Source organism: Podarcis muralis, chromosome 13 (genome assembly GCF_964188315.1).
Source record: "Podarcis muralis chromosome 13, rPodMur119.hap1.1, whole genome shotgun sequence".
Taxonomy (NCBI): Eukaryota; Metazoa; Chordata; class Lepidosauria; order Squamata; family Lacertidae; genus Podarcis; species Podarcis muralis.
In genome coordinates this window covers 57,577,402-57,719,048 of record NC_135667.1, presented here as the reverse complement: position 1 = coordinate 57,719,048, position 141,647 = coordinate 57,577,402, and the positions used below count along the sequence as shown (strand labels likewise).

The 141,647-nt window shown below is 49.9% G+C and overlaps 2 protein-coding genes across 4 annotated transcripts; one reads left to right on the top strand and one right to left on the bottom strand.

The window, feature by feature from the left end:
- Positions 1 to 39,707: 39,707 nt before the first annotated feature.
- Positions 39,708 to 40,882, bottom strand: LOC144325179 (uncharacterized). Its single transcript, XM_077917701.1, has one exon. The coding sequence runs from the start codon at positions 40,880 to 40,882 to the stop codon at positions 40,082 to 40,084; it is 801 nt and encodes a 266-aa protein (XP_077773827.1). The 3' UTR covers positions 39,708 to 40,081.
- A 90-nt stretch (positions 40,883 to 40,972) lies between these two features.
- On the top strand, positions 40,973 to 125,917 carry FAM222A (family with sequence similarity 222 member A). 3 transcript variants are annotated; one of them, XM_028703499.2, is made up of 3 exons: positions 40,973 to 41,108; positions 90,121 to 90,248; positions 122,681 to 125,917. In XM_028703499.2, the coding sequence occupies exons 2-3, from the start codon at positions 90,167 to 90,169 to the stop codon at positions 123,949 to 123,951; spliced, it is 1,353 nt and encodes a 450-aa protein (XP_028559332.2). In that variant the 5' UTR covers positions 40,973 to 41,108; positions 90,121 to 90,166; the 3' UTR covers positions 123,952 to 125,917. The 3 variants fall into 3 exon arrangements, with proteins under 3 accessions (XP_028559332.2, XP_077773826.1, XP_077773825.1); XM_077917699.1 differs by lacking the exon at positions 40,973 to 41,108 and adding an exon at positions 106,262 to 106,421 and having other exon boundaries at positions 90,126 to 90,248; XM_077917700.1 differs by lacking the exon at positions 90,121 to 90,248 and having other exon boundaries at positions 40,987 to 41,108.
- Positions 125,918 to 141,647: the final 15,730 nt, after the last annotated feature.

Here is a 141,647-nt window from a genome sequence, read left to right as displayed (position 1 = left end):
CTTGCCCAATAATAAGTGTTGGAAATGTAAAGAAACTGAAGGTACATTCTTTCACCTTTGGTGGACGTGCCCAAGGATTAAGGCTTTCTGGGAGATGACATATAATGAAATGAAAAAGGTATTTAAATATACCTTCTTGAAGAATCCAGAGGCCTTTCTCCTGGGCATCGTAGGCCAATTGGTGCCAAAAAAGGATAGAACTTTCTTTATGCATGCCACGACAGCAGCAAGAATACTTATTGCAAAGTATTGGAAGACACAAGATCTACCCACCCTGGAAGAATGGCAGATGAAGGTGATGGACTATATGGAACTGGCAGAAATGACCGGCAGAATCCGAGACCAGGGAGAAGAGTTGGTGGAAGAACATTGGAAGAAATTTAAAGACTATCTACAGAAATATTGTAAAATTAATGAATGTTAGAATGATGTTGGATAAAAAGTTAAGTGGTTTTTAGCTATAATGCTATAAGGAATATGAAAAAATGGATTATTAACAGGTAAAAATTTAAAGGTATAATATTTTAAGATTAAAGACTAGGATAAATAAAGAGGGAAAGGATTTGCTGAACTAATTAGTTGAATTGGAATACAAAAAAGGGAGGCGTGAGGAGGTCTGGGAAACAAGCAAATGAAAAATAAGTGTTGGAAAGATGGAATTGTTTTTTAACTATTTTTATTTTGTAGTTTTCTTTTTTCTTTCTGTAAAATTTCAATAAATATCTTTTTTTTTAAAAAAAAGAATTTCAGATATACGTTCCACAACCTCCCCCATGCAGCCATTTGAATGTTATAACCTCTATCTCTTGCCAATGTATCATAACTGATTTCACCTGTTCATCTTTTGGTTCCCATTCTAATAACACTTTATACATTTTAGAAATTGCTTGGACATTATTTTCTCATAAGTATCTTTCATATCATGAGGCTTAATTTGAAAAGCCATTCTTTGAGTAGGGAGAGCCACAGTGGTGTCTTTCTTTCCAACATTTTTTTATATTTATCCCAAACCATATATAAAATCTTTCTTATGATTTATAAAACCTTTATGTACTCTGACTTTTCTATACCTTAAGTATGTGTGCCAACTGAACTTATTATCATGTTCTTCTAAATCTGACACCTGAGTATTCTTCAATGTTAACCATTCCTTTAACCAGCAAAGACAGGAAGCTTCATAGTATAATATCAGATCTGGCAGGGAGAATCCACCTCTTTCTCTAGCATATTTTATTCTTGGTTTCTTCCCCTGAAACACAGGAGGTTCCATTTAACCCTCACTGGAAGGACGCGTAGGAGCAGCCAAAGGAAACACAGAGTCTCATGTGTGAACGCAAACCGGTGACAAATGGATTCCGTTTCAACACGGAGCTGAAGGCAGGACCCATGGAGGCCTAGTGAAAGTCAACAAGAAAAATGCTTACTGTTTATATAAAAGGGAGAAAACCCCTGAAAACTCTGCATCAGGCATGAGGAACATCTCTCCCCCCTCTGCTCTCTCTCTTTGCTTGTCAATTCTCTAAATTTGTGTCGGCATGGCAACGCCGCAGGTGAGTCTCGTTAAGCTTAATCCTTGAATTACGAACTACCTCTTCAATTGTCTGTAATTACTTTGGGGGTGCTGTTAACCTCTCATTACAAACGTGCAGCTACTTTTTGTGTGTGGGGGGGTCTTTTCTCCCCCACCTTTTTCTGCCCCCCTCTCCTAGAGACGTAGCTAAGAGGGCAAACGGTGGACAGGCCCCCTAATTTAGCCTTTTGCTCTTCGCAAGGCCAGGTCTTTTGTCTTAGCACTCAGGCATCATCTCATCCCCATCATTAAGTGGAGGACGGTTGCCATGGCAATTAATCATTCAATCCCTCATCAGCAACTTTTGCCAAATGTCACCCTGCTCTTGATCAAATGAGGAGAGCAAATTAAAGGGAGCCGCCTGTTACCCTCTGCCTCCCCCCTCCTCCCTCTGGCCGCATTAATAACTTTGAAACGGCAAGATCCACTCTCTGGGGTTTAAAAGGGGACATTTTGGATCTGGTCGGAGAGGAATGAGCGCTTGGCGTTCAGGTCTGATCAGCTGAATCCCACTCTGGGGCACCCCACTGTCAGGAGCCAGACTCAGAAGTAGGTCAATGATAAAACACCTGATTTCAGTGATTTGTTCAAAGAAGCAAAGCAGCGCAGGCCTAGTGGTGACAGCAGCCCTTGCCAGCAGCCCTTGCCCCCATGAGGCATTTGCAAGGGCTGAAGGTCCCTCTTTCCCACCGCTCTCTAAGGCTCCTCACCCAGTTCCTTCCCCAGCAGCTTAAGGCTCTGTCTGCTTCTCTCTCTTTCCTCGGCGTGTTCTAGACCATGGCAAAGGGAAACTGGTCACAGCAAGAGGGGGAGACTCCCCGGCTTCTTCTCAACGCTGTCTCCTGGGCCCCGTCCTCTCCTGCCTCTGAGCCTGGACCGCTCTCCGCCACAGACTCTTCCTGCTCACCAAACCCTGTGGCCTCTTCCAGCACCTCCTCCTGCCAGTCTGCTCCCTCTGACCCCTCATTGTCGTCCCACCCCCACTCCCCCGGCCCCAAACCTTCTTCCCTTGGGGGTCCCCAGCTGGTTCCTCCCACCACAACTCTGCGACCAACCAGTCCATGAAACCTTCCCTGCAGACCCTCTTGGGTGCTGAGTTGGGCAGAGGGGACCTTTTGGTTGCTCCACCTGCCCTCAGATGTTTGGTGGACTGGGCAGACCAAGAGAGGACCTTTTCTGTGGCAGCCCCACACTTGTGGAAGCCCCCCCCCCCCCCGAGGTGGCCTGGCACCTGCCCTGCACAGCTTCCTGCAAATGCTGAAGACACACCTCTTGGGCCTGCCCTGTGGCCCTTGAGATGGATGTAGTTAAGACCCGCCTTCCTTCTGCAATTTTAACCTGTAACTATTCTTGATATTGTGTTGTAACCTGCCCTGGGACCTTAGAATCCTGGAATGGTTGAGTTGGAAGGGTCCCCAAGGGTCATGTAGTCCAACCCCCTGCAATGCAGCACTCACAGCTGAAGAATCCCTGATAGAATAGAATCATAGAATCATAGTTGGAAGAGACCACAAGGGCCATCGAGTCCAACCCCCTGCCAAGCAGGAAACACCATCAGAGCACTCCTGACATATGGTTGTCAAGCCTCTGCTTAAAGACCTCCAAAGAAGGAGACTCCACCACACTCCTTGGCAGCAAATTCCACTGTCGAACAGCTCTTACTGTCAGGAAGTTCTTCCTAATGTTTAGGTGGAATCTTCTTTCTTGTAGTTTGGATCCATTGCTCCGTGTCCGCTTCTCTGGAGCAGCAGAAAACAACCTTTCTCCCTCCTCTATATGACATCCTTTTATATATTTGAACATGGCTATCATATCACCCCTTTACCTCCTCTTCTCCAGGCTAAACATGCCCAGCTCCCTTAGCCGTTCCTCATAAGGCATCGTTTCCAGGCCTTTGACCATTTTGGTTGCCCTCCTCTGGACACGTTCCAGTTTGTCAGTGTCCTTCTTGAACTGTGGTGCCCAGAACTGGACACAGTACTCCAGGTGAGGTCTGACCAGAGCAGAATACAGTGGCACTATTACTTCCCTTGATCTAGATGCTATACTCCTATTGATGCAGCCCAGAATTGCATTGGCTTTTTTAGCTGCCGCGTCACACTGTTGGCTCATGTCAAGTTTGTGGTCAACCAAGACTCCTAGATCCTTTTCACATGTACTGCTCTCAAGCCAGGTGTCACCCATCTTGTATTTGTGCCTCTCATTTTTTTTGCCCAAGTGCAATACTTTACATTTCTCCCTGTTAAAGTTCATCTTGTTTGTTTTGGCCCAGTTCTCTAATCTGTCAAGGTCGTTTTGAAGTGTGATCCTGTCCTCTGGGGTGTTAGCCACCCCTCCCAGTTTGGTGTCATCTGCAAATTTGATCAGGATGCCCTTGAGTCCATCATCCAAGTCGTTGATAAAGATGTTGAATAAGACCGGGCCCAAGACAGAACCCTGTGGCACCCCACTAGACACTCTTCTCCAGGATGAAGAGGAACCATTGATGAGCACCCTTTGGGTTCGGTCAGTCAGCCAGTTACAAATCCACTTAGTGGTAGCATAGTCAAGACCGCATTTTACCAGCTTCTTTACAAGAATATCATGGGGCACCTTGTCGAATGCCTTGCTGAAATCAAGGTAGGCTACATCCACTGCGTTCCCTTCATCTACCAGGCTTATAATTCTGTCAAAAAACGAGATCAGGTTAGTCTGACATGACTTATTTTTCAGAAATCCATGCTGACTATTGGTGATCACAGCATTCCTTTCTAGGTGCTCACAGACTGTTTGCTTAATGATCTGCTCCAGAATCTTCCCTGGTATTGATGTCAGACTGACTGGGCAATAATTATTTGGGTCCTGACCAAATATGACCATCTACCCTCTCTTTAAAAACCTCCCAGGCAGAAGAGCCCATCACCTTCTGCCCATTGCTCTGTCAACCAGCTCTTACCCTCAGAAAATTCAGAGTATCCTTTCTTGTAATTTGAATCCATTGCTTCAGGTCCCACTCTCTGATGCAGCTGAAAAACAATCAGGCTGGTGTTCCAGTCTCTGAGGTGGGTGGGCAGATATCAGGATGTGTCCCCATGGTCAGGCTCCCCTGCATGCTCCCCTCTGTGCCATGGGGCTTCCATGCACCCCACTGGCCTTTGGCTCTCCAGGACGTCCTCTTGCCATTGTGATTCCTGCATTGCATGGTGGTTGGGCCAGACGTCTCTCGGGGTCCCTTCCAAATCAGCAATTCTACAATTCGGAGAGAGAGGCTGCTTAGCTACCAGCGTCAAATGGGTTAATCCCAGCAGGTGCCTGGTGTGCTGAATGCAATGTCCTCCCTTTTGTGGCCTGATTCTTGAAAACAATCCTATCTGAAATCATTTTCCTTTTCAACCTGTAATTAGCTAGCTCCGTTTGCTGCATGCAAATTTCAGCCCCTTAATTGCCAGCTCTAACCTTGAGGAGGGTGGGGGCCCCAGACGCCACCCACTTTGGGCAGGCCTTTCTGCGGAAGGGCCTGTTTCCTTTGCATGACCCACAGAAAAGGACACATAGAGGGGGGTGGTCCCCATTAGTTCTTTCTGACCAATCTAGCTTCAACTACTGGGTGCAGGCAAGCTAGGTTTCAAGGCAGAAGAGGCCAGTACTATATTCTGCAGACAGGGCTTAAATTTGAGTCAGGGTTCAGCACTGGAATCTGTTCTGAAAGGCAAGAAAAAGCCTGGAAGGTGTGGAATTAGTAAAACAGGAGGGTATCTGAGCATGTACAGAGTGATCTTTTTCCTCAACATGGAATTGTTAAATACATTGACATTTTCCCCTTCCTCCACCTGGCTCAGAACAGTGGGCAGGTGTGTAAAGCTCATTTACACTAATCCAGCCAGCTGAATCATAGAATCATAGAATTGTAGGAAGGGTACCCCAACTCCCTGGTAGCTGGGGGGGGGGGGGCTAGCTGGTTTCTTTGCCCCAGGTGAAGCCTTCAGAGGGGCGCCATTGAGGCTCCCAGCTTGTGTGTGTATGTACACAAAGGCATGTGTGGGGTGTACCAAACCAGGTCTCTGACCCGGGTGAAATAACGCCTAGTTTTGCCCCTAAAAACTAGAATGTTGAACTGGTCCCAGAAATGGGATGTCCAGACCCAGCTTGGCTTCAGACAGCTGCAACCTGCTCTAACCGGCACTTCTGGGTCCTCTTCAAAGGCAGCTCCACAGGCAGGTCACTTCTGGGGTCTACCTGGGGGTTAGCAGAGCAGGGACTCGGAGGCTCCCTCTGTCCAGGCAGGAAACTTTGCAGCTGGTGCATAAGGTGCCTTGGGTGCCAAACCTGGATCAAGGAGATCCTCCAAGCAGTTTCTCTCTCAAATGAACTGTGTCACTGTCAAACAGTGTGAAATATTATTGGGGAGACTCTTTATGCTCCACTACCTACCCAGCCCCAGCCAAAAGTAAGATCTCAGTGCAAAAGGCTATAAAGCAAAACCTGGATTTCTCCAGCTCTGAAAGCAGGTGGGGCTGCAGCACCTCAGGTTTCATTTTTCTTAAGTCTTTGCAAAGGTAAATTATCTGTGATTTCACTCTGGTGAGCGAAACACCTGTGCTTGCAAATGGCAGAAATAAATTGTGCCAGCAGCAGATGCCTTGTGCAGAGCAGGACAGAGCATGGCCTGATCTGCAAGGAATTTGCTTCCTGGTTAGGATTCTGCTGCTGCACGGATGCGGTGCAAGGAGGGAGCAGAATCAAGTGATGGGGGGAGGCTGGGAAAGAGGAGGAAAAGGGCGGGTGATCTTCGTCTTGGGGGGGGGGGGATGCTGTCAGTCTACCATTACTTGCCTTGGGGAGGAGGATTTTTAGCATTTGATACAGGACAGAGTTCTTCAACCTTGGCTCCCTTGTTGGACTACAACTCCCATCATCCCCAGGCAGCTTAGCCAATAGTAAGGGATGATGGTAGTAAGGGATGATTTTGATGATGATGATGATAATAGTTGTAGTCCAATAACATCCAAAGACCCAAGGCTGAAGAAGGCTGGGACAGGACAAAGAATCAGCTATCCTGAACATTTCAGCTTACATTTAAGAAGCAAGCAAACACAAGAGCAAGTTACTAAACTGCACTGAGGGAGGGGCGAGCCTGGACATGTGGAGGGTGCCTGTTGCAGCAGAGCAGCCTGTTAGCTGGGGACTTTAATGCTGCATGTAAAACCCTTGTCCTGATTGAACATAAAACTGCTAATGTCATATGGTGTGGTCACATTGAGAATACTGTGTGCAGTTCTGGTCCCCCCATCTCAAAAAGGATACTGTAAAGTTGGAGAAGGTTCAGGAAAGGGCAGCCAGAATGATTGAGAGGGTGGAACAACTGCCCTTTGAGGAAAAGCTGTGGCATTTGGGGATTTCCAGTTTAGAGAAAAGACGAGTAAGAGGCGAACCCCTCCCAGAAGATATTGGGGGGCCAAAACTGCTCAGCCCCCATAAAGTTGGCGCCCCTGATCTGCATAACAGTTGCTGGAAACCACAGGAAGGGGAGAGTTGCTCTTGGGCTCAGGTTTTGCATGTGGGTTTCCCAGAAGAGGCACTGGGAAGGTTTGGGATGGCGGCAGCATTGGTGGGTGGGCTCCTTTATATTCACAAGCTTCTCTCTCTCTCTCTCTCTCTCTCTCCCTCTCTCCCCCCCCCCCCCCACAGTAGCTCCAAGCCAGTGCCGAACAGAGTTGATCTTGTTCCATGTAATTACCAGGGAGAGCGCGGGGGAAGTTACACAGCGACTCAATTATAGGAAATTGTAAAATTGCATTAGGGAAGGTGGTGTTTAAAGGCTGATGCGTTTGGACAGTTTGTCTCTTTCTGACTCCGGGAAATTGATTAGCCATCAACTGCCTTTCCAGGATGGGTTTTCCCCTCCCCTCCCCCTCTTTTCACATATTTGAGAAGCTGGGAAGCAGGCACAACATAGACATTCTGTATACCCTCCAACTGTCCCTATTTTCCAGGGACAGTCCCGGAATGACGAAAGCCAGCTCGGCTTCTGATTTGATCCCGGAATGCTGCCCCCACCAAGCACAGAGAAGAGGAAGAGTTGGCGCTTGTCCCAAGCGACAGCGGCTTCAGCTGCCAGGGAGCAACTCCTTGCCTCTCCACAGCCACCACTGCCAGCCTCCTCCCTTGGGCAGCTGGTAGTGGCTGGTGGTCCGCAGGTGAGGAGGGCGAAGAGGCTGCCAAGCCCAGCCTTGCATGAGGGGCAGGCAGAGGAAAGGAAGGGGGAGGGGAGTAGAGCACAAGGAGTCCTGATTTTTTAAAAACAAATACCTTTGTTTGTCCATGTCTAATCTTGCCCCTTTCTAATATTTATTTATTGTTATGTGTTTTCCTTTTTGTAAATCTACCAAAGAATGAAATGAAATGAAATTGGGATTAAAGGGTATTCTTGGGATGGTGGAGGGTGTCTGTGCTGTTCTGTAGTGGTGATGGAACTCACCCTTCGTCTGATAGGAAATGCTCTGCAGGAGCTGGGGGAACCAAAAAATGGGGGGGGGGGTGTCAGTTGTGGGGAATAAAAAATGTCCCTATTTTCATCAGAGGAATGTTGGCAGGCATGCACTCTCTACATTCAAACGGTGATTGGATGGGTTTCATCTGGCAGGAAAAAGGTTTGCACACTCTGATTGTCCAGGAAGCAGTTGAACTGACTCACGTTGGCTTCTGCACCAGCAATGTTGTAGTTTCTCAAACCACATCTGGACCTTGCATAATACCCCTTTAAACGTTCACGGCTTGCCCCAAAGAATCCTAGGAACTGGAGCTTGTTCAGGACAGGGAAAGTTGTTAGGAGACCCCCTGTTCCCCTCAAAGAACTACAGTTCCCAGAACGGTTTACCAACCAGTTTCTCTTCCCAGGGAACTCTGGGAATTGTAGCTCTAGATGGGCCAGGGGCCTGATCCAGTGGGCTCTTCTTGTGTTCTTAACCAGAAGGCATTTCCACGTATTCAGGGATGCTTCCACTCAACCCCAAGGTGGGTGAGGGATGAACGAACACCTGTGGGATCTTTCCCCCACAACCATGCTCTTTTGGGAGAGCCCATCTCCAGGATGGCCCCTCACCCGGCCACACTTTCCTTCCCTCCCATCAATCTGCTGGATGAAGATGAGTCGTCATACCAGCTAGTGCTAATGGCAGAGCTGCCTGCTGCCACAGGGACTGACTGGAGTCATCCAGAGATGGTGCCAGGATCGCACTGAACACGCCGGCTGTCCTGAAAGAGGTACCAGTGGAGGAATGAGCACTGCTGGGCACTTGGAGTCTGGGAAAGGAAAGGCAGCAGTCCTGCTCCAAAGGGCAAGCAAAGGTCCCAGATGCAGACCCCAACAGTTCCTCCTGAAAGATCCAGGAAGCTGGAGTGGGGGGGGGGACAACCTGTCTCTGCGTGGGACCCTCAAGGTCTGCTGGGAGGAACATAGCCAGTGCCTGCTGGATCAGGCCAAGGGCCCATCTGCTCCAGCATCCTCGTCTCACGGGGGCCAGTCAGATGCCCTTGGGGGAAGCAACTCTCCCTCCTGTGGCTTCCAGCAACTGGCATTCAGAAGCAATGCTGCCTCTGACCGGGGAGGCAAAGCAGAGCCATTGTGGCTAGTGGCCCCTGGTAGCCCTCTCCTCCTCCATGAATTTGCCCAGTGCTCTTTTAAAGCCATGCAAGTTTGGGGCCATCCCTGCCTTCTGTGGAAGGGAGTTCCATAATTTAACTCGTATTTCATTTTGTCAGCCCTGAGTCTTCCAACATTCAGCTTCAAGGCCACAAGTTTTGGTGTTAGGAGAGAGGGAAACAAATTTCTCTCTCTCCAATTCTCCATGCCATGATAAATTTCTATCATGTTCTTTTTACTCACCTTCTCTTTAAATGAAAATGTCCCAGATGCTGCAACCTTTCTGTTGCACAAGTATCCTTCAGTGCTGAATTGTTCAAGTGGAAATAGATCAGCCTTCCCCAATTATTGTTGGGCTACTTTGGCTTGTTAAAACATACCTGTGAAATGCAAGCTTCCTCTGGTTTTCAATGCTATGGATGAATGGAAGGTGCCCTTTGGATTATCAGTTGCATTTTATTTGTAGTCTTGTGATTTTATAGTTTTATTGTTTTAACTTGTACACTGCCTTGAGAACAATTGCAGTAAATAGTGTATATACTTTAATAAAATAGTAACCAACCTCACAGGTGTGGGAATGTTATAGATACTAGGAGCAGCTATATTGATTAAATATTATCCTTCCTAACTCATGCTAGTCATACAGCAGAGTTCATTCCCCAATATATAACAGGAAGCTAGTTTGCATCTTCGTTTGAATCTCTTTACTTATGCAATCCAATCCGGCATGCCCAGATTGGAGTATATTCCTGGCAAGACCCCTTTGATTCCCTCTTAAAAGAAATACAGACACAAGTCTTCCTTATAAGTAATGAAAAGTTTACTCACATTCAATTCACAGATGGATCCATGAAGGCAGACTTTAGCTTGTAGTTACAGATACAGTGTGGCTGACATCCTTCTAAGGATGGGCCCTTGTGCCGCTGGCAGAGAGCCAGCAGTGCAGTCCAGGAGAAGAAAAGGCATCAAAAGAGGAGGATGGCTGCGTGACTGGACCTTTTGTGGGGTCTGCAAGGGTCACGCCCACCTACCTGGTCACATGCAGGGGGAGGATGCTCCAGACCAGGTGGAACAGGAAGTTCAACTGGCTGGATCAACACCCCCTGTCTGTGTCCACTCTAGGCAAACAGGAAGTGATGTACTTAACTGCAGATGTTACATCCCACAACAGGGTTGTTGTGAGGACAAATGGGAGGGGGAACCATAGGGGTGCATAGAATGGAGATCTGGATTTGCCAGAAAATCTCTGGTTGATTTTCAAGGATTTCTGATAACAGAAACATTGTGAGATTCCACTCCCCCTCCCCAACATAAACCTTTGAAATGTGGAGTAACCAAGACCTAGAAGTGAATTTTTCTGTGAGAAATGTGAGCTCTACTAATAGAATCATAGAATTGTGGAGTTGGAAGGGTCCCTGAGGGTCATTTAGTCCAGCTCCCTGCAATGCAGGAATCTCAGCTAAAGCAACCATGACAGGTGGCCATCAAACCTCGGCTTAGGAAACCTTCAAGGAAGGAAAGCCCATGATCTTCCAAGGGAGACCATTCCACTGCCAAACCGCTCTTCCCGTCAGAACGTTTTTCTGAATGTTTAGTCAGAATTTCTTTTCTTGTAACTTGAATCCACTGGTTTGGTTCCTACCCTCTGAAGCAGCAGAAATCAAGGTTGCTCGTCTTCCAAGGAACAGCTCTTCCTTGGCTCAGAATTCAAAGCATTAGTCATTTGCCCCAGACTGGGTTGGCGAGTCTTGGGGTCTAAGCACAAGGTAGTTCCCACAAATCTCATGTCTTCCAGTCTGGATGTGCATTGCCTTAGATGCCTTGTTCTCTCTCTCTCTCCCGTAAATAAATACAAATCCAGGACTAGTCTCTACCTCTTGGCTTGGTTAAAGCCCCTCTCCTCCCCTCTGCCCCCTCTGGGCTGTAGTGAGTATTATTTTAGAAATTTAAACCCTCCTTGCCTGCACATCTCCCAACAGAGACTGTCTTTAATGGGCTTACCTTCCACCTTTCCCTTTCCCTCTCTCTCTCTCATCAATTCTTGATAGTGCTGCAACATTAATAGCTTTCCAGGGCCCTCTTAATATGCCCAGGGACATAAAGTGGAGCCTAATCAACACATTTTAGGCAGAATTGCCCACATCCTGGTCTGGGTGCCATAAAAAACGGGTACCCATAGAAGCCTCTGTAATTAAGGCTTCCCTCCTAGCAAATCCATTTATAACGCTGAGGCTTCCCGTGTGCCTGAGCTTTCAGGCTGTTTTAACTCCTGCAGCCCAGGCGACAGTCTTCAATTACACAGCTGTGGATAATGGATGCTTCAGTGAGGGGGGTGGGGAGAGAGGCTTACAGCTATTCTGCTTCCCAGAAATGATAAATGAAAATAGATGCATTTCCTTTTTGCCCCCATTTTGCAAAACTGAAATAAAATAAAGCCAGACACGCAGCTAGATGCAATCCTCTCTTTGCCCTGAATTTCCACACAGATAACAAAAATGTGGGGGGCACTGAAAATGGGGGGGGGGGAGAGATGGGGGCTGGGCCTCCCACAATCCTCTTTGCCTGCAATAAGAGATAAAAGTGAGGGAAATTAGGGGCTGTGTTGATGAGTATAATCAAGTTAATCATAGGCTTGACGAGGGGAGGGCTCTGAACCCCCTTCCCTTTTCACCTGTGACAAGTCAAGGAGGCTTTTCTGCTAAATATTTTGCCCTCTCCTTAGCGTTGGCTCCCCCCCCCCCAACGCAAGCCTGTGATGGGGGATGCTCTGACATTTGGGGGGGGGGGAGGCAGTGGGATTTCAGTCCAGGTGGGCAGAACTCCTGCAGTTTCTGGGAAGGCCCAGCTGCCCCCAACTCAGCCTTCTTGATCCCTTGTCCCCTGCATTGGAGGCAACAAAGCAGAGCAAGGAGACAAGGCACTGGGCCCTTTCTGCCAGGTCAGGCTTTTGGTACATTGAGCTGAGTATTGCCAGCTCTGACTGGCAGCATTGGGGACTTTTTAGAGAAAAGGCAAGTGAGAGGGAGCATGATGGAAGTTGATAAAAGTTATGACGGCATGGAGAAAGTGGAGAGAGAAGAGTTTTCTCCCTCTTTCGAAACCTCCAAGGAAGGAGTTCCTCACAAAGCACCTGAGGGCCACCAGCTGGGATGGCTTTTTAAAGGGAGAAGGAGAGCGCTCTCAATGGCTATGGTCACACTGCACATTTTAAGCACTGGTGCCTCTTTAAGCAGCCATGGCTTCCCCTGAAGAATTCTGGAGCTGGAGTTTGTTAAGGGTCCTACAATTTGTTAGGAGATTTCCCTTTCCCCCTCAGAGAGCTACAGTTCCCAAAGTGCTTTAGGAATCGGTCCTTCTTCCCAGGGGATTCTGGAAATTGCAGCTCTGTGGGTGGAAGAGGGCACCTCCTAACAACTAAAAGGTAAAAGGTAAAGGACCGCTGGACGGTTAAGTAAGGTCAAAGGCGACTATGGGGTTTGGGCGCTCATTTCGCTTTTAGGCCTAGGGAGCCAGCGTTTGTCCACAGACAGCTTTCCGGGTCATGTGGCCAGCATGACTAAACCGCTTCTGGCGCAACGAAACACCATGACGGAAACCAGAGCAGCACGCGGAAACGCCATTTACCTTCCAGCCACAGCGGTACCTATTTATCTACTTGCACTGGCGTGCTTTCAAACTGCTAGGTTGGCAGGAGCTAGGCCAGAGCTATGGGAACTCACTCCCTCACAAACCGCTGACCTTCTGATTGGCAAGCCCAAGAGGCTCAGTAGTTTAGACTACAGCGCCACCCAACACCCATAACAAATTCCCATAATTCTTTGGGGGAAGCCATGGCTCTTTAAAGGGGCATCTTAGGGCTTTAACTGTGGTGCAAATGCAGCCTTCGCCATAATGGCTGGGTGCTGCTCCATTATTGGAGGTGGGGTGCCTCCTCGGAGTAACACTTGCTGGGGATCACGAGTGGGAATAGTGCTCGGAAGGGGCCCTGGCTCAGTGGCAGAGTCCCTGCCTGGCATGCACAAGGTCCCAGGTTCAATCCCCGCTGGCATCTCTTGCCTGGACTCCTGGAGAGCAGCTGCCAGCCTGTGCAGACAGTACTGTGCTCAATGGCCCAATGGTCAGATTAAGGTCCTGCTTGGGGGCTTCCCTTGGGGGCGCTGGTCAGTCACTCTGAGAGGAGGAGGCTGGTCTCGCTGGGTCCCTTTGGGCTGGCCCAGCAGCCAGGCTTCCCTTGGCGTTCTTGGGCATGGAGAGCAATTGTCAAAACTGTGTTCAAACTCAGACGCCAGCAAGTAAAAACCCGACCATTCTGTGCCAAGGAAATCCTGAAGTGTGTAGCTCATTAGCTGCTGTTTGGCCTTATTACTTCTTCTTCCAATAATCGTTTTTTCCAGAACTGCCAATGTTTTCCCATTCCCATCTGGAATTTAGGCAGTAATATGGCTGTCTGAAAACAGGCGAGATCCCAGCAGGAATCCTGCCAGGCTCTCCCTCTCCCTCCCTCTCTTTCTCTCTCCTGCTGGTTTTCCTTTTGTCACCACCTCCCCCCCCCCTCAACAAAGGTGCCCTCCCCAGGAGGAAGAAAGTTCAGTCAGCCCATGCTAAAATATACATGGCTTCCTGCTCTGTATAAATATTCAATTGAAGGAATGAAATGCCACAAGAGCAACACAAGAATGGCATTAGTGCGATTTGGGTCAAATGCGCCACGCAGGGGAATTCTGACTTTGAGGAGCCTTGGGATTCAGGGGGAGCTCGAGACTCTCCTCTCGAGGAGACCTCTGAATGAAGCAAACTGGTAGTTGGCTGAGATCAGGCTGTAGGTCCATTTGTTCTGGCTCGAAAACCCAGCACTAGGCTGGAAAGAAGTCCTTCTTCACTCATAGTTAAGCCATGGAACTCCTTCCCACAGGAGGCAGTGATGGCCATTGACCTGGAGGGCTGCAAAAGAGGACTGGACAAATTCATGGAGGGGGAGAAGCCTATCCATAGCTACTGGCTTAGCCTCCACGTTTGTGGAAACCACAGGAGTGGAGAGGGCTCTTGTGTACGGATCCTGCTTGTGGGTTCCTCATCATGGGCGTTTGGTTGGCCACCGTGAGAACAGGGGCTGGACTAGATCCAGCAGTCGAGCTCTTCCTTTGTTCTTAGGAGCTGCTGCAACAACAACTGTGTGCTAGTCCTGTGCTATGTCTGCTTTCTGAGCCAGCCCTAGGAAGCTGCTCTGGGTGAGGTCTTCATTTCAGACAGAAAGGGCCTGAGAGTTTCTCAAGAAGTGCTTTTCAAGGGCAAAAGAAATTCAGTAGATCTAGGCTGTGTGTGGACTACGTAGAAAAACCAATTGCTTCTGGAATAAAACGCTGTGTGCATACGCACCCTGAGCCTGGGGCTACAACCATCCATTTCCCTGAGAGTCAGACCCGTTGAGGCTGGTGGAGAGCCCTTCTGAGTAGACAGGTGCAGAGGATTGTGCCTGGCAGCACTCAGTGCCGTGATCAAGAAGATGTGAGGTATTGCCAGTATTTAAAATAAGCTATTGTCTTTCCCATTGTGGATTTCCATTGCTTAGTCGCATTTTGTGTGTGTCTAAAGGTTGGCCTTTTTATTGATCCCTCTGATTTATTTTATCCCTTGTGACTTGTCTCTTATTCTATAGTTTTCCTTGTTCTTGGTGTTGTTGAAATGTGGATGCTGAAATAGGCCAGCTGTTTTGAAATGTTCTAAGCCACCTTGAGTTTCCCCTTTTTTGTTTTTAATGGGGAGAGGTGGGGTATGCATAGTTTAGAAGAAAAATAGGCACATCTTGCCCACTCTTTCTCAATCCAAACTAGGTGAGTGTCCATCAGATCTCAGCCTTTCCTAATAAGCATTCATGGCAGAGGAGGCAAAAGGAGGCAGGTTTTGTTGGTCAGGGTGGCAGGGTGGCTCTTCCAGGAACTCTGCACACACAATAATCAAGAGCCGCCTTCAAAGTCTGGGTGGGACTCCCCCGTTGTTTAATGGCTGAAACTTCAAAGCCATCTCACCCTCATCTCCACCAAGCAGCAGTCAAAGCATCTCTCAGAGCTCCGCTCCCCTTTAAGGATCAAAGTCCTGCAGGAGCAAGTGATTGCTTCAGTGCCCGGAGAACTTGTGAAAGCCGGATGCCCTAAAACAGGGGGCTTTTGCCTCCCACCCTTAAAACAGAAGGGCTACCAAATGGCACACATCTGGACACCCCGGGGTCTGTGGCCTGCTTGGGCTAGCACTGCAGGGAGCAGCCAGGTCAACTTTGATGGCCCTGCAACTTAAGAGAAGGTGCTGGGGATTAAACCTGTTTACAGGCTGGGGGGATCTGCTGCTTTCAACGGATGGAGGATGGAGGATGGAGGAGGGATCCAGATCTTTTCCATAAAATGCAGCAACTGTCCTCTGAGCCATGGGCTTCTTGCAAGAGCTGAAAGATGTGTGGCCCCCTCTGTCAGGCCAAGCAAAGGTTGCAAACCGTCCTGCAAGGAGCCCAGCCTCACTGGCCCTTGATGAAACAGGGAAAAGGGGAAGGAGGCCGCGACGGACAGCCACTTGCACCACCCTCCAACATGGCACATGAAAATAGGGATGGTCCATCACTTTAGAGTAGAAGGTCCCTATTTTCAAGCGCAATGTTGGACATCAGAAGAGCCGCTGGATCGGGCCAATGGAGGCCCATCTAGGCCAGCCTCCTGCTCTCCCCGTGGCCAAGCAGATGCCTGGGGGAAGCCCTCAAGGAGCCTTTGAGCAACAGAGCTCAAGGGGGGCTGGCCTTCGTGACCTCTCCTTATAGATCCTCTGCCGCCTTTGGCTAATTAGCATTCAGTGTCCTTTTGGGTCTGTGTGTGTGGATGGGGCGTTATTCGTTTTATGGGGTGTGGGTGAACTGGCCTGAGATCTTCGGAAGAAGGGCGGTATTGAATTAATAAATAAGGAGGCGAAGCATAGCCATTATGGCTAGTAGCATGGCTAGTAGCCTCATCTGTGAATTTGCCTAATCCTCGTTTAAAGCCATCCCAGTTGGTGGCCCTGCCTGCCTCCTGTGCCAGGGAGTGCCATAGTCTGACTCTGCACTGCTTGAAAAAGGACTTTCATCTGCCCTGAATCTTCCAACATTCAGCTTCACTGGATTTCCACGAGTTCCAGCATTATGAGAGAGGAAGAAAAACATATTTCAGTCAAATTCCTCCATGATATGCAGTTTCATAACTTCTAGAATGTCGCCTCTTACTCAACATATGCCTGTGCTGCCCAGGGCGGGCGCATGGGGCGTGCCCCCGAGGGGGCAGAAGAGGCCCCCCCACACCCCACAGTTCAGGGTAGGAGAGGGGCGGGGAAGCTGCTGCTCACCCTCTTCCTGCTCTCTGCCGCCGGGTCAGACATGCGGAGCTTCTGCAGCCAGGTGCGAGGCGCCACCGCCATGGAGTGGGCACAGCAACGCTACCGCCGACTCTCCTGCTCTCTGCCGCCAGGTCAGACCTGAGCTGGCAATAGGCGCTGCGGCCGGGGGTGCCTTGCCATGGCTGAGAAGGGCTGCTCTCCGCCATCGGGTCAGATGAGCTGCCGCTGCCAGGCGTGCGATGTGCCGCAGCTGAGGAAGGTGGGCAGCAGCGCTGCCACCCACTTGCAGCCGCATTTTGTTGCATTTGTTGACTGAGCTAAAAAGTTTCAATACGTATTATGTGGACTTGTTGAGGTTAATTAATTGTCAGGCGAAGGTATGAAACTCGTTTTAAATATTATTTTTTCAAAAAAAGTGTCGTGAGCCCCAATTTTTTTATTTTATTTTAAAAACACATATTTTTGCCATTTTGTCACCCCCTGAGTGATGACAGCCAGGCGGCCCACACCCACTGCACCCCCCTTCCTACGCCGGTGCTCTTACTCACCTTTCTCTAAACCAAAAAGACCCAAATGCTGCAACCTTTCTTCAATGCATTTTGGTGCCCAGGGCAGGGTGGTGCACCCCCCCCCCGGCTGTTTCATGTACAAAAGCTGATGGGCACTTTTAACCTAACCCTGGCACCAGGACGGCATCTTCCGTGGTATCTGAGGGCAGCAGAACCAGCTCCTTTGGGAGGTGGAAGGCAGCTCTGCCATGGCAAATCCAGCTTGCCTTCCCAGCCTATGACGGCTCCTGGATGAGAGTTCTTGTGTCTGTACTAGCCAGGCAGGGCACCCTTTTGCTAAAACAGCCGTGCACCTGGGGCCAGGATTGAGGTGTCCCTCCGCTAGAGATGCCTCTTGGCAACCTTGCACCACGAGGCCCTGGATGCATCTCTGTCTAATTACTGCAGCCTGACCTGGTGGAAATCAGTCCCTGGGTGATCAATGCAGAGAACGCCATCCAAAAGGGGAAATGCTATAATGGTGTTTAAATTGTTTTCAAGGCAAAGTTTAATTGGGACTGTGCACAAGGGCATTGTGCTAGTTGCAATGAGATAATTGAGCACCTCAAGGAGCCTTCGGTGTACACGGATAGCCTCGGAGATCAATTACTCTCTCCTTGAGTTGCCCCATGCCCCATCCCCCCCAAAAGATGTCAAGATGTATTATTTTTGTAGCATTCTTAGGAAGGGAAGGTATAGCAGTAGCCGGGGGGGGGGGGGAGTTATTATTCTTTCTTTTAAATGAAGTTTCTAGGTGTTGTGATTATGATGAAGAAAAGTAAAAAAATGTGCCAGCTGTTGTTGTATCTTCTTTTCTTAAGTAAATCTTGATCAAGCACAAAAGTAGAGCATCAGAGGCCATTTCAACTTTCCAAAAATTTCAAATGGACTTAGCCTTTCCTCTCAGTGCTCAATATACCTTTTCTGCAAGGAAAAACCATTGCACAGGCCTGTGACACAGGTTTGCATAAAATTCACAGGTGCTAACGTAGACATATAGTTGCAGATCTTGCTAACATATACCTATAGATGCAGATCTTCCAAAGGTGAAGCGGCCCTGTAAGCGCAGGAAAAGGAGAGCGAGAGAGATGAGAGGGGGGAACTTTGAAGGAGGAGGAATTATGGGGAGCCCATTGCATAATACCCAGCCAGGGGCCCCTAAAATACCCCTGGCAACTGTTATAAGAAAAAACCCGCTCCTTTTCCCTTATGGGGTATCCAAGAGCCCGTATAGAGTCTTTAAGTGGGTTCCCTATCGGTAGGAGAAAATAACAGAGCCCAACCAGAGAATATTGAGAAGCCAAGCAGCTAGTAAGCCTGATCTTTATTGATCTGTTGCAACAGGGTCCTCACTCACCACACGCAGGAGGGAGGAGGAACCCAGAACAATGGGCAAACCCTTATATAGACTTTTAAATTGCCCGCCCTGTAGCTCAAGACCTCCCCCCCCCAAAAAAACCCCCCACATCATACATACATCACAGAAGAAGGCGGTCTACAGCAGAATTACATCACAGGAGGCAGTCTACAGCAGAAATACTGTTTGCCAGGATGCCTGATAATGGTCACTGATTGCTTTATGTGGGCAGCCTGGCCATTCTTTAGTGATGGTAAATACTTTAATTCCTGAATCCAGGTCACAGGCTCACCCTATTCATACAAAAATACAGTGGTACTTCGGGTTAAGTACTTAATTCGTTCCGGAGGTCCGTTCTTAACCTGAAACTTCTTAACCTGAAGCACCACTTTAGCTAATGGGGCCTCCTGCTGCCGCTTCGCCGCCAGAGCACGATTTCTGTTCTCACCCTGAAGCAAAGTTCTTAACCTGAAGCACTATTTCTGGGTTAGCAGAGTCTGTAACCTGAGGCGTATGTAACCTGAAGAGGTACCACTGTACGCCCTTAAGACAGGTAATCAAAAGACAATGGAGAGGCTTTCCCATTTCCTTCCTCCTTGCAGAGAAATATTTGAGGTCAATTTGGGAGAGTCAAAATAGTTTCAGGATTGTTCTCCTGTACTATTTCAGACACGGGGTTTATATACTTATGTATGTGTTTGCCTTGTACATTTATCAATGTTTGTTTTATATTTGGGACCTTAGAATTCTTGTAACACAACCATGAGGTTTCCATGAAAGGTTTGTCACCAGCCAGAAAGGACAGAAGAAAGAACGGATTCAGACAGAGCTGGCGAGATGCCTCTTGCGATCGGACGGAGAGAGATGAGTTGACTTGCAGAAGTTCATTCAAGAGCCAAACTACACATGCCCTTAGATTTCTGGCCCGGCTCTTCACTGCAGAGTCTACCTCCCCGCACCCCAGCACAATTTCCAGTATGCCCACCGCCCACTAGCAATGTGTGGCAGGTTTTTGGGGGGTGGGGACCTGTGCCCAAAGGCAGGACCCTTCCATGTCCTGGGACACTGCACTTTGGGAAGTACATGGAATCAGCTCCAACACAAAGTCTCTTTGGAATCCACAAGCAGGTGTGGGAGGAGCCAGGTGAGCGGAACCAAGCCGAGTTCAACCTGCATCTCCAGCCCCCCAGGAACCAGTCTGCTCTGAGTGAAGTGTGAATATTGCACATATTATAATATTAGCTCAGAAGGACCAGTCATGAGCAGGAAGGCCTGGTGCCTGCGATGGACCTTGAGGCCAAGGCCCCTTGGGTCACCAGTCAGCTTTTCAGTGGAGAGGGACTTCTGCAAGATCTCGCCTCCCTGGGATCCACACACCTCCTTCCAACCTTCCTAAGAGGTGGTCTGTGTAGCCCCCCACCCCCAGGAAAGGGATGGAAGGGAGCATGTGATGGAAAGGGGCCATGTGGCTCTGGAACTGCAGGCAGCTCTCAGCAGCAGACAGGGGAAAGTGTTTTATTATCCTGGTCATTAAAAGCACCATTAAAATCAGAACTATGGGGCAGGAGGGGCCCTTTGAACCGCAGCCTCACACCCACCCACACACCGGCACTCTGGGCTGGCCTATTGCTGGCCTATTGCTCTCTGTTGGATGTCGGATTTCCTTCCCCTCAGATCTCCCCAAATGGCCCCCATTTGCCCACCACGCTGTCTGAGTTTTGTCCCTTTGTGGCCTCACCCAAGTGCTCTCTTCTCAGCATGCTGCACCATCAAGTCAGAGCGCCAGAAGGTTCTTCCAAGTGGCCTCCCCTCGTCCTCTCACCTTCAGCGTCAGATGCTTACCTCCAAGCAGCATACGCCTATATTCTGCATTTTGCCTTATCTTCATTTGGATTCACACCATAATTATGTTATGATTTGTTGTGACTTGACTGCTTTAAACAAATAAATTTTATCTACTTGGCTTCAAATGCATTCGCTCTTGCTCAGCTTTCATCGCTGTCTCCTCTATGAGCTTTTCCCTGGACTTTGCCCCACTAGTCCAGACCAAAATCCTTTCTGAGTGAACTCCCAACCTCTTAATGGACGTCAGTGGCGTAGCGTGGGTTGTCAGCACCCTGGGCAAGGCAAGTAATTTGCGCCCCCTAACCCGTGGATTTGCGCCCCCTAACCCATGGATTTGCGCTAACCCCAGATGTTGCGCCCGGTGCGGCCGGGCCCCCCTGCACCCCCCACGCTACGCCACTGATGGACGTTATCAATGAGACATTTCAGATAACTCCGGACCTGGTGATTCGGAGTCTCAAGCTAGACCGTTCTTTCGCCTGCCATCACCTTCTCCTTATGTTCAGGCTGTAAATGTTACCTATTTGTTGGGGGCTCATAATGTGCATGGAGGGGGGAGCACTGCTTGGCTGTGAACCAAACAAAATCCATCTTCATTGCGGCCAGCCCTTCTTTTTCCTGCTGACCCTTCCCGCATTAGGAACATTGCTGGCGCACCCTTTGTCATACGACTGCTCTTCCACCAGAGGATTTATAAGGGAGAGCAGGCATCCATCACAGGGCCACGCAACCATTCATAGACTGGATACATCTTCATTAATCTTCCCCGTGTGTTCCAGGTCGCTGGGGACAATTCCTTGGAAACGAAACCATGCACTCCTGATGAGGAAAGGGACCTCTGCCCATTAGTATCCATTAAACCCAAAGTACACACTGCCAAGCAAGAGAGAGATGCGCTGAGGGGCGATCCTGGACTCCAAATGCCACTTGCTTCCTCCATCGCCTAAAGAAAGGCAGTGTGTGATTTTCTGATATCTTGGGCCTAACTCAGCCTTGCCCAGCAATGGGAGGAGGACACCAGCCTGGGGAAGGCTGTCTTCGCTAAGTGGTTATTTATGGCCTGCATATCTCACCTGACCTCCAAGAAAGTCAAGGCAGCATACACTATTCCACTTCCATCCCTCTATTTTTCCTCACAACAGCCCTGTGAGGTAGGTATGGGCAAGAGAGAGCGATTAACCCAAAGAGTTTCATTGCTGAATTGGGATTTGTCATTGTTGTAGTGAGTATTTCTTTATTTAATTTTATAATGCCAAAAAAGATTGTCTTTGCGTAAACAAATAATATTTGTGTTATTTGAGTGTCAAGTTTAGTTCCATATTTGCCACGCTTGCGACGAGGGCTGTCTTCAAAAAGATGGCTGCACTCTCTACATAATAAAGGGATGCCAAATGATATGAAAAGTGCCTGGAGATTCTAGTCCTTGTTGAAATCTCTAATTATTTGTAGCTTTCTCCATTGTAGCTGTATTTCCGAGTGACTGGTGTCAAGGGTCCAGTGTAAGATTTTGGGCTGTTTTCCTCTAACTTGTAATTCCTTTCTAAGATGTCAAGATAATATATAAGACCAATTCTTTTCACAATATTTCTATATTTGTATCATCAAAAATATTCAGTAGCATTGATTTTGGACAGCAAATGGTCTGAGTGCATGGGATTCATTCCAATCTGTTACCTCCGAGGATGTGGACAGGCTGCTTGGACGAGTGAAACCGACCACCTGTCTCCTTGATCCTTGCCCATCCTGGCTTATAAAAGCTAGCCGGGAAGGACTGGGCGATGGGCTTCGTGGGGTGGTGAATGCTTCCCTCTGTGAGGGAGCCTTCCCAGACCCGCTGAAAGAGGCAGTCATTAAACCTCTTCTTAAAAAAACATCTTTAGACCCAGCCAATTTGGCCAACTATCGCCCAGTCTCAAATCTTCCATTCTGGGCAAGGTGATTGAGTGAGTGGTTGCTGAACAACTCCAGGTACGCCTGGATGAAGCGGACCATTTGGATCCCTTCTATTCTCAAGATTCAGGCCTCATCATGGGACTGAAATTGCCTTGGTCGCGCTGGTCGATGATCTCTGGCGGGTTAGGGACAAAGGTGAGAGCTATAATAATAATAATAATAATTTATTATTTATACCCCGCCCATCTGGCTGGGTTTCCCCAGCCACTCTGGGCGGCTTCCAACTATGCTGCCTTGACTTCCAACCCTAGTTCTGCTGGATCTCTCAGCAGCCTTTGATACCATCGGCCATAACATCCTTCTGGACCATCTAGAGGGGCTGGGAGCTGGGGGCACTGTTATATGGTGGTGTTGGGGGATGAGTGTTCAGACCCCTGGGCTCTCACTTGTGGGCTGCCTCATCCTCTAACCCATGCTTTTTAACATTGCGTAAAGCTGCTAGGAGATATCATCAGGTTTGGGCTGGGTGTTCATCAATATCCAGATGATACCCAGCTCTACCTCTCTTTTAAATCAGAAACAGTGAAGGTGGTGAATGTCCTGTGTCTGGAGGCAGTTGGAGGATGGATGGCGGCTAACGGATTGAGGTTGAATGCTGACAAGACAGATGTACTGTTTTTTGGGGGGGGGACAAGGGGCAGACAGATGTGGAGGACTCCCTGGTCCTGAATGGGGTAACTGTGCCCCTGAAAGACCAGATGCACAGCCTGGGAGTCATTTTGGACTCACAGCTGTCCATGTAGGCGCAGGTCAATTCTGTGTCCAGGGCAGCTGTTTATCAGCTCCATCTCATATGCAGGGTGAGACTCTACCTGCCCAGAGTGGTGCATGCTCTTGTTATCTCCCGCTTGGACTACTGTAATGCGCTCTACGTGGGGCTACCTTTGAAGGGTCCTGGAAAGTACAACTAATCCAGAATACGGTATCTAGACTAGTGGGAAGACAGGCGAACTAATATCAGTGTACTGGAAGAAGCAAAAATCATCAGTGTTGAAGCAATGATTCTTCAACATCAACTTCGTTGGACTGGTCAAGTTGTGCGGATGCCTGATGATTGTCTTCCAAAGCTACTACTCTATTCTGAACTTAAAAATGGAAAGCGTAATGCTGGTGGTCAACAAAAGAGGCTTAAAGAGTGTCTCAAGGCAAATCTAAAAAAATGTAGTATAAACACTGACAACTGGGAAAGACTGGCCTTGCAAGCACTCCAGTTGGAGAACAGCCTTTACCAAAGGTGTCATGGGCTTTGAAGACACTCGAACTCAGGACGCAAGGGAGAAACGTGCTAAGAGGAAGGCAAGCTTGGCAAATCCACACCGTGATCAACTCCCGCTTGGAAACCAATGTCCCCACTGTGGAAGGACGTGTGGGTCCAGAATTGGACTCCACAGTCACTTATGGACTCATTATTAAAACTGTGTTTATGGAAGACAATCTTCCTCGGCTACAAGTGATCACCAAAGAAGAAGATAACACCGGTCCTGAAAGACCTACATTGGCTCCCAGTACGTTTCCGAGCACAATTCAAAGTGTTGGTGTTGACTTTTAAGCCCTAAACGGCCTCGGCTCAATATACCTGAAGGAGCGTCTTCACCCCCATCGTTCTGCCCGGACGCTGAGGTCCAGCTCCTAGGGCCTTCTGGCAGTTCCCTCACTGCAAGAAATGAGGTTAGGGGAACCAGGCAGTGGGCCTTTTCGGTAGTGGCACCTGCCCTTTGGAATGCACTCGCATCAGATGTCAAGGAAATAAACAACAACCTGACTTTTAGAAGACATCTGAAGGCAGCCCTGTTTAGGGAAGTTTTTAATGTTTGAAGTTTTATTCTGTTTTTAGTGTTCTGCTGAAAGATGCCCAGATTAAAATTAATTAATTTTAGAATGAATGATTTTAGAGTGTTGTTTATGCTGTACTTTTGTACTGTTTTATTGTTGTTAGCTGCCCTGAGCCCGGCTAAGGCTGGGGAGGGCGGGATATAAATAAAATTTATTATTATTATTATTATTATTATTATTATTTTGAACCAGAGCTGCTTTGGTCCTGATCCAATACTGAATTCACTGCACTATGGGGCTGAAAGGTAATCAGCTCTCCCGAGTCACATGCAGCAAAACAACGGCTGGCGTCTTCCCATCACATGCAGCCATTCTCCTGCCGCCTTCTACTCCAATGGTTGCTGGGCGCTGACAGAGAAGACGTGGAAACGCAGCATGCACAGAATCATGGAACTGGAGAGCTGGAAGGGACCCTGAGGTTCATCTAGTTCAGGGGTCAGCAAGGTTTTACCTGCCTGGGCTGGTCAGGTCCCGCGGAGATCTCTCCGTGGGCCAGATCGTGCGCATACACAAAATTTCCGGCGTCTGGGCATGCGCAGACGCGATTTTCAGCACTGCCAAAGCGAGTCCCCGGGCAGCACGCGGGGACTCGCTGAGCGGGCGGCTCTGTTTGGGGGTGGCTTAGGGGCCGGTTAAACTACCCCCGTGGGCGGCTTGCGGCCTATGGGCCGCAGGTTGCCAACCCCTGATCTAGTCCTACCCTCTGCAGTGCAGGAATCCCAGCTAAAGAATCTCTCACAAGTGACCACCCAACCTCTGCCGAAAAGCCTCCAAGGAAGGAGAGTCCACCACCTTCCAAGGCGGCCCATCTCACTCTCAAGCAGCTCTTCCTGCCCTGCCTGATGTTTAGTCAGAATTGCCCTTCTTGTGGACTTCCGGGTTGGCGCCATCGCCGAATGGCGGACTCCCTCCGAGCTCCGGAGGGAGCCTGCTCGGCAGGGGCTGGGTCTTACCGCGCCGGCGACGCGGGGACCCTTAAAACCCACGGCCACGGAGGCCGTGGACATGGTGACTCGGCTGGCACCGCAAGCGCCCTCCCGACTCGTGAAGGAGCCTTTTTAAAGGCTACGGATCGGGTGCCGGGGAGAGGCGCGGTGCTTTGAGTTCTCTGCTAGCCCTGCCGAGCGAAGCCGCATGCCATCCGGCGGAGAGCGCTGACTTCTTCCATTGAGAATTCGGACTTTTAACAACAACCCGTGAGTAATTTGGAAAACCGGGTTTAAAAGGAGAAAAAAAGGATTTTTTTTCGGATTTGGTACGAGCGGGGGGGGGATCCAAAAAGGAAGTCAGTCCCCCTCCCTACTGTAAACATTCTAAAACAAGGACCGGGCAACCAAGGTCACGAAAGAACTGTATTTTTGATAAAAACCAAGAATTTCACGATGGGAAACTACAAGAAACTGTGCTGGAGGAGAAGAGTGGAGGGAGAAGGAAAACGTAACCCCCCCCCCCTGGGAACCGGGGCGATTGGAGAGAGAGCCTGGTGAAAAGAGACGGAGACTTTGACAGCTGTCAAAGTAGCTGTCAAAGCCGGAAAAATTTAAAGAGGACTCTGTTTTGAGGACTTTGCTGGTTAAATTTGTTACAATTTGCTAAGATTTGGATACAAAATGGCGAAAATATGGAACAACAACTAGACTTTTGGACTAGAAGAAACAAAGTTATAACAATCCCCCTAGAGGAGTTTCGGGACATTACAAAGATGGTCGTAAGTGGAAAAATACCTTCGGAATTTTACAGGACTGGTTATCTTCTGGGAAAGCTGCAAAACTGAAACAGTATTATGTCTACAGGGGTGTTTACATTAAAGGAGACAATAGAATTCTCTATTGAAGAAAGGAAGGGACTGAACGCAAGTTTTTGTTCCTGAATAACAAAATCCCCTGTAGAGTTACTAAATTTCTGAATTAGAACGTTCTAGCAGCGGAACAAGATGAAACTGGACTACAACATGGAAAGAACAATGGATGGAGCCTTAAAGACCAAAGATTGGAGATTTGAAGTTAAATACTATAAAAATAACTTTAAACTTAAAAAAAAAAAAACTGGCAAGGGACTGGGGGGAAAATCTGATTATGGATTTAAGAATTCCAGGCAGACAACATAGATTGGTGGACAGGGGGAACTCAAACCGGGGAAGGGGGGGGGGGGGAGAACTAGAATCCAAAGGCTTGCAACTATTTTTTGAATTCTTTTTTCTATATACTTTTTATCTTTTTATAGCTTTATATTGTTTTTCTTTATATATTTTGTTGGGTGTTTTTATTTAAAAAAAAAAGGGAATTCGTGGAAGGAAAATGGGGGGGACCTTGGGGAGAGAATTTTTGCTTTTTATCAAGGGTAATGATGAGGACTGTATAAGCTTAAATTTGAATATTGGGCTAAACAAACTAAGTTTAAATTAGGAGGGAGAGCTTGTTGAGCTAACGATATGAATGGGGAATATGGCAGGGATGGGGGAGGGGGGGAGTCCCAGAAAGTGGATAATGAAAATAGGGTTTTAAATGCATTCTGTTTTTGTCTTATCTTTACTTTCTGAAAATTTCAATAAATATGATTTAAAAAAAAAAAGAATTGCCCTTCTTGTAATTTGAAGCCATTGGTTTGGGTTCTACGCTCTGGAGGAGCAGAAACAAGCTGGCTCCGCCCTCCATGTGGCAGCCCTTTGGACATGGGCGCAGCCAGGATTTTTGTTGGGGGGCAAGCCTTTTTGGGGGGCAGGCTTTTTATTGGGAGGGGACCTCAGTTTGCTATGTATTTTTATTTATTTTTATTTAGGGGGGGGTAGCTGCCCATGCCTTCAGGTATGTGAAGATGGCTCTCATATCAGAGGTGGATTTAGGGCAGTGCAACCGTTCCCCCGCACGGGACGCTGAGCAGAAGAGGGTGCCACAGGTGTTGCAAATATGACGTAGTGCACACACAGAAGGCAAGGGGCTGGGGTATGTGTGCTGGGTTTTGGCCTTGCACAGGGCACCCCTAAAATTCAAAAGTCCAAAGCCCCAGCTCATATCACCTCTCAATCTTCTCTTCTCCAGGGCAAACATCCCCAGCTCCTTCAACCATTCTTCATGAGGCTTGGCTTCCAGACCCTTGATCATCTTGGTCACCCTCCTCTGCACATGTTCCAGCTTGTCAATATCCTTCTTAAATTGCGGCACCCAGAATGGGACACAGTAGTCCAGGTGTGGTCTGACCAAGGCAGAATAGAGCAATACTATGACTTCAGCAACAGTCCATTGGGGTCCTAGGAGGACCTTCCCCATATCTGCGTGGTTGCAGATCCCCCCCCCCCCCATTTCTTCTGAGATGCAGGAAAGACAGCAAGTTGGGTGAGCTGGAGATTGCTCTCTGGTTTTTTATTTTATACAGACATTCCTTTTCTAGAATTGCAGCATAGAACAAGAGAGAAAGAGACACGGGAGTTTCATCGGGGGGGGGGGGCTGGTGTGATGCTGCTGGGTGACTGAGGAGATTGCAAATTAGAAAAAGTCAATGTTGAATTTTCCCCATTTTATTTTAACAAGACATGCTTCCTTAATGCAAAAAGCTCCATGCACTTTGGTAAAACACTTGTGGGAAGGTGGCTCCCGTTCCTCACAGCCTGTGCTCAGAAGCAAAGGAAGGTCCAACTTCCTTCCTTCAAGCTGTTTCAGCCCCTGGCAAAAGAATTGCTGGACGTGGCAGCTCTTTTTTTGGGCGGGGCGGGGGGGGGGGAGAGATCGTATCCATGCCATCTTTGTTCCAAAATCAGTATTCTTGACTTTACCAGGGCAAGGGGGTCCCTGTCTTCTGTGGGGCCACCCAGCCTCTCCCCCCCCCCCCGCCTGGCCTCTGGGCCACATCACTTCTGATAGGTCCTTCTGCTAGACTGAACCCCACCCCCCACTCTTAAAGGGCAATTACTCCCTTGCCTAGAGGGACTCTTATGTAGAGCAGAACCATAATTATCATTAATAATGAGAAAATGGGCTGGCAAAGAGCCAGGCTGTGATCTATTTGTGTAACTGCTATGGGGGAAGATGGCTTCATACGGGCTGGGAGGACAAAGCCTCCCCACCCCCAGTGTCATCCTGAGAATGGGGACAATGGTCTCCTCTTCCTTTGCTGAGAAGGATCCCTCCAAGATCTTGGGCAGGGGTCCTGCTGAAACGTAAACGTGGGGCCTGCCTTGAGAGTGGGGGGTTTATTACCAAAAAAGCCCCCACAGAGTGTTATGGCAAAATCCGTGGCCTGGAGTACCACTTTCTCAGATGCCCCCCGAACCTTCTACCACCCAAAATCTGCTTGTCTTTCAGGCTCTTGGTTGGTTTCAGTGCAGCAGGTGGAGTTGACCAGCCCCCTCAGGAGTTTTAGGACAGTTTCTCTTGGAAGGTGCTGCTCTGCCACAGATTTGTCCTTTAACCAGGGCTGTTTTCTCGCTGGAACACAGTTCTGGCCCCTCTCAGGTGGACGGCATTGCCATTCTGACAACAAGGGAGGCGTTCATGATGAGTTCCTGCACCTCTTGCACTGCCTTAAACTGACGTCTTCTTTTAAATGGTGTCTTGTTTGGGGGCCACATCTTGGTGAAAAGCAGATGTACACATTTTATAAATAGATACGTTCCTGCCTTTTCCCTCCTTTTCCTTGTTTAGTCTGCTGGTTAAAGGCCTCCCTCATCCAGGCTCCTGAGGCTAAGGGGGCAGCTGGGAACAGAGACCCTGCCCTTTCCCCTCCCGTTATTTATGTTTTCCAGTTTGGAGGGGAGTTGACCCACAGAATCCACATCAGGATGGACACCCAGCCTCATCTTGAGGGAGTGGTGCCTGCTCCAGGTTTGGCTTGTGCCCTCTGCACCCACAGGGGTGATATGGAAATCTGCCTTCTACTGAGTCACACCACTGGTCCACCTAAACCAGTGCTGCCTGCACTGACTGGCAGCTGCCCTCCAGGGTTATAGGCAGGGGTCTGTTCCTAGACCTACCTGGAGAGGCCAAGGATGGGACTTGGGACCGCCTGCATGCAAAGCAGGTGAACTCACTTGATGGGCTGCGGTGGGCTTACCTGTGTGAGGTGAGAAGCAGCAGCAGTGACCGGGTGCAGGTGACCAGGGGCCCCTATTTACATAGCTGTCAACTTTTCCCTTTTCTTGCAAGGAATCCTATTCGGAATAAGGGAATTTCCCTTTAAAAAGGGGGAACGACAGCTATGCCTATTTACATTTCTCATAATATGTTTTTTTCAGGATTGGGGTAGAGAGCAATTGAAGTCTTAGCTAGATTCACTGAACAGGTGGTGCAGCAGGTGCTGCTCAGAGAACTAGGCTGGGGCAGAGGTGGGTGAGAGGGGGCCCAGAGCAGGGGTTGGCTGTGCTTCCTCACAGGGCCCCAAGAGGCGCTGATGCCAGCCCTGCCTGCCAGTCCTGCGTCCAGCTCGGCACCACCACTTAAGGAGGACGTTGACAAGCCGGAAGGTGTGCAACCAAGGAGTGGGCTAAGTTTAGCCTGGGAAAGAGGAGGCTGAGAGGAGATATGATTGCCATCTTCCAATATCGCTGTCACCTGGAAGAGGGAGCAAGCTTGTTTTCTCCTGCTCCGGAAGGTAGGATCCAAACTAAACGATTCAAGTTACAAGAGAGGAGATTCTGACAGTGGAACGGGAGGTGGTCAACTCTCCTTCCTTGGAGGTTTTAAGCAGAGGTTGGATGGCCATCTGTCAGGGATTCTTTATCTGTAATAATAATAACAACAACAACAGTAATAATAATAATAATAATAATAATAATAATAATAATTTTTTATTTATACCCCGCCCTCCCCAGCCAAGGCCGGGCTCAGAGCGGCTTACAAGCAATAATAAAAACAAGATGAATGATTACAACTTAAAAACAAAAATAAAATACAACATTAAAATAATGGAACATTAAAATATTAAAATGTAGCCTCATTGCAGGAGGAGAAGGAAAAGAAAAAAGAAAGAGTGGGAGGGAGGGAATCAAATTGGCTCCAAGCCAAAGGCCAGGCGGAACAACTCTGTCTTACAGGCCCTGCGGAAAGAAATCAGGGCCCTGGTCTCATGAGGCAGAGCGTTCCACCAGGCTGGAGCCAGAGTTGAAAAGGCCCTGGCTCTGGTTGAAGCCAATCTAACTTCCTTAGGGCCCAGGACCACTAGGGTGTTGCTATTTATGGACCTTGAGGCTCTCCGTGGGGCATACCAGGAGAGGCGGTCCTGTAGGTACGAGGGTCCTAGGCCGTGAAGGGCTTTAAAGGTCAAAAGCAGCACCTTGAACCTGACCCTGTACTCCACCGGGAGCCAGTGCAGCTGGTATAGCACTGGGTGAATATGCTCCCATGGCAGGGACCCCGTGAGGAGCCTCGCTGCAGCATTCTGCACCCGCTGGAGTTTCTGGGACAGCTTCAAGGGCAGCCCCGCGTAGAGCGAATTACAGTAGTCAAGCCTGGAGATGACCGTCGCATGGATCACTGTGGCCAGGTCGGGGCGGGAAAGGTAAGGGACCAACTGCTTGATGTGGCAAAGGTGGAAAAATGTCGCCTTGGCTGTTGCTGTAACTTGCGCCTCCATGGAAATGGAGGTGTCAAGGATTACACCCAAACTCTTAATGGAAGGCAATGGCACTAATTGGGCCCCCGCAAGAGAATGGAGTTGGTCCCTCATCCCCATGCCATCCCGACCTAGCCATAGGACCTCTGTCTTCGAAGGATTTAGTTTCAATCGGCTCCCACGAAACCATCCAGCCACAGCTTCCAAGCATCTGGTCAGTGTGTTCGGGGCCGATTCGGTGTGGCCATCCATCAGCAGGTAGAGCTGAGTGTCATCAGCATATTGGTGACAGCCCAGCCCAAAACTCCGGATAATCTGGGCAAGGGGGCGCATAAAGATGTTAAAAAGCATCGGGGAGAGAATTGCGCCCTGCGGCACTCCACACACCAAGGAGTGGCACGACAACATCTCCCTCCCTAGTGCCACCCTCTGTCCCCGACCAGAGATAAAAAAGCACAGCCATTTACGGGCTATGCCCTGTATCCCCACGTCTGCGAGGCGATGGTCCAGAAGATCATGATTGACCATGTCAAAGGCTGCTGACAAATCTAAAAGGATCAGGAGTCCTGATCCAGTAATTTTATTATTTACACCCCGCCCATCTGACTGGGCTTCCCCAGCCACTCTGAGCAGCTTCTAGCATGTATAAAAACATAATAAAACACCAAACATTAAAAACTCATGATATAGGGCTGCCTTCAGATGTCTTCTGAAAGCTGCGTATAGTTGTACCTCGGCTCCCGAACACCTTGGGAGTCAAACATTCCGGCTCCCGAACGATCAAAAACTGGAAGTGAGTGTTGTGGGTCTTGAATGTTCTTTTGGAAGCTGAACGTCCGATGGGGCTCCGCAACTTCAGATTGGCTTCCTGCAGCCAATCCAAAGACGCGCTTTGGAAGTCGAACGTTTTGGAAGTTGAACGGACTTCCGGAACGGATTCTGTTTGACTTCCGAGGTACAACTGTAGTTCTTTATCTCCTTGACATCTGATGGGAGGCCGTCCCTGCATTCCATGATTCCCACTCCAGAGCTGCCTCTGGGCTGGGCTGCCCACACTCCCTGCAGAGACCTCCCCCTCCCTCTCCCTCTCCCCCCCCCCCTGCACACCCCCATGGGCCACCCACCCAGTCCTCCCTTTGCCGTCTCTGAGCTCCATCTTGCAGGCAGGGCGGCAGCAGGCCTCCTCCCTCCGCCCTGGCGGCCCCTTGCTCTGCCTTCCTTGCCTCCTTCCTCTGGCATTGCATCTTGCTCAGGAGAGACCTGGCAATAACAAAGAGCCCCTTATGACAGGGCCTGCACAGGATATGAAATGCATGCCAGCGAGATAAGCCGCCATCGCCCGCCAGTCATCCTGTATCTCTGGTGGCATCAAAAGGCGCGTGACGAGCCACAGCCAAGAGCCACAGCCAGCTTGGATTGACGCCGGGCTCTTTCGCCTCCTCTCTTTTCTAGGCTTCCACCCCCCTCTTCCCAAAGGCTGTTCCCGGAGGAATAAAACCAGAATAAAGGCACTTCCAGCAGGCTGCTTTTAGCCTCCTAATGTGCGGAAGGGAAATGAAGAGAAGAGAGAGATGCTGCGGTGGGACTACTGGGAGGATTGGGATCAGAACTGGGTGCAGTTTGACAGGGTAACAGACTTTGTTGGGAGGTGGCAGACCCTCCTTCGCTGGAGGCTTTTAAGCAGAGGTTAGGTGGCCACCTGCTGTGATGCCTGCATTGCAGAGGGCTTGTTTTTTAAAATTTTATTTAATTGTTTTTTCAATACAGACATCAACCGCAAAAAACCCATACAACAAAAACCACAATAACACTAATAATACAATTTAACAATTCAGATTTGGATACACTGATATACCTATAACTACACCCTTTTAACAATATTTCCCCACCTCTTCTCCCCCTACTTCCCACCTCTTTCCGCCTTATCGCTTAAGTGTTCCTTCCAAATTTCTTCATATTTATCCATTCTTAATTTGCGTCAATATGCAATTCGTTTGTATGTAACTAGTCTGTCCATATTGTCAATCCATGTGCTCAATGGGATCTTTTTGCGGCTCTTCCAATTCATCAAAACAGGGGTTTTTTTGCTTCTAATATGACACGGCACATTCATTTTTTTGCATTGCAGAGGGTTGGATTAGATGACCAAAGTCCTCATCCAAAGCCTTACTGGTGGACCCGTCTCCTGCAACCTCAGCTGTCCATCCCCCCAAACCCCACATCCCTGAATGACTTCCTGTGGACTAGAGGTGGCTATACAGAAAGCACAGACTGTCTCCTATGCCAGGATTTGACTGTAAGAGATTTGTTGTGGCTGAATAACTCTTGGAGACTATAAATAAATTGCGGGGGGGGGGGGGGGATCAACACAGCAAATAAGCAGCTGACCTCTTGACCTTGACATCCCTGCATGTGGGAACTGATCCTAAATTCAGCACTGATGTAAAAATACTGCAACTGCATGTGGCCTACACATTTATCCTGCGGTGCACTTTATTCTGCAAAAACTGTCAACTGGTCACTCTTCCTTAGGCAAGAACTAGCAGGCTCAGTATACACAGCATTTTAGAGGGCGATGCAAGCAAAGGTTCTCTGCCCTGAACAAATTTTGACAGTGTGCGGAGCTGCACAGACTGTAACCAGAATTTCGGTAGATTTCTCCAGAAAATTTGGCTGCCTTTCCAAATCTGGGGCTAACTATTTTTGTTTTGTATTGCCTTTATTTTGTCAGTACTGATAGTTCTCGTTTCAGTGCAAGGCCTATGGTGTTCTTTAACATTTGTAGGTCATTGCATTGCACCATGGGTTTTGTAGTCTTTAAGGCTTTATAAAGAGCAAGCCACCCACTCCTCTCCCTTTCTTTTTGTGCTTCTTTAGCTTGTAAGCATGGAGATGGCTGGGGTTGTGGATGAAATGGTTAAAATATCATGAGGCTGCTGAATCCTTCCCAGCTGCTGTTCTGGGTGAGGAACTGCTATTAATTAAAACCTGAGTGCTGGAAGGGCAGGTTGCGATGCAGGGATGTGGTTCCTCTTGGCACGTCCTTCAGCCTATTGTCTTCTCTGCCAATATGGGGAGGGTTTTGCAGAGGGTAAGAAGCAATGATCCCCACGTATTGATGGCCGAGCAAATCAATGCTATCTCCCTGTTCCATGCGTAGGCACCCATTGATTTTTGTTGTTGTTGGTACCTCTCTGTTTATGTAATGTCTGAACTTTGCACAACTCAACCGTTTAATGTGCAGAAAAGGAGGCCTGTTGCCATGAAAACAGATCTCTGGATGACAGCGTAATGCCGAGTTCTCCTTCTTTCCTTGGACTGCACTGAATGTATTTTAACCTTGATAAGTCAATAACTTTGTACAAAAGGGAGCAGAAGCTGATAGGGCTTTGAATGCATTGAAACCACCCCCCCCCCCCTGGTTTTAATTCCCAGGAAATCGCTCCGTCCTGCAGACCGCTGAAAGCCATTTGAAATGAAAAAAGGCTGACATTTTGAACGCCAAGAAGTGGCCTGTTTTTGCATCCACAAAGGATGCGGGGGTTTATTTTATTTTATATCTTTCCTGCTTGGTAAGAAAGGCAGTAAAGCTGGAGAGTGATGGAGGCAGATGTGTGGGGTGGCGTGTTTGGGGAAGAGGCCTCCACTCTCCGTTTTCCAACTGCATCAGGAGGGAGACGGGTGGGGTGGGGGGGAAGGATTGACAGAAGCCTAGAGGGGAAGCCTTTGCCAAAAGCAAAGAGGGCCCCGGCCGGAGGGAACAGGTTGTGCTTGCCTGTGACTGTCCCGTGAACAGTCTGAGGGACTGGCAGGGGACCCAGAGGGAGTGGAAAGGGTGACATGAGGGGGAGGTGATCAGGTTGTGGGAGATTTGGGGACCACCTGTGAATTAGTCTGGGCCCCGGGTGGGAGCCAGGAGGCTGATGGGGGCTGCGCGAGAAAGCGCATTAGAAGGGGGGTGGGACTGCCATCAGTACTCAGGGATAGGACCGCTAGCAGTATCTATTTATTAGGATTGTATTGATTTGTCTTTGCCTTGATACTTTTAGTGTTGGGTTTTTTATATTTATGTTGTTTTAATTTGCTGCACACCTCTTAGAGATATTTTCTATATTAAGTGGCCTATAAGTAAGTAACTGTCCTCTATAGCTATGGGGCAGATCACATGCTTGGTGTGCAGAAGGTCACAGAGTCAATTCCAGGCTATCCGGGGATAAGAGAATAAGAAGAGCCTGCTGGATCAGGCCAGTTCCCGCCTCCCCAGTGCAGCATCTTGTTCTCACAGGGGCCACCCCCAAGCAGGCCCTGAGCTTAAAAAGCACTCTCCCCTCCAGCGGTTTTGGGCAATAAATCATAAATCAGCTGCTGCATCCTCCTCAGCCAGCTTGGTTGCCCCTTTCCCGCTCGACAATATTCATGTTGTATTGCAAATGCAGTCGCACCATGGATTTGCATAATGGCATTAGGATACCGGCAGCTTTGTTTTCTGTTCCTTTCCTAGAGATTCCTCACCTGCCATTTGCCCCCTTCCTTTTAATGCTGTATTGTTTTTAACACTTGATTGGGAGCCGCCCAGAGTGGCTGGGGAAACTCAGCCAGATGGGCGGGGTATAATTTTTTTTTATATATTATTATTAGTAGTAGTAGTATTATTATTCGTGGCTGCTGCGCACTGGTTCATCATCTTCACTGAGCTCTCTGCTGTGACCCTAAGGTATCACTCCTTGTCTGTCACCGGCAGTTCAGACCCCTTGAGTATAAGAAATTAAGAAATTTTTTTGCCCCCCACATCATCATCATTTATTGAATTTATATACCTTCCTATACTCTGAGGTCTCAGGGTCTCATCATGTGTCATTTTACAGTTGTTTCCTTTGAATTGGACTTGCAATTTTATCTCTAAATTGTGCCTTTGGAGCTCTTAACAATCCCTTTTTATTTTAACAACCCTGAACAATCTACTATCTTCAGCAAACGTGGCCACCTCACTACTCACTCCTAACTCTAGATCATTTATGGACAAGTTAACATCTTCCAATATATAAAGGTCTGCCACATGGAAGATGGAGACAACTTTCTGCTGCTCCAGAAGGTAAGATCTGAGCCAATGGATTCACAGGATTAGAAAGGAGATTCTGACTCAGTATCAGGAAGAACTTTCTGGTGGTAAGAGCTGTTTAACAGTGGAACGGGCTCCTTTGGAGGGTGATGGACTCTCCTTCCTTGCAGGTTTTCAAGCAGGGGCTGGATGGCCATCTGTCAGGGATTGTTCAGCTGTGACTCATGAATTGCAGAGAGTTGGACTAGATGACCCTCGGGATCCCTTCCAACTCTACAGTTTTATGATTCAAGAGATGCCAGTCCTTGGGAGACTCCACTTTCTATCTCTCCCCTTTCAGAGAGCTGTTCATTTATTCCTACTTCCTGTTCCCTGATGTTTAGCCAATTCCTGATCCACAAGAGGACCTCTTCTGTTATTTATTGACTGCTAAGCTTACTTATAATAAGGGACGTGGGTGGCTCTGTGGTCTAAACCACAGAGCCTAGGGCTCACCGATCAGAAGGTCAGCAGTTCAAATCCCCGCAACAGGGTGAGCTCCCGTTGCTCGGTCCCTGCTCCTGCCAACCTAGCAGTTCGAAAGCACGTCAAAGTGCAAGTAGATAAATAGGTATCGCTCGGGCGGGAAGGTAAATGGCGTTTCCATGCATTGCTCTGGTTCGCCAGAAGCGGCTTAGTCATGCTGGTCACATAACCCGGAAGCTGTACACCGGCTCCCTCAGCCAATAAAGCGAGATGAGCGCCGCAACCCCAGAGTCGTTTGTGACTGGACCTAACGGTCAGGGGTCCCTTTACCTAAGCTTACTTAGGAGTCTTAGGTGAGGTACTTTGTTGAAACTTTTTGAAAGTTCATGTATGCTGTGTGATGCGTAAGACCTCTGCCTGGCACTTTAAAGCGGTGCTGCCAGTCAGAGCAGACACCATTTGGCTAGATGGATCAACTCTGTGCAAGGAAGATTTGTGCACGGATGGTGGGGACAGAAAGCACCAGCTTGGCATGCAGAAGGTTCCAAATCTAGCCTGCAACATTTTCTCTACGTAGGGTTTGGAAATGATGCCCTGTCTGAAAATCTGGAGAGCTGCTGCCAATCAGTGTAGCCAATACTGAACTACTGTACAAAGACACATCATCTGACTCGTATACAGCAGCTTCCTGTGATCCCATACCTACAATAAAGTAAATATACATATTTGCTTACTAGGGATGAAAGTGAAATTTGTTCCATCCACATTTTAAAGTAACTCAGCCTCATTCACTGGTCCCAGATTTACATGCAGATTGAAGGACAGCAAACGATTGGATGAGAATTTTGTGATGCAGTTTTAGTTTCTAGATTGTGTGCAAAATACATGTATTTTATTGGGAAATGTAGTATTTTTCTGCATACAGAATGCAGATTTTTAGGGATTAATTTTTCAAAATGAAAAAAATGTGTGTGGAATTTACGAGGTGTTTTTTTTTTAATCTACAAAAAATGGACTTGTGATTGAGCACATGTGAAACTGGATGAAATTCACAATGCAGCCAAAATAAGAATCATTCAGTCAGAAAGAACCACTCTGAAAAAGATTCCAGCATCCTCTTCTAACAGTGGTCAGCCAGATGCCTGCGGAGCCTACAAGCAGAACCTGAGCGCAACATGGATTCTCCTCGCTTGTGACTGGCAGGAGCTGGAACTCAGAAGCATTGCTGCCTCAGGCCACAGAGGCAGAGCAGGTGGCTAAGAGCTGCAGACGGGCAGCCTTCTCATCTGCAAATCTGCCCAGTCTTCTGCATTGCAGCCATCCCTAATGACATGTCAGGCTCAATTAAAAGCAATGGTGTTAAAAAGGTGTTTAGATCTCCAATTAGATTTAGATTTTAGATTTGGGAGAGAGTGAAGCTCTTCCCTATTTGGCAGAATCTCAGCTATCAAAATGAATCTACTACCCAGGATGCTGTTTTTATTCCAATCAATTTAAATGGTAAATAATTCAGGCTACTTCAAAGAATGGAAGGAGGATATTTCTAAATTCATCTGGCAGGGGGGAAAGCCAAGAATTAAACATAAAATTATGATAGATATAAAAGAAAGAGGAGGCTTTGCCCTGCCAGACCTGCAAATGTACTATGATGCAGCCTGCCTGTGTTGGTTAAAAGCATGGATTACATTGGATAATGCAGACTTAAAAAGGTAAAGGTACCCCTGCCCGTACAGGCCAGTCTTGACAGACTCTGGGGTTGTGCGCCCATCTCACTCAAGAGGCCAGGGGCCAGCGCTGTCCGGAGACACTTCCGGGTCACGTGGCCAGCATGACATCGCTGCTGTGGCGAGCCAGAGCCGCACACGGAAACGCCGTTTACCTTCCCGCTAGTAAGCTGTCCCTATTTATCTACTTGCACCCGAGGGTGCTTTCGAACTGCTAGGTTGGCAGGCGCTGGGACCGAACGACGGGAGCGCACCCCGCCACGGGGATTCGAACTGCCGACCTTTCGATCGGCAAGCCCTAGGCGCTGAGGCTTTTACCCACAGCGCCACCCGCATACCAATGCAGACTTAGAAGGTCATTTTTTAAAATTCAGCTGGCATGCATATCTCTGGAATGGGAAGGTGAAAATTTATAAAAGTTTTATGAATCATATTCTAAGGAAGAATTTGTATAGAGTTTGGGAGAAATATAAAAATCTGCTGGAAAGGAAAACACCTTTATGGCTATCTCCTATTGAGGCTATTACAATTAAGAGAGTCAATATGGATAGACAGGGAATTGCTGCACTTTACAGAGAGGGAACCTAAACTGAAATCAATGGACAGTGTAAGGAGCCATGTTACAGACTGGTTACAATATCATGTTGCATGAAATGTTTAAAATAGACAGGAAAAATAGTTTTTCAGACCAAAGCTCACAATTTGCAAAAGAACTTCTACAAAACAAAGAAAAACTTTTATCTAAAACGTACAATCTAAAATGCTCCCTGCAAGGCCCTTTCCACCTGGCCTAGGGGGTGGGGCCCAGACTCACCCAGCCTTCTATGTTAAATATGTATTCTGTAGTTGACCTCCTTTGTAATGTTTTATTTTGAAATCTTTAAGATACAGTCATACCGCATGTTGCGTCCGCTTCAGGTTACGTCTTTTCAAGTTGCGTCCTGCGGCAACCCGGAAATACCGGAACGGTTGCTTCTGGGTTTCGCCGCAAGCACATGTGCAGAAGCACTAAATTGCACCGCGTGCGCAGACGCCACTTTTCTGGATGCAAACGCTTTGAGTTGTGGACGTGCCTCCGGGACAGATTACGTCCGCAACTCAAGGTTCCACTGTAATATTTTCTTCTGTTATGTCGCTTTGACTGTATATATATTTGACTTTCTTCAGATTGTTTTATTTATGTTTTTTTGTTTTAATATGCTGTAAACAGCTTTGAGATTTTTCTTAAAAATATAAAGCGTTATAGAAATTAAATAAATAAATAAATAAATAAATAAATCAAAAGACGAGCTTGTCAAAGCCTCTATGACAGTTTGGACAATAGATATAGGACATAATATAGATTTTAATCTCTGGGGAAAACTTTGGAAGAGTGATCTGATGTTTACAGCATGTTATTCTTTGAAGAACAACTTGAAAATGATTTACAGATGGTATTTAACTGCGAATAGGCTTGCTAAGATGTATAAGACGGAATCAGATAAGTGCTGGAGATGCAATGAGGTTGAGAGAACATTCTTTCATATGTGTTCGACCTGTAAGAGGGTAAAAGAGTATTGGGAAATAATTCATAATGAATTGAAAAAATGTTTTAAAGTACTTTTCCAAAAAAAACAACAACACCACACACCCGAGTCCTTTTTGTTGGGTATAATTCAGATGGAAATTCCCAGATGTCAAAAAAGGTTATTTATGTATGTGACTACTGCAGCCCGTGTTTTGTTAGCACAAAAATGGAAAATGAGCGAGGTCCCAACTAAAGAATGGCAACTTAAACTGATGGAATATGCGCAGCTTGCGGACCTAACATATAGTATAAGGGAACAAGAAGAACATACGTTTAAAGGAGATTGGAAAATGTTTATTGCTGATATGGAGGGAAATTGTGTACACTTGAAAACGTTGCCAGTATTAAGATAAATTCAAGAGTGTAAATAAGTCTTGATGGATGTAATAATGGAATGCTGAATGGTTTAGTTTATGTAAAATATGCAGAGATTTATAATATGCAAAATGAACCATGGAAAGAGAAGAAGTCATTGATATTTTAAGGTTCCTTAAATGAGTATTCTAAATTATAAAACAGAAAATTATACACACACACATAGTGTTTAGAAGGAAGATGTGAGTTTTTAGTTTGCAGTTGCTGTTTTAACATTCCAAAGCCTCTCCTTGCTTTATCTTTTTTTGAGGGTTCTTTTTTTAAACAAAAGTCAACCAAGCAGCGTGGAAATGTCTCCCGCGCGGAGTCCCGGCCGGGGAGGCGCCTTCCGCCCCGGCGGGTCCCGCGCTCGAATTTCCCGCGCAAGAGCCACGTGCCTTGCCGGCGGGGGCGGAGCCAGCGCGAGAGACGCTTCGTGGCGTCGCCGGGGCAACGGCTGCCGGGGAGACGGGGGCGGGGCCGAGCCGCGTGCGCCTTGCGCCGGGGAGGAGCGCGCGCGCCCCGCCGCGCCTGGCCGCCTGCGCCCGGCTCGGCTGCGCTCAGTGTCGCCGGAGCCGCCGCCGCGGACGGAGCGGGCCAGGAAGCAGCCGCCGCCAGCCGGAGGCCCGGGTCGTGGAGCCGCCTCCGGGGATGCGGAGCCGCCAGGACCCGGCTGCCGCCTAGCCTCGCCGAAAACCGGATTTGGGCTTTGCAGCCGCGCCGCCGCCGCGCCCTCGCCGCTTCCAGGGAACGCCAAGCCGCCGCCGCCGCCGCCGCCGCCTTGTCCTCCGTTCGCTCCGCGCCGGGGCAGCTGGGGCGCCGCTCGCCTTCCTGGGCGCCGGAGTGGGAGAAGCCTGCCGGCGTCGCCTGGGAGCGCCCTTGGCCGCCTGTTGGGGCGCGGCGCCCTTCCTGCGCCCCGGCGTCGCCTGGGAGGGTCGGGGCGCACACAAAGGGAGCTGCCGCCGCCCGCCCTCCATGTCGCCTCGTCCGGGCGGCGCGCGGCCCCGGCGGGAGAGGAGCGCGGCGGGCGGCTGGCTCCCCCGGCCCGCCGTGCCGCGGCGCGGCCCTCGCTGCCCGTGAGGCGGCGGCCCATGCCCGGGGGCGGCGGCCCGGCCCGCGGCGCCTGCGGCGGCGGCTGCTGCTGCGCGTCGCCTGACCCCGCGCCGACTCGGCCGCCCTGGACCTCCGCCTCGCGCGCTCCTCTCCGGCCAGGACCTCCTTCTCTCCCCGCCGCGGCTCCATGGCTCCCCGGACGCGCCGGCTGCTCCCGCCGGGGGCGGCCTGAAGAGGAGGAGCGCGGCGGCGGCGGCGCTTGCCGGGTAAGGGCCGCGGGGCGAGGGGGCTCCGGCCTCGGGGCGGGAGAGAGGAGGAGGCGGCTGCCGCTGGCCCATCCTTCCCGGGGCGGGCAGGGGCGCCGCGCTTTTCCCTCGCGCCTTTTGTTAGCCACTCTGAGCGTTTGGTCGTCTTCTGTTTTTGCCACCAAGCTGCCTATTAGTTGACACGCATCTTTTCGGTGCTCGCGACAGCCCTGCCAGGTGGGCCGAGCTAAGAAATGTGAAGGGCCCAAGGTCACCCCAGCCAAAGGGCGCCTGTGGCCCCCCAGCCCCGCAATAACTCCTTACTGCCGTCCCATCCGCCTTGGGGGGCAGCCTGCTGCTCCTGCTAGCCGGGGGGTGAACTTGCTGGCTGCGCTGCAGGTGCCTCTGGGGGCGCCGGAAAAGGGTGCTTTGGCCCAGGGGCGGTGGGAATCTCCTTGCCTGCCTGGAAGAGCCTTTTTCGCTCTGCCCTTTGGCTACTACCCAGGTGGCCTCTTCTTGCCTGCTATGGGGCAAAGGGCTGGAAATCTTTCCTTTGGATGATTAATCTGCTCCCCTCCCCCATAACATTGGAATGAGTGGCAGAATTGCTTCTGCTTAGGCCGGTGAAACGTAGTGAAGTTCTCTCAGAACTGACAAGAGAGTGGTGTTTTCTTTGATTACCTGGCAAGCCTTGTGTGTGTTGGAAATCACCTGCCCCCCACCCTAGGAACGTGTGTGTGTGGGGGGGGGGGGTTGGATGTACCTTCCAGCTCTGCAAGTCTGTGATCTGTGTGGAGAGGGTGGTCTGCCCACGTGCCTCACCCCCCTTGGTCCTCCTTGGGGCAGGAGCAGGAGGTGGGCATGTACCTGTGGTTTTTAATTTCTAAAGGAGTGCAGGGGTGCTTTTAATGTTGCTGACACATCCTCATGGCAGCTATGGGATGGAGAACAAGGGAGATCTCAACCAACCCACCTCAGCAGTACATGGATTTTCTTTTTAGGCTACTGTTTGGAATTCTTGGCATTATATGTAAATGGAGGGGTTTTTTGGTAGCGAAAGGAAATCTGCTGTCTTGAATAATACAATATTTTTTTGAACGGAGTGGAGGGTTGACAAGTAGACTGTTGGCCTCCTTCGCAGAGATGTGTAACGGGGGGGGGGGGCTGCAGTGTAGCTGGACCCCCCTTTTTAAAATTAAATTATTGAACGCTTCGCAAACTTGCATGCTGCTGTGCTCCTGAATGCCCACTGCCCCTGACTTGGGCACATTGGCTGGAGCTGATGCTTCCGCAGCCTCTGGAGGGCCACGCGTTTGCCACCCCTGCTGTGGAACTACCTGAGCCTCCTGTGAGCAGAGGGGGTGGGTGGGCAAAAGGCTTTTGCCTGGCTTGCAGCTGGTTGCTGGTCTGGTCCACCAAAGCAATTCTGTCTTTGGAACCTTAGATAAAATGCTGAGAAGCAAACCTCCATGTGCAGGGGCAGTCTGCCATGATGGTGGGGAGGGGGCGGGGAGGTAGAGGCAGAGCTTGGGGGCACCTGGCTGGCAAGTCCTGCGAACACGACTCAGTGTTGGACTCAGTGGGTTTGACCCAGCAGGGAGATGATCTTCTTGATGTCCCTCTATTTACTCATTTAGTTTGTAGATTAAGAGAAATCCCATTTTGCTGGAGGAGGTGGAGGCTTTTCAGAACCTGCATTTTTGTTTGTTGTGCCCACATCAGGGGCTAATTTCCTGCTAAGATCATGCCCATCCTTTAATCCAGAATCTTTTGAGAAAGAACAAGCTCTGAGAAGTAGGAGTTTGCTTGGCTGTGTTGTGAGAGGCACAAACAAATGCAGCAAACATTATCTCCCCATCCCCTTGCAATACAGCTCACCTTCCAGCTGGCCCTTGTCTTTCCATGAAAGGAGCTTACAGTAAATGTGCTTATTCCCCCACCCCCTATTTTTTAAAAAAGTGCAGTCTCGGCATAGTGCCTGATGGATTGGGCTGCACGCAGTAATTCTGGGTCTGAAGAGGCAGAGGCTGTGCAAGAGTTAAATTGCAGTGAGGCTGTCTCTCTCTCTGCCCCCCCCCATCCCTTTTAAGCTGATCTCGTTCCTTTCACATGACCAGGGATGGATGAGCGCACTAACCTCCTTCTCTCTGGCTGAGCAGGAGCAGAAGAGCTCCCTTTAGTGTCTCTTACAAAGAAGCTGTTCAGCCAAAGAGCATCTCGTAATCCGAGGTCGGAGGCATCTGGCGAATTAAGGGCAGAAACTTAGGCGAGGGTCTTAAAGGGGCCGAAGCTGCCCGTCTCTTAGGTGGGGCAGAGAGGCGTGCCTGTGAATGGATATAAGGGGAGCTGTGTCAGATGCAACTGGTCTTTGTATTTAATTTATTTATATCCCTTCCTTTCCCCCAAATTGCCATTCAAGGTGGCTTCCAACGTTTAAAAACAGCACCATTGTTATTATTTATTATTAGTGGCATTTATTAATCGCCTTCTATGCCATTGTCTCAAGGCGATTTACCCATAAGATAATGACAAACAGTTAAAAGCATAAAAACAACCAGTACCTTTAAAAACAAGACTGGTGCCCTGACAAGTGATGAAGACCCCTTTACCCAGCTGGGGAAGCCTGTCAGAACATTTCCAGGAGGTGTCAGCGGGCAGGGAAGCTTTTCCATAGAACAGGGGCAGCCACACTAAAAGCCCTTCTCCAGGTTCCTGCAGAGCATGGCTCTCCTTCCAAGGGTCTAATTACCCACGCAATGTCAGCAACAAAAAAAATTCCTTCCAGTAGCACCTTAAAGACCAACTAAGTTAGTTCTTGGTATGAGCTTTCGTGTGCATGCACACTTCTTCAGATACACACAATGTCAGCAACGTTATTGGCCCGTGGCCAGTACATTCTTAGCGTTATAAAATACAAAGTAGTGAAAAAAACTAGTTTAAAAAACCAACAGTTGTAATACACCAGACCCCGTTTAGAGCCAGCAGTTTGCCCTGACAGCTGCCCAGTGGTCAGCGCTGCCTGCACCTCCCTTTCCAGAGGCCTGTTCCAGGAAGACACAAAAGAGGGAGCCCGTCTGGCCTCTCTTGGGAGGGAATCCCTCCTTCTGGGAGCAGCTGTAGAAAAGGCTTGCTCTCGCATCCCCGCCAGCATCTGGTGCTGAGGGGACTGAGAGAAGGTGCTCCCCTGAGGATCTTTGCACCCGGGCAGGTTCAGGCCATAAATTTACTGGTCATCAGCAGCACTTTGAATTGTGCCTGGGATCAGATCAGATGTCAGTAAAGTGGTTTTAACTGGAGAGTAGTGTTCCTGGCTGCTGGTTCCCACAGTGGCAAACTGACCCTCTGGACTTAAGGACCCCAGCCGCCTCCTCTCCCCGTGGCTCAGCAAGAGAGCAACCCTGCCTGAAACCCTGGAGCACTGAGCCAGGTGGGCCAAGGCGGCTTCCTGCATTCCCCAGCTGGTCTTGAGATGGTGTCTGTTGCAGCGAGGAACTTTGGAGCTCACAGGGAGAAGCACCTGCCCAGTTGCATTGGGTGTTTTGACCTGCAGGTTCTAGGAGATGGACTTATGCCTGCTACACAAGGCCAGGGTGCTTTTCTGGGCTGCTTGGGAGCTGCACTTCAAAACGTCTGGAGGGCACCAGGTTGGCGCAGCCTGGATTAAACGTCCTCCTGCCACAATCATTTTCTGCAATGTGCTCCCATGCTGTTGATCCACATGGATGTGGTGCAGCAGCAGAGCAGGAAGCTGTGGTTTATAACTCAGTGTTAGGAGATGATATGTAAATATTCTGGCCTTTGAGCAGACCTATGCTCCTTGCTTTGTAGCTTAAAAGGTCAAGGGACCCCTGACCATTAGGTCCAGTCATGGCCGACTCTGGGGTTGCGGCGCTCATCTCGCTTTATTGGCCGAGGGAGCCGGTGTACACCTTCCGGGTCATGTGGCCAGCATGACTAAGCCACTTCTGGCGAACCAGAGCAGCGCATGGAAACGCCGTTTACCTTCCCGCTGGAGTGGTACCTATTTATCTACTTGCACTTTGACGTGCTTTGAACTGCTAGGTTGGCAGGAGCAGGGACCAAGCAACGGGAGCTCTCGTAGGGATTTGAACCGCCAACCTTCTGATTGGCAAGTATTAGGCTCTGTGGTTTAACCCACAGCGCCACGCGCGTCCCTTGCTTTGTAGCTTAAGACTAGCTAAATTGAGGGATGGGAAAGACCACCTTCATGTTCTATCAGCGTCCATGGTTCTTGGGTGCCAAAGCCAGATTTAAAATTTTATTTTTTTAAGCTGGTGTCTGGAGTTTTCCACCATGGGCTAATTGCAGACCTTAGTTGGCAGATAAAAACCATATGTAAAGTAGTTATTATTCATTTTTTAGAAACTTAGGTTGGAGCAAAAGTATGTAAGCTTTCAGGCTTTGTAGGGTGCTTTGCTAGGTGAAATGTGAAGGGAGCAGCATTTCTGGTGCAGATGGAACAGGTTGGCTTAGTGGCTGAATACATTTTCAGAAGGAAAAACCTGCTTTCCAAATAGCCCAGCCCTTGTGAACTTTTAAAGCCTGCGTACTTTTTAACCCGACTTAAGTCACTTGAGTGAAAGATGGTAGCTGTGGGGTGAGGAACCTGTGGTCTGAGGGCCACATTCCGTGCGGGGTGGCCTTCCAGGGCCACGTGCAAAAGTGGGCACAGCAACAAATGTGCGTTTTGCCTTTTTACTACAAGGCTGTTGTTTCCCTCTCTGCTGCATCCATCCAAGCAAGGGGGGGGGCTGGATTTGGCCCCCCAGGGCTGCAGTCCCACATCCCTGATTTAGAGGGTGCTGCCTTGTAAGTGTTTTGCATGGATGTGGCCTCTCTCAGCCATGACGCTCTATGATGGCCTTAGCCCCCCCACCCCCCAGCATACCTCACAGGGCTGTTGTGAGGCTGAAACAAGATTGCCATAGAATGGCAGAGTTGGAAGGGACAGTGAGAGTCAAACCCAGGACCCTCAGATTAAGACTTTTGTGCTCTGTTGACTGAGCTAATGTATATGAAATGATAAAACAAACCGAAAAGGGTGGGGGGTGGAGAAACTAAGGTAAATGGTAGCTTCTCAGGTTGTAAGCTCCTTGGGCAGTGGAGGAGTTGCATGTAAAAACCTTGAAATGGTTGGGGGAAAGGGAAAGAGGGAGAGAGTTTATTTGGATTTGTAGCGAAATCTCAGCTCATTTCCTCCTCCTGTGCTGGAACCTCTTGATAATGATCATAGATCTGATCATTTGGAACCAAATAAAACCCTTGGCTTCCTTCAACTTTATACACCTTTTGAAAGGCTCCAAGAATTTGGTGGGTCTGTGTCCCCAAGTGGCACCTGCCACTTTCTTTTCCCTGCATAAAGATCCATCTCCGGTTTTAACAGGTCGATAAATCTCCGCTTCCAAGTCCCACCTCTCAGTTTCATGCTGCAAGATATTTCAAGCCTGAAGAGGGAGGGCCATTAAACATGCAAGGCCCTGAGCCGCCGGGTAGTGATCCGGGGCTGCAGGAAGGCAAAACTCACCCTTCCCCCCTTTTCTTCCTAAGGTAACACTAATGTCTCAGCAAAGGAAACTGATTTGTAGAAAACATAACTTGAAAAAAGAGACATTGCACATACCTTTGTAAACCAAGAAATCTTTAATAAAAATATTATTTTTTAAAAAAAGACGTTGGCCGTGTGCTTGAGTAGTGAAATGGGACTTCAGCGGCCCACCTTCCTTCTTCCCTGGGACCACCTCCTCTTTCCATGTGTGAGGATAAGGAAATATTTCTTTACAAAGCGGATTTCAGTTGAGAGAATTTGTTGGGAATTTGATGGCCTTTCACTTTGGAAGAGTCCTGATCCTGCAACCCAGTTGCTAAGACAGTGGCTGTCAAAGGGACTACTTCTGGCCCTTGGGGGAGGGGGGGTGCTGAGGCATAAATGGCTATCAGACTCTGAGAAGCTGGTATCACCGGATCACATCCATCAGTTTCATTGTATTAATTAGACTAAGTAGTTTTAATTAGATTTTGCAGTAAAGGTGTAATGCATTGTTGCAGTTTTGAATTTTATTGTGTTATTATCTTCCTTGATGGGTCCTGCAGACCACTATTCTGAATCATGCTTCTTGTAGGGCAGGGGAGGGGGCACTTGGGGTGAGTTCATGGAGCCAAGGGGGGCAGTGGCTGGGGAAAGTGTGGGGCCCCCTGCTCTGAACTCGTATGTGCAGCAAACCTGCTGCTACTCCCTGGAGTGGAGAGGGAGGAGAGGCAGTGGAGGGGCATTTCTGAGTTCCCGCTGCTCCTGCTTGCAAGAGAGGCGTGTCAAGTGGCTGAATGTGCCTTTGCTGTGTGTAAAGGCTGCAGGTGTGAGGGCCATTAATGGCTGCCCTGGTCTGCCTGCCTTGCCAGCTGCCCTTACTAAGCCTCTGAGTAAGCGGAGAAGCTAGATTTTTGCCATCCACCGTGAAAACATGCTTAACTTTTTTCTGTACTGAAAAGAAAACGCAGCTAATGTCATTTTAAGAATAATTTAAAATGTGTTACCCAATTGCAGCCCATTTTGCATCCTTCTCCAGGTTGCATATATGGGTTTGTTTGTTTTTTATTTGAAAATAATGATCTTGAGCTTATTACAGCACTTTAGAGTACAGGACGATACTTAACAGTCTAAAATGGAGAAAGGGGGAAAGTGGAGGTCTGAGTAAACAGGGATTCTTTATATGGGGTTCTTTCAGTTGCACCAGAGACTTTCCTGAGTCCTTTGTATGGTGCATGAGGTTCTCCCCCTGTCCTCCTGCCCACACGCAGAGTGCCTTCTTGTTCCTGAACAACCACAGTTGGTCTTCTTTCTCTGTGGCAACTAGTACTTAAGGGGCATATCCTGATGGGGTCAAAAACTCTGCTTTGATCCCTTGCAAGCCTGTAAAGAGGAAAGAGCTGGCCTGTTGCTAATGCCTCGAGAAAATATGTGACTCTCTGGACAAGCTGCTATGCCAAATATAAATGACAAATTGCATTCAGGACTTTCCAGGCAAGCGAGGGAGCGAGAGAGGAAGGACATTTCTCTCCTTTTTCTCTTGCCTGGTGCATTCTTTGGAAAAAGCTAATATTCCTGCAAGGTAATTCAATCAAACAACGATTCCTGTCTGCAAATGCGGCAGAGAGGCAGGCTTACAAAAGCCCCTGCTTTTATTATCTCCTGCTTGCTCGAGAATTGCTTTTCTCCCTCGAGTGAGCTGGCTAAAGCTGGCTTTATTATGTTAACCTATTTGTGTGTCAAGAGCTATTGTGCCGCTCAGTATCTCTGTTTGTGTTTGCTTGGCACTGCCAAGAAAAGGGCAAGGGAAGGGAGAAGAGGAGGAGGAGAAATGGCCGGCTGGTCAGTGCCTGGCACCTGGGGGGGGGGGCAGCACCACTTGCTTGCGTCTCCCATGATTGCTCAACCCCCAAGGAGGGGTCCGCCATAATTATCAGCCTGCTGCCTAATAATACCTCCTAAAAAGCACACCTCTTTGAGTTTTTGTAGAGTTTGCGGCAGGGATGCTATTTCTACTTTGGTTGTGCAACCTTTGCTCACCTAGTGCTCCTAAATGTTTTAGCCTGCAGCTAGAGGCTACCAAGGCTGCTGAAGGCTGCACCCCTATCTGCATCTAAGTCTCTCTCTCTCTCTCCGGTTTTGTAGTATCTGACACAGACCAATGGTCCTTCTAGCTCAGTATTGCCTACACTGACTGGCAGCAGCTCCCCAGAGTTTCAAATGGGTCTCTCTTAGATGCTGGGGATGGAACCTGGGTCCGTCCTTCTGCATGCAAGGCAACTGCTCTACCACTGAGTTATGCCCTTTCCCAGATCATTAGCCCAGCTGGGGAAACCCAGTCAAATGGATAGGGTATAAATAATAAAATTACTAAATGTATAAAATAAATTGGGTGGTATAAAAGATATGCAGCAAAAAAAAAAAAAAAAAAAGGAACCATGGAGGGGTGGATGTGGAAGTCTTTTGATAAGAAATTAGAGAATGAAAATGTAAGATGTGTATTATAGGTCTTTGAAAGTGCATAAATAAAAATTCAAAAAACTAAATAAAATATTATTATTATTATTTGCCAAGTCCAGTCGGAGCAGGAGTGCCTTAAGTTCTTGGACAGAGAAGAATTTCCCCTCTGTCTTCTTGCCTTTGCTGTCCCAAAATATTTTTAACTGGATGTGCCCACCCAGAGACCTCCTGCCCTCATTTCTTTTGTCAAAGAGCTCAGGACAGTGAGCTTGATGCTTTTCTGGTGTATCCTCACAACAGCCCTCTGAGGTGGGCCACCCAGTGTGCGAGCAAGTACCTGGCCCAGGATCTGAGCTGCCCTGTCCGGCATTTAATCCCTTTGCCACATGAGCTGGATGTTAAATAACCGAACCCCCAAAATGTAAAAATCATGGTGGCTCCTTTCCCCTCAGCTGCTCCTCTGAGGATTTAAGTAAAATGATACTGTGCTTCAATAGACCTCCAGTTTGGAGAAAATGAAGAAAGATGTTGGGTTGAAAGTACTCCAGGCTGGAGAAAGCTCTTGTTGTTTTGACTGAGAAATAATTAATTAATTAATACTTACTTTTTATTATTTATACCCTGCCCATTTGGCTGGCATTCCCCAGTCACTCTGGGTGACTTACAGCATATATAAAACATTAAAATATCAAGCATCAACTTCCCAATACAGGGCTGCCTTCAGGTGTCTTCTAAAAGTTACCGGTATGTATCTTCTTGACATCTGAAGGGATGGTGTTCCACAGGGAGGGCGCCACCACCAAGAAGGCCTTCTAAGAAAGCACTTTAAAAAGAAAGTATGAAGGAGCCGGTGGTCTTTTTGATTCACACGTCCCAGGAGTCTGCAGGTAAAGGGTGAAAGTGCATGGGACAGGTGTAATGGGGCACCACCTTGGGGTAGCCCTACCCCAACTGTTAATAACTGGGGGGCGGGTTGCATTCAGTTGCATTCAAATGCCTTTCTTTTGAAATGAAGCAAAATGCTGTCACTGAATTGATCTTTGATCTTTGCTTGATCCCATTGTGAAGTTGGCCCAAGTCCCTTTTCCACGTGTTGTGGAGGTCAGGGCCCAGTGAGATTGTGTCTCCTTTTGTTAGATTCTGGAATCCTGAGCGGCTGGTCTTTCCTTGCACAGACCTCACCAGGACTAAAACGGATTGGGATCCCCAAGTATCCTTCAAAATGGATTGAGTCATCCAGACTCAAAGGCGTAACTGAACCCCGTTTACCTTCCTGGGTGTGTCTCCTGACTTTCAGTACTGTGGGGACTTGAATAATTTTGAAGGCTCCACCCAGGGTGGGTGCCTGTTGTGACCCTGTCTGAGTGAATGGCCTCGCCTCCTCCCAAAGCAGGTGGAAAATCCTGCCTGGTGCCTCCTCACGGGATGCCATGGAGCCACTCGGACACTCCCTAAACATGCAGTCAGCCACCTTACTGCCCCTCAAGGAGACTCAAAAATGGGGGTGGGTGGGGTGCCAACTCCTCCATGTGCAGGGAGCCCCCACAACCCAGAAGGGCTACCTTTTCTTTCCCTTTTTCTGATACAGTGGTGCCCCGCAAGACAAACGCCTCGCAAGACGGAAAACCCACTAGACATAAGGGTTTTCGGTCGTGGAGGCGCTTCGCAAAACGAATTTCCCTATGGGGTTGCTTCGCAAGACGAAAAAATCTTGCGCGTCCCCGCGGGTTTTTTCCGCTCCCCCCCCCTTTTCCTAAGCCGCTAAGCCGCCTATCAGCTGTTCCGCTGATAACCCGCTGTCAATGGGCTGGCTTCGCAAGACGAAAAAACCACTAGACGAAGAGAATCGCGGAACGGATTCTTTTCGTCTTGCGAGGCACCACTGTACGCCATAGCAAGTTCTGATTTATTGATACGCCGTCTTTCTGCCCGGAGACCCCGAGGCGGCGCACAAACAGTGCAAGTGCAGATAAACAGGTAGCAATGTAAATGCGGTGAGAATGAGGCAGAAGAGTAACATTTCCAAAGTATTTGAGGGCATTCAATTTCCTGCCCCAAAGACAGCAGATTATCCCCACAAAAACATGAAAAGAAAGAGAGAGCCACAGGGAGGACTTAAAGTAGCAGCTCCTCCTTCAAGGAAGGCGCTGGGAGGCAGGTGCAGCAGCCTCTGTCCTTGAGAGCGAGTTACAGGTTCCTACTTTGGGTCTAGTATGAAAGCTTCCTCCAGCTGCCAGAAGTTTGCAGACGCCTCTGGTGGGGAGGCCAAATTGGATTCCCTTTCCTTGTGACATGGCATTAAAAGCCGGGGGGGGGGATGTTTGTTTAAGCCTGTTATGGGTCTCTTGGTGACCCCGAGTGCACCCTTCCACCGGGGGCACATGAAATTCTCTCTTGGCCAGAGGCTGTGGACCCACTTAGAGTTGGGCTGAACGTTACCTCACTTAGCTAATAAGCTGACGAGCGGGGGGGGGGGGGGAGGTTAGGATGACCTCTTGAAGATGCACACAGCCGGATGTGCCCCCCAGGGCTGTGAGCTACTGAAGACGGAAAGGTGTGCAGATTCCTCGCTCAAGACAGATCTTTCCTGAATGGCAGATGATGGATGCTGTCTCTGGTTAAAAGGGGGAAGCCCACAGCCCAAAGGGTGCCTGGCTTCTGTGGGGGAAGGATGCAGAGTCCCAGGGGCCACTGAACTGCCTGGGGGCCATTTCTGGAAAAGTTGTTTTGCTCCTTGGTAAGAAGCAGCCAAATAATGAGCATCAGGAGCCCCAGTTTGAAAGTCCTTGGTCCTCATTGGCTGCTGGAATTAAGCCAGGGGCACATTAGCCCAGCTTTTGTCCATCCTCTTAGCTTGGTGGCTTCCATGATCTCCTCCCGTTACGGCTGTCCTAGAGGGTTGTGGTGGGACACATGGGAAGGTTAAAAGGGTGTCTCTGTACATGTGCGGTTGTCCTGCCCTGATTCTAGAGCTGTGGTTTTCTTGCTGTTTTGTGCATTGCATTGATTTTGTAGCTGTAATGGAAATGCTCCCTTCCTCCTAGAGGTTTTGAGGCCCAGCACTTACTGTTTTAGAAATTGAGCACCCAGTGATTCCCCCCCCCCCCGCCACCTTGCAGTAAATGCTGTGGGAGGATTGCAGCACAATTCCATTTCTGTGAGCTGATGGGGGTCCTTAAAACAAAGCCCCTCTTTGTCACCTGGAGGCAATTCTGACTGTCCCCTGGGTGTTCCCCGGCTTCTTTTGCAAGGAGCTAGCTTGGTCTCTGGGGAGCAGCATTGCCCCCAACTGGGGCTTTTATTTGACCCTCTTCTTCTGCCGTCTCTTCAGTGGGCAACCAGTCACAGGCCAAACAAGGTGCCTTTGCTTCCCTTTGCGTTTAATGCAAATGCAAAACCAGGGCTTGTGGGGTGTCTTGAGGGGGAAACGCAGCTCTGCGCTGGGCCGGAAGACATGAATGCAGCAGCTCAGTCCCATCCTGTTCCCCCTCCATTTCAGGGTCTCGTGGTGGCTTTTTCCTGGAGAGACGCACAAACGCATCTCTTTATGGCTGGCTGTAAACAAGCTTCCAATAAAAACAAGTTAATGACCTGAAACCGACAAGAGCCTGCTGGGGATTTTTTATTGCCCTGGAGACTCCTCTTGCCAACGAGGAGACGGAGCAGCAGGGCTGTCGTGCCACCCCCCCTCCCCCCCCCGCGCCCCAGCCTCCTCCCACCCCCGCAGAAAGGCCAGATGATTTCTGGTGATCTCTGCAGGGGCCACCTCAAGTGCTTTAACTGATTCCGACCTTCCTTGGGCATTTAGTTCAATAAAAGCTGCAGAAAGGGGCAACTGAGGGGCCGGAGTTACACAGAAGATGGAGCAAGCGTGTTTTCTCCTGCTCTGGAGGGTGGGACTCAAACCAGTGGCTTCAAGCTACAAGAAAGGAGATTCCGACTAAGTATCAGGAGGAGCTTCCTGGCAGTAAGAGCTGTTCGACGATGGAACGGACTCCGCCTTTGGAAGAAGGTGCTGGGCTCTCCTTCCGTGGAGTTTTTTAAACACAGGTTCATAGAGTAATAGAATGGTAGCGTTGGAAGGGATCCCAAGTGACAGGAGCGAGTGAGCCTGGGTTCTGCTTGCCAGTTTCCCACGGGCAGCTGGGACCAGGATGCTGGGGTAGATGCCCCCCCCCCCCAGCCTGATCCAGCGGAGCACAGGGCTCTTCTTGCGTTCTTAAACTTGCCCAATGTCTCTTGGTGGCAGTTCACTGTCCCATTGTGTGTATATGTTACTGGGGGTGAAAATGGGTCTGGTCCATCCCTCTAGCCCATAACTGTCTTGTGGACTCATAGCATCATAGAATGGTTGAGTTGGAAGGGACCCTGAGGGTCATCTAGTCCAACCCCCTTGCAATGCAGCCATGACAGAGGGCCATCCAGCCTCTGCTTAGAAGCCTCCAAGGATGGAGTCTGTTCTTCTGTCAAACAGCTTTTACCATCAGAAAGTTCTTCCTGATCCTTAATTGGAATCTCCTTTCTTGCAACTTGAATCCATTGGTTTGGGTTCTACTCTCCAGAGCAGAAGAAACAAGCTGGCTCCATCCTCCATGCAACAGCCCTTCAAATATCTGAAGATGTCTTTCACATGGGGTCGGTCACAGTCAAGTATGCGAGGATAAAAACTGTCCATAAGATATCCCTGCCCCTCTGGGTGTTGCCTGGGAAAGGCCTTCCATCCTTGCGCTGGTCTGCCTTCCAGCTGCTGCTCCTTTTAAAAAATAAACCTTTTGTTTCACCTGCCTAACTTCTGTAGGCCATTTTTTTTAGCAGCAGCAGGAGAATGCCATGGGGTGCGGAGGGGGGGGGGGGAGCTGGGAGCAAAGCTGCCTTTGTCGTTGGTAAGCAAGCCCTAATAGAGCAGTGGAAGCTTACACTTCAGGGGCTTCATCTGCCCCACACAGCCAGGCTCTGTTGCAACTTGCAGGATACCCAGGACCTGGCAGGACAAGCAAGATGTGGCCCTCCTACTCATGCCATAATTTGCCAGCTGTGTTAGTGCCCTGCTTTAATCTATGGCCCCAGGCAGGTTATTGAGTGTGCAGTTAGTCATCCAAGAGCGACTTTATGTTTTAGAAGACCAATTAAACAAAAGCATGCTTCTAGACCACATGGGACCAGAGATATTACAGAACAAGATGTAGGCAATTGCAGGTGAAATATCAGGTATCTGAGAAATGTTGGGATGGTGTGTGTGTGCTCCAGGCAGCCTTTGCCCTGTTCCACCACTGCAAGATTAAAATAGGTGAAGAAAGCAGAAATATGCATTGACAGTTAATTTTCATGTGTTCTCTTGGACACGGAATGTTGATTAAGAATCTGGACCATTTTAAATATTGGGGCCCTGCGGATGGTATGCAAAACGGAGAGTTCTGTCCACGGCGGAAGAGTTCCATCACAAAGAAGGAGCTATTGCTTCTTCTGCCCCAGGTATAAAGCCTGCCCCCAGTCCCAGGGTGCAGTGAGTGGAATAGCCGGGCAACCAGCAAAGCCTCTTGCTGAATGACGCTAACAAATCAATGGCTTAGAAAGAATTAAATTTGCAGCGACCGTAGCTAAACTCCATTCACATGTTGCGAATAACGAGTTAACACACTGAGGGGGTGGTGAGAGAGGCCTGTAGCTTTTGATGCCTGGTGCACCTGGCTGGATTGGGTTGAATTGCCCTGTATATGTTACAAAGCAGCTCTTCCCCCAACAAATGATAGATCGGTTTGCCTGTTCATCATGACTCAAGGATCCCCCATGGAACTGGGGCAGAAAAGCACAGATTCGGTGGAACTAGTTGAGCTTTTAGGCTGCAGCCTGATGTTTGTCATTGCAGGGGGTTGGACTAGAGGACCCCCGGGGGCACCTTCCAGTTCTGTGAAATGTGGCTGGAGTCATCAGCTGGGGGTGGCGGGGTGAGCTGCTTGCTTTGCTGGATTCTTGCATGGACCCCTTCCTAACTGTGCCCTCGGCACCCTGATGGGTGTGCCCCAAGCCCCAGCTCCAGGGGGGCGGGCAGAAGCTGGCCTTCTGTACCTCCAGTTGCCTGGGCAGTTGGGTGCGGGGAGAGAGGGATAGAGAAGATTGAGGCTGGGGACCATTTTTCTAACTCAATAACTGGCAAGACAAGACGGAGTCTGCAGTCCGGAGATATAATTAGTTTGCAGCCACTGCACTTCCTTGATTTAGCTTCCTCGAGCTGAACAAGACAAGGCTGCTCGACCCAATTAGTGGGTACATCCCAGCAGATAAGAGGCTGTTTCTCTGGTCCAGAAATCTGGGGGTGGGTGGGTTATAAAAGAGTGGGAGGAGAAAGAGAGGAAATGTTTGGGGGTCTTTATTCCTCAGAGTTGGAGAGATCTGTGTGGTTTCCTATAAACAAAATAAAATTTGTTAGCTGAAAAGTTAACAAATTGTCAACTGTAAAACCAGTAAAACTGCTTCTGACCTCAGGGAGTCACCCCAGACCACTGAGGGCCCTCCTGCCTTGGACTGGAAGGTTTGCTTGCCATCCTGAATGGCCAGTTGTTTTTGGGAAACCCCAGCAAGGAAGCAGGTGAGCCGCCCCTGGTGCCTTGGGTTCAGCATCCCATCAAAGCAGTGCTGCTGCTGGGTCAGACTCCAGCCTGCCTTGTTCACCCTGCTTCCAGCAGTGGAAGCTGAGTGCAGAAGCAGCGCCCTCCTCTCCCCGAGGGTGGGAGCCAAACCAAGGGGAAGACAGGGGAACGGACTCCCTTGGAAGATGGCAGGTGCTCCTTCATTGGAGGCTTCCAGGCACAGGTTGGGTGGCCGTCTTGGCAGGGATACTTCAGCTGTGAGGCCTGCAATGCAGGGGGTTGGACTAGATGACCCTCAGGGTCTTTCAACTCTACGATTTCTTGTGATCCCAACAATCCTGCCTCTGACAGTGGAACTAGGAGCTATTGATGACCCCATCCTCCATGAGTTTGTAGAAACCCCATTGAAGGCCCATGAAGTTGGCAGCCATTGGTACATGTTGCCCCTGCAAATGGATTTGCTGCCCAAAGAAGCTCTTCGTGTCGTTGGTGCTGGACCTGCCTTTGTCCATCCTCACAGCATAACCGTACCACGTTTCACACCTCTCTCAAGGGGAAGCATGATGGCAGTGCATGACATTATGTAGTACATAGTTAAACTATGAAACTCCCTCCCACTGGAGGCAGTAGATGGGTCAGCCCCTGCCGGCCTCCCCCAGCTCTGAACCAGAGTGTCTCTAAAGATAGCACCTCTTTCTGTATCAGGGAAGGTCAGTTTGAGGGGACAAATTTGGCCTGGCCCAGGGAGGGCCACCACCTTGGATGGCTTTAGAAGAGGATTGGACAAATTCATGGAGGAGGGAGCTATTGGTGCTACTTGCCACAAGGACTACTAGCCACAACCGTTAGGCTCTGCCTCCAGTAATGCTTCCACCTATCAGCTGCTGGAAACCGCAGGAGGGGAGAGGGTTCTGGTGCTCGGGTCCGAATTTGCAGGTTTTCCACAGGCACCTGGCTAGATGGGCCACTGGCCGGAACCACCAGGCTCTTCTTTTCTCCTTTTGCTTGGCATCCCAAAAGGTTGCAATGGTGCCCCGAGCTTATCAAACCACTCTGGGAGGGGACCAGGGGTCTCCTGCAGCTGCCAGCACCCTTTGCAAACAACAGCTCCCAAGGTTCTCTGGACAAAGCCAGGATTGTCTGACGTGGTATCATAGCGCTTTCAACATATGTCGTGAGTGTGGCCGGGGTTGGCAGGGCGCTGGGACAAGTGGTGCAGCCCTTTCTGTCTGTGAGCATCCCCTTTGTAATGTCGTGCGTCAACTCCAAAAGCATTAAATAGATCCTGAAGCTCCAGTTTTCCTTTGTGGTGGCTGGGGGGGGGGGGGCTTAGATGCACTCATACCTGTTTTTTGAATTCTGATCCCTCCCTACTTTCCTCTCTTGTTTGGAGGCAGTTTTGCGGCTTGGCTCCCTTGCTTGTGTCTCCTGGATTTGTGCACACCGTGGGTCCTGTTCTGAAGGCGCTCAGTGGCAGAGCGTGGCACAAGGCCACAGGTTGAGTCTGCGATGGCTACCAGTTGAAAGACTCTCCGGGGATAATACTGCATCTGATGTTGTAGGAATGGTATAAGGCAGCTTCCTATAGTCCGTGGGGGTGGGGGTGGGAGACAATGAAATGATATTGTTTTCCCTCCCCCAGCCAAGATCTCACTCAACCCCTGGTGAAGTTGAGGCTGGGCGAATAAATTAAAGCCGGCAACAGATCAAATGGCTGAGAAGACAGAGATGATGGATGGCCAGCGCTCGGTGTTTTGGAGAGGATATTTAAAAGGGAGTTGCTAGAGCTGCCTGAAGCTCCATCTGGTCCAGCTTCCTGAATCCAAGGCAGATGCCTCCAGGATGCCCACAGGGAGGATAAGAAAGCAATAGTAGGTCTCCCCTTTAGCACAACCCATCAGGTTGGCATTTGGAGAGGGAGAAAGTGCCCCAGAACATGTTTATTCTGTTCTCGCCTAGTATGAGCTCCCTGAATTTGTTTACCTCTTAAAAAAAACCCTACATTTTTTAAAATTAAATAAATTTTATTAGTATTTTCCACACAACAACAACAACACGAAAAATATCGAAAAATAACAATACTTTTTTAGTTTTTCGAAAGTTGGTTTTTGTGTGTTGTGTATTGTTAAACAACCTACATTTTAGTGTGCGCTAGAATCTCCCCGTTGGATCAGACCAAAAGCACATCTAGTTCAGCCTGGCTTCCCACCATGACAAACTAGATGGCCTTTGGGGGGCCCACAAGCAGAAAATGAGGACAGTAGCCCTCTCCTGCTGTGGTTCTCCAGCAAGCTAGATTTTGGTAAGGGACATTCACTGGCCAGAGTGCTGCGGCTGCTTTATTATTATTATTATTATTATTATTATTATTATTATTATTATTATTATTATATTGTTGAGCTGTGAAGGTGGACATGGATAGTCAAAGAAGGGGTTTGATCTCTGTTAAAGCTGTCTCAGTCAGTTTCCCACACCATATCTTGTGGCAAGGAGTCCCTGAATAACTCTGGCCCTACACATAGCCGTGGACATGCCTTAGATCTGGTGTTTGCCTCCGTCAACATTGGCGTTCCGACACTAAGTTCCAGTGGAACAAAAGAAGTGCCATGGTCAAATCACTTCTTGGTGCAACTGGACTTCTCTGCAACCCTTCCCCTCTGCAGGGAGGTGGGACTGATTCGGGTGGTCCACCCCCACCACTTAATGGTTCCAAATGGTATACAGAGAGTGGTAGGGGAGGTCTTATCCTACGTTGATGGCCTCTCAGCTGATTCCCTGGTGGTCCGCTGGAATGCGGAGTTAAGGAGGGCTCAACTGTCTGGCTCTGAAGTGCCCTCTCCGATTGCATGGAGCTCAGATGGCCCCGTGGTTTTCCCTGGGGCTGAGGGTGTTGAAATGTCTAGAACATCAGTGGCCAAAAAACTCATTCCAAATTGGGCTAAACATGGGTTAGAGCTCAACATTGAGCCGACCAAGTGGTGATAGCGAAGATGTTCTTCGCCGCCTCTATTGCATCTGCAGAAAACAGTTGCAGGAGACTCTTTCAGGTGATCCGTAGGGTGATAGAAACACCTTTGCCATCGGGGTCCAATAAGAACTCCAAGATCTCCTGCAACAAGTTTTTTGCGGGTAAAGTGACTCGAATTTGGAAGGAGATAGACTCCACCATGAGAGCAGGGCCAGGCAGGAGATTCCCAGAGCTCTGTCTAGTCACGTTGTATAGGGTCAGTTTCAACCTGTTACCTTTGAGGATGTGGACAGGCTGCCTGGCCTAGTGAAACAGTCCCCCTGTCTTCTTGACCCTTGCCCACTCTGGCTCATAAAAGCCAAGCCTCTTGCTGGATCCTAGCCAGGGTGGCTCTGCCTGCCTCCACAGTCGAGGCAGCAGTGCTGGAAGGTGCAGGGGGGGGGGGGAATCGACGACGACGCTTGTGCTCAGGTGCTGCTTGCGGGCTTCTCAGTTGGGATTGGGGCACCTGGCTGGCCACTGTAAGAACAGGATCCTAGATTAGATGGGCCGTTGGCCTGATCCAGCAGCCTCTTCTTACGCCATTATGAGCGGAGCTGGCTGGCTGCCAACCTGACAGCGTTTCAGCTCCCACTTAAAATCTCTGATTGATGGTCAATTGATCCTTCTCTGAAAATCAGAGCCACTCAAGGCAACACGAGGGTGCTACGTGAAAATGTGTCTTTAGTTTTCTTTCTTTCTTTCTCTCTCTCTCTCTCTCTCTCTCTCTCTCTCTCTTTCTTTCTTTCTGGACTCTTTCCTCTTTCCCCTCCTGGCTGAACATATATCCACCTCCTGCCTCATCCCCCCCCCCCTTACAATGTCCGTCCTTCCTGCTTTTAGAGAGGCACTGACCCTCGTCCTGTTCCTTCTCCAAAATTTGTTACTGCAATAAAGCCGAGAGGTTGTTAAAGGATGTCAGGGATATAAACTGCGTACTAAAAGTTCCCTGTCGAAGCTTTAGATTATACGAAATCTTGGTTTAATTGCCTCTTTGCTGGATTTATGCAGCTTATTCAGTAACTCTTTATTTTGTGTGTGTTCCAGTTTTCTTCCTCCCACTCTTTTGTCCTTTACTCTTCAGGTGTAGTTGGAATCAGCTTTGCACTCAAAATATCAGCTGCCCCCAGAGAAGACGAATCACACACACACACACACACACACCAGCTCAAAGCAACATGGGCCAGAAGTCCAAGGGAACGTAGAAAATTAGGCTGTCAGCTGCAGACTTCTGCTACCTAAAAACCTCCCGCTTTTTTGTTTGCCATTTTACTTATCAAAAAAGGCCAAGTCTCTAGTCCTCCTGACTGTGAAAGCATGCTTGGAAAGTGCCTGTGTGCAATGCTTTCTGGGGTTTCAGGAGCCTGGGCTGGGGGAGAGATGCCTTTTCCTGCAAGTCTTTGGCACTTCTTTCCGGTGGCAAGATCTGTTGCTTGTAAGATGGGGGGGGGGAGGTGTTGTCCCTGCTGGTTTTGTTCCCTTCCCACAAGCAGTGGGAGTCTCTGCCTGGTTTCTTGGCAGAAAACTCACTGGGTTGGCTGGCACCCTTTTCTTGGCTCTCTCAGTTTTTTCCTCTGGCAGCCGTCACAAGAGCATATGCCACCTCCCTCCCTCCCTTGCTCTTCCTCTTCCTCGTCCCTAAGTAGGTAGCAGGGAAAAGTGGTGCTCTTTGAAGTTTGAGACCTGGATCATGCAGCCCTACTGCTGTGTGTGGGTGTGGCAGTCTGGGGGCCACCTTATCAGACCCCAAGACTCTTCTCACCCCCCGCACCAGCCCTGTTCTGTGCCTCCATGGAGTATTTTTGCCTGCTGGGAGGTGTCCTTGGGCAGCAGTGATGCCCTTGGAGGATGGAGAGGTGTGGGGGGGGGGATGTTCAAGCCTCTGACTTTTTATGTAACTGGAATGTAGCTTTCTAGAGTGAAGTGTTTGCAAAAGGAAGGGGCACATTTAGTGCCCTGGTGCCACCCGTGCCACATGGCTGCTGGAAGCTGCCCACAAGGAAATGTGGCCCTTCAGACGGAAAGGGCTTTCTGTCCCTCTTTTAATGCAACAGGGAGACAAGTCATTGGTTCTTCGGTGAATGACTCTTCTATTGCTCGAGAGCCAGTGGCACAGTGGTCAGTGTCAGACTAGGACCTGGGAGACCAGGGTTCAAATCCCCACTTGGGTGTGAGGCTGGCAGGCTGGGTGTCACGGCCCTCATAGGGCTTTTGGGGGGTTCAGATGAGGAGGGGGAGGAGAACGCTGCCTCCTGCCTTGAGCTCCTGGGAGGAAAAGTGGGAGATACATGCAATGAAAAAGCAAGATGCCGTCCCAGACAGCCCCCTCAATTATGTGGGCTAATTGTGAAACAGAGGTAGACTATAAATATCAGTATAACTTTTTAAAAAAAATTGGGGGCATGGGTGAGGTCCATGCTGCCCAAATTCTCTGGGTTTGCAAAAACAAAACAAAACAAAACAAAAAAAACAGAAAGGGCCTCTGTCCAGCAGGAGGTGGACTCAGTGCTGCTGATTTACCTTCTCTCTCTCTCTGTCTCTCTCTCTCTCTCTCTCTGTGTGTGTGCGTGCATGTAAATATGTAAAATGCGCACCCCCCTTGCACATGCATGCACCCCCCACCGCAGGCCTGCCCGCTTGCTTGCCCGCCCAGCTGTTCCTGGGCTATTAATGCACGGCGCTGATCATGGGCTCCCGTTGTAATCATTAAAACTATTAGAAGGGAAATGTTCGCTTGAAGCTAATGTCAGCCTCTCTCTGTTCTGCTTTGCAAACGCTCACAATTAATGCCAATCAGGAGCCAGGAAGGAGCCAACTTGAAATCGCGTCTGTTTGATCTCATTTGTCAGCTGTTGCCGTTCTGTGTTGTACATTTTCTTACAATTGCTATAAACATAGAAGGGGAGCTGGGGGGGGGGAGTGCCTCATTCTCTCTCTTCTCCACCCCCCTTCCAAGTGAGCATTCACCATTGTTCTGTATGTTCATTTTAATCATTTTGTATTTCTCTGCCTGTCATCTGGTCCTCGCAGGCAGCCTCGAGTGGGGAGAAGAAAGTGGGCCTTTGTAAAACAAATACATAGATCTTGATAGATGCCTCATTTTCTGATCCGGTGGCTGTGCGAGATTATCTGCAGCTAAATAGGAAAGGCCTGTTTAAATTCCTCTTTTCCGCAACGAGCCGCTCGCTTTGCTCTGAATGTAGCAGATGTTTTACTGAGGCTTGGGGGGGGGGTTGGGGGCTCAGTCTCCATCTTTTTTCTTTTAATGTTTTAAAGCAAGTTGTTTATGTGTGAGGAGAGAAGTGCGAAATCAGAGATGGTTTGACGGGGTCGTGGCACTGCTCTGTTAACCTAAAAATAATAATAAATTGCATGAGGTAAACAAAAGGAGAAGTGGACTTTTTAAATTATTTGGTTGATTGGACCTGTTTAAGCGTTGGGTCAGTGCAGCTGCCACACAGGTGAAGGAAGGGGCTTCTCAGGAGGTGCCTGGCTAGCCCTGCCCCGACCACCCACCTTCACTAACCTGGGGCCTCCAGGTGTTTGGGGCACAGCTGGCATCAGCCCAGGGTGCTGGGGCTAATGGGGGATGGAGCCCAGGATACCCGAGGGCACCAGGTTGGCCCAGGCTTGTCTTGATGTCACTTTGCAAACCAGCCACACTCCTGGACAGTGCGCTGTGAGTCCTGCATGGCAGGGGTTGGGTGACCCTCGGGGCCCCTTCTGTGCTGGGTGCTCCCTGGTCTTGGAGTCCCGGATTCCACGCAGCTTTTCCTCCAGCAAAATCTGGGGCAGTGCTGTAGGAAGAAGAAGAGTGTGGATTTGATATCCCGCTTGATCACTACCCAAAGGAGTCTCAAAGCAGCACACATTCTCCTTTGGCTGAGAGACTTCAGAGAAGTGTGACTGGCCCAAGGTCACCCAACAGCTGCATGTGGAGGAGCGGAGATGCGAACCCGGTTCCCCAGATTACGAGTCCACTGCTCTTAACCACTACACCACACTGGCTATCCTGTGTGTCCTGTTTTCCCACAGCAACCCTCAGTCCCTCTTCATAGCCAGCCCCATGGTATTTGGACACAGGCTGCCCCTCCCTTTATTTAGAAGGGGCTCATAGACTAAGGTTACCAGATTTTTATCAATTAATCCGGGGACACTTTTCAAGTTCAATGGATTTTGTACTGGGGACTGATTTGTAAATCCGGGGACTGTCCCTGGGAAACGGGGATGTCTGGTCACCTTATCATAGACCCCTCCCCACCTCCCAGATTGACCCGTTTCAGCACCAGCCTGCCAGCTTGGCAGCCAGCGAAAGTGGCTTGATCTGACCAAAGAATTGTCAAACTTCACAGTCCTAACAAAAGCACCCTAAAATTTAAGCTCACTTCATTCTAGCAATTTTGACTGGTCTTTTTTTTTAAAAAAAGTGAGGAAATATGTTAAAGGGACACCAAAAGTAGATTTTCTCAAGCAGTACTGATATATCGCCCAGGACCGGTAGCAGACCGTGATGTCGGCTTCGCTCAGCAGTGCCATCCCACTCTGCCCTCATATGGCAGCGGAGAGGGAGAAGCCGGCTCAGGCACTTTGTCCCTCCCTCTGCATCCGCTGAGCAGTTAAGGGAGCCCCACGCCCTGCCCAGAAGAGGGCTGGGGCTGTCCCTTCCCGCTCTCCGGCTGAGCTGCGCAAACAAGCCAGTGAGTGCCTGGGTGAAACCGCCTCAGTTCCCGAGGTGAGAGCTGGGCAGTTTCACCTGGTGTCTCACAGGCAGAGGCCAATGCAGCTTGTTTTTACAACATCGAGGTATATATGTTTGGCTGGTGATACACTGCGATGTTGAAAAGCCGATATTGCCCAGCCCTAATAGGTGAGCGGAAGGTAGATCAGGACTTTCAGTAGATTACCAAGGATTTCTGAATCCTGCTTTGTTTGCAGTAGTCGTCGGTGGGTGGGCCTCAGGGATCTAGAGTAAGGGAAGAAAACCCAGGTCCCTCAAGGGGTCTTGAAGTGCACCCCCTCACCCCCTGGGCTCAATTGCCGTTGGAAGCTGTTGGCCATCGCTCCATCTCGTGGCACGTGAGCTGTTGTGTGAATGATCAGGTTATATTGTCCGCTCTGCATCTGCTGCCTTCTGATTTCCATTGGGTGACCCCTGAGTTCTAGTATTGTGAGAGACGGGGTGGGGGGAATTCCCCTTTCTTGTTTTTCTGCAAACTGATATTCTAACCTCCTTGCACACTCCCCCCCCCCCCGGCTCCTCTTTCTAACCTGGCAAACACACAAGTCCAAAGTGCCAAATGACTGCAGTGGTTGCCTTGGACGATGACTTTATGTTGGTGTCCAGTGAACCTGTCCTACAAGTTCATTTCTTGGCATCTTTTGGTCTTTCTTTTGCAGCAAGTAATGATTTAATGTTTGAATATTTCCCGACAGAAACGAACCACACCAAGCTTGCAAGCAGGGTTCCCATTTTGAGTCCAAACAAAGAGTTCAACATGGCTCTCTCTGTTCCAGTGTTTTTTAATATTTCATTGTTCCTGGCAAAAGTTATAATTTTATTTGCTCCAGAAAACCCTACATCAACCTCCTAAATCTGTCTCTCTTCTCTCTCTCTCTCTCTCTCTCTCTCTCTCCCCCCCTCTCCCCCCCCCCACCCAGCTGAACTGTCTCATTTAAAGAATTGCATCCATTGTAGAAGGGTTAGGGGTCTGGCTGTCCTAGAGCTTTGTGTTGCAAAACAGTGTTGGGGGTGATGGACGTCCCATCAAACCGTAACCCGATTAGGCAGGGGAGGGCCACAGCGGAGGTTGGGAGCCAATGGTGCTTGAGGACATTCTTCCCCAGGAGCCCCTGAATGGGAACCCCATCTGTCGACTGGTAAAGCCTTTCTCTGCTCCCGCTGCGTGCCTCTGATAATGGGGGCCGCCTTCAAAGGAGCCCCCCTCCTCCCAAGCAAGAGTTGGATGCTTCCTGAAGGCCTGTCCCAGGAGGGGAGAGAGCGAGTGGTGGGTGCGCTGCAGAGACCCTATTGTGTGCGCTTGCCCTGCACGAGGGAGATGGGGCGAGTCCCAGACGCCCCAGACAGTGGGAGCGAGTGAAAAATGGCCCTTCCATTCAGCCACGACAGCTCCTTTTTGCAGGTGGCTCCGGGGGCAAAAGGTCAGGAAGTCGGGCTGCTGGCACAAAGGCGAGGCAAGGAAGCCGAGCATGAAGCCAGTGGGAAGGAGGGCCAGGAGGAAGCGCACTGGTTTCCAGGCAGACGGGATACGAGGTGCCCTCTCCACTTGCATGGAGTTTCACCCCCTGCCACTGAAGTGTGCGCCCACCAGGAATGCCCCTTCGTGCATCATGGCCGCGAGAGCCACATTCCTGAGAATCGGAAGCGGAGCTCACATCCTGCTTGTCAACTGCCCCTGGGCAGCCTCTGAGAATGCTGGACCAGATTGGCCTGTGGTTTCCCCCCTCCCTCCAGTTCCCTGCTGAAAGTGAATAATGATGAAGAGACCAGTGCAGTTCACCAGGAAGGGTACTTCACAACTGGGGAGCCACCACTGAAAAGGCCCTGTCACAGGCCAGCACCAACCAGGCAGCCCCTGGTGGTGCCACACAAGGATTTTAGGTAGCAAGGCTGGGCAGGACCCTTCTCTGCCTGAGATTGTTGAAAGTTGCTGTCCGTCAGAGTAAGCACTAGGTGAAATGGGCCACTGGCCTGACCTGATTATCAGGCAGCTGCCCATCTTGCCCAGGCAAGGGACTGAGGCTGAAATTGTGCACTGTAGCACACAACAGGCTTCTGCTGCAGCACACAGGTGCAGACTTCCAAGGCGCCCGTCTCTGTCGCAGGAGGTCAGGACACTTCCTCCGCTATGACCTGATCCAGGGGTCAGCAAACTTTTTCAACAGGGGGCCAGTTCACTGTCCCTCAGTCCTTGTGGAGGGCCGGACTATATTGGGGGGGGGTGAACGAATTCCTATGCCCCACAAGTAACCCAGAGATGGATTTTAAATAAAAGGGCATGTTCTACTCATGTAAAAGCATGCTGATTCCCAGGACATCCGCGGGCTGGATTGAGAAGGCGACTGGGCCGCATCCGGTCCCCGGGCCTTAGGTTGCCTACCCATGAGATCAGTGCATCGCTCAGCCCTTTCAGCTGTTCTCCAGATGTTCCAACCAGGTACTCCAATACAGCTCCCACCAGTTTGTGCTGCCTGGGACTAAGAAGCATTGTCATGCAGAACACCTGGAGGGCACCAGGTCGGCAAAGCTTGCCATCATTTCCTCCTGGCCCTTGCAGGAGTTCTCAGTAGGGGGATTTGCCTCCTTTTTTCTTCCAGAAGTGGCTGGATGCAAATGACCTTTTTATTTGTCTAAAGTAGATCTTGGATCTCTTTGCTAGAAATTGCCCTGATTAGATTATATATAGTGCTAATTCTGCTTTTCTTAATTAAAAAAAAATCAAGAGTGCCTCTGAAAGTGACTGTGCCCAATCAATAGGCTGCTGACAGTGGCATAATTTGTAATTCCATTTGTAATTTTCCATCAGACATCTGTCTCGGTTCCTTGTGAGTCAACATAGATCTGTGCAACTTTACCCAACTGGCTCTGTTCCAGCAGTGTGGGGTGACTCCCCCCCCCCCTGTAGCTTAGATGGATCTCTGGCGTCTGTCGCCATCAGGGTGAACACACTTTCCCCTGGTCCCAAATGCTGATTTATAACCAGAATGGTATGCGCTATGTACCTTAGAAAAGCCCACACCCAGCCCTGGAGAACCCACAGTCTTTATCCCCATAAAGAACAGAATTCTGCAATCTTGCAGATCACTGAACTTGACATGATGTTGAGCTTCGGGCAGTGAAGCCTCTGGCTCTGATTGGTTGAGCTTCTGTGACCCTACAGAACAGAGCCTGGGAGCTGGGGTGGGGGCAGACTTCAGATTTGCAGGGTCTACTCAATGTTGCCCCCCCCAACTGGAAGATCCATTAATTGGAGCCTGATCCAAAAGGCAAAACTTGGAATAAAAGTATTCTGAGCTCAGGAAATTGTTTTGAGTACCAGAACTGAGCCTAGTACATAGTACTTTGTTGTCCACAGCTTTCTATATTTCAATGTAGTGTAGTGTAGTGGTTAAGAGCAGTGGACTCGTAATCTGGGGAACCGGGTTCACTTCCCCGCTCCTCCACCTGCAGCTGCTGGGTGACCTTGGGCCAGTCACACTTCTCTGAAGTCTCTCAGCCCCACTCACCTCACAGAGTGTTTGTCGTGAGGGAGGAAGGGAAAGGAGAATGTTAGCCGCTTTGAGACTCCTTAAAGGGAGTGATATAGAGGGGTATCAAATCCAAACTCTTCTTCTTCTTCAGCAGTGTAATTTGGAAAGGGGGATGGGATTTTTGCCCCTGCTGCTTTTATATGGTATGGTGGGGATTTAGAGATCCTTGATGATCACCTGTAAACCACCCTGAGATCTGCCAGTAGATCCCAGTCCACCTTCTTCTCTCCCCCCCCCCCCCGCCATTGCAGATTGATGTACAGTGTATTTATTTGTCTCTATGCAGATTGCATTCTGTGGATATCATTCACTTCCTGGGGCTCCCACGGGAGAAGGGCAGCATATAAAAACAAGCTGTATGTGAAAATAGTAAAACAGCCAACTTTAAAACACCTGGACAAGCAGATATGTTTTGACCAGGATTGAAACCATTGTAAAATCAGGTTCTCCCACTGGGGCCGACAAATAGCCTCTTTGGAAGACGGTCGGGTGTAGAAGAGGGGTTGTCAGCCTGGTCCTTGCCGCCCACTAGTGGGCGTCTCAGGATTCTAGGTGGGCGGTAGGGGCTCTACGGGACAAGCGCTGGTGGGCGGCAAGGAAATTTGACCATCAAGAAAGATGCATTGGTGGGCGGTAGGTATAAAAAGGTTGACTACCCCTGATGTAGAAGAACATGAACAGAGCCTGCCGGATCAGGCCAATGGCATCCGGTGCCCATGAGTCCACCATGAGATGCCTGTGGGAAACCAGTAAGCAGGACTTGAGTGTGAGAGCCACTCCCCCCCCCCCCCCCCGCAATCTCCAGCAGCTGACATTCGGAAGCATCTGTGCCTCTGACCGTGGAGGCAGAGCCATCCAGGCTAGAAGCCGTCCATCGCCTCCTCGTTCCTCTTTTACAGCGAGTCTCATAGTCACACCTGGGTGCCAAGCGCTTCTGGGTTCTTCTGCCTGCCTTTTCTTTTTTTGAAGCAAACCATCGCTAGGTTTCCCATTCAAGGTGGGATTTGCCCATGTGGACAAAACGGGCAAATGGCAGTGGGTTCATTCAGACGCAGGAAACACTGAGCTTTCCTGATCATAACACCAGGACTACTTCTTCCCCGTTTTCTACCTCTTGTGTGATGGAACTGTGACTTTTTGAGTGATGTGCTGGAATGTGACAATAAATACCTTTTCCCCCAGTGGGTGTGATGTGGCACAACAACCCCCCTGCTTTTGTTGCAGAGAGAGCCCCCCAAGGGGTGCACATTCCAGGTTAAAGAGACTTTAAGCGGATCTTTGCTGGAATCAAACAACATGGATGTGAGCACTAAACGTGTCCTCTATTCCACTAGTTTTCCAGAATGGCTTTTATGTTAGGTGAAAACTCAAGTATTGTGCGGAAATTAACAGTCAGGGGAAACATCAGGGGAATGGAGCAAACTGCTGTGTGAGTTCAGCCTTGGCTTTGCTTCAAGCTAGACGCAACAGGATTCTTCAGCTGAGATGCCTCCATTTCTGGGGGTTGGGCTAGATGACCCTTGGAGTCCTTTTCAACTCTACCAAGAGAGAGTTGTTGCACACAGTAAACCGGAGCGCATCAGCTCATGCATGTGGAAACTGAAGGCTTCTTAAGGTTTGTTCTTGTTGCTCCAAGCTCTGGTTTGCATTTTGGCTGCCCTGGGCCAGTCAGTTGGGTAGGTCATGATTCAGTTTTTAGGGGGCAAGTGCAGAGTTTCAGCTTGCTGGCATTCGTGTTGAATTTATGTTTTACTTTAAACCAGGTTTAAAGGGGCATTTAGTATATTTGAAAAATGAAAATAAAGCATGCTTGAAGTGGGATTTTTATCTGTTCTCTGGCAGACTGCAGGATGAGGCCAGTGGGTGTTGTTTACCTTGCTTGGGTCACATCCTGCACAGGCCAGCTGCAGCTTCCTTCAGCTTTTGTGCCTCTGCTGCTTTAGACTTTCCTTTGCTGATAAAGATCAGGTTTGAATGGGAGGCCTGCCTGGGCTAAATGTATGCAAACTAAATCAATTTGCAGATAATGATTTACTTTGCTTAGTTTTGCTCTTTAGAGACTTTCAGGGGTTTTTAAACTGTGGTTTCCCCCCTTTACTTTTGCTGGGGGATGGAGGGGAAAGTGTGCTTTGTGGATGGAAGAGATAAGAGCGGTTGGGAGCCTGAAGTACATGGAGGCATTAGCTTGGCTGTCTTTGTTCCGTGTTCATATGGGCAGATTCAGAATCTTGAGTGCCTACGATTGTGTTGTGGGTACGCACACCAGAAGCTACTGTTGCTGCTCATGTGGCTTTCTCGCAAATCCCACCAGCCCCACACTCCCCTTGCCAACCCACAGCCTTCCCTTTGCACCTCACCCACCCAGACCCCCTAGCCTCACAGCTCCTCTGTGCCCCTCCATCCCTGCTTTAGTCAAAGCTGCCTTCTCTTCATGCAAATCCAGGACTGTGACGCTGGGATGAGGCAGACCAGTTCCTCCAACGGGGACTGCACGTTGACTGCCTTACAGACAGATAGGTGGATAGATAATTAGAAAACGAAACGTTGCTGGCTCTCCTGAATGCAAAGTGAAATCCTAGAGGGGGGGGGGGGGCTAAGCAGTTCTCTCTTCAGAGTTTGTCTTTTGGGCTTTGCACCTCACCGTTCACCTCCTTCCCCTCCTTGGAGGATCAGATGCGGCCATGCAGAATTAGCAGGTCTGTGCAGGTGACATGATTTACTCAGCTTGCAGAATCCTAGAAGCCAGAGCTTGGCAGAGAATGTTAGATACTTCCCCACACAAATAAAGAAGCAGCCTTGACGATAGCTGGGATAGCCTTCTGGAAGTGGATATGCAGCTGGTTAGATATGCTGCAGGGCTTCAAAATGAGAGCTCTTGGTTTCATGAACACTCCAGACCACACATTTTTCTCAAGTTTTCCCCATAATCCATGAGAACTAGGAACTTCCTTTAAGAGAGAGAGGGAAATTACCGTAAGGTCGAATTCCATGCCTTGCTTGGGGGAAATGCTGGTGTAAGGAATCTACAGCTGCCAGCCCCTTCCCACTCTCGCCCTGCGCCGTCTCCAGTCCAAAGCCTGGTCTTCCTTCATTTTGCCAGCCAATTATGTCCCTTTGCTTTGCCTTCTGATCCTCTTGTGCGGCTTTCCTTTTTAATCTTGAAATGTAAAGATTCAGACGTAACATCTACCACTCTCTCCTATATAAATAAAGGCATAGGGGCTCTTACTTGCAGAGCAATCTTGGGCATGTCTACTCGGAAGTAAGTCCCATTGAGGTCCCTAGGAGAAGCACATGGGATGTCAGCTTTTAATGCCTTTGCAGACCCCCCTTTGTCCCTCCCTCCCTCCCTCCCTCTCACTCACTTGTCATGGGCTGAGCTTTGCAATAGTCACAGCCCACCTTCAGCAGAGAAGAGCTCCTGAGGCAGCATTTTTAATGCAAATGAGGCAGAAGAAGGGAGTTACTGGCTGTATTATGAAAATCCACTGTTGGAGCAGGAAGGATTTGGGGAGACCTCCCATATTGTATACATGAAGGAAAGTCGGGACCATAGAGTGGTAGAGTTGAAAGGGACACCCAGGAGTCATCTAGTCCAACCCCATGCAATGCAGGAATCACTGGCAGATGGCCACCCAAACTCTGCTTAAAAACCTCCTAGGAAGATGATGGGAGCTGGTCTCCCTCCCAGTAACAGATGGAGCCCCACAGTTGTCGCTGGGGCACAGGGGAGGAAAACTCAAGGAACATCCATTTTGGCAGGGTAGGGGTTGAGTGATTCCCCCCCTGCTGCCGCTGCCCAATGTTGTTGTGAAGGAGACAACTGAGCTTCTTTAAATTAACAGGCTTAGCGGGAGTGGGGAGAGGACGCCCCCGGTCCCCCCCCCAGGTATTATCTGTGGAGAAGCCCCCTCTTTTAATCAGCAGTGTCTGTGTCTCTTTAAGATCACCAGGCTTTTAAAGATCACACAAGGGGTTAGAGGAAAATTACCCTTGACTCTTAACATGCTAATATAATCTTGAACCACATCTTCAGAACGGCAGCTAAAATTGCTTTTTAGATTAACATTTAATTATTAACAGGTCTCTCTCTCTTTCTCTCTCTCTGAGCAAGCAGGCTGCTCCCCCCCCCCTGCCAAATATATTAGGCGGGTCTGATGGAGACATTTTCAAGTGAAGGTGGGGGGGGGAGGGTGGCAGGGAGGAAGGTCAGCCATGCCTCCGACAGGCCCCCGCGTGCTTTATTGCAAGCCGTTGGCAAGGTGCTAGTGAACTTTCCCTTTTGGGTTTTTTATTTTATATTTCCCATAATTTACAGAGGGGTGACCTTTCCCCAGATTAACTCATTCTACCACCCAAACTGTCAGCTTTGCTAATTGAGTCGCCACTCATTTTCCTTTTCAAGGTTGAGCATAAATTACACCGCAGTTTCCAGCATAGCAACCTGGGGGGAGGAGGGAGGGGGACACACACACACACACACACACACACACACACACACCACAAACACGCACAGTAATTCAGCAGTGACTAGCCTTGGAACATGTGAGGAAGGAACAGAGGGTCCTTCTGAACATGTGCAGAGTGCATTGCTATCCTTTCCCAGTGTTGCAGCTTGGAGTGGGCTCAGGTGGAGTTGCCCCATGTGGTCTTGAATCCTCGAGCCTCTTGGGACATTGTTGGGGTTTTTGAAGAGGACGTTGGTGCCCTTAGGATCATCAAAAGGTAGAGCTGTAAGGGACCCCAGCGGTCATCTAATCCAACCCCCTGCTTAGGAAGGCCAGAACAGCCTGGCTTCGGAAAGTTGTTACAGGTTGGGTTTAACAATTGGGTGAGGAGCCTCCAAACTACTTGTTTTGTGCTGACATTTGTTTCCTTGCAAATGGCTCTTGAGCAGTTTTCCTGATCAAGCCAAAAAAGAACATTTTGAGAAGACGGGGCAGATCCCTAGAATTCGGGTCCTGTCGAGTTTGGTGAGTTGCTGAGCCTGCCAGATGGGATTCCACCGAATGTGAAGCTTTAACACTTGGCTTATGGTAAAAGCTAGATCTTATGAGGCTTAAAACAGACAAGAACTATTTTCTGTGTTGAGGTTTTACCCTCCAAATGACATCCTCACAAGAACCCTGCTGGGTAGGATAAGCTCTGAGGGGGGGGGGCTGTCCCCCAGTAAGCTCCGTGGTGGAGCGGAGATTTGAACCCAGGAGTTCCCTGCCCTACTCCAAATGCTCTGATTGCGACACCACACTGGCTCTTGTCTGGGGTCCAGATTCAGCCCTTGACCGTTCAGCTTACCAGGGGACGTGGAGCCAGTCTACCTCACAGGGTTGCTGGGGACTAACATGAACTTGTGAAATAACCATTGTGGGAAATGGTGTCAATGTTCCTGGCTGCTATACGTAATGACCTGTCTGTGCACCAACACTGTGCTAGTGCTGTACAGACAAGGGAACTTGGGGTCCAGGTCAGGGGAGGTAATAGTCCTGCTCTCTTCTGCCTCGGTCAGAGCCCTCCTGGGTTCCTGTGTCCACTTCTGGGCTCCCCACTTGGAAGAAGGATGTAGACCAGCTGGAAGGTGTGCGGAGGAAGGCAACCAGGGGGATCAGTTATCTGGGAACTGAGCCTTACGAGGAACGGTTGAGGAAGTTGGAGATATTTAGCCCAGAGGAGAGAAGACTGAACGGTGACAGGATCGCCATCTTCAAATACCTGAAGGGTTGTCACATGGAAGATGGTGCAAGCTCCAGGACCCAAACCAGTGGATTGAAATAGCAAGAAAGAGATTATGACTAAACATTAGGAAGAAATTTGTGACAGTGGGACAGACTCCCTCGGGTGGTGGTGGACTCTCATTCTTTGGAGGTTTATAAATAGAACTTAGATGGCCATCTGTCCTGGATGCTTCAGCTGTGATTTCTGCATTCCAGGGGGGTTGGACTGGATGACCCTTCCAACTCTACAATTATGTGATTCCGTGGAAGTTTATGGACCTTCTGCCAGATGGATTTAAAATTATGACTAAGAATAAATAAAAAACAGGCAGGGGAAATGTTGTGTATCGGTGGAGATGTTTGAATGTTCTGAGGACCGATTTTGGTAATGAAGAAGGTCCTGCAGAGGGAGAAGGCATCATTCCAAAAAGGGACAGAGCTTGGAGAAAAGATAGCTGCCTTCCTGTCAGGTGAACAGAGGCAGCCAAAATGGCATGGCTTTGAGGCCGCCATGGATTGTGCCAGAGCAGGATGCCCAGCTTTTGACCTGCTGGGAGAACCTTTTGGGATTTTCTCCTGCGCCAGCCCGGCCAGGAGATGTGCAAGGGGATAGAAGTGCAGAAGGCTGTGCAGGAGAACATCCCAAAGAGGGGATTTGGCTCCCGTGCTCTGGTACTACCACTTTCCTTTTCGTTTGCCAAGTTCTGTTGTAGCCCTGAGTGAAACTTGGTGCTGTCTGAATTGGGCACCTCTGCTTTTGATGGGGTTTGGGGAACTCCTGAGCATACCAGTAGGGGGGGGGCACCAAATTTGGAAGATTTGCCCATGATGCACATCTTGGATTGAGAAGATGAATTGGGAGCCCTGCCTTTTTCCTTTGAAGTCTTAAACCACCTGTCCTCGTGTGACTGGCAGGCGGATAGCCCTGCTCACTTGCCCAGGGGCCCGTGGGTGTCCTGAACGCAACTCCTTCCGCAGCCCTGATTTTGATCCCTTCATCCCTAGAAGTCCAGTGTGCTCACTATTCATTGTGCCACGGAGCCACCTGTTTGGCCTGTTGAGATTGTGGCAGTTCCCGAATCTTCAGAAATCCTCTTTGGGTTGGTTTTCATTTCTCCAGCAGCCTCTCTGGCTCTGAACGTGTCTCTCTCCACCCCCTTTCCCTTTTATCTCAGCCTTGCCGGGCAAGGCGGGAGAGAAGGGCATCGACAGCTGTGCAGAACCTTATCTTGCCACGGGGACCTTCAGCGCTGGAGATAAGGCCCATCTTATCGCCTGCGGATGTCAGAAAAAGTGCCAAAGAGTTCTATCATTGGCGCATTAGATGTCAGCTGGGTTTTTTTCTTTTATTAAAAAAGTCACAAAGACCTTGGACTTATAAATAGCCTCGATTTTAACGATAGGCTTTCAAAATTAGCAGGCGTTAAGAGAAAAGGCTGTGAAATGGGAGCTGAAAAAAACAGTTGGTTGCCATAGGGTAACTTTTAGAAAGGCAGCTATTTTTAAAAACCGGAGAGTGGCGGATATTGAATGCATTGTGTTGTACCGTTGCTTTACGGGAAGCCTGAAGGCAAAAAGGTGCAGCTGATCTGTTTTGAGTTGGCAGGTGCGATTCAGACCCTCCACCATTGATGGTCGACAGAAAATGCCTCTTCTTGTCCAGAGAACCTGGGGTGGAACTTCCCCTCCCTCCCTTTCTGCCTCCTTGGATCCTTGGCCCCTTGCTCACATCCCATAATAAGTTTATGGAATGCAGTGCCACAAGCCGCTTGGTGACAGCCACTTGCCCAGAGAGCTGTAAAGCACACAGATCTCTGGAAGAGGAGGGGGGAAATGTCTGTCAGCAGGGACTTGCCGTCTACAAGTGTCGTGTTCCCCCCCTTCTGTGGGGGTTGCATTCTGAGCCCCTGTGCACATAAGTGAAATTGCATAATAGGGAGGGTGTGCGGGGAGGACATAGAGAGAGACTCACCCTGGAAATCAGTTGGGCCGCTGCCTCCCTACCTGGGGGGGGGGTGCCTGAGCAAGTGGCAGCCGTGGCCACTTAGGGCGAGGGCCTAGAAAGGGGCCCAGCAGGGCCTTTGGTCTAGTGTCCTTTTGTGGAACTTCCATGTTCAGAATCGGTGTGCCTGTGAGTATGAGAGGAGCCCTGTTTCCCGTGTGGCTTCCTAGGGGCACTTGGTTGATGACTGCGGAAGGGGGCAGGACCTGGCCTGATCCAGCCCTCCTGCAATGCACAGTTTTCCTTGCCCTTGAGTCCTGGGAGGGAGTCTTTCTCTCCCCAACCCATTTCTGTAGGTGACCTGCTATATTCAGCTCAGATTCAGCACTTCCGATATATTTCAGGAAGCTGTTTGTTTGCCTGTTCTCTGTGCATTTGGACAGCTTTTAAGATACCATAAACAAATTTGGCATGGTGGTTCCTGAGATCAAGGGGAAGGTTTACATTTGTGCTCGGATAAGATTGGACACCATTTTGAATCAAGGCTGAACCTTTGAAAAGGATTTTAACAATTGATGTCAAAACTGCATTATTTGTTCCTGAGCCATGGCTGCTGGTTCATTGCAAGAGGGGTCCTCCTCAGCCTTTTCTGAGCTGCAGCTTGCAGGGCAGAGGGCCCCCCATTTCTCAATATGCCTGCCTCCCCCCTTCTCTCTCCCTCTGTAAAACAAAACCAGAAGGAGCTGTGGGCATTGGTGCTGACGGGCAGCGTGCCTTAGTGTGGCCCAGTGGTGGCTCTGGCCTCACCAGGGTGCTGGCCAGGGTGCAACGGAGATCTTGTACCTGTAGAACTGCCTCTTCTTGGGGTGGGCAGAAGATGCTCTAGGAGACAAGGGGACCAAAGCATCTCTCCAGGTTCAGGTGGTTTGAGGTTTTGTGGCTAATTAAGAGTGATGTGACCTTTTCTAGGAGAACCTGTCAGCGGAACTTATGGGGGGGGGGCATGAGAAGGATGTTGGCGCCCGCGGCACCCTTTGCCTCTTTGCCTTGCCACGTGAGTTTAGTGACCCAGAGAAGGAAATGGGGATCCACAAATACAGTTGCTAACAAACGGTGATGGCTAGGAATTTAATTTTGTTCTGGAAAACCTGCTGGGAAGACTCTCAGAAAGGCAGTGTCTTGTGCTAGGATCAGCGTCATGTAGGTTGGATGCTTTTGAAAAACACCTGGTGCACTTAAACTTTGCCTGTGTGGAGCAGAAAGCTCAAAAAGGCTGTCTCTTTTTCTGACTAGTGAAAGCATACAGTGGCTTCCCGATGCAGCCGTAATTTGTGGCTCCTTGGAGAGAAGCCTTCCTCCCTCCCCCGAAGACCTGGCTTTGTGGGATCATGAGGACCCCCAGGCTGCTGCGAGGACGGAGGCTGTATTTCTGCATGTAGAGAGCACCTCCATCACATTCGCTGCGTCTCTGCTGTCAGAGTTTCATCAGAGGCAGTAAATGCTTCTGAGTAGCCATTGCAGGAACTGCAGGGAAGGAGAGTTGCTCTTCTGCTGGGGTTCTGCTTGCAGGTTTCCCATAATGAGCATGTGGCTGACCATGGTGAGAACAGGGTGCTGGAGTCTTGTCAGCCTTGTCCTGCAGGCTCTCTTCCTTCCTATCGCCACCCATTGCAAGGGTGACCCTCTGCTGTTGTGCAGTTTCAGGTGAAACAGAAGGTCAGCTGTCCTTTTCCATCTGAGCCGAATACCCCAAATAGACCCAACTGGAGCCTGGTGCAAATAGTTGTGGGAGCTGGGGGGGGGGCTCCAGAGCATACCCCTTGTGACTAGTGGCCATCAGTAGCCTTATCCTTTAAAAATCTGTTCAGTCCTCTTCTAAAGCCACCCACACTTTGTGCCCATCCCGGCCTCCTGCTGCAGGGAGTTCCATAGTTTAACTATGTGCCATGTAAAGAAGTCTTTTTTTCTGTTCCAAATCCTCCAGCCTTTTGTTCTCTTGAGGTGTTTTGCGTCCCAGTGGCCTGCTGGATGAGGGAGCTAGTGGGAAGTGGAGTCAGCAGCAGCTGGAGGGGCTGCAAATGGGTCTCCAGCCTCCATCTCCACTTTCAGTGTCCATATTATAAAGCCCTGACAGCAAACTCTGGCTAAAGTGGGCAGGAAGAGAACTGTGTGCTGAGCATGGTCTCTTGCTCTGTCTCTGGCCGGAGCCAGCTTGGAACTCAATCTGGGGTGGTTGGGAATTAGTTCAGATGCAGATGAAGCTAACTAAGCTAATGTTAAGCATTTGAACAGATCAGCCTCAAAGTCTCATCAGCTGATTCAGGGCCTTGCACGGTGCCCCCTTCCCTTCTGAACAGTCCTCCTCAGATGACAGTCAATCAGGACAGCTGACTTCTGTGCCCCATCTCGGCCCTCCCATGTGCAGACCACGTTAGGTTGACGTTGGGGGGGGCGGCGTGTTTCTCATGCTGGAACTCCTGTAGGAATTAGGGATGCAGAAGGTTACAGTTTTGCAGGATTACTGTTTGTGCATTTGGGGTGGGATCCTAGAAGGGTCCCCAAGGGACATAGAATCATAGAGTTGGAATAGACCACAAGGGACATCGAGTCCAACCCCCTGCCAAGCAGGAAACACCATCAGAGCACTCCTGACATATGGTTGTCAAGCCTCTGCTTAAAGACCTCCAAAGAAGGAGACTCCACCACACTCCTTGGCAGCAAATTCCACTGTCGAACAGCTCTTACTGTCAGGAAGTTCTTCCTAATGTTTAGGCGGAATCTTCTTTCTTGTAGTTTGGATCCATTGCTCCGTGTCCGCTTCTCTGGAGCAGCAGAAAACAACCTTTCTCCCTCCTCTATGTGACATCCTTTTATATATTTGAACATGGCTATCATATCACCCCTTAACCTCCTCTTCTCCAGGCTAAACATGCCCAGCTCCCTTAGCCGTTCCTCATAAGGCATCATTTCCAGGCCTTTGACCATTTTGGTTGCCCTCCTCTGGACACGTTCCAGTTTGTCAGTGTCCTTCTTGAACTGTGGTGCCCAGAACTGGACACAGTACTCCAGGTGAGGTCTGACCAGAGCAGAATACAGTGGCACTCTTACTTCCCTTGATCTAGATGCTATACTCCTATTGATGCAGCCCAGAATTGCATTGGCTTTTTTAGCTGCCGCGTCACACTGTTGGCTCATGTCAAGTTTGTGGTCAACCAAGACTCCTAGATCCTTTTCACATGTACTGCTCTCAAGCCAGGTGTCACCCATCTTGTATTTGTGCCTCTCATTATTATTTTTTGCCCAAGTGCAATACTTTACATTTCTCCCTGTTAAAGTTCATCTTGTTTGTTTTGGCCCAGTTCTCTAATCTGTCAAGGTCGTTTTGAAGTGTGATCCTGTCCTCTGGGGTGTTAGCCACCCCTCCCAGTTTGGTGTCATCTGCACATTTGATCAGGATGCCCTTGAGTCCATCATCCAAGTCGTTGAGAAAGATGTTGAATAAGACCGGGCCCAAGACAGAACCCTGTGGCACCCCACTAGACACTCTTCTCCAGGATGAAGAGGAACCATTGATGAGCACCCTTTGGGTTCGGTCAGTCAGCCAGTTACAAATCCACTGAGTGGTAGCATAGTCAAGACCGCATTTTACCAGCTTCTTTACAAGAATATCATGGGGCACCTTGTCGAATGCCTTGCTGAAATCAAGGTAGGCTACATCCACTGCGTTCCCTTCATCTACCAGGCTTGTAATTCTGTCAAAAAACGAGATCAGGTTAGTCTGACATGACTTATTTTTCAGAAATCCATGCTGACTATTGGTGATCACAGCATTCCTTTCTAGGTGCTCACAGACTGTTTGCTTAATGATCTGCTCCAGAATCTTCCCTGGTATTGATGTCAGACTGACTGGGCGATAATTATTTGGGTCCTCTCTTTTCCCCTTTTTGAAAATAGGGACAACATTTGCCCTCCTCCAGTCTGCCGGGACTTCCGCCTGTTCTCCAGGAATTCTCAAAGATGACTGCCAGTGGTTCTGAGATCACATCTGCCAGTTCTTTTAATACTCTTGGATGCAGTTCATCTGGCCCTGGAGACTTGAATACATCTAAACTAGCCAAGTATTCTTGTACTATCTCCTTAGTTATTCTGGGCTGTGTTTCCTCTGCTGAATCATTTGCTCCAAATTCTTCAGGTCGGGCATTGTTTTCTTTATCGGAGAAGACTGAGGCAAAGAAGGCATTGAGGAGTTCAGCCCTTTCTGTGTCCCCTGTTTGCATTTCACCATCTTCTCCTCTGAGTGACCCCACTGTTTCTTTGTTCTTCCTTTTGCTACGAACATACCCATAAAAGCCTTTTTTGTTGCTTTTAACCTCTCTAGCAAGCCTGAGTTCATTCTGTGCTTTAGCTTTTCTGACTTTGTGTCTACACGTGCTGGCTATTTGTTTGAATTCCTCTTTGGTGGTTTCCCCCCTTTTCCATTTTTTGTACACATCCTTTTTTAATCTTAACTCAGTTAAAAGTTCTTTAGATAGCCACCCTGGCTTCTTTAGGCACCTTCCTTGTTTCCGTCTCATTGGTATTGCCTGAAGTTGCCTCCAGAAAAGGAGGAATCTCAACTAAAGCACAGGTGACAGGTGGCTGCTCAACCTCTGCTTAAAAATCCACCACCTTCTGAGGGAGTCCATTCCACTGCCAAACACTTCTTACCCTCGGAAAGGTCTTCCTGGTGTTTAGCTGGAATCGCCTTTCTTGTAACTTGGCTCCATTGCTTCACGTCTTCCCCTCCGGAGTGGCAGAAAACAAGCTTGCTCCATGTGACAGCCCTTCAGATATTTCAAGATGTGTTTTTAGATTTCTGGATTTTGTCTGTGTTGCTTTAACTGATGTAAGCAACCTTGAGTCCTGGTTGGGGGAAAAACATGGAGTATAAATAAATGTTCTAATAATAACTTACCTGCAGCTTAAACTCCATGTTGGGAGATCCCATCTCTGCCCCATTTTGAGACACACAACCCCACGGTTGGCCCAGTGCATTTTCCTGCAAAATCCAAGCAGCTTTTCAATTTTGAGGCAGTAGGGTAGGTCTGAAAGTGAGAGCATTTGCTGCCAGTCAGTCTTGACAGTACTGAGCTGAATAGACCAATGGCCTCACTCTGTACAAAGCTTAGCCTGTTCCTAGTAGGTTTGCTCCTTCCATAGGTTTCATGGCAGCTCATGTCTGGCAGTGTACCTTGAGCTCATGCCGCAGAAGCTGCAGTGGACCCCTGGCAGGGGCGGGGGGACATAGCAGATGGAGTAAACCAAATGCACAAGGTGCCCCGTTAAAGATGTGGTAGATCAACTTGGCTAGTTGGTCTCCCACCATTCTCTGGTCCCCAATCGTCTGCAATAGGGTCCCTCCAGGCAGAACTGCATGGAAAGAGACCCTGATGCTTCCTTGCACTCGCATGGTTGCTGAGCAGTTTTGGGTCTGTCTGTGCATGCTCCATGACATCACAGCAGATGAGCCAATCCGATGGGGAGCCTGGCAGGCCCCGTGCAAACCAGCTTGACCTTGTTACCATACGGATATAAGAGGCAACTGGTTTTGCGTTAACCTGCGCCCTGTCTTCAGTTCCAGGAGTGGGTCACCTCTCAGGTTTGAGGTCTGTCATAATGTAGCACGTCACTCTTTGTGTGATGAGGAAAATAGGAAGCTGCAGTTCTAAGCGTTTTCGCTCCCCAGAGTTTCTTCCCCAGCCGCCTTTGCTCCGGCTTCTCCAGGTGGCAGCGTTGGTCTCCGGGGAGAGGAGGGCTGCCTGTGGATTTGCCAGGAGGATTAAGACAAAGCGCCAGGCGGGCAGGGAGGGCCAGCAGCAGCACCCTCCTGCCAGAGACCCAGATGGCGAGTACCTGTTGGCTGGTCATCAAGAGCTGGAGGAGACGGCAGGTGGGATGACGCTGGGCGAGTGATGGGAGCAGTGCCATGGCTGTGCAGGAGAAGCGCTGCGGAAAGGGGACGGGCGGGCGCCTTTATTTCAGGGAGCATCTCAGCTCTGCAAATAAAGAACGCTGTATCTGTCTACTCCAGGGCTATTGTTATTGCTATTTATTTACATTCTGCCTTTTCCCCAGACCGGGACTCCAGGCAGCTTATGGATAAAAATGCAAAAACGGAGAGAAAACTGGGAAAGCTAAAAACATAGAAAGGATAATCATTTTGTAAAAGCAATTAAAACAATAATTTAAAAATGTTTTATTTTTACACACACACACACACACACACACACACACACACACACACCCCAGCACAATTGGACAAAGCAACAGTGGCCTGACCCATTCTTGATACTTAAAATTATTATTATGGTCACTTTCCCTCCCCCCTATGGTCCCAGGGCTGGGTGCAACCTTAAAAGACAGTAATAAAAGCAAGTTTAAAGCTGCTTGCAGTCACAGAAATAGGGTGGATTGTGAAAATCTGTATCTCCAAATGTCAAATGCCAGGGTAAAAAGGCACATCTTCTGCATTTGCCAGGAACTGCATCATGACAATGCACCTCTGGGGGCAGAAGTTCTTCAGCTGAGGGGCCACCACAGAGAGGGCCCTCCACTCGCAGGCCACCACTCCCTGCCACTTCTCAGGGTGGAGGAAGTACTAGGAGGTCCCCCTCTGCTGATGGCAGCACCCAGGTGGGTCTGTAGGGAAGGAGGGTGTCTTTCAGATATTGGAGGCCTGAGTTGTTTAGGGCTTTGGACGTTAATGTGAGCACCTTGAATTGGGCCCAGAATTGAACTGGCAACCAGTGCAGCTCATTTAAATCGGGTGTTATGTGGATCTAAACAACACCGGCTGGTAATCTGACAGCTGCATTTTGGACCCATGAAAGTTTCTGAGTTGTCTGCAAGGGTAGCCCCACATAGAGTGCATTGGCCTCCCCACCCTTTGGGAGCGACCAGGGATTGAACCTAGGACCTTGGAAATGCTTTGGTGGAGCACTGGCTTCTCATTCTGCTGGGAGGGGCTGGCTGTGTTCAGGACACAGGACCCACCTGAGAATTGGAAACTATGGACCTAGTCCAGGTGCAGCCCCATGGCACAGCCCCACCGTGGCTCAGTCGTGCCTGGGGAGTGGCAGCAGGAGCCACGAGGAGCCTTGTGTGGCCTTGGTCTTCTCTCTGGGAACTCACTTGTGGGCCTAGTGATGTGCAAACTGGGAGTGTCAGGAGTGAGAGGAACATAGGCCCCATCCTGCAAAATCTGCAGCACATGCATCCCTCTGGCTGGTTTTTTGCACCTTGCATGAATTGCATCTGATTGTGCCCTAAAAACCCCACCTCCTGCCTCTTTCTGCATGCCTTCCTCGTGGCTTTTGTTGTTGTGGAGTTTAGCTGCTTCCCAGCGCTCTAGCTCCCTGTATGACCAGGCCAAGGTTGTGATCCTGGCATTGTGGAGGTGAGCAGCTGGCTGGCTTATCAGTCAAGTGTATTCAATTCCCAAATAAGCCCTGCTCTGTTCTCGGATGTGTGCGCGTATATGTATTTTCTTCTCTCCAACTACATAATTTCTGACTGATTGTGATATCATATTTTAAAATTACCAGAAATCAAAGCCGGGAAATGGATATCGCTGCTTTTTACCACGAGCTGCATTAACGAGGGACATATAACGAATGCTCCTTTCTCTGTGTCTCGCTCCTTTTCTTAAAGACAGTAATAGGAGAAAATTGGTTTTGAAACAGAATAAAAGTCCCTTTCAGAGGAAAATCACTTCTTTCAAGGTAGCTTTGCAGAAAGTAAAATAGTCAGTGATGAAAGGTGGTTGTGTGATTGTCTTCTGCTTTTAGAGAGAGTCTGCTACAGATGGGGAAATACAAGATTGGGATAATTACATGGTAACGAACTCTTGTTGTGAAATTAGCATCTTAAGAAAAATAGTGAAAAAGGCTTTTATTCATGAATACTTCATTACTAGGAGGAAAGTGGACCAATTTGGCAACTCCAGGCACCTGTTCAGGATTAAATAACTTTTCTCTCTGCGCACCTTTCCCTCGCAAGTGTAGCATGTTTTTGCCGAACTTTTTGGCTGAAGGAGAAATGGATCCTTTGAGGTGGTCCGGAAAGGGACGGCGGAAGTAGCCTCTTCAGCCCAACTGGCCCTGTGGGAATGGCTTCAGAAAGGTGCAAACACTTCTGTAGTTTTTGAAAAATACCAGAAATCAAGTCAGGTTTCCCTACGCACAAGGAACAGTTGTTCAAACTTTGGCACACCACATGTGCTGTGTGCCTTGATTGCTTACAAGAACGGGCAGAGGGGGGAAATGTATACTTGTAAAAACTGTTTAGGAATAAAAAAAATGTACATTTTGGAACTGGTTTGATTTCTCCTTTTTGTGGGTGTTTTGCTTTTCAATATTTTTAAATTTGGTTTTCTACATCTTGCTGTTTCTCCACTAGCTCAGTTTTTAGCTACTCGTTCTTTTTTACTTTTTCAATGAAATCTGATATAATATGCACACATTTATAAGTGGCACCAGTGTGACTTGGTTTTGATGCAGGGACTTGTACCTCCCTCCCCACAGGACAAGAACCCACAAGCAGGATTTGTGTTGAGAAACAAAAGATTGCCTCTGTTGTTCTTATAATAAACCGCAAAGTGTCTAAGTGCGTACTGCTGTGCAGCAACTGAGTTTTTAAAAACTATTTTAAAGCCTGCATATATACAGTCATTAAAAAATAAATACTTTTATCATTATTATTTTTAAACTCACTAGCTACCTTTTTTGCCATTGCAATTCAAAGCAACTCACAACAATATGTAGATAACATACATTAAAACCATCACAAAACAAAAGCATAGAAAAATAGAAAACACATTCATGGTTTTAAAAGGCAGGATTAAAATATCCTACCCATCCAAGGGGCCACAGGTAGTTAAAATACCAAAGCTCTGGTGAAAATGAAACGTTTTTGCCTGGTGCCAAAAGATGCGTAATGATGGCGCCAGGAGGGCCTCTCTAGGGAGAGCATTCCACAAGTGGGGAGCCATCACGGAGAAGGCCCCATTCTCCTGTTGCTAGCTCTGGACCTCCCATAGAGGAATGTGGGGGGGACAGAGGGCAGAATAAACAGCAAGAAGCAGCAAAGGTTGCAGGCAGCATAAAAACCTGTTTGAGCCCAAGCCTGTGCTGAGCTGGCAAGCAAGCCAGAGACATGAAGTGCTGCCTCTGAACATGCGTGCAGAGACCCCTTCAGTTGTTGTTTCATTCCATTATGAGATCTGGGTGGGTGGGGTGCTTTGAAAATGTATTTTTCTTCCTTCCTTGGTTTTAAATGTACCCGTCTGGTTTTTTGCTTGCTTGCTTGCGAGTTGCCTTAGAACTGTAGAGGTGGAAGGGGCCCCGAAGGTCACTCAGTCCAACCCCCTGCAATGCCTTGAGTTGCCATTGGCAAGAAAAGGCGGCCCATAAATGTACTGTGTGATAGCAGCCCTTGTTAAGGGAAGGTGTCTCTGGCTGACCGCTCATGGCTGCCCTGCCTGCCTGCCCCCTGTTTGAAGGCCAGAGTTCCCTCCTGAGGTTGCCTTTTCTCTCATGGGGGACGAGTCACGAGGCAGCAAAGGACACAAGTCTGTTTGGAAGGGAGGAGGACGATCCGCAGGGAGGCTGAGAGCGAGCAATTCCTTGCTGTCCATGCTAATTTATCAGCCTGAAGAGGAGACGGCCAGCCATTTCCGCTCACGCCTGTCGGCTGCGTTCAGGGGGAAGGACGTTGGGCTAAATCGTGCTGACATAACCATTAACCAGTTCACTCCAGTCAGAGGGGACGGACGGTGTGCAGTCTCCCACTTCATGAGCCATGATGAGGAAATGTCCCCGGGGGGAATCGTGCCAGGGGCAGGAGGGAGCTTCCCTGCCTTTCCCCAGCACCCTTCCTTGCGCTTCTGGGCGGGACGAGGGCCGGCCGTGGCCCCTGCTGGGCTCCCACCCGCAGAAACATCCCAGGAGGGGTGACCTTGAGCCTGGCCAGCCAGCAGCCGCCCCATTTTGGCCAGGCACTTTCCTCGAGGACCGCTGGCGGTTTTGTTTGCTTTCCATGCAAATGGAGTTGGCGCAGCATGGGATTGCAACTGCTTTCCCTCAGCTTTATTAATTTGAAACTTTGTCTGCACAACAATCTTCTTTGAAAAGTAACCAGAAGTTTACTTACATTCAGTTCACAGTAGGTTCCCTGAAGGCAGGCTTTAGCTTGTAGTGACAGAAGAGAGAGTGGGTTCATCCCATATGGGGATTGAGCCCATGTGCTGCTGGCTGAGAGCCAGCAGACAGCAAAGGGCATCAGGATGGAATAAAGCGAAGAAGAAGGGAAGATGGATGTGTGACCAGCCCTTTTATGGGGTCTCCCAGGGTCACGCCCATCTACTTGGTCACATGGAGGAGGAGGAGGATGCTCCAGACAGGTGTGACAGAAAGTCCTCCTGGCTGGAGTAACATCCCCCTGTGGGTCTACTCTGGACAAACAGGAAATGTTGTATTTGACTGCCTTCTGTGATGCTGCATCCCACGCAATTTAGGTTTTCTTTTTGTTTCCCTTACCACCACTCTGAGATTTTAAGGGCCTGCCTTAGTTCCACCTGTGTAATTTCTCCTGGGGACGTTTTGCTCGCAGCCTTGGGGAAATGGTGCCTGCTTCCATTTGGCATATCCGAAGGAGGAGATTTGGTGCGGGGCAGAGGGAAAGGAGTAGCTGCAGGTCTTGCACCTGCTCTTCTGGCTTCGTCCCTGTTCCGCTCTGCCCATCCCTCCAGCATTTCTCAGGAGGTTGCTTCTAATTAGCAGCCCAAAAAGGTTACCATGAATTGTTTGAAAGTCACCCCCCGGAGCAGAGCAGGACAGCAGGGGGAAATACTTTGTTGGCTGTTTTATTCCAGTTCCCTCTGCAGTCAGAATTGATGGTGAGGAAAAGGGATTTGCACACAAGCTGCTCCTGCGCCGGCCATGCTGAGGGAGCTAGAAAGCCGCAAGGGTGGGAGTCCAGACTGAAGGATCAGGAAGAAAGGGGTGGAGATCCGCTGCAGGGTTCAATCTGAGCCCAGGACAAAGAGCATGGACAGCAGTCACGTAGGACCCTGATATTTGGGACTTCACTGCTTGCAGATTAGCAGGCTGCATTTTTTAAAAAATGGCCCCCTTTGGGGAAGGTGGTGCAACTAGGGCAGGGGTGGGCAACCTAAGGCCCGGGGGCCGGATGCGGCCCAGTCGCCTTCTCAATCTGGCCCACGGACAGTCCAGGAATCAGCATGTTTTTACATGAGTAGAATGTGTGCTTTTATTTAAAATGCATCTCTGGGTTATTTGTGGGGCCTGCCTGGTGTTTTTACGTGAGTAGAATGTGTCCTTTTATTTAAAATGCATCTCTGGGTTATTTGTGGGGCCTGTCTGGTGTTTTTACGTGAGTAGAATGTGTCCTTTTATTTAAAATGCATCTCTGGGTTATTTGTGGGGAATAGGAATTCGTTCATTCCCCCCCCCCCTCCAAAAAATATATATAGTCTGGCCCACCACATGGTCTGAGGGATGGTGGACTGACCCACAGCTGAAAAAGGTTGCTGACACCTGAACTAGGGGGTTAACATGAAAGGGCAAAGAGCAGCAACCATTTAGTTATCTGTGTGTGTATGGGGGGGGGGCACCATTTATTTTGTCTTTTTACCTTGGGCACTAAAATGTTTTGAGCTGTCTTGTGCTCTTGGTGGTTAAAGAAAACATAGACTGAGAGAGACAGCATCCCTGCATTTAGAAATGAGCAGCTAAGGGAGGAAGGCTGTAGCTCCAACTTTAACCATTACCTGCTAATTTTCTAAGTGTAAGGATTATTTTATTGTTAAAAAAATGAGAGGGAATCTAAACATGCAATTCCCCACCTACAATCATGGTAGTAAAGTTCCAAGAAATAGTGCACAGTTGTTCTAAAGAGAGGAAAATCTGCTCCAAACCTATTTATGATGCCTGGGCTTAGACCAGGAATAAGTTAGGGAAGATCACATAGCTATCTATCTAGATCAAAGGCCAATTAAAAAAACAAAACCTCATATTTCAAAAATGCCCATCCTATGAAGTGTCCATTAGGAACAACTTTTAAAAATGCAATCTGAATATGATACAGTCCAAACATTTTCAGTCATAATATCTTAAAATAAAATCCATGCATTTTTATCTAAGATATCTAGATAAAAGACCGTTTTTCCATTTAAAAGAAGTAGTGTGACTTTTTAAGGTTAACTGTACATCAATATTTTGTATGTTTGTTGCACTGGTTAATATTTAGACCAAGATGGGGGAACCTGTGACAGCTCCCCATCTCCTACCCCCCTCAGCCGACATGCCAAATGGTCTGAAATGGTGGGAGGTGCATCCAGCAGCGTCTAGAAAGTCACAGGTTTCTCACCCCTGATTTAGCCCCCGAGGTGTTGCGGCTCTGGCTGCTCCTGGGTTCCAGTGAGGCTTTCTGGAGTAACAAACCAGACATCTTAATTCTTGCAGCAAGAAGAAGAAGAGTTTGGATTTGATATCCCGCCTTTCACTCCCTTTAAGGAGTCTCAAAGCGGCTCACATTCTCCTTTCCCTTCCTCCCCCACCACAAACACTCTGTGAGGTGAGTGGGGCTGAGAGACTTCAGAGAAGTGTGACTGGCCCAAGGTCACCCAGCAGCTGCAGGTGGAGGAGCGGGGAAGTGAACCCGGTTCCCCAGATTAGGAGTCTACCGCTCTTAACCACTACACCACTCTGGCTTAATTTTAAGTCAGTCCACCTGGAAACATGTGGAGGCAGTAGGGAGAGAGGGAGACTTGTGCCTTTCCTCAGAGACAGCCAGGCTCCGGCACTCCTGAGACCAAGAGGCAGCCTTCCTGATCAGAGAACCTCTCCTTCCAGGCATATGCTGAGTTCTTGCAAGCTGCCTGATGGTTTAAGCCGACCTCCCCTTCTTTCTTCTCCCCACATTTGCTTGTTGCTCCCTGGGTAGGCCAGTCTTTCCTTCAGCAGCCAGAGATCTGTGTGTGATGTGATATATGCATCCTGACAAGCAGCTGTCAGTGAATTTCAGCATGGAAGCATAATGGAACAGAAACCTCCGCTCGGAAGGACACTCTCTGCTCCTTGTACATTGCCAGCCGACCTTTTCCCTGCGCCCGGTTGCAGTGGCAAGGCCATTCCAGACGTCACTCAGGGTGGGGAGGAACGAAGCATAATTTATGCCATGCGCTGCACTTCCCAAAGGATAGTGCTGTGTGCTGAGCTCCGAAGGAGCAAATCGGTGGCCTCTTTCCCCTCACCTTGACTTTGATCATCTGGATTTCGAGGGCAGCCTGAGATGGGTCAGCTGAAAACTCCTGAACCCGCATTCCCCTTTTGCCAGAGGGAGGGTGGAGCGAATGCTGCATGCTGGGGGGAAGCATTTGCTACTTTTCGGGTGGAGGGGGGACATCCAGTGTGAGTTGAGTGTTGGGGAAAGTTTTGTGCTTTGTTTGTTCCCATCAGGTGTTGCTGGTAAAACTTGCCCTGTTGGGAGGACTGTCCTATCAAACAAATACAAGGATTCTTTGGTTGTGATTTCTGCATTGCAAGGGGTTGGACTCTGGGGTCCCTTCCAAGTAGACAGTTTTAGGATTCTGTCATCTGCTGGGAAAAGAGCCCACATTTGTGCCACTTCAGCTTTTATTGATGCTTCTGGGTTTTTTTGGGTTGGGGGGGGGGAACTTGGTGTTCCTACCCACCCAGAAGGAAGTGATAGAAAACCACTTTTGGAAAACTTCCATAGTTGACTTTCTGTCGTGTCCTTGGATCGGCCTGCTGAGTCCTCCATGATGCACACATTTAAATTGTAATGCTCAGACCATTCTGGAAGTCACTCAGGGCTAGGACAGAAGGCAGTGGGGTGGGGGTGGGGTGATTAAGCATAAGTAATTTAAATAATGTTGCCAAGACTGTCCAGATTCTGCACCAAGAAAAACAATAAAACTGGATTCAGCAAACTGTGTGCATTATGCAAATTAGGCAACTATGCACAATATGTCTTATTTGATGTAATTTATTTTCCTCTCTGCCATTCTGCATACATTATTCTGGCTTTGTTAGTCATGGGTAGGGCCTCAGAAATTCCCTAGAAATATCATTCAGCAACTTTTGTTGTTTCTGGCAGTATCTCCCTCGTCCTTTCAAGCACATCTCCACCACCATAAGGCCTATGTCCTTCGTTTGCCTTGAATTCGGCTGCCTGGTCCTGCACTCTGAGCTATTCTGTTTAGCAGTCTTCTTATTGACTCAGTTTGCAAGGTCCTCTGAAGTGGGAGAATCACACAACTTAGTCTGCATTCACACAGCAGTTTATTCCACAATATTTCCCTCTTAATTTCTGCATTATATTTGAACTTTCATGCAACTTAAAAGCCACTTCCATAAATTTAGCAAAATATAGGGCAAGTTTAGTGCTCATTTCAGTGTTATTTCCAAAAGATTTTTTTACTGGAAACAAATTACATGGGAATGAGTGCTAAACTTGCACTATATTATGCTATATTTCTGAAAGTAGCTTTTACATTGTTTGGAAGCTCAAATATCACGTGAAAGGTAATAGCTAGGGAAACATGAAAGTGGAAATAAACTGTTGTGTGGATGCAATCTGCATTTTTCCTAGGCTGTCTGTGATGTCTGTTATTACTGACTAGTGAGGTTCTAGGGGTCTTAGTAGACCACAAGCTGAACATGAGGCAACAGTGTGATGCAGCAGCAAAAAAAGCTAATGCTATTCTAGCCTGCATCAACAAAAGTCTAGTGTCCTGATCAAGGGAAGTAATAGTCCCACTCTCTTCTGCCTTGGTCAAAGCACACCTGGAATACGTTGTCCAATTCTGGATGCCACAATTTAAGAAGGATGTTGACAAGCTGGAGCGTGTGCAGAGGAGGGCAACCAGAATGATCAAGGGTCTGGAAACCAAGCCTTAGGAGGAATGGTTGTGGGAGCTGGGTATGTTTAGCCTGGAAAGACTGAGGGGAGATGTCTAAAGCAGTGTTTCCCAACCTTGTGCCTCCAGCTGTTTTTGAACTACAACTCCCATCATCCCTGACTAGCAAGACCAGTGGCAAGGGATGATGGGAATTGTAGTCCAAAAACAGCTGGAGGCACAAGGTTGGGAAACACTGGTCTAAAGGGTTGTCCCATGGAAGATGTAGCAAGCTTGTTTTCTCCTTCTCTGGAGGGCAGGACCAGAACCAATGACTTCAAGTTACAAGAAAGGAGATTCAGAATCAACATCAGGAAAAACTTTCTGAGGGTAGGAGCCGTTCAACAGTGGAATGGGCTTCCTTGGGGCGTGGCGGACTCTCCTTCCTTGGAGGTTGGATGGCCATCTGTCAGGGATGCTTTAGTTGAGATTCCCGCATTGCAGGGGGTTGGACTAGATAATTCCATGATGCTATGACTCTCTCCTCCTGGTTTGCTGACTGACGCTCTTCCGTCTTTTTGGGTCCCCCGCAGCGCACTCTGGATTGACGCCACTGGAGCCTTTTCCCTGCCACCAGTCATGTTGGCCTGCCTGCAGAGGACACAGAACCCGCCCAGCCAGCACCTCACCTGCCCAAACAAGGCCCTGGAGCCACGCAAGTGTGAGTAGACCCCCTCGCTGGTTCTTCTGCGGACTCGACTCACAACTGCCTTCACACAAACCAAAGCTGGTGTTAGTCGTAACGATTCCCATTGCGGGACACTTTCCAAGATGTGCCTCTGTGGCCACATCTGCACCATGTGGGTTAAATCGCTATGGAACCATTTCCAACAGCTGCAGCTTCCCCCCAAGAGTTTTGGAGCTGCGGCTTGTTGGGGTGCCAAGAGTTGTTGGGAATGCGCACCCCCACACACACACACACACTTAACAGAGAGTGATTGTGAAGCCACTCTGGGAATTGTAGTTCTGGGAGGGAAATTGCTGGGACAGTTATCCCCTAACAACTCCCAGCACCCTTAACAAACTACACCTTCCAGAATTCTTTGGGGGAAGCTTAAAGTGGCATTGTAATGTTTCAGATGTATGGTTTGAAGGGAGCTCAGCCCATGTGGCCAAGGAATGGCCAGGGATAAAGGGGGAGATCTAGGTCCCTAGAGCGGAGGAGAAAGTGGAAAGTGGGTGGGTGCTCAGGGGTAGCCTGCAGTCTGGGGGTCATGGCAGTCGGCCTAGTTTCCTCCCCCAGCAAAAGTGCAGCCATTGGTGGCATGGGAGCGGCGCTCTCTCCATCCCACGAGGGTTCTGGGCTGTTGCTATTTTGGCTCAGCATCCCTTTGCTGGTTGGTGGGGGCTGGGAGCAGGGAGCCGTTTGACTGGAGTGGGTGGGGTGGGGGTCGCGCTCTTCCGAGTCATGTCACATGGAGAAACACTGCCCCCTGAATGAGCTTGACCAGGGTTTGGCGTGGAGAAGGATCCCTGGGCTGAGAGCAAATGCGAGGGTGGCAGTCGGAAGGCGAGAGAGAGAGAGCGAGCCTGTGCTTTCTCTGAGCAGGGAGAACGGCTGGCCCTTCCTGCTTCCCCTTGATGCTCTCTGGCCATATTGAAAAGTATATTTATTTAGCAAATAAGAAGAAGAGGAAGGGCAGGTGGGAAGTGGAGAGGGGAGCTGGGCTTGGATGGGTGGAGGAAGCCCGGATAAGGGACACTTTACAAGTGGGTTCCCGTGGCTGGGCAGTGCCCCGTGGCTGGGGTGGGGGGACCCTTTGCTGCCGTGCGGAGACTTGGGTGCTCGCCAGCCAGGGCCCCATGCAGCCAACGCCCCGAAGGAATTGCTTCCTGCCTCCCCTTCCTTTTTATTTCCTTCTCAGGCCCCTGTAATTATTTCTCTGGGTTTTGCTGTGACTCTGCGGCTCCTGATGAGTTGGCCTTTCAGATAAGCCGTAAACTAGTTACATTAAAATAGGTTCCGAAAGGTCACTCATCAAAGCACCTGTTCCTTGCGGTCTTTGTCTCTCCATCCAAAGCTGTGATTAAATGTCTATTTAATGAGCCTGGCTGAGGCAGGCTGCGGTGACCTCTCTGGCTGCAAAGGCGCATTAAGAGTCTCAAGTGATGAATGTGTGTTTTTAAACCGGAGGGCTGGGTGTTGGGGGTTCCTCCCTCCCCCGTCTTGCATCAGGAGCCCTCTCTCCTCTTCTCCCTTCAAGTGTTTGCCGTGTTCCAGGCCTGGAGATGAACATTTCTGCTGCTTTGATCCCTGAGACCTAGCATGGGTTTCTCAAAAACAAATCATGCCAGACAAATCTCATTTCTTTTTTTGACAGAGTTACAGCCTTGGTGGATCAGGGGAATGATGTGACGTCATGTATCTTGATTTCACTAAGGCTTTTGACAAAGTCCCCCAGGATATTCTTGCAGAGAAGCTGATCGAATGGTGGCCTGCATAGCATTTGAGGGACTGGACTTGCAGTCCTTCCTCCCGTCCTCTGATGAACGGTTCTTGGGGTAATCGGAAAAGATGGCTCTTCTTAGAACCAGGCACGATTTAGAAGCAACTCTGATTACTTAATTTGCTCCTGAGTATCTCGGCAATTATCTTTATGGGCCTTATTTCTTGTCCTCTGGCGTCGTTTCCGTCGATATTAAATGAGCCCACCTCGCAGCGTGGCAGCGGCTGGCCTGCCACCACCACAGAATCCTATTATCCTGCCGGTGCTGCTGAATAATTTTTGTATTAATTTCACATCAAAGGTGAGCCTGTTAATGTTGGCCTCCTGCCTGTGCTGGAAGGCACAGGGGAAGTTGGCATTTCTGAGGCTCTTCCTCTGCCTTTCTCCTCCTGCTGTGGACACACTGGCTGGCTGGCTGGCTGGCTGCCCTGGGGGGCTGTTGACAACCACCCCTCTCTCTTCCCAGTTTTCCTTCTCTTCACTGCCTTCTCCCGTTTCTCCTGGGCTTCCTTCGTCTCGCGTAGTGGTGCATTTGCAGCAGGAACGGTGAGCTTGTTGCCCTCCATAAGTTATCGTTATTGTTTATTAAATTTGTATAGCATCCTTCACCTGTAGATCTCTTCAGAGGGTCTCCTGTCTGTGCCCCACATGTGCCCCAATGCAACCAGTGCTATGCCCCTGGTGGGTCTGGAAGCTTGGCAGTGAGGTCCTGCTCACTGTTGTGGCTTCTGTGGTCCCTGCCACCCCGGGGCGAGGGGGCAGCCTCAAGGAGGTAGTGAGGGCCAAGGAGCCAGGGCTGGTTGTGAGCCTCAGTTGTCCATTTGAGACTTGTGGGTATAGAGCAATATAAAAATTCTAATAACAACAACGATGATGGTGGTGGTAGTGAAGATGTTTCACTCAGAGCCAATTCTCCAGCTGCAGACTCCTGGTTTCTTTTTAAAGAGGTAACTGACCTTGCACCCATCTCTCCACTCCTGCCCATGGATGCATCCTCCACGGAGCTGGATCCTCCTCTCTCTGCTCCCACCTGCAGGAGGACAAGCCTTGGGGCCGCCTTTCTTCTTCTGCTAGGCACCCCTCGAGTGCTGTGCCGCTAAAGATCGGGGCAGAAATCAGCCTGCCCTCTCCGTCTCTGGGGGGAAAGCGCTTCTCTCACTCTGCTGATTAATTTAGTAATGGATTTCTCCCTTCCCCTTTAATATATGATTTTATATATTTTTCATACCAGGCAGCATTAGTGTGCAAAGCAGTGAAGTTTTAGCAGCAATCAATATCCCCGAGCTATGGAGCATGTGGAGCATTATTTCCAACTCTGATTTGGGGACTAGCTGGTTCTGCAAAAGGAGGTTTTTATATATCTCCCTTTAAAAGGAGTAAAGGAAAACCAATAGTGGGTGAGTCCAATGGTCAAGAAAGCAGTTTCTGCCCATGCCATAGAGGGAAGTGAGGGGCAGATGGGGCTCATCCGCCTGGGAAAGGAGCCCATCTAGGAGAAGGAAAACTCTTAAACCTTCACCGCCTGGCAGGATATCTTCAGGAGAAGGCAGGCTGAGGAGGAAGCCCTCCACAAATCCAGGGTGGAGACTCTAAGGCAGAGGGTGCCTGGTTTGCCTCCTTCTGGCAACTCGTGTGGCCAAGCTGGTGCCAAACGTCTGGCTCAGCTTTCTTTTGGACCACAACAGCGTGGCTGAGAGCGGGTCTTGTGTTTGGGCTGCCCAGGACCTCTGTACACACTGCCTAGGCTTGTGCCCGGGGGAGGGGGGTTCATTTCAGTGCTGCTGACACAGTGGCTTGACTTCACCCCCAGACGTGCACTCCATTGTCTCTCAAGACAGACGGAGGCCAACAAGTTGTATCCCACCTTTTTCTCTGAGGAGCTCAAGGTTCTCTGCCTCCTCCTTTAATCTCCACAACAGCCCTGTGAGGTGAGTTAGGCAGAGAGGCAGGGACTGGCTCAAGGTCACCCAGTGAACTCCGTGGCGGAGTGGGGATTTGAACCCTGGTCCTAGTCCGACACTCTGACTTCTGTACCACTTTGGCTGCCAGCTGCCCAGCCTTGTTTGACGCAGCCTGGATTTATAGCCTGTGAATGTTTTCTTGGAACAGAGCAACTCGGCCCAGCCTTCCTTGCCACTGTCTGTCAGCAAAGCAAGGTGGACCACAAAAGGGGTCGTGACCAGACTCAATCTGTGCCCTCTCTTTAGCTGTGTCAGGTGATGGTCTTTTTATCTTCAATTTCTCTCCCCCCACTTCTGTGTTTATAGGAGCATGGGGCTTTACTTTAAATTATAAATCAAACACCCCCTCCTCTGCTCAGCTGCCCTCTCACTCCTCTGCTGTCTCCCTGCAGCTGCAGAGCCCTGGCTCATATTTTAATTAAATGTCACTTTCCGCATGCCTCTGCCCTGTGCCTGTATCTGCTCCTGGAACCCCGGCTGCTGTTTCTACTTACAAAAGCAGGAAGTCTGTGCTGCCGCTGTAACGGCTGGAGATCAATATTCTTCTCCTGAGCTGGCTGGTGTCTTCTTCCACGAGCAATTAAAAAATACCTCTTGGAGGGGTCTCAGTGGAGCCGATCAGTGGGGCATCTTGAGTCTGGGACATGCATCTCCTGTCCCAGGTCCTGGTGCCTCTCCTTGAGCTGGCGGTCTCTGCCTTCCACTGCTCACAAAGCGTCAGGCACCCCGGCCGGCACCACTCTTGGACGAGGCTCCCCTGCTCCCTTCTTTGGCAGGGCTCAACTTTCCTTTTTCTTGGAACGAAACTGTGGAACAAAGTTGGTGGCCCTTGTTGCCCTTCTGGCCAAAGTTGCCCCCTCCAGCACACCCTCTTTAGGGGTTATTAGTTTCAGAGATGGCCTGCTCCAGAGCCGGGGGAGGCTGGCAGGGTCGGCCCCCGGCAGTTGTGCTGGGCTTTGCAGCAAATGGCAGGAGCCCAGGAAGCTTTCTTGTCCCGTTGGTCCATCTAGCTCAGTATGGCCTACACTGAGTCTTGGAAGCTCTTCTGAGCTGCAGCCGGGAGACCTTCCTAGCCCTACCTGGAGATGCCAGCTTTTAAACCTGGGAGCTTCTGCATGCAAAGGAGAGGTCCAGGCACTCAGACCCAGCCTGTGGGTCTGAGTTAGGGCTCATGAGAGGTGGAGGGAAGAGGGGGTTTAGGCCATCGGACTTTTAAAAATGGGCATGTGCTTGCGGAGGTGGCTGTGCTGCTCAAGTGATCCACCAGATGTGATCCGTTGGCTTCCTATCAGGGACTCCCTGCTCTTGGTCACCCTGGTGAGCTCCTTCCGGAAGATAAAAATCTACTTGTCAATAATAACAGCAACAGTTTTAATGCAACAGTCATCAGCTGTGTACAAATGCTGCTGGGTATTCCAAGAATACCAATGTGCAGATTTCAATATTTTATTTAATATCCTTTTCCCTTGATGATAGGAGCTAATAATCCCCCCACACGTCATAATTACTATGTTTTTCAAACCTTTTTTGCTCCCACAACATTAAGGCTTTGAAGATGCTTCCGTGTTCTTTGACGGTGCCTCATGGATTTGTTGACCAGATCCCTTTTTGGCTGATGAGATTCCCAGCCCTTAAGTGGTGGGTCATTTTTGCAGGTATCAGAAGAGACTTGCTGGATCTAACCAAAGGTCCATCTCAGTCAGACCCTGTTTTTCAACAAACCCCCCAAAACATCCCACTGGAGAAGGCTGGGGGTGTCCACAGTAGCTTTGGGGTGCTGGGTGGCTGTCTCTCTCCTGGGGGGAAATGAAACCCCATGGGGTGGGGAATGGGGGCTGGACTGGGCCTGCAGTACAGCTTATGTGTTTGTGGGTGGCTTGCTGGTCCCATGGGTCTATTGGTGCACCTTCATCTGCACCTGAGCACTTTCAGTTTTATGCCTTCCCAGCCATACTAGTGGGGGGGGGCTTGACGGGACTTATTGCTGTCCCCTCCCCTTAATTAGTAAGAACACAAAAAGAGCCTCCTGGATCAGGCCAGTGGCCCATCTAGTCCAGCACCCTGTTCTCACAGGGGCCAACCAGATGCCCGTGATGGGAAATCTGCAACCCCCAACACAGATGTTGGGTCACCCCCAGCCCCCCAAATAGAATCAGAGAGTGTTATCTTGCGCAGTCTTCTCTGTTTCCGTCTCTTTGCCCGCCCCCTTGGATGGGGGCTCACCCTGGCCTTCCTTCTCCCCCATGAATGCAGAGAAGGATGAAAGGAGGAGGAGAAAAAGAAAGACAAGAGGGAAAGAAAAGTAGCGTGAGCGTTGACAAGACTTTTCAGAAGTCCTCTTCCAGGGCCCCATTGCACAGTGTCCTTTTGTGTTCCCTGCAAGTATTTTGGCAGCTTATCTGCCAAAGGTTTTCAGCCTCTGAAATGCTCAAGTGGGAGGTTCAGGGATGCTTTTGAGGCATCTGCTGCTGCTGCTGCTGCCGACTCTGAGTGGGAGAGCCTTTGGGTACTTTGAGATCCTGCTTTCGAAGACTAGAACTTAAGTGCCCCTGCCTGTATGCGCCAAAGACCAACGAAAGCTCTTATGGGCATTCAGAGGCACACTAATGCGTTGCGCATGCATGAATGGCGCCCTTTTCTGAATTGGGGGTGTGTTCTGCATTCTTCCCCAGGGCACACACAAAGCTTACTTGGGCATAAGGGGGTCCAAGAGACTTCTTACAGAACGCCATTGTGCAAATGTCGCCTCGGTTGAACCACGTCATGTGACTGACTCAATCTCAAAGTGCCGGAGACTTTTCAGTTCAGTGAAAAGTCAAGTAAGAGGTGGCAGGATAGGATCGTAGAATCGTAGAGTTGGAAGGGACTGAAAGGGTCCTCTAGTCCCCTGCAATGCAGGAACCTCTGCTAACTTGCACCCCCTCTGCTTAAATCCTATGCAGAAAAACTCAGAATCCTGCGAAATGTATAAAATGAGGTGGGGCCTGGAGAAAGAGGAAAGAGAAAAGTTTTTCTTGCTCTCTCATAACCCTGGAACTTGTGGACGTCGAGTGAAGCCAGGTGTTGGAAGATTCAGGAGTTTGCCTCTATTTATTTTCAGCTATCATTTATGCCATACTGGCTGCTCTTAGGGGGAGGGGGAGCTAACAAGTCTAATTAATTAGAGCAGGGGTTCCCAGTTAGCTAAGTACTGTAGACCCTATTTTTCCAAAGCCAAACCATGGACCCTCTACTTTGGAAAATGTTGATATCTCCATGGTAGGTTTCGTTATGCGAATGGTGCCACAGATCCCCTGGGTGGATCACATGGACCCCCTGGGTTCCGTGGACCACCAGCTGGGAGCCACTGCATTAGAGCAACAAAGGAAGTATCTAGGGGCTGCTAAAAAGGTCCGGAAGAGGAAGCAGTGCCTTGGTGGGCCAGTTGTGGCCCGTTCAATGTGGCAAGTCCTCGGATCTTCACAAACTCTTTCCTGGTGCCTCTGGTGGCAGCGAACCTCTTGCTTTCTTTGTGTGCTTCCAGTGCGCTGCTGCCCTGGTGTTTCCTCCCATCGCAGGTGTGTCTCTGAAAGGGGAGATAACAAGAGCTGCTTGGTTACCAGAGCCTGCCAATGAACAAAAGGGCTTTGACGCTGCGCTTCAAATGCCACCTCTTGCAGTGAAAACACTGCTTTGCAGCATGATTGGATTTCGTGCCCAACCAGAAATAGGAATATTTTCCTAAATGTGGCAGGCACTGCACTCGCCGGTCTTTCCAGCACATAATGCTCTGTGTCTCCCATGTTCCCTTCCCAAGAGTCCCCTCCTCTGCAGGGCAAAAAGAGAGAGGGAGGTTCAGGTATTCATTAATCATAGATAGTTGTGTTAAAAATATAAAGGGAACAAAATCAACAAATCAGGTTTCTGTACAAAAATCTGGGCTATTGCATGTAAACGAAAAGGGTAAAGGTACCCCTGCCCGTACGGGCCAGTCGTGTCCGACTCTAGGGTTGTGCGCCCATCTCACTTAAGAGGCCGGGGGCCAGCGCTGTCCGAAGACACTTCCGGGTCACGTGGCCAGTGTGACAAGCTGCATCTGGCGAGCCAGCGCAGCACACGGAAACGCCGTTACAAAGTAAGCGGAGCCACCAGTTCTGCTCTTGCTCTTGTACAGCTGTGCAAAAGAGCAGAAGTTTCTCCATCCCCCCCCCCGTCTGTCCGCCCTCTAGCTGAGAAAGTGGGATGGGCACAGCTCTGTGGCATTTGCTTGGAGCAGGGGGAGGGAACCTGGGCAGAGTCTGGCGGGTCAGATGGATGGAGAATGGGGACCTCTGCCTGAGGACCCCCACCCCTAGGCAAGTTGGAGGAGGCTGGATTGCAGGGGGTTGGCAAGGGTTCCCCTCTGTGATTCTGTGGTGAAGCTGCCTTGGCCCTCTGGATTTTAACAGCTGCATGCAAAGAATCCTGCCCTGTTGTTAGATTGTAGGATATTTTCAATTCTTTCTGTTGGGTTTTGTTTAAAGCTCCGCTGTGCCAGAGGTGGAAAATAAGATGATAAACTCCCACCTCCCCACCCTTCAAGAGCTCTGTTTCCAGGAAGCTCTGCTTCCAGGTGTGATGAAAAACACCCAGCGAATCTGGGAATGTGCCTGCTGTACCTCAGAGACACAGGCTCTGCAGAACCCCACTTTCCAAAGCAAGTGTTCTCTCTCTCGCCCATCGTGACCTGCAAAATGGTGCTTTTGCAAAAGGTAGCGCAGTCCTGTGTCTCCCAGGGGATCCATGGCCGGGGGGGGGGGGGAGATCCCCTTGGCTGAAAAATGTTGTGCCCACTGGGCCTCTCCCAACAATTGCTTGAGGGGGGCTTCCCTCCAGTCCCCTAATAGGCAATTAATTCTCCTTCAAGCCCATTTCGTCTTGGGGCAAAGTTCATGAGGCAGCCTGTGGAATTCGTGGCATTGCATTTTCTGTGCTACCTTCGTGTGTGATTTTACACATGCAAGCCTGTTTACCAAATCCATGTGAAGTTCACCTCCATGCCTTTTGCATCTGATTTTGCCCTAAATTGTCCACCTGCAGCAGACCAGCCAGGTCCTCTCACCCTTTTTAGAAACTCTGTAATGTTTCTTTCTGCATAAAATTGCAGGCAGCTGTGGATTCTTAATCTCTCTTTCTAGGAAACAGTCTTAAGTTTGTTGCTTGGCGGTGGAGCCTGGCTTTTTATGGTCCATCTGCAGAGACAACATGAGGGTGTTGCACTTGTGGAAATTCCCTCTGTTGAGTGATAAAAACTGTTTTAATTGCATCTGCATTTTTAAAACAACAACACCACCACCTCTTTTAATAGCTTCCTAATTAATATATTATACTATTGTTTTTATTATTATAATAATTTTTATTGGTTTTTACATATACCGTACTTTCTTACATAACATCATAGTGGACAAAAGTAAATAAAACATTTGGCTTCATAAGCCTAGAACTTCCCCCCTCCCTCCCAACTGATGGTTTTCAAACCTATTCTCTATGTACTGTATTTTCTTATATATCTTTTGCTATTAAATCATAATCTTGTTTACATACTAAATTAACTGTAATAAGTTTTACCTTACAAAACTTCTTGTAGCCCTACTAGCGATGTTAGTTATTTACAGTTGTCCTTCGGATATAACACAAATTTATTCCAGTCTTTCAGAGAAGTCTGATCCTGCTGGTTCCGGATTTTTCTCATCAGTTTTGCCAATTTGGCATAGTACAGTAATTTCATCTGCCACTCTTCTTTTGTTGGTAAATCTCCTTGTTTACATCTTTGGGCTAATAACATTCTCGCTGCAGTTGTTGCATATAAAAACAATTCTTTATCCTGTTTATGTATTTCTCGGCCTACTATACCTAACAGGAAGCCTTCTGCTGTTGTTTTTTTTATAGATGTATATTTCAACATTTTTAAAATTTCATTATATATCATTTCCCAGAAGGCATTCACCTACTTACAGGTCCACCTGAAGCGAATGTAACCCGAGGTATCACTGTATTTCCAATTTTTTATTATAAATTCCCAAGAAATATTATCAAAGGCCTTCTCAGCATCTATAAATAATACATTATACTAATACCCATGGTATTTTGACAAAGTTGCAGGAGGAAAGTTTTTCTCTTGTGTGCACCCATAAAATATCACCTTAATTTCCACATGGGTTTACACAGGAGCGAGACAAGATTCCCAGAAAGGCGGTTGGTTGCAAACCCTCCCTCGACTCTGCCCTGTTCAGCTGCATTCCCAGGTGTCCCTGGCAGCTGCTCCTGTGTTAGGACCATGGAAATGAATTCTCTGCCGTAGTTGAAGACAGGAAGTTGGGTGGCCTGGAGCTGACCCCCAGTGCTCTTCCATCTTTGCTGACTGACCCCCAGGTTTTGACTCAGCAGAAAGCGTTTGGAGTCTCCATGTTCTTTCTTGGTTATAATTCATGGGGTGTCATTGGTCCCTGGTAGCTCCAGGTAGGACTGAGAATGTCCCTTGGCTGAAACACTGAAGAACCACGCACTAACTCTGCATAGAACAGTTTCCCAGTATTGCTACATCTGTATTCATTCCTCTTAAGTGCATTTTATTGTTGGTTTGCATAATCTTAATTTATGGCCCAAATGCTTGTCAGCCTGCACCTTTATCTTAGTCTTATCGTGGTCCTCTCTGATGGGCATTGCTGTTTTTCAGTGAGAGGGACGGGGCTTTGTCTGTGGTGGCACCCCACTTGTGGAACTCCTTGCGCCTTTGGAGGTGCAACCGCCATCCTCATACTTGAGTTTTGACCATCGGCTTTATCCACCCAGGCTTTTCAGATAAACTGGTGTTTGTGCGGTTGTATGTGTTGTTCTATCTGCTGCCTCACTAATATAAAGACTCATACATTGTCTGGGGTTTGATTTATTTAGGCATTTTCTCTCTCTTAGGTTAGTTTGGCTTTTCTTGTATTTTTATGTTGGAAACTTTCAATTAAAAACGATTAAAAATATATAGGCATTTTGATGATTGTTGTTGATCTGGTTTATTGTTGTGAACCAACCTACAATCTCAATTCATTTTATTTTAATTTTTATTTAAAAGCATTTCCTTTGCTTTAGATTTTGAAATTCGTAATTGATGCAAATCAAATAAACAAATGCATAGGTCATTCTCTCCCTCTCCCTTCCTAATCTCCCTTTCCTGCAGCTTGGCTTGCTTTGGCTTGCAAATTCTGGCCCCTTTCTCTCTGCTTGCAGCCCTGTGGGAGTTGTGTTGCACATGCCAGGAACAGGTGGGCAGATGGACCTTCTCCACTATTGCATGGCAGGTAGTGAAAGAGATGCTGTTTTTAGGTTTCCTTATTCTCCATTTTACCAAGCTTAGTGGGGGGCAGGCTGGGGGAGGGGGCAGTACCCACTGCACCCGCAGCCAAAGCCACAAGCGGGGGGGGGGGGGAGTAAGCTTGTAAAAAACAAGACTGTGCATTTTTACTGGTCTGTTTTGCAATGTGCCTGCCCTCTTTTGCTGCCCTGTTTTATATGCCCATATCCCCGGCCATAAAAGGTAAAGGGACCCCTGACCATTAGGTCCAGTCGTGACCGACTCTGGGGTTGCGACGCTCTTCTCGCTTTAATGGCCGAGGGAGCCGGCGTACAGCTTCCGGGTCATGTGGCCAGCATGACTAAGCTGCTTCTGGTGAACCAGAGCAGCACACTGAAATGCCGTTTACCTTCCCGCCGGAGCGGTACCTATTTATCTACTTGCACTTTGACGTGCTTTTGAACTGCTAGGTTGGCAGGAGCAGGGACCAAGCAACAGGAGCTCACTCCGTCACGGGGATTCGAACCCTGTTTGCCACCCCTGAGCTCTTTGGAGAAAGAGGGGGGAGTCTAAATGCAGGGAGAGCATTTCTGCGCTGGAGGCTCTGCTCTTGGTACGGCCCCTTGCCAGTGAAAGGAGCCTCCAGTCAAAAGCTTCAGGCGCCGCTGCTGCAGCCCTTTGTGGCGGAGTGTCGAGCGTCTTCCGAGAGTTCCCTCCGCCGCGCCTGACCAGGGGGGTCCGTCAGCGCAAAGGAGGCCCCTTCCCTTCCCGCGAATCAAATATTAATCTGCAGCCATTCAAGGAGGATGTTGCTTAAATGGCAGAACAGAGAGGCTGGGAAGCGCCTCCGGCATCCTGCAGGGCCCTTCAGTTGCGTTTATGCGCGTCCTCTGCGCAGCCTCTCCTGTCGTCCTGACATCTGCCCGCCCCTCATCTCTGCGCCTGCTGCTTCCTTCCCCCGCTTCCCTCGGCTGGGTGGCAGAGAAGGCCAGCAGTTTCACGAGGGCAAAGCATTGCTGCTTCTGCAGCTTCTGCAGCTGCAGGTGCCTCCCTCCTCAGATCCCTACGCCCTTCCACAAAAGGGCTGCCTCTTTGTGCAAAGTTCTGTGGGGATTTTGATTTCTGCCTCACGTAGAGCAGCATGGCCTGGGAGGAAGGACATTTCCAGAGACTCCCTGGTTCAGATCTCACAGAGGCAGCAATGCTTCTGAGTACCGGTTGGTGGAAACCACAGGAGGGCCTGTTGCTCTCGTGCAAGGATCCTGTTTGCGGGTTTTCCAAAAGGGGCCTCTGGTTGGTGGGATAGATGGGCCCCCATTGGGCTGATGCAGCCTCCAGGCTCTTCCTGGGTTCTCAGGTTGCACCTCTGCCACGGACTGCAAGGCGCTTGGGCAGGTGTCTCTCTCTCTGTCGCAGTGCCTTAGCTGAACCACGGACTGCTGGGCTGCCTCACAGGACTGCTAGAAAGAATGGAGTAACTATCAACGTGTTTGCATCTCTTTTGCATACAGAGATTTGCTTCTTCCTTTTATAGATTTAGAGGGATTTCATGCACAAGTGCTGGTCTTTAAAGCAGAGGACTGAAGGTCCAAAGTAACTTTTGTCCCATGCAAAGTCTGTAGAGAGATGTCCTCAGATAGTCTGCAGTCGCTGCAGCCCCCGTGCCAGGGCTTGGGGAAGGGCATCTCTCGCTTGCGAGCAGGAACCCCTGTGGCATCTCCAGGAAGGGCTGGCAGAGGCTCTTGCCTGAAACCTTAGAGAGCTGCTGCCAGTCCGTGTAGGCAAGACTGAGCTAGATGGACCAATGGTGGCATAAGGCAGCTTCCAACGTTTTCTGCCCCCACCCACCCAGCTTCTTCTCCCCAGCTTAACCCTTCAACTCTTAAGCTAACTGAAGAGGCAGGGCACTTCCAGATGGCTGTTTGTTGCAGGATCTTCAGAGGATCTAGGCATAGATGTCCAGCCCATATGTCCAGCTCCCCCCTCCCAGTGTTTAATCCAGATTTACCTTTGGGGGATGGGGGACCCAACAAGTTGTCAACGACCCACTCGCAACCTGCCTGAACAACCTGCCTCCCTAGAGCAGCCCAGAGAATATAGCCAATGTCTCCATTGCATTGCTATGGAGGGGTCAGCTCCTTGCATCCTGCTCTCCTGCCAGGTGGGACTCAGAGAAATTCTTCCCTCCCTGTTTGTGGGCGCGCGTGCACACACTCACCCACAGGAGCCACATAAGGAGCTATTGACAAGACCGGCTGGTGCAGCCTGGGCGGTGATCTGTTTTGTGGCTGGCACAGCAGCCTCCAGCTCCTGAGCTCAAGTGATCCTCCAGGAGAAGCTGAGTTGCAGGCCCTCTCTTGGGGCTGGTTTCGCTCTTCCCCTGAGATTTAGGTTCCCAGAGGTTATGCAGAATAAGCTGGTGCAGACAACTCTTAATCTATGCTGGTTTGCTCCAGTTTACAGCCTCTGGGCTTGCAGTTGCCTGATTTTGTCCTAATGGGGCCTGCCAATCTGTGCCCTGCTAGATTACTGAGCCCAAGAGGGTTCCCTCCATCCCTACTCCAGGAAGCCCGCCCTCCCCCCAACATCTTTCAAGACCTGATGGAGACACCCAGCTGGAGGTTGTTTTAAGGCGACAAGGCCGCCCAAGGGAAAACACTCCTGTCTCTCTTATTCTGAATCCCCCAGACACACAAACACACACACAGTTTGTTTTCGCGCTGACCCTAAGTGGCACAGTGTGTGGCATCAACAGCACCACTTCCTCACGGGGAGACAAATGCAACATGGCACACGTGTGTAGCAGTATCTGCGGTGACACTTTGGTGGCAGATAATAAAGAGCTTGCCCTGAGGTGAGCAGATCTGGCAATGGCGTCTTGAAAAGCCTCTCTGTTAACGGACGGGCTGGTTGGGGGGGCAGCAGTGGAGTCGCCTCATCTGTTCCCTTGTGTCTCGTTACGCAGGAAAGTTGGGAGGGTGTAGCAGCAGGGCCTTGTTTTCTGGGCTCTGCAAGTCTCCCTCAGATTTGGAGAAAATTGGGAGGACAATCCTGAGAAAGCTTCTGGGATCTCTTGACTAGAGAAAAGAGGGGGGGGCACATAATTGGAAGGGACATCTAGCCTAACCCTTTGCAGTGCAGGAGCCCCAGCTAAATAACCATGGCCATTGGGCCTCTGCTCAACAAGCGCCCAGGAAGGAGAGCCCACCACCTTCCAAGGTCTTCTGTCCGCAAGGAGCGCTTTGTCCTTTCAGCCGTCCCAGCATGGGCGCTTCCTTAGTCGGGGTCCGTCCTGTAGCTCCTCGGTCTCAGTCTGCCCCACGGGAACAAGCAGCAGTGGCTCTCTGGGGTTTGGCAGGGGGCATCTTCCCTGGCCTTACTTGGAGATGCCACTGGGGACTGAATCGGGATCAGCTGCTGTGCGCCAAGGAGGCTTATACAAAGTCAGATCTTTGCTCTGTCTTAACCCACTATTGTATCTTCTGGTCAACAGCAGCTCTCCGGAACTTCAGGGAAGGGGGGGGGGGTCTTTCCTAGTCTTAAGATCTGGGTTTGTTTTGTTTTTTTTAAGGCAATATTGGTCAGCCATCGAACAAACCTGAAACTTCCTTTGTGCCAATCACTTCCTCAGCTATAGAGCTCAGTGGATAAGATGGGCCTTAAGCCCCCCCCCCCCCGCCCCCGTAACTTCAGCATATGCTGCTGTTGCAAATGATTCCTCAGCCTGCATCCTGAGCACTTTCCTCTTTCACCAAGGCAAGTTGTGTTTTTGTCTTTGTTGCTGTAGCTGCTGCTGCTTTCGGAAGTGAGCAGTGATGAGACCCTTATGGAAGGACCCTGGCAGCACAGTCAGCTGGCTGTGCACTTGGCATCTCTTTGCTGCAGACCAGGCCTGCCGTGCTGCTGCCTTCTGGGGTGGGGCAGTAGTGGGGAGAGCCAGCCGGTTTGTACTTGACCCTGGTCCCCTCCCTCTCCTGCTGCTTCAGTGCCCATCCGGCATCACCCTTTGCCATCATCATCATTCTGGCTACACACACTCTCTTCCTCTCCCCTGCTGAGGCAGCTTCCCATGCTGAGAGATTGGACCTTGAAGCTCTGTTTGCCTTAATTTGTAATATTTCCAGCCTGGGGGAGAATGCAGGGAGCATCGACTGTATTTCAGCAGGCAGCCTCACCCAAAGGCCCAGTGGCCTGACCAGCTCCAGTTGACTTAATTGGAACCTCTGCTCTCTCCCCCTCCCCCCGGCATTTAGCACCAGGACCTTTGTTCTGTTTCAGGTGAGCAACGCACAAAGTCATCAGAAAAATGTGGAGGGAGCATTCTGCTCCACCTGAGGGGGGGGATCTCCTGTGCACTCTGCCCTGCTGAGCTTTACGCTGCAAGTACACCTTTGCGATTACAGGGGCTATGCAGCTTGTATGGGTTGGGGGTCAGCAGCTGGCCAACCTGAGGGCTAAAGCTGACCACCCACAACAGGAACTGGATGCAGCCCCTTGGGCCTCCGTCTGCACTCTCCCAGACTTCCATGCCCAGCTCCACACCCCGCAGAGGTTTAACCGTCAGTCCCTCTGCATACGGTTCTGGGAATTGCAGATCTGTGAGGAACAGGATGCCTCCCAACAGCTCTCAACGCCCCCCCCCCCCCCAGGATTCTTCAGGGGACACCGAGGCTCTTTCAAGGGGTGCCAATAAAGCAACAGGGAGCCTTGTGCTTCCCCTTGTTCAGTGTGAGGCCATAAGATACTTCTCCACACACAGGCCTTCTGCGTCAGAGGCATCGCTGCTGTTTTTGGCCTCCGTGAAGGTGTTGGGTGGATTATTATTTTAAAACATCAATCAAAGATCAGCGTTTGATTTTATCCCCCATGCTGTTTGACATCTACATGAAACTGCTGAGTTTTGGAGTACGTTGTCAGCACTATGCTGATGGCACTCAGCTCCATTTCTCCTTTACTTCTTCAGGTGAGTCAGTGGAAGTGCTGGACCGATGTCTTGCCTCAGTCATGGACTGGATGAGAGCCAACAGACTGAAGCTCAATCCAGATAAGACTGAGGCACCCTAGACCAGATGGCTTGGAGGTCGCTTGCTCTCATTGGGATTACCCTTCCTCTGAAGGAGCAGGTTCGTAGCTTGGGGGTCCTCCTGGATCCTCGAGGCTCAGGTGGCCTCAGTGGCCCAGAGTGCCTTCCATCAGCTTTGGCCCAGCTACGCCCCTATCTGGACAGGGACAGCCTAACTACTGTTCTCTATGTTCTGGTAACCTCAAGGTTAGATTACTGAAATGTGTTATAAGTAGGGCTGCCTCTGAAAATGGTTCGGAAACTTCAGATGGTGCATAAATTTGGTGGCCAGGTTGCTCACCAGAGGAAGACGGTTTGAGCATCTTACACCGATCCTGGTCCAACTGCACTGGCTACCAATTAGTTTCCAGGCCCAAATCAAAGTGCTGTTTTTTAATTAAAGATTTTCTTGATTTACAAAAGTGTGTGCAATGTCTCTCTCTCAGATATTTACCCCCCATGTAACATTTTTACAAATCAGTTTCATTTGTTGAGACATTGGGAAGAAGAGGGGGAGGTGGGTGGGGGTGGGGTCGGGTGGCGATGTTTCTATTTTACTTACTATATGTAGGATTTGGTGTCAGCGTTGCTCTTGCAGATTCTTTGCTGTTCACTTGTGTTCCTTTGGTGATGAAAGAGGCTGGGGCTGGCCTAGGGTGTGGCTGTTCATTTGTGGTTGGCTGTGGTGGTCTTTGTTTTCATGTGTGAGTGGGGTGTGTGTGTGTTTTGGACCAGGTTAGCCATATTGATTTGTATGCCGTTGGTGGATTTTTGTCGTTGTCTTGTTGGACTGTGTATGTGATAAAGGGGAGCCATACCGGGGTGAAGGTGTCTTTTTCTATTTGTCTCCATGTCAGTTTAAGTTTATTGGTTAATTTTTCTAGTAGGGCTGTTTCCCATACTATTTGGTACCATTGGTCCATGCTTACTCCTGACAGGTCTCTCCAGTGTCTGGTTATGATGCTTCTGGCTGCTGAGAGTAGGTGGGTTATGAGTTCTTTGTAGTGCAAGTGGGCATTATTGTCTTGGAAGATGTTTAGTAAGGCCAATTCTGGGGTGATTTCTAATACTTGTTTGGTTATTTTACTTATTTCTCGTATGGTTGTTACCCAGAATAGTTGGGTTTTGGGACACTCCCACCACATGTGGAGGTATGTGCCTGTGGAGGTGCTCCCTCTCCAGCATTTTGGTGAGGTTTCTGGGTGTATTAGTGCTAGTTTTCTTGGTATTAGGTACCACCTGTAGGTGAGTTTCAGAGTGAGTTCAAAGTGCTGGTTTTGACCTATAAAGCCTCAGGACCGCAAAAGCTCAAGGACCGTCTCTCCCCGTAAAAACCAACCCGGGCTCTGCAACCATCATCTGAGGCCCTTCTTTGTGTGCCGCCTCCATGAAAGGTCCGAAGGGTGGCAACATGAGAACGGGCCTTTTCTGCAGTGGCTCCCCATTGGTGGAATGCTCTCCCCAGGGAAGTTCGCCTGGTGCCTTCCCTACACAGGCATTATTTTAGACATTCAACTGATTAACATTCTATGGTTTTTTAAAATGTTTTTGTGGGAGGGGGAGTTGTTGGTGTGGTTTTGGTTTTGTTTTACTATGTTTTATCTGTTCTCATTTTGTGTTTTTTCTGTTGTGAACTGCCCTGGGATCTTTGGATAAAGGTGTAATACAAATTTAATATAACAACAACGAAGCAAAAGAAGAAGACCATGACTTTTTGGAATTTATTAACTGTCGTTTTGTAAGCTGCCCTGAGACCCTAACCAAGGAAGGACAGGGAACAGATTGAACAGATAATCCAAAATCCTTTCCCACTGCTCCAGTCAGCCAGGGGTGCCAGCTCAGCAGCCAGGTATGTGGAACAGAAACTGGTGCCCAGAGAATGAAGGGAGCTCCTCTCTTGGCACCATCTAGTGGCAGGTAGCTCATGAGAACAAGCCCCCTGCTTCTACCAACACCCGGCTCCTCTCACCCCCTGAGCCCCAATGGGCAAGATGCTTCTCTGTTTACTCTGGCAGTAGCCCGATTGCTCTGGTCGTTGAGCACGCAGATTCTCCCAGAGTTTTAATTTCTGTCAAAGCAAGGTTGTCAGTGTGAGGCTGGGCTGAGACGGAGCCGTGGGCAGGGCTTCCGTGCCACTTTGTGTGTTCTCAGGAGGTTGGGAAGTTGTGTGTGAGAGAGTGAAGCAACAGCCCTTCTTTAGAGGCCCCCATGCCCGCTTGTGGCTCTGGTGCCCGCTCTGGTCCTGCGAGGAGGAGGGAGGGAGGGTGATTGCCACCTCCCTCTATTTGCCTTGAGCCTTGCAGCTCTTAGCTGTCAGCGTCCAGATGAGCCCTTGCTCCTTCGCTGTAGCTTGAGCTCCTTGGGAGCCAAATCGCAAGACAGGCTGACAGCTGAGCAGTGGGGGGACAGACCCCTTCCCTCCCCCTCCACAAGGGCCTCTGCAAGCGAAGGGGCTCCACGATTAACCCTGCCTTGTTCTCCACTTTGTAACTGATTTTGGGCACATTTTTTTAAAAAAAAAGTATACGGTTAAAAACCAGGGTTAATTAGGCGCCCTGGCAGCTGGGCCTTGGCGGAGGCCATTGTGTGCCTGAATTTAACCGGAACTGGTTTCACAGCGTAGTCTGCTTTAATTGGTAACTGTTGTGAGTTTGGGCAGGCCGACTGCCGCCTCACGCAGGCCTAGCCAGCCTCCCAATTAGGGGCTTCCCCCTCCTCTCCCCACAGTAAGAATGCTTCTGTTGAGCCCCTGCGGGATGCCTTCCCTCCAGCCCTGGGCCGGTTAATCTGATATATACAATGGGCTGAAATTGGTGCGTCTCCTGGGAGCCGTCCTCATTAGCCCTGACTCCTGTGATGTCACGGCATGTTCACTGCTGTTGGCGAAGGTTTCCTGGCTGCAGAATGTTACTCAAAGGCAAGGGCTCTGGGGGGAGGCGCAGAGATGGAGGGTTTTGGAGGAGGCCTCTGCATTTTGCATCTTGAGTCCAAGTAATGTGCGTCTTGGCTGCTGGTCTGTGTAGTGTTAACCTTTTATTACGTAGCCCAAATATACTCCTCTTTCTGTTTTGGGCCAAGTGCTTTCTCTGCGTAAATGGTCGCTCCTGATAGATGCTTTCCCTGCAAGAATTTTGTTTCCCCTCAGTTCCGCTCAATGCCATCAGCTCCCACAGCAGCAGCTGCTTTCCCCCTGAATGGAGCTCCTTTTCTCCTTCACGTGGGTGAAGCCCACCAGACAGTCATAACGATAAATAGCTGGCCGTATTTGTCCCTGTCACTGAGGACAGATGTAGTCAACTCAGCGACACTTTCTGAATCACTTCCAAAGCAATCGCTGAAACGTTTTTTGGTTGGGAGAATACTTTTCGACATTGCTGAATACGTTCCTGGAAAGTAGTGAGTCCTTGTTAGCTCAGCCCTTGTTACTGCTGCAAACCTCCTGGGCTGGGTCTTTGCAAGGGAGCTCCCAAGCATCCCTCTGGCGCCTGAGCATTCACCCCAGGGGAAGGAGGCTTCTGTGGGCATCAGCTCTTCCATGCAACTCTCTTCTGTGACAGTGCATGTGCTTGTCAACCTGTCCAGGATACATTGCAAGTTGTCTGTGCAATCTGTGGCCGACTTCACCTGTGATGGTGGGGCCACAGTCCTAAACAGGAGTCCTGGGGGCGCAGCAATGCTTTTGAATGCCAGTTGACGGAACCCATAGTGGAGGAGACGGCTCTTGTGCCCAGGGCTTGCTTGCGGGTTTCCCACAGAAGAAACCATTGTGGCCATTGTGAGAACAGGGTGCTGGGCAAGATGAGCCCCCTTGGGCCTCATCCACCAGACTCTTCTCATGTTCTCCGTATTGCTGCTGCGTTGCTACTTGTGCTGTACAATGTGAGAGTGTTCCAGGTTTTGTGGGGCAGGGGCATTGCTTTTTATATTTTGCCCCTCCATTCCAAAGAATGTAGAGTTGCTTGGCTGGATCCAAAGAGAGATCTAGTGTACAGAGCAGCATTTGGCCTCCACGGAGAGCCAGCCAGATGAGGGGGCCGTGACAGCCACAGGCCTCTCCCATTGCTGGGTCTCCATTTCCTAGACTTACCAGAATGGTGTGAGATGCAGTCACACACTTGTGTGAATGTAAAGTTGGCCTTGGTGCACTTGGGGTGTGTGCATGGGGCTTGGCCTTCCCCCGCATTTAACCTTGAGTTTGCCACCCTTCCTACAGCCCAGGGCGCCAAATGATGGTTGCACTCGATGACATCAAATAAATTCACAGTCCATGCCATGTGTAGTTCAGACTAGATGTACCAAATTAGACGTTGACGGTTCATGGGCTGGCTTGGCATCCATCAGCTCTTCCCACCCCCAGAACTTCCTTCACACACCCCAATCAAGTCCTAAGATTTATTTCCCATTGCAATATTCCCAGATCTGGGCCTAAATCTGCCTCCGAGCCAGCCTGTTGGCCAATTTGCAGGGAGCAAAACACTCGCCTTGCTGCAGGCATAATCTCATAAGCCTCTGCTGCCATCCTAATGGCTTCTCCTGCCTGCCTGCAAACCGCTCTCCCTCCAGTATAGATTCGCAGAGTAATATAAAAAGCCATCGGATTATTACTGCAGGCGATAGGTTTTCCATTTACAGTAATAAAATACTGAGGAAACAAAACAATTTAAAATTCTAATAAAATTCAAAGCAAATCTTCAGCAGCTGAGATGATTCAATTATTTAGCTGTTATTGAATGCAAAGATGGGGGATAGGGAACAGGTTGTGGGGTTGGGAGACGGGAGGGAGGACTGCTGGTTTGGGGTTTGTTGTTCTGGGCAGTGTCTTCTGTGCCAAATAAAAAGCAAGGTCACGCCAGGGAGCCAGCAGCCAGTCGTGAGAGGTGAGCATCGTGGGAGGCTGGGGCAGAGGCCACAAAGGTGTGCCATTGGCTTTTCTGCAAGGAAAGGTCAAAGCATTTTGAGGCTTTAACCTCTTCTGGAGAAACAAAAGAACAGCTTTCCCCAACAATGGCACCCTTCTACTCTTTGGCACTACATCTCCCGTCGGTTGTGCTATCTGCGGCTGATGAGAGTTGCAGTGCACAAGAGCTGCAGGCCTCTAAACCCAGTTTCCTTTATCCATAGATTCATTCATTCACTGCATTTCTGCCCCACCTTTTTCTCTGAGGAGCTCAAGGTGCGTGCATGGTTCTCTTCCTCCTATTTAATCCCCACAACAACCCTGTGAGGTAGGTTGGGCTGAGAGAGATAGTGACTGGCCAGGTTCGCCCAGGGAGCTTCAGAGCTGAGTGGGGATTTGGACCCAGGCCCTAGTCGGACAATCACACCACCCCTGGCTCTCAAACCAGTGCCAGGGGGTAGTGAGAGAAGTTTTGCCCACCTGCAGAATGTTAGAATTCAGAGCCCCCCAGCGAAACTGATGGGCCCTGGCTCAGGACAGACGGCAGGAAGGACTCCTTTGTGGGGCTCACATAACATTGCAGGGGTTGGTCTAGACCAGTGTTTCCCAACCTTGGGCCTCCAGCTGTTTTTGAACTACAATCCCCATCATCCCTGACCACTGGTCTTGCTAGCTAGGGATGATGGGAGTTGTAGTCCAAAAACAGCTGGAGGCCCAAGGTTGGGAAACACTGGTCTAGACGACCCTTTGGGTCTCTTCTGACCCTCCAATTCCAACCCTACAAAACATAGGACCCGTGGGGTGCAGCAGTTGAGGGTTCAGCCCCCCACTCAGCCATGGAACTCCCTGAGCTACCTTGGGCCGGTCACTGCCTCTCCAATTAACTTACCTCACAGGATTGTTTTGAGGATAAAATAAGGACGGAGAAGACCCATGTATGCCACCTTGAGCTCCTTGGAAGAAAAGACAGAATATAAATGTCTTGCTGAATAAAGATGCAGCCACACGTTGTGGTGGCTGTTAGCATTGGGTGTGTTCACAGTGAAGTTGTATGTGGCTTGGGGGCCATTTCACAGTGCTCCCCCACTTTTCCTCACATCAGCAGGGCTTCATTGGTGTCAGATTCATCACACCAGGAGGCATTGACAGGCCAGGGCTGACTCTGCCCCAGGCCTGCTTGTCGCCATCAGAAACACATGATGCCCAAATGCACCTTCGCCTCTCCCCAAACATCCAGGAGATCTCTCGATGCCTCGTACTTCCAGGCTGGGAGGAGTCTGAGGTTGTTGAGTGGCTCAAGGGAGAGACGAGGCCAAGTTCCCTGAAAGTAGGGCTGCAAGAAGGGGGGGGGGCTCCCATTATGCACACACCCAGGTAGGAGCACACAGCCCAAACCCTCAGCCCCACAGAAGGTTTTCACAAAGGTCTTTGCAACTTGGCTGGTGACCCTGTCCAGCACCTGAGGTTTTTTTAGAAAAGAACAGGATTTGCGTGCATCTCGGACAAAGTCATTTGAACTCGGATTAAGAGCCCTGCCCTGGAAACGCAGCGGGTGCCCAAGGCTGGGGGAGCACAGCCTTGGGTGGCTTCAGAAGAGAAGTTCAGTGACTGTTTAACAAATGGCACCAGCAAAATGACTTTTCTGCCTAAATTTGGCTGCTGAAACAAAGAAGGCAAACCAGGTGCAGGTTTTTGTATGAAAGGGCCCCAAGCTCAGTTCAGTTCCGGTGCTGCAAACCCTTTGCTCAGAGGCAGCCTTTTCTTCCCTTCTCACTGGTCTGTGATCAGTAGGTTTTGGGATCTGGCAAGACAGAAGTGGGCTCAGCCCTGCCCTGCCCAATCCAGATTTCTCCCAGCGTTTTCCAGGCCATAAGACTGTAGAGTTGGAAGGGACCCCAGAGTCATCTAGCCCACCCCCCTGCCATGGCGTTTCTGAAGCCCCTCTGCGTGCCCCGGCCTTGGCTTAGTCAGCGCTCAGCCGGAGCAGATGGCAGCAGCCTCCACGGAGGAGCACCTGGTGCCTGGGCCAGAGAAGGGCTTGGCTGTGCAGCCGCTGACAGCTCCGCTTGCAAGAGGAGAAGGGGTGAGGGAAAGGGCAGGCCGTTGGTGCTGGCAACCGCGGCTGCGTGTCAAGGCGAGGCTGCCTTTGCATGACGGGTGACGGGGTGATTGGGGAGAGTAATTACGGCCCGTTAGAAAGCAGTAATTACTGCAGGGAGGGAGAGGCGCTTGCCAGCGGAGTGCAGGAGTGCGCCAGGAACCCTCTCGGAAATTGGTAGCTCTATAATTTTCCCAGTGGGGGTTCGCTGCGTCACCCTGAGATGTGACAACACATGGAATTTGCAGCTTGTCACAGCGAGCCCAACTGGTGTTCAGGCAGTGACACAGCCTCTCTCCCTGACCCCCCACCCTTGATCTGGGAGTGGTCTTCCAGGGGCTGCTTGGTGCGTTTCCTGTGCTTGACTCGCGGTGGCAGAAGGCTGGCACCCAGTCTGGCTTGTGCCAGGGCAGGTGGGCACTGCAGCCCATGCACAAAGGGGCATCAGTTGCTGCATTGGGTGCAGGAGAGGAGCTTCCTGGGAATCTGTGCCTGTGGTTTAAGGGATCAGGAGCAGGGGGAGCCCCTTGTGCATGTGTGGGGAGAGCTTTGGTGGCCCCTCGGGGGCAACTGACAGTCAGAGGGGCAGACCTTCAGTGCCCTTCTCAGTACTGTGTCCCTCCCTCCTGAAGGCTAGGGAAAAGCAAGCTAAATTATGCAAGTCAGTAAAGAACTATGGAATAAATTATGCAAAATCAGAGGAATTAAAGACATAATTTATTCAGGGTCATAGGGTTCAGCTCTTTTTGGCCCAGGATTTGGATAGCCTGGCAGTAGAATGTTAATAGCTTTTAGCCTGGGCGACTCACGACCCCAGCTTGAAATCCTATTGAAGTCAACGGGGATTTGAAAAGAGGGAATAAGTGCACAGAAGAGTTTGCATCGTTCACAGACTCCTAAGAGCTGGAAGAGGGAGGGGGGGGGGACCATCTAGTCTGAACTGAAACAGACACATAATAATCTTCACAATCCAGGCCCCAAACAGGGAGCCATGCACCCCAGTGAATGATGCCTGCAGAGCAAATGAACCCAAGCTGCTTGTTTGGGGAGGCCAGGCACCTCCGTTGTTCAGGTGTGGCTCTGCGGCTGTTGCTCACCAGCATTGTGACACAGAGCAGGAGAGTGGTTTGTGCAATTCCTGCCCCTGCAATGGGCAGGTCGCAGTGGCCGCAGCCGGTCTCTCCTCCTCCTCCGTGCTGGGGAGGCCTACCTGCCCTCCTCTGGCTGTGGGGCTCAGACGCGCTGGAACAGCACAGCTGGATCCTGCAGGGCACCACGGAGCTTGACCTTGCGGGCACTCGCCCCGCTGCTCCCACCTCCAGACGGGAACCTTTCCCGCCAGCCCTCTCACTGGGAGCCATTTTCATTAGGGATTCTGCAAGTGTCACTAGTTAATTAGCGTCATGTTAATTGAGTATTTGCCATGCTTCCTCCTCCAAGGACAGCCGCGCTAGCATGGAGGGGAATGCAGATGTGTCGTCCAGAGGGTGGTTGGGGTGGCAGCTGACCTTGTCCTCCTCTAGCCCTGGGTCCCGGCAGCAGCCAGACCGCAGGGCAGACCCCCATCCGAGCACTGCCCTTGGGTAGTCCACAGTGTGGCAGGGCATTCCTGCAGGGTGAGCTCTTGGGAGAGATCATACAGAGAGCTTGGCTTCTCTGGAAGTTGTTTAGGGCTCCTGGGGCTCTAGGCAATGTCTTTTTTGTGTTGTTTGCTCTGCCCAACAGAGCAGGGATACTGAGGCATAACAACTTCTTCACACGGCACATCATTAGACTATGGAACTCCCTCCCACAGGAAGTGGGGATGGCCACCAACTTGGTTGGCTTTGAAAGAGGATTAGGCAAAAATCACGGAGGAGGAGATGGCTCTGGAAGGCTATTAGCCAGGGTGGTCATGGTTTGCTTCCAGGGTCCGAGGCAGTTGCTGGAAGCCATGGGAGGCGAGAGTGTTGCTGTTGCTTGCAGGATTCCCATAGAGAATGGGCTGCTGGCCTCATCCAGCAGGTGCTCTCCTGATGTTCAGGCCAGGGGCCCACCAACTCCAGCATCCTGTTCTCACAGGTGCCTGAGGGAAGCCTGCAAAGAGGACCCGGGCAAAGGAGCGCTCTCCCCTCCGGCGCTGCTGCCTCTGACGATGGAGGCAGAACATAGCCATTGTGGCCAGTAGCCCAGAATCCAAACAAGCACCGGGTGCGTGTCGGGAAAGTGCAGAATGCAATTGCCTGAGAATCTCCACTTGCCTTACCTGAAGAGAACACAGTTCTTGCCCTTTTAGGGGTTGGGAAGGTTTGCTTGGATGCCTGTGGCCAATGCCTGCTGAGAAGGAAGGGGGGCAGCAGTCAAGGGATGGGACTTCACTGCCATGCGTTCCTCCTCCCATGGGATGGCGGCAGCGGAGGCAGTGGCATCCTGCTACTGCTAATTGTTGCTTGCAATTATCTTTGTACCCTTAATGTGCATTGTGACAAGAAGACCTCAAGGAGGTTACTGTGTTTGGATTTTGACATTGGAAAAGCAGTCGAGAGATGGGAGGAGACGAGGTCAGGAGGAGGGTTCGAGTTCAGCGCAGTGGTGCATGCTGAAGATTATTTGCAAATAAGGGATGCAAGATGGCAACCTTCTCCAACCAGGTGCCCCCCAGATGTCGGCCCCAGCCAATCTGACCATGCTCCCACCGTGAGGACTTTGGCATGTGCCCACAGGAGCTAACTCCTAGGGGCCAACGTCCCTTCACCCCCCCCCAAAAAAAAATTGAGGGGGCCAGCCACCCCACCCCCAGTTAATAGGCATTGCCATTCAAATGGTGTGTGTGTGCCGTGTCATATTATGTGGGTTAGGGCTTACCTGAACCCCCCCCCCAAATATTTTATTCAAGCTGGCACCCCCGTGTGTGTCCAAAGACTTCAAGGAAAAGGTGGCTTTGGAGAGGGAGGTGGAACTGGCCAGCCGTCATCTCTGTGATCAGATCAGCCTCTCTTTCCTGCCCCTGGCCCTCCCTACCACAGTCCATAAGCACATGGGCTGGTGTGGTGCAGTCCTGGGAAAGGCCAGGGTTCAAATCCACCCTCAGCCGTGAAGCCCACTGGGCCTCTCTCAGCCTGAGCTACCTTGTTGTGCAGATAAAATAGGGGGGGGGACCATGTACCTAGAGCACCCAGACAGACAGACAGACAGACAGGCTATTTTCCTCCCTAAGTGATAGGCTTAGCTGGGCCTTTGGGGTAGACTATTGACGAGATATTGGCAGCCAAGGATCAAGTGGCAGCTGGATGTCCTGGGCTATATTTGTCTTGCTGGCTCGTGATGCGGCCGTAATCCTCACAGAGAGCGGTCAGGGTGAAGACACCAAGACGTGTCTTGCCTTGGAGGCCTCCAAAGGCTCCGAGGGTCACTGGCTCCGTTCCCAAAGGCAGGTGCTGCTGGGCGGGCCAAGGTGCAGGCGTCGGCTCCTGGCTTTGGAGGGGCCCTTGAGCAAAATGCTCAGCCTCCTCTGCAGCAGATGCCTGGCCATGCCAACCCTTGGCGCCAGCCCTGCAAGGTGGGCCCCTCAGCAGCTGTCCAGGTGCTGCAAGCGGCTCTCCCATGAAATCATATAATCATAAACCGGTGGAGTTGGAAGAGACCCCACGGGTCATCTGCTCCAGCTATTTGTCTTGAGCATAAGGCACTGATAATGAGGAAGGCCGTCTCTGAATATGGGCGACGTGTTCACTTATCACGGTTAATAACAGACCCCTCCTCCAAGAAAGAGGTCTGCCTCTCCTCTTTTGAGAGGGGCCACTGGATGCCTCTGCTCACAAGTCGTAGGGTCATCAAACATTCCTTGCTATTGCCTCCCAGAACCTGGTGCTCTTATTTATTTATCTATTTCGGAAGATTAATGCACTTAAAGCCATTTCCAAAGAGAATAAAACGAAGAAAATTAGCAGTAAAAACAAAACATTTGAAAGATAGAATCAGCAATAAACTAAAAATAGATTAAAAGATACATCAGCATTCTACATGTCTGGGTGGGTTTATCTAAACAAGGATGTTATTTAGCAGGCTCTGAAAAGAGTTCAGTGAAGGCAGGGAGTTCCAAAGTGTGTGGCTGCTGCCACACTAGAAGATTGATTTCTAACAAATTGGGAACGTGTGTTATGTGGCACCTCAGATCAAAGTGGGCATATTCGGGGTAAGGCAATCTTGCACGTAAACTGATCCCCAGTTGTTAAGGGCTTCACATGTTAATAGTAGCCCCTTGCGCTGGGCCCAGGGGCACATTGGCAACCAGTGCAGCTCTCTGAGTGCAGGCGTTGTACACAGACAGGATTCCATGCTAAGAGCTGCCAAGAGACAGAGGAAGTTGCTGGTTCTGAGTCAGACCCTCAGTTGTTCTGTTGTGTTGTATTGGGTGTTTTTTCTTCTTCTAATATATGTTTATTGGTTTTTTTCAAAATGGCAACAAACAATAACAAAGAAGCAGAGGACAAGGACTGTGTGGAGCACATTATTGAAGTTGGAATAAAATGAACAGAAGGTTCAGGACACTTGTGCAGACGTCATAATAAAATAGACTCCGCTAAGGGACATTGCGCTGCCCTGCATGATGACATTTGCCGAGAGAAAGACAGTGGAAATGTGTCCCTGTTAATTCTCTTCAGCCTCCAAGTGGCTTTCAGTACAGTCAACCATGGCATCCTCCTGGAGCGGCTCTCCAAACTAGGGGTGGCTGGCACCGCTTTGCGGTGGTTCCAGTCCTACTTGGGTGGTTGTTCCCAGAGGGTGTGACTTGGGGAATGCTTTTCAGCCCCGTGGAACCTTCAATGTAGGGTTCCGCAGGGCTCAATCCTGTCCCCCATGTTGTTTAACTTCTACATGAAACCGCTGGGTGGGGTTATCCGGAGGACTGGAGTACGTTGTCAGCAATATGCTGATGACACTCAGCTCTGTTTCTCCTTTACATCTGCAGTGGAAGTGCTGGACCCGTGTCTTGCCTCAGTCATGGACTGGATGAGAGCCAACAAAGTGAAGCTCAATCCAGATAAGATGGAGGCACTGTTAGTGGGTGGTTCCCTAGACCAGATGGGTGGGAGACCACTTGCTCTTGATGGGGTTACACTTACTCAGAAGGAGCAGGTTCGTAGCTTGGGGGTCCTCCTGGATCCTCAAGGCTCAGGTGGCCTCAGTGGCCTTCCATTAGCTTCGGCTGGTGGCCCAGCTATGCCCCTATCTGGACAGGGATAGCCTAACTACTGTTGTCTATGTTCTGGTAACCTCAAGGTTAAGATTACTGAAATGTGTTATGAGTAGGGCTGCCTCTGAAGACGGTTCGGAAACTTCAGGTGGTGCAGAATTCAGTGGTCAGGTTGCTCACCAGAGCAAGATCGTTTGAGCATCTTACACCGATCCTGGTCCAACTGCACTGGCTACCAATTAGTTTCTGGGCCAATTCAAAGTGCTGGTTTTGACTTATAAAGCCTTGAGCGGCTCAGGACTGCAAGACCTCAAGGACCGTCTCTCTCCATATAACTGACCTGGACCCTGAGATCTTCCTCCTCCTCAAGAGGTCCGGAGGGTGGCAACACGAGAACGGGACCTTTTCTGCAGTGGCTCCCCATCTGTGGAATGCTCTCCCCAGGGCGACTCTGGTGCCTTCATTATACACCTTTAGGCGCCAGGCAAAAACGTTCCTCTTTAACCAGGCCTTTGGCTGATTGGCACCCGATGCCCTTTTAAAATGTGTTATGGGAGCGGGGGTTATTGGGTTGTTGTTGTTGTTGTTCTTATTTATATTACGTATTTTGTGGGGTTTTTATCTTGTAACTTTATGGCTGAACAGTTTTATCCTATCTCCTTATATGTTTTGTTAACTCTGTTGTGTTCTAATCAAAACAGCTGGAAAAAAACACACAGGAATAGAATTAAAACTATATACACATGATCTGTTAAAACACTACAAATCATAACAATAGAAACATTGCAGCACCAATCCTTTCCTTAAAAACAGCCTAATCCTGAAAGTCTGTTGAAATAAGAAAGTCTTATTCCACAAGGAGGGAGCCAGTCAAACCTCTCCAAGGAGGGAGCTCCAAAGTCAGGCAGCAGCCACCACCGAGAAGGCCCTCTCCTGTTTCAGTCACTTTCAGTGGCCAGGGCAGTTAATCCTGGGTCCAGGGCCTGAGATGGGCTTCTTAGTACAGAAGGGTCCCCAGGGTTTTATGCAGGGGCCTTTGATACGCAGGGGATGCAAAACGGGTGTGCAGAGCACTCAGCTGCCATCCTTTTCCAGGGACACCAGGAATTTATGTCATGCTTTAGAGCAGCTTCCCCCCTCCCTGGTGCTTTACAGATATGTTTGTCTCCTGTCAACACTTCCCTGCTGACTGGGGCTGAGGAGATGTTGGTGCAAACCAGTGTGGTGTAGTGGTTAAGAGCGGTAGTCACGTAATCTGGGGAACCGGGTTCGCGTCTCCGCTCCTCCACCTGCAGCTGCTGGGTGACCTTGGGCCAGTCACACTTCTCTGAAGTCTCTCAGCCCCACTCACCTCACAGAGGGAGGAAGGGAAAGGAGAATGTGAGCCGCTTTGAGACTCCTGAAGGGGAGTGAAAGGCGGGATATCAAATCCAAACTCTTCTTCTTCTTCTTCTTCCCCCTGATTTGATATCCCTGGCACCTGGTTTTTCTGAGGTAGGCTGCCTCGGAAGCAGAAGGCTTTATCCTTCGTTATCACAACTCATAGCTCTTGAGAGACCAAGAAGGCTGATCCTTCCCAAAGGATCCTGGGACAGTTGGCTGTGTAGATCAGTGGTGCCCAAAGAGGGTGGTGGGATTACTGGGGGGGGGGGTGCTAAGAGGGTGGCAGGGGGCACTGGAGGTGTAAATGGCTGTCAGGCTTGGAAAAGTTGCCATCACTGGATCAAGTTCATCAGTTTTCTTGATTTAGTTTCCATTGGATTTTCAGCAAATCCTTAGTGGGTTGTGCAGGCCACTGTTCTGAACAGGGGCTTTTTGTAGGATAGGGGGTGCTGGGGAGGAGTTTATGGAACCAGAAGCACGGGGGGGGGGGGCTGGGGGGAAGGGAACCCCTGGTTCAAATGCAGCCGTGGATCTAGCTCATTGTTAGCTCTCCAGGTTAAAATGGGTGAGCATTTGGACACACACCCCCTCACCTATTTGGGCTTCCTGGTTTTCCTGGCTGTGGCGGATCTGCCGTCCTCAGAGCAACAGCAGGACGTGGCATCACCCTGCGTGCAAAATGTGTGTTTGTCCACGTGCGCTTCACTTGAGCAGCCGCCCCTCCCCCAGTCCATTAATCGCAGGCTTCCATTAAAACCCACCGCAGCAGGTCGTTTGAAAAGCAAGGCGAATGGGTTCACTGGCCATTTCCCCATTACATTAATGTTATGGGCTTTTTACAGGTGTCTTAAATAGACATTGTTATTAACGAGTCTATTAAGTCAATTAAAACCCAGTCCTTTGAGCTGGATTTAATGTAGCCACTGGGAGAGATTGGGGGGAGGGAGGGGCCAGAGGTATTTTTGGTTTCCTGCCATGGTGTAAGGAGCAGCCGGCCATTATAGTTTCTTTCTGCTCCTCTGCTGCCGAAGAAGACAGAAGCCGTGCTGGGTGGGGGCAGAGCGGGGGGCCCTGTGGAAATACTCTGACAAATACGGTCCTGTCTTCAGAATTTCTGTTCCTTTAAAGGAGTGCAATGGAAGTTTGTCAGGATTAGGCAGAGGGTTGGCTGTCCATTCAGGAATAAATTCTTTCTTTCTTTCTTTCTTTCTTTCTTTCTTTCTTTCTTTCTTTCTTTCTTTCTTTCTTTCTTTCTTTCTTGTGTCGTGTCTCACATCCGTCTTTGGAGATATGCCTCTCCATTCCTGGGAACCAACTTTTCATTTTCATTATTATTATTACTGTTATATATTGGATATATATCGCACCTTTTTCTCCAAGGAGCTCAGGGTGGCCTGCCTAGCACTCCCCTCCTCGATCCCCATAAAAACCCTGTGAGGTTGGTTAGGCGGAGAGGCCAAGCAAGGATTTGAACACGTGCATCATGGAATACAAGCCTGCTTTTAAAACCCTCCGGCCTCTTGTGCCCTCCGGCAGAGCAGCAGCACAGGCCAAGAGGCCGGGGTGTCCCTCAGGTCTGCCTCCCTCCCTTGGCCAGCAGGAAACGGTCGAAGCCCCGAGAAAGACTTGGCATGTTGATTTTAAATGACTTGGTAGCAGCTCTCCCCTTTTTTCCGCCCTCTCTCAGAGGCAGCCTTTTCAAACACCTAATTTATTCCATCTATTAGATAGATTTTGTAGATTTAATCATTTTCACAGTTGGTGGCTCATTGGATACTCAAGATAAACTCCAAATGAAAGTATAATGGGAACGACAAATGAGTTTTTGCACCAGAAATAGCAGAAACTTGCTCAAGAAGGGAGTTTGAGAGGAGCAAAATATATATAATTTCTCCTTCCGCCCCCCCCCCCCTTTCTTGGCGCTGCCTTTTGCTGACTACAGTAGGTTACCACAGTTAATTTCGCCAGTTTTGTTCATCTGTAAAATTGCATAAAAGTGACATTTTTGTGCTCATTATAAGAAGTGCTGATTTATAGCTGGTAAATGGAATCCCCCTCCCTTTTGTGTGTGTGTGGAGCTCTCATAGTAGCGTAAAGCACCCATGAAATTGCTTGTATAATGTAGTTTAAATCCAATCTCCGAGAGAGATTCCCTCCCTCCCCCCTCCTTGGCTAAGGAGATGTTTCCTCTCTCCACACCAAGTTTATTTAGGCTGCTTGGAGAATGAAGGGGGGGGCGGGTCGTGTGTTTCTTTTGGTTGCTGTGGTCCATTTCAGAGGAGTGAGCCTGCTACTCATAGAAATGTGGAATTGGAAGGGACCCTGGAGGGTCATCTCCTCCACCCCCTGGACCACCGGCCAGGCTGACGGGGGCTGGCGTGGTCTTCAGAAGGAAGGATCTGCTGTATATGTAATACAAAAAGGGCAAAGCACATTAAAAGTATCTGGAGGTTTCAGTCCTTCCTGAAGTCACAAATTAGGCACAATCTTCTCCATTATCCCAGAGTGAGGGGCACCAAGCATCCAGCGTAAGATTTTGGGCTGTTTCCAGCTGAGTTGCAATAACTGTTTGAACTGATTCTTCTGACAATATGTTGACATTGGTATCATCCGAAAATATTTGGCAACATTAATATTTGACAAGCAATAGTTGGTTTACGGAGAGAATAAGCCAATTTTGAAGGTGTTTTTTTAAAAAGCAATTTATTCGTGAAATAAATAGGCGAATGCCCACTTAACGCTGCTGCCTGCCTTTTTGTGTCCTAGGTGAAGTCATGGCTCCCCTGCATTCCCCGCGATACCCCAGCCCAGCTGAACTGGACGCCTACGCGCAGAAAGTGGCCAACAGCCCCCTCACCATCAAGATCTTCCCCGCCAACATCAGGGTCCCACAGCACAAGCACCTTAACCGGACAGTGAACGGGTACGACACGACGGGGCAGCGCTACAGCCCCTACCCTGTCCACGCCAGCGGCTACCAGGGACTGCTGGCCATCGTGAAGGCTTCCTCCTCCTCCAGCAAAGGCGTGGTGAAGAGCACGGAGGGCAAGCGGACTAAGATGTCCCCTGCCCACGTGGCCGTTGCCCCCTACCCTGTGACGAGCACTTTAGCCCCAGGCCCCTCCTGCGCAGCGCAGCTGGCCTACCACAGCAGCCAGAAGCAGATGGAGGCCCCCGCGGCCCCCAACGTCACGCTAGCCACCTCGACGATCCCGCACGCTGGCAGGAGCCTGGCGCTGCCCCAGTCCAACCTGCCCTCCATCCAGAACATCATTTTCCAGATCAATCAGCAATGCCAGGCGCAGGCCACCCAGCCGCTGTGCCAAGGGGTAGTGGTAGCCAACCCCAGCCCCGCCAAGCACAGCGCCACCGCCGCCGGATTTGCCACCATGGCGACGGTGGGTGCTGCCGTGGCGTACGCGGGTGCCGTGCTGCCTGACTGCCGCAAGGGGGCTGAGCTGGTGGCAGGCTCCCACCCGGGTGGTGGGCACCTTGGTGCCAAGGCCAGCCTCTACCCCGAGGGCATGGACTACCTGCTCTGGCAGCAGCAGAAGCAGCAGCAGCTGCGCATGTACAGTGCGGGCAGCGGGGGCGGGGGCGCCGTCAGCAAGTCCCCTGAGGTGTGCGCCGGGGTCCTGCGTGCCTATCCCATGACGGGCACAGCCGACAAGGTGAGCTCGTCCCCGTTGAACTGCGTGGGCATGCACGGGAACTTCTCAGTGGGGCAGTACTTTGCTCCCCCCTGGAACAGCATCCTGGTCACCCCCAACAGCGACTGCTACAACCCCCCGGAGCTGGCCAACGGGCACCGCGAGCTGGGCGTCCAGCCCTCGGACGGGCTGCCCAGCTTGCCCAGCAAGACGCTCTGCAATACCTCTGTCCTCAGCAGCAGCCTGCAGTCGCTGGAGTATCTCATCAACGACATCCACCCTCCGTGCATCAAGGAGCAGATGCTGGGCAAGGGCTACGAGACGGTCTCCGTGCCGCGGCTCCTGGACCACCAGCACGCCCACATCCGCCTGCCCGTCTACAGATAGGAGCCGCCGGCACTCTGCTCTGAACCTGGAGGGCAAACCGCTTCAGCTACGGACCCCCCCTTTCCCCCTGCTTTGCCCTCCCCAGCACCGCCAGGGCCCAGACGGCCACGGCAAGCAGGGGCCCCGAGGAACGCAGGCAGAGGCAGGCAGCAGCATCCAGAGACTCGCTGGGATCATAGAGCTTTGGTTGTGCAACCGGCTGCCCTGGGATGGAGGAAATTGCTTGTCTATATAGCTCAGAAGTTTTTGTTTCTATTTCTTCAGAATGTGAACAGGGAGATGCTGTCCAATTTTGCTGCTAATCCAGGGAGAGAAGGCTTCGCTGTGTGTGTGTGTGTGTGTGTGTGTGAGAGAGAGAGAGAGAGAGAGAGAGAGAGAGAGAGAGAGAGAGAGAAGGGGCGTGTGAGTATGAGTCTGTGACCAGTTGGATTTGCATGTGGAGGGGTCCCTTTCCCCTCTCCCAGAAAGACGTTTCTGTCCTGTGCTGAGTTCAAGTGGGAGCTTTATGTGCATCACGGTGAGGGGGTGGGCGGGAGTGGATCGAGCCCCTTCCCCAGCCTGCTCCTAGGAATCCAGGTGGCTTAGTTGTGTAGCTTTGCCTACTTTCTAGTTGAAGTCTGTAACTTGCACTGTTTCGATTTAAAGCTAATAATTGGGGAAAGGTGTGAAGCCGATTTAACGAAGGAAGAAGAAAACACTTGAAAAAAACTTGAAGCGACTTTTTTGTTTTGTTTTAGTTGAATCTACTGTACATTTCTGCGTTTGGCTGCTACACAACGGAGTCCCTCTGCCCTATGTCAGCATAGCCCTAGGTGATTTTTTAAAATTAAAACCTTACATTTTATTGTTATTGTTATTAATATTAATATTATTTTTAACGGCAATATTGCATTGCCTGTTTTTGTCTGGGAAGCCAGCCTATTCAGCCAGGAAGTTGTGCTAGAAAGAATGAGAGGCCATATTGGAAGGATTGTCATCCCCCCAGCCCCCCCCCCCCCCCGTTGGCCGTTCATTTTGACTATTTCTGTCTCTTTCAAGCCCACCTGTGTTGCACCTGCCTGCGGATGCACAATTTGAAAGGGCAGAGTCCGGGAAAGAAACTACCGGTAATTTACCTCTGAAATGTCACAAGCAGAAGACTTGCTCCAGTTTTGTTTCTCCCAAAAAGTTAATGGGATCGGACCCACAAGGGCCCATGTGACGTCATGCAATAGGCCCCCCTGCAGCTTGGCTTGTGGCCCGTGGTTTTTGCATTAGGCTGGACCCAGGTCTAAATCAGGTCAGAAGCGTGGCTGGGCGGTGGACAAGTGGGGTTCGTAAATGATTTCAGAAGAATTGGAGGTGAGCGTAGATTTCTCCTCAGCCCAGCCAGTGTCGTGTCCATTACACAACTCCTCCTCGCCTCCACCTGCTCTGATCAAGTTGCAGGAGCCTTATGGGTTCTCAGACAACACATGCTGTTTCCTTGTTGGCAGTGTCTACTGTTAGAGAGGCAGGTTGCAGCTGAGAGGAGTAGGACTAATCCCATTGAATGCATCCAGTGTGTTGTGTTTAGTTTTTCTTTCCAGCATATTATAATTTGCTTACTTTAATTTCCTTTTTTTTAAAAAAGAACTCTCCAAAAATATTCCTTCTGCTCTTGTCATTCAACCCATGTAATTTATGTTTTAATAAGTTTTATTCAAGGGACCTGCTTTGCGGGAGTCACAGAGGAGTTTCCTCCCTCCCCTCCCCACTGTTTAAAAGAAGGAAAAAATAAGAGTGGCCCAAAAGGGGTTGTGCTCTGAATATAGAGGTACTGTGTCCTTAACCACCTGTTCCAGCACTAAGTGCATTTACAAATCTCTGAGAATGTGTTTTTTATATGAAAAAGTGACCATTATATTCTACTGTGAGAAGTGCATTGTGCACTATATTGTTTTAAAAATGAGAGAAAACAAAAAGTTGGAAAAAAAACAGCAAACGATGTCTCTGGATGTTGTCTTTCTTTTTTCTCTACCCCCCCCCCTACCCACCACCCCCACCCACCACCAAAAAGAAAATTAAACCTGGGCTTTCACTGGCTGTCTGGTTCTGGAATTTGCTTGTATACCTTTTGCTCTCCCTTCCTGTTCTTCAGTGGGGGGGAGCAGGGCAAGTCACACGGAGGGGGGGACCCCCCTGGCCCCCCTGGTGGGAGCGCCCTTGGCCAGGTGGAGTTCCTCCGTCCACAAAGGAAGTTTCCCACCCATTTCAGCCGAAGAAGCAGGCCTGCCTGGCTCTCCCGAGACACCCTGGGTGCTTGAGGAAGCACTGGGGAGCCCCACAGCCTCACCAAAGCACATGTGGGTCCCCAGATGGGGAGCAGACAGCTTCTGCCCTTACTGACCGCAGGGGCGAGCCAGATCACCCCAAGGAAGGGGGCTGAGGATGGATCCTCGGTCAAACTTCTGGTGTGTCAGATTTCCCCCAGTGTGTCATTTTATTTGGAAATGAGTCTTCATATGGAAGTGTTGAACTTTTGCGGGGAGGGTTTTTCTACAACTTGATTTATTGACATTCTGAAGATTTGTACGGCATAAGACGTCACCCCTCATTTTTTAGTTTTGCTGTTCCCCTCATGTGCTCCCTCTCTCTAGTCATGCAAAATATTACCACACAATTTGGAAGCCATGTTTTCTTCAACATTTCCTAATCCCCTTCTCTTTCTTTTGCTTCTCTTAGCTGTGCCTTGCTGGATTCAGCATTGACCCCATAATTAAAACACTGATTTCCCTCATGTTTTGCACCAGATAAGCTTGCATTGTACTCCTCAGAATAATGTGTAAATTAGAGGAAAGTGTCAACACTGAATGCTGAGCTACCTCTGCTAGTGCTGCCACCTCTGTTCATTGTTTGGATGAAAAAACAGAAAATAGATGGCGAATTCTTCAATGATAGAGGTCCGTCTACCACAGTTTTACCACACCAAGGAAAATTTTATAATGGTGAATCATTACAAAACAGTTTTCTCTCCCTCCTTGTGGTGTTATTTCCCTGTAGAAAATGATCCCCCAAACCCCTTTTTCCGTTGACTTTGGGACATAGGGCGGCTTTTATTTATCTTCTGAAAGGATTAAGAGTCCAGGGCATTTCCTTGGCAACCGCAAAGGTCAATAGATAATTTATATGATGCATAAGAAGTGGAGCTTTTTGCCAAACAGCAGGACTCTCTATGCCGGCTCTTGAAGTGGGTTTTCAGATCCAGCTGGTGGTCTGGATATGCCCCCCCCCCCAAAGACACACAGCCATGTCGTCCTCTTAAAAAAACCCTTGTGCTCCTTTTCTTAAGACAAAGACCACAAGCTTCCTCCCCACACCCCAAGACACTTTCTCTCTGAGGTGAATTTATCTCCTGTCAGGAAAAGCTGTGATGGAGGAATGTTATCTTTTTGTCTTGGGGGGGGGGGGGGGAATTGGCCAGCAGGCTCCTTCCTTCTTGCTCCCTGCAGGGTCTGTCCTCTGGGGTTCCCAGGCAGCTGAAACAGCGCCTTCTCCCTGCCATGACCCCATCCGCGGTGGGCGAGGGGGCAGATTACTGCCCCAAACAATGAGCTCCTTGCATTGGGGATAATAGTATTAAATGCCAAAGAGGTTTCGGCGCAGAGCTGCTATCACTCACGCCCTTGTCTTCCCCCTGATGTGGCATATGGTGCGCCATTATGTGGGCCTCTGGCCTCGCAGAAAAGCTTTTGCACTTGGGAGGCTGGCAGGACTCTCGCTTCGAGGGCGAGACTTTCCCATACTGCCTCTCGCTTTTTCATCCAGAGGAAGAAAGCGGCACCTCTTCCAAATAAAGACCTCAGATGGAAATGTGGCAGCACCTAAAAGGGGGGGGGGCTTCATGGGCTTTTAAGCTGAAAAATGGGCTCTTGGCTGAAATGATGTGCAAAAGCCCCAGAGGTAATTTTGTTGAATCGGGGCTTCCATGGCTGATCCTGTGAGGAGGGAGTCTGGTGCGCTCTTTTCATTTCTGTTTACTTGTTTTTATGCCGTGGCCTTGAGGGGGAGAGACTGGCATGGATGAAAATATGTGCTTGCTACCAGGAGAGGTAGGCTTTGTGTTATGTCTTCTCCTCTCCCCACATGAGCCTCCCAATTCCCAAGCGCTCCCCTTTCTTGGAAGAGGGGTGGTGCTGCTGTCGGTTTGACTGCTCACACAAAGGTTATTCTATATCTGGGCAACGGCTGCGCCTGTGGGATGCTCCTCAAAATTGCCTCCATTTGTCTTTCCTTGCACACATAACAACCTGTCTTCAAATTTCATGCTCTGCATGGAGAGGGGAAGGCAGATGAGCCAGGAATCCTGAGAAACGTAGAGTCTGGGTGTCCCTCTGCTGGCAGAAAACGGCTTCAGACTTCTTGGAAAGAGGGTCAGAACATGGCCCAGGAAAACAGCGCATGCGTATGCCACCACTTAGTCGCTGCAGTCGGAGCTGGCAGGGCAGCTTTTCAAAGGCATCTAGTTAGATGCTGTAAGAGCATCATGTGTACTTGTGTCTGGGTCTGGTCAGTGCCTGGGTGGGAACTGCTTCGGGTTCCATGACAGAAGGAAGGTGGGCTATAAATGTAAAAGATGAGGGGGGGGTCAAGCAGCAGAGAGATGTCCATTTCAACAGTCACACAGGACGGCATGTCTCTCCCACCAGGATAATCTGCCTTGGTCATTGCCAACTTCCCCACTGGAGATGGCAGAGGTAATGGCAGGAGGAACACAGGAAGGTGCCTTGCACCAAGTCGGACCCTGGCTCTGTGGAACCTGGTTTTAGAAAGCCCTGCCTGGAGATGCTGCAGGGGTAGAGATGGACCTTCTGCATGCAGAGCAGATGATGTACCCACTGAGCCGTGTGGCCCTTGCCAACTATACAAAGGATGGGTGCTGAAAGTAGCAGTTAGCAGTGGTTCAGGCCAAAGGTCTATCTAGTTCAGCCTTTCGCAACCTTCGCCAGATGTGGTTGGGCTACAGCTCACAGCTCCCATCCTTCTTACCCAGCATAGCCATTGGCTAGGGATGATGGGAGCTGTAGTTTGAGAACATCTGGCGACCCAAGGTTGAGACAGGCCGATCTAGTCCCACGTGATCTTTTTCACAGTGGCCAACCAGATTTTTCAACTCTATTTTGATAAATCTTATATCTGTTTTTTATGTAATTATATACGGTATTTTTTATGTAAAGCGCAGAGAGGTTTTGTTCGCTTAATGGTCTCTGTCGAGAAGCAGGACAGAAGGGCCTTACCATGTTGTCCAATGACAGGCATTCAGAGGCTGATGTATATAGAGCCATCACGGCTCATTGCCATTGGTAGCCTTGCCCTCCGTGAATTTGTCTTACCCTCTCAACTATGCACTGTGGTTTGGGCATGTAGAAGAGACACAATGCATGCCAGAAGCCTGATGTGACACTTGCTCTTAGGTGCATGCAGAGTGCTCTGTCCACATGCACACCATCCCAGCAGTGGCAGACCTTAGGGTCTTAAATTCCACCGCCTCTTGCCTTCTACATCCTAGCTGCGTCACCCCTTGCAGAACCCCCCGAGGCTCTGTGCCCAGCGGACTGAACTCTGCTAAATCCACCTCTGATCCCAGGGTCAAGGGAAGGGTTTCCATTGCCGTGATTAACCCTTGCCTCCACTATGGGAAATGTCCCTGGATCCCAGGCAGCAATTTGGCCAGACTTCTTATCCTCTAGAAGAGGTCCCCTCCAAGGACAATCTCTCAGCAGGGAAATCTGATTCTCTTCCTGCCCTTGTTCCTCCCAGATGCATCAAGCAACCCACTTCCTCCTCCGCCTTACCAAGTAGGAACATTTCAAGGCCAGCTGGGGGGAAATGGCTAAGCCTTGTTGGAGGGCCTGCGGATCTCACTAGCAGGGGAGCAATGGGGAAGTATCTCATTTCAGCAGTTGCTTTTCATGCAGCCCATAGAGGGGCCAAAGGCTTCCTCCCTCACACTAGGAGGACACAGGACCCCTTCCAGTCCCACTCTTGCAGCCTAAACATGGAAGAAAGGGCAGCCCTTTAACTGCTGCACTTGGATGCCAGGCCAAGAGTTGTGCCATGGAAAGGTTTGTTCCTGCTGTGGTGGCTGAGTTGAGAAGCACCATGGACATCCAGCAAGGGACATCCAATGAAGCAAGCGCACCAGCTTGCCCCCGCAATTGTGGGGGGCGCTGCCAGGCGACGTGGGCATGCCATGTGCACACGCCATGCAACATGCTGATATCACGCGTGCTCTGACTTTGCTTGTGGGGAAGTGGAGAATTTGCACATGACTTTCCCACATCTCTGCATTCAATTCCCCACCTTCTTTTACTTTCTTCTTCGCTGTGATTCCTGCCTTGCAGGGGGCTGGACCAGATGACCCTTGAGGTTCCTTCCAGCTCTCCTTTGAATGTCTCTGCTCTGCTCCGTGTTCAGGAGACCCAGCAGGAGGGAATGCTCCCCAGGTGAGAAGAGGTGTGGGACCCAGGCTAGCCCTTCTGGAGGACGCAGGAGACAGAGGGATTATGCCCCCCCCCCCCCGCGCACCTCCTGTAACTCTGGATATTTATGGCAAGCTGGGAAGGAAGCACTCGCTCAGTGGCACTGTAGCCACCATGACAGCCAATCAAGGGAACAAAGAAGGATTGGCACAAAGGGGGGGATTTCACTGAGGCTCATGCTACGGGGGGGGGGGGCTGGGGGAGAGAAATCAGCGCAAGATATCTGACTGCCTTGTGGCACGTTCAAATTAAATTGTCTTCAGGAAAAATATTTGCTTAGATCTTTTTTTTAAAAAAATGTCAGGGGGAGAGAGGCGAATAAAAGACACGTGGAGGTGCTGCATTCTGCGGAGGAAACGGGGGAAATGGAGGCTGGAGGAGTTTCTGACGGCCAGAGACAGCCACTCGGTTCAGCGTTGCCACATCAAGTGCTGTGAGCCAAAGCCGCGCTCGCTTGGCCCAAGCTGGGCAGTAAGAACAGCTGGCGGGGGGGAGCAGCTGCTGGGCATGCAAAGAGTCCTCCACCCCCTTCAGCCCCAGGTGTCTCCAAGCAGGGCTGGAAAGGCTCTTTGTCTGCAGTCCTGGAGAGCCGCTGCCAGTCCGTGAAGACACTGCGGAGCTCCACCAGAATAAGGCAACTCTTTTTGGGGAGCAGCTGCTTGGCATGCAGAAGGTCCCCGGGTCGACCCCCGTCTGCAGTCCTGGAGAGCCGCTGCCAGTCAGTGTAGACAATACTGAGCCACACGGACCAGTGGTGCATTGCAGGAGGTTGGACTAAATGACCCTTGGGATCCCTTCCAACTCTGCAATTCTGTTCTATGAACTTCCCAATTTCATTTTTTAAATGGAAATATTTATATACCTCTATCATAAAAATATATCAGAGCGATTTGCAACAGTATAAAAGCATAAAACCAAACAATAAAATCACAAAAAGTTAAAAAGAAGTTGAAAACCAAAAGAAGTTAAAAGCAAACTTCAGTAGACCTTGTGGGGAATGTATTCTTAACAGGGGAATAGGAAAATTTTACAGCCTCTCCTGATTCAGATGTTAGGGACAAGCAAAGCTGTGCCTCAACATCAGCATCCTGGTGTCACGTTGCTCCCATTATTTCATTATTTAATTTGTTGAAAAATAACTTGTATCCTTATACATACATTTCTGAACACTATCTGGTGCTAGCAATGTGCTCCCCCCCCCCCCCCGCCCTGTCTTGCTAAATGCTTCTTCCCACAGCTTCCCAACAGATGGCCAAGTGCAGAGGATGGGCTTCCAATTTTGCCTCATACAGGCAGCAGAATGACACCCTTCCTCCAGTCAGCAGGGTGCAAGCAAAGCACTATCCCCTCTTGACCCCACAGGGTGCAAGAAAATGCTCTCTTCCGGTGAAGCTGCATGGTGCAAACCAAGAAAGGAACAGGCTCAGTACACCCACCTGTCACACTAAGAGAAAAAGGATTTTGCAAGGGGCCCTTCCTTCTGTGGCTGATAGAAACAGGTGATGTTTATCTGGTTCTGAGACAGGAGGAAGCAGCAGCAAGTCTCTAAGGCTCTGGACTCTTAAGGGTTCAGCCAGCCCAGCCCTGCGAATGAAAGGCTTTTTCTCTTTCTCAAGCGGGAAAGCAGGTCTGTCCCTGCAATGGAGAGACTGGGCTTTTCTGATCCTACAGAAAAGAAGACGGAGAAGACTTTTCTCCAGTTACATTTGCAGAATGACATCTGATTTACTGTGGGATCAGCCTCTGAGCTGGGTCAGTTCCTTTGCTGCCTTGGGTCTCACTTCTGGAGGGGGCCCTGGGGACGGGAGAATAGGCCTGTAATGAATCTCCTAGAAGAGGCAACCCAGGTATGATGAAGCTGTCCTCTGACCCTATAAATTCTGCCAAGCACTGCATTTCATCCTTCTGGCAAGAAAAACTAAAGAATGAAGGAGGGAGGGAAGGAAGGAAGGTGAGCAGGCCTGTCTGGATCCAGGTTAATGCTGCATGTACAAGGTCTTAGCCTTGGGCTTTTACGTTAATTAATCTACAAGAGCAGAGCCGCCCCCCCCCCCCTGCACAGATTAGCCTCTCTTTCCTGCTCCCCGGTCTCCTCACCACAGTTCGCAAGCACATGAGCCAGTGCAGTGTAGTGGTTAGTAGTGTCAGGTTAGAACCTGGCAGGGACCAGGGTTCAAATCCTCCCTTGGCCATGAAGCTCCCTGGGTGACCTTGCGTGCCACTCACTGCCTATCACCCTGACTTGCTGCACAGGGTTGTTGGGGTTAAATGAGATGGGGGGGGAGCCACATGTGCCACCTTGAGCTCCTTGGAGGAAAAGGTAGGGTGTAAATGCAATAAAATAAAATAAAAATAATCAAACAAAAACCCAACCTTTGGGTACCTTTTTGAATTGCTCTGGTCATGCACAGGGCTAGCAATCAAAGGAACAGGCTGAGCAACTTGTTTGCATGCTAACAGCTTCCAGAAGGGGGACAGCATTGGTCCCGTGCTGTGGCACCTTAACCAGCTTTATTGCATGTCCTCCAAGTGTCCCTATTTCCCAGGGACAGTCCAGCAATTACAGAAGCCATCCCAGATTCTGAATTGATCCTGGAATGCCCCTGTTTCCCCTGCCAGTGCCACGGAGGGTGAGCTGGTCCTCAGCGGTGGGAGCTGCAGGGGAGCATCCTGGTGCCTCTCCACGGTCACCCGCCTTCCTTGGGCAGCTGATAGCAGCCAATGGAGAGCAAGCGAGGAGGAGGAGGCTGCCGCTGCCAAGGCCCAGCCCTGCAGGGTGTGAGGTGCAGGCAGAGGGCAGGGCTGCCCTGGACGGGGAGAGCAAGGAGGCTTGGTTTTTAAAAAAGAAAAAAGCTGTGTGCATCCACATCTAATCTTATCCCTTTATAAAATGCATTTATTGGAGTGTTTTTATTTTTGCTAATCTACCAAAGGATAACATAAAATCAGAATTAAGGTGTTTTCTCAGGATGGCGGAGAGCAGGTGTGCTGTGTCCCATTGGTGTCGTGGTGGTGACACTCGCCCTTCTTCTGATAGGAAATGCCGGGGGGGGGGCGAAAATGGGGGGGGTGAGCAATGTCCCTATTTTTACCTGAGGAATGTTGGAAGGCATGTTATTGTGGTTCCACTTTGGCACTCATCCTAAGAGGCACCCAAACATTCACTTCCCCTTGCCTTGTCCAGCCGCACAGGGACTGCTGGGGCCTCCTCTGCAGGTGACGCTCCTCTTTTTTGAAAGGCCATCAGAGGGCAGCCCTGCATTTGAAGGGCTGTCCAGCCCAATAATGAACCCTGAAGAAAAGGAGGCATGTAAATTGCCATATGCAAATTTTACGCAAATTCACATGTTCGAAAACAACCCACCCCCAATGTTTTGATGATGCAGAACATGCTGCCCTCCTCCGAATACCTGTGTGCCCCCTTGTGCCTGGGTCCTGCTTGTGGGCTTGTTATGGAGGCAGTTCTGGGCCTGGATGAAGCTGGTCTTTCGGCAGAGCGGGTGAGATGCCCTCTGCTTCCTGCCTCTCCCACCACTGCTGCCATGGCCTCCTTCCCCACCTTTCCAGGCAGCTTTCTGATGACATTCGACAGCCGTCAAAATGGGTTATTTATTCCCCCGAGCTGCGCACACATGCCCTCCTTCCTAAGCACATTATGCTGCAAATCCTGTTAAACTAACGTCACCCCGCTTAGGTGCCTGGTGCTCAGGGGGCATTTCAGCCCAAGCCCTGAAACTCGCCCTACCTCTTCCGCTTGCCAGCCAGCCAGCCAACCCAAGGCAAATGCTTGTCCGTTGCCGGTGGAGAAGTGTGTCTGGTGTGTCTGTGCTGGCACGATGTTCCCTGGCACTCGTGAGAGGCTGGTGCTCTCCTCTGGCACACCCAGGGGCAAAGGCAGCGGGTGGGGTGGCTGCCCTCCCTCCTTGCCCTTGGCCCCACAGATGGGACTCGACTCCCCTGCCAGAGCTGAGGCCTTTAGGCTGCATTGCATAGGCAGAAATCTCATTACCTGCATTAGGAGAGTTACTGGCAGGAAAGCCATAAGCAAGCTGGCTTTGCAGACTCCTTTGAACTTTGCAGAGCTGCTGGCCTATATCTCAGAGCCGCTCTGATGGGGGCGGGGTGAGGATTGTGCCCCCACTGGCCGCGGCTGAGGCTCTGCATCAGGAACACGGCTGCTGTTCCCTGGTTTGCAGGGGTATAACTTTATTGGGGAGGGCTGTAGCTCAGCAGCAGAGCACCTGCTTGGCATGCAGAAGGGCCCACTTTCAATCCCCGCTGGCATCTCCAGGGAGGGCTGGGAGTGACTGGAAACCCTGGAGAGCTGCTCCACTCAGTGTGGACAATATTGAGCTAGATGGGCCATTGGGTCAGCTCCTGAGACTCCTATTATGTATGTTTATTTTGACCAAAAATCAAAATTGTTTGGCCTTATCTTTGCAGTAACAGGTGGAAAGTCAGCAGGGGACTTCCCAGGGCTCTGCCATATGCACCATTCCAGCCTGGTTGGCAGTGGGAAGGGCAGCCTGGTTCCTGCCAGGTCAGGGCTACAAGCGCTTTCTACACAGCAGCCCCATCCAAATGCATCCCTGGCCTGAAAGGTAGGACCGGATATTGCAGGCAGGGTGCCTGGAAGGAGCTGGGTGCCGGAGGAGCCCCTGAGCTTGGGCTGACTTGACTCCCCCTGCCCGCGTGTCTAATGTCAATTCTCTTTGATCTCTCCCCAGTCCCCAGCCCCAGCTGACTCTTTCATCTCAGAGTCTCTTCCTCCATTAATCTGCCCCTTTGAAGTGGGGAGCAACCAATGAGAATCCTTAGAGCAGCTCCCGACATGTGGCACAGCTCTGGAAAATGCATGTGAGTTTGCTGGCTGTGTTTAAAAAGTTCCCTCCTTTGGAAACTGGAAGGCACATCTTGCTTTCCCCCCCACTGGCCCCTGAGCGCTGCCACCCGCTGCCTGCCTTTGCTGGCACCAACGCCAAGCAGGCCAGGCTGCCTCCTGCGCTGACAAGGAGCAGAGCCACACCATGGCAGTTTCTCCATCAGGGAGCCTGGGTGGAGGTCTAAGGGGAGGGGGGCAAGCTGCAAGGGCCAGCGGAGGGGCATTGGTGAGGGGCACAACACTCAGTGCCACTGAGGGGAAAAACACCCACATTCCCTCCCGGAGAGGATTAACAGAACCGTAAAGTTGGAAGGGACTACCAAGGGTCATCTAGTCCAGCCCCCTGCAATGCAGGGATCACAATGCTAAAGAATCCCTGGCAGGTGGCCACCCAGCCTCTGTTTAGAAACCCCCAGAGGTTTAGAAACTTCTCAGCAAAATAAGCAGAAGTGTCAATGGTGTCAGGGCAGGCGGAAGCTGCGTTGAGGCTCCAAAATACGCTTGGCAGGAAGTAGCCCAGAAGGCTGACGTATCTGGGGGACATTTCTCATTTATCTCCCAAGCATCCAACTCTCTCTTGCCAAGAGTTGCCAGGCTTTATGACGTGTCAGGGGATCGCAGCATTTTTCCCCTGCAGACCTGGCCTGATCAAAATACAGTCAGGAGGATAAAAATAATTTCAAGGGAAGCATCTGATAGAGCAGGTCTCAGGAGGCAGCTACTGTAAAACTGCACAGCTCAGAAAATAATTTAAACGGGGAGGGGGGAGCCTCCGTTCATCTCTCACTTTGATTGAATGTTCGTTTCCAAAATTAACCTTCAAATTTATCTAAAAATAAGTTTGCCGCTGTGCTTGGCATTTGCTCAACCGCATGCTGTCTCTGACTCCTCCTTTGTTTGGGGTGAGCAGGTCTGTCAGCGCTGGCTGGTGGCTGCAGGTCTTTTGACTTGGGGGTTCCAAGGGGGGGGGAGTTGTAATCCAAAACATGGGTGGCGTGCCAGGTGGGGGAAGATGGGTTGACTTGGTTTAAGGCAACATCGCGTGATCTTGTGCATTAGGCCATGTATCTGAAGCGCTATGATACTATTTTAGACAGGCACGACTTCTCCCAAAGAAACCTGGGAGCTGTAGTTTGTTAAGGGTGCTGAGAGCCATTCGGAGGTGCCTGTTACCTTCAAAGAGCTACAATTCCCAGCGTTCCCTTGGAAGAGGAATTGATTGTGGTCACCCTGGGAATTGTAACTCTGGGAGGAGAACAGGCGCCCCCTAATAATTCTCACCTCCCAGAATTCCTTGACGGAAGCTGTGGCATTTAAAGTGTCATCGCAGTGCTTTCAATCCATGGGGTGATGTCATCATTCAGTATTCAAGTACTTTCTCATAACAAGCAGAGACTTCATTAAAAAAAAACCACTCTTCTATATTCCCGTTAAAGTCTCCCGTCCCCTTGCTCTCTCTCCTGCTGGGGGGGGGTGTTTGTGTTGGCTTTTGCTGTGGGTCAATTTAGCATTGGCTGCAAAGGTCAGTTCACTCCTGCATTGACGATAGAAGATGTCGATACTTGTTTATTACCCAGGACTGTTAATGCAGCGCCATTTTTGTGGCTTTGGGGCAATAGACATCATATTGACTGTGGCCTGGAATGTGCTTCGTGACCAGGCCAAGGGGGAGGGGAGCCAGGCCTGAGGCCCAGGAAACATCCCCAGGGCAACACCTTTCACCTGCCACAAATCCCAGGAACTGGCCAGAACCGGCCAAAATAACCCCCCGCTGCAGTCCCAGAGGCTTTGTGGTGTTTCCTAGGCATCAGGGTTCACTACATTGAGCCCCCAGACCTGTTTTCACAGGCTCTTAGAGGCTCAGACTTGTGTCCCAACCTGACACAGCAGGTGCTCTTCACCCCCCCACCCCCCGTGGGCTCCCCAGTGCGAAAGCATTGCAAGGGTTAAGGCTGTTGCTCCATTAAATAAATCTCGCCCCCCCCCCAAGTCAACTGAAACTCATAATTAAGGGACTTGGGCCCCATCCGCCCCACACCTTTAAAGTAGTCACAGTAGCTTATTCCCCTTGCAGAGTTACAATTTTCAAATTGGCTGAACATGCCATCTTCCCCTAGAGAACTCTGGGAATTGTAGCTCGGGGAGGGGGAGGGGAGGGGGTGCCGCCTCACAACTCAGCCCCCCCTGAACAAACTACAGTGCCTGGGATTCCTTGTTTCTGATTAAAGTGCTATGATACTGCGTTAAACAGAGGTTGCAGGTGGGGCCCAAGTCCCTTAATTAGGAGTTTCAGTTGACTGACTAATCTACATCTGCGTAAATCTACGCATGAGTAAGCCAACAGTTCTGAAGCAAAAAAGTCCTTTTTTGGATTTTACTCTAAGGCTATGTACACACTCCCGTTTACTCTGCATCCGCTGGCTTGGAAAGGGGTGGACACACAATGTTGGCCCTGATTCATATCTATCTGGTGTCCATCCGGCTTCGATTGAGAAAAAGAACGACCTAGTTGTGTTTTAAGCTGGTTTTAAGCCTAAGAGAGAGATGGTTCTTATAAAAAAAACACTTAAAAACAAAGAAACAAATCTGACCATTTTATGGGGGGGGGGCTTTTTGTCAAAAAATTGTGTGCATCAGTGGAGCCAATGAATCAATTTAACACGGCAGCCCCAATTTAAGTTGGGGAAGCAAAATCAGGGGAGGACCCCCTCCCTTCCCCTTCAGAGTTTTGCAGAAGTGAGAATGTGGAGGGCAGCAACTTCTCTGGCCCCCACCCCTCCTCCCTCCTGCATTAAGCACCCCCTTTCTTCCCTCTGATGTTCCTGCCTCCCCCCATCAGTCTGTCTCGCTTTGTTATGCCAGGGGAGGGGGAATGGGAGGGATCCGATGATAATAAAAACGATTGTGTGTTGCATTGACAGGAGGGGCTTTTAAATCCCTTCTTGACGTTCTTAAATTACAATAGGAGAATAAAGAGCTGGGGGGGGCGGGGAGAGAATATGGGACTTTGGTAATGTGTTAATCTTAATTGAACAATTACCTCCGCTCCTGAAGCGTTCATTACTGCAGCGCTTATTGTCAGCTGTTTTTATTGTCTTGCAATGAATGCTGGAGAATCCATTTCTTGAAAAATGAAAAGCAGCTTCAGAAGCCAAGCTGCTCCCTGCGCTCTTCACCGCTGCCCCCACCCCCCTTTCTCTCAACTTTTACAAGAAGAGGCTGCTGGATGAGGCGGGGGGGGGGGCATGTCGTCCAGCCTCCGGTCCCCCCCGCAGTGGCCCCCAGGTGCCTCAAGGAGAGCGCAAGAGCCCAGCCTGCTTCCTGGCCAGGAGTCATCGATAGCCCTCTCCTCTCGGAACTGGTCCAGTCCTCTTCCGCAGCGAGTGCAGCGAGCGCCCTTCTCTATGTGGAAGAGGAAGAAGTCCTCTCTTTCCTCTGTCCTCAGCCTTCCAACATTCGCTTTCGTTGGACGTCCTCAAGGTCCAGTGTGACGAGGGAGAAAAGCTTCTCTTGGCAAAACGATCTGGTCCGTGGCCTTCATTAGCAGGAGGACCTGTGGCATTGGCGCTCTGGGCACTTGAGACTGCGGGCAATAAATCTCCCTGGCATCTCTCTCTCCTAGAAATCAAATGCATCGGGGGACGAAGGAAGACCTGCTTCACGTCCCCTGGAAGCCCCGGTGTGCATGACCAAACTGGAGGCAACTTCTTTGGGCAGCAGAAGCAGTAGCTGCAGAGGCCATCAAATTCCAGGAGAGGCAATCAGTCTTGTTAATGAATCCCCTGCAATCTGTTCCTGCGTTGCAGCAGAATGGACCGAAACTAAAAACTAAAACTACAGTTTTGCCAAATAATTTTGCCAACGGTTGAGGGAGTTGGGCATGTTCAGCCTGGAGAAGGGAGCCACCTTCAACCATCTGCATGGCTGCCACATGGAAGGGGGTGCAAGCTTGCTTTCCCCTGCTCTGGAGGGGAGGATCCAAACCAATGGAATCTGAAGTCCCTTCCAATTCTAGGAATCTAATCTCAGGTGCCCCTGAAGCAGTCTTATTTTACATTTTCAGGATTCTGAGTGCAGGGTGGTAAAAGGGGCTGCTCAGCTGCTGGGGTGGGGGGTGTTGCTCTGACCAGAGTCAAATGTGTCCAATCCTGTACTAATGCATCACCTATGTATTTATCTTTATTGCAGCAGTTTGGCTGGTGGAATAATGTGCAACCTTTTGCGTCTCACTGCATTGTTCAGCAGGCCAAGCTGTTCAGCCCCAGATAGATCTCTGCTTTAGAACTCTTCCAAGAGCCAGCACTCCCTTCAGAAATCAACACGTGTTCCCACACATCAACCCCGAGCCTGTTAGAAGCAGGCTGTCAGCCTCTTCCCAGGTCTCCTTTAAGAGAGCAACTGAGAAAATCCTCATCAGTGTCAAAAATGAGATGAACGCTGGAGCTGTAAAGATGCTATTCGGAGTTTTCCTCTACTGCGCTTTGGGCTAGTCAAGTGCTTACCGAGAAGGGAGAGAGGGAGGGAGGGAGGGAGGGAGGGAGCCTTCCTTGGAATATTTACTCTGCAATTTCACATCACTTGCTTAGTCCATTGCCGGCAGACTCCCCTGACGCGGGCGATTTATGCTGCGCTCCATCATCGCCCAGGCGCCTGTCATGCTTCAACATGACAAAGCGCCATTGTGACCCCCAGCAGTAATTGACTTTCATTGGCTTAAGATGCTGCCTCCTCAGCCCTTGGATCCCCACGTCCGTCTCACTCCTCTTCCTCCCCCATTGCCAAACCATCAGGACACAAACCTGGGGGGCGGGGGGGGGGCTTATGGGGGAGCTGACAGGTGAAGCACTGTGGTGGGATTCCTTTCTGCAGAATGGCACTTATGTGCTTGTGATGGAAATGCACCCAGTGCTGCCCTAGAGCAACTCTCAAAGAAAGCTGCTTGCTGGTTGGGAAAGGCACTCTGCACATGCTCAGAGGGACCATCTCTCTTCCCTGGCAGGGGTGGGGAACCCGTGGTCCCTCCAAATGTTGTTGGGACTGAAGCCCCAGACAGGGGGGCAATGGGAGAGGCAGTCCAAAGCCCACGGCTTGACTCCCTAGCCCTGCTTTAACAGGTGCCAGCTCCAAGCAGTCATGGGAATGCCATACCTGTTGGATGCCTGCCTGCCACTAGCTGAGGAAGTGCCAGCAGAACTGCTCTCTCTTTAAATGGATCCCAGCAGAGACTGTACCCGGGGCTGCACTGCCCCCTTGTGGCTCAGAGTTGCAGTTGCAGGCTGACACTGTGTGCTCCTGTCCAAGGCTGTGAGCTATTACTCAAGTATTTATTTCAACGGTTAATATATTATTAAGCAACATTTATTAACCATTCTAATAGGCAGCAAACCCCCCTGCTCCATAGCAATGCAGAGGCTTTGCTGTGAGCTGCTAAGGGTAATGTCTTCTTCTGCCCTAGATGTGATTTTAAAACTTCACTGTACAGCACGGATGCCAGACTGGGCCCCCCCACTTGGATGTGGGGTTATTTTTTCCTACCCTTTAACTAAAGCTGCTATGCAGGCTGAACTAGGAGAGGCACCTCCACCTGCAAATCCTGTGACAAAACTAAAACTACTGTTTTGCCAAATAAATTTGCCAACGGTTGAGGGAGTTGGGCATGTTCAGCCTGGAGAAGGGGGCCACCTTCAACCATCTGCATGGCTGCCACGTGGAAGGGGGAGCATGCTTGTTTTCCCCTGCTCTGGAGAGGAGGATCCAAACCAATGGAATCCACTTACAAGAAAGGAGATTCTGCCTAAGCATTAAGGAGAGTAAGAGCTGTTCAAGAGTGGAACAGACTCCCTGGGACGGTGGAGGACTCTCCCTCCTTGGAGGTTTTTAAGCAGATGTTGGATGGCTGTCTGTCAGGGATTCTTTAGCTGTGATGTCCTGTATTGCAGGGAGTTGGACTAGATGACCCCTGGGGCCCTTCTAACTCCACCATTATCTGATTCTAGTATTCTGATTCTGGGAATGGCAGCGTGCAGCTGAGCCCCACCACCCCATCCGCTGGAGCAGGGTGGTGCAGGTCTTGCTAGAATCAACCACCTCAGAACTGCATTGTTTTAGCAGAAGCTTTTTACCAGGCAGGGTCCCAAAGTCCAGAATGCGGACGAGGAAGCCTGCAGGCCTCCTGATGTTGATGGACTGCAACGTCCACCATCCCTGACCATTGGAGTTGGGAGTCCAACAACATCTGGAGGGCCGCAGGCTCCCCACCCCTGGCACACACAACCCCTGCACTATTTCTAAGCATAGGACCACATGATTGTGCT

What these genes read in the sequence shown, in the direction of transcription:
- LOC144325179 (XM_077917701.1), bottom strand. Translation starts at nt 40,882, where the DNA reads ATGGGCCGCCGCCTCACGGGCAGCGAGGGCCGCGCCGCGGCACGGCGG.
- FAM222A (XM_028703499.2), top strand. Translation starts at nt 90,167, where the DNA reads ATGTTGGCCTGCCTGCAGAGGACACAGAACCCGCCCAGCCAGCACCTC. An exon ending in GGCCCTGGAGCCACGCAAGT is followed by an intron (nt 90,249 to 122,680) that starts GTGAGTAGACCC and finishes TTTGTGTCCTAG; the next exon opens with GTGAAGTCATGGCTCCCCTG.